Below are 144,179 nucleotides of genomic sequence, written 5' to 3' on the forward strand. Positions count from 1 at the left end.
CTCTCTAGAGACAATCCTGACAACTGGCTGGACAAACTCAATACACAAATAGAGGACTATAGAAGGAACCTCACTTCTTACAAAAAAGAAAAATTAGCAAAAGTTAATACAGATTATCAGGAGCAGAGGGTTTATTCGTGGGCTACTGGCAGAACACTCAATCCCAGATTTCAGAGAAGATACTTTAGAACTCCCAGACAACCATTTGATACAGAAGGCTCTAGTGGGGCCAATTCCTCACAAAGTGATCAGGATTTTAAATCAGGTTCTAACCCATTGACACAACGTCCCCCTTTAGGTGTGTCCACACGGGCCCGAAAAGGAAGCGGCCTCACACTAGGCGTAGCAAACAAGGGGAGAGGAAAAAGAGTGTACCAGAAAAAGACGTAATTGTTAATTTGTCCTCTAGACCACTTAGCATGTCCGAGTCTAAATTATTACAGAGGGGCCTGTCATTCATTCCTACCTGTCCTTTCAAAGGTTTCCATTGGAAAAAGGACCTATGGAGACTCAATAGGAGTCTCAAACTTAAAGAATTTTTTAGCAATTCTCCCAATACATCATCTCCCACAGCATCTGCTCCTTTCAAAAAAACTTCCACCTTTGAACCTTGTTCTAACAACGCTTCTATCAAGAGCTTTATTAGAATATTAGATCATGATGTCACCACACACTTCAAGGGCTTCAATTCTTTACACCATAATTTATCTAAAGAGGAATTCGCTGCCCTAACCTCCCTCAGCAAGGATACCTCCATTGTTATTCGTTCAGCAGATAAAGGAGGTGCGATTGTCATCCAAGACAGGGACCATTACATCAATGAAATCTATTGTCAACTAAATGACTTAGATACTTACTCACGTTTAACTTATGATCCGGTGTCCAAATTCAAGAAAGAACTGGACATTTGTTTATCTGAAGCGTTACAACATGGGTTCATTACTAGTGACACGTTGCAATTTCTAACTGTAGATAAACCGGTGGCCCCCCTACTTTACAGTTTACCCAAGATCCACAAATCTCTTGTCTCACCTCCGGGTCGTCCCATCATTTCCGTTAGAGATGGACTTCCAAATATCTTGATCATTTCTTGCAACCTCTAATCTCACAAGAACCCACATTTTTGCTTGATTCACACTCTCTACTGAATAAATTACACTCCTTACAAAATCTACCCACAAACCTTATTATGTGTACAATAGATGTCAACTCATTATACACCAGTATACCGCATAAGGAGGGCTGTGAATACATGGAGTCCTTTTTGAAACTACACACCGATTATCAGGGTCCCAACATTGATTTTTTTATTTGTCTTCTTAGACAAACTTTGAAAAACAATTATTTTTTGTTTGATGACAAATTTTTTCACCAAAAAAAAGGCTGTGCTATGGGGTCTCATGTAGCACCATCCTTTGCCAACGTGTATATGTTTGCCATTGAGAAAGAATTGTTTTTGAATAATCCAGACTTCATTAAATTTTTAATTTTTTTTGCCCGGTACATAGACGGCATTTTGGTCCTCTGGTCAGGTACCGAGGAAGATTTCGTCAAAACCATGGTGAAAATCAATTCTAAGCATGAATATATCACATTTACTTTTGATCAAAGTCCCCAGCATGTACATTTTTTGGACATCAACATTTATTGGACGGGTACCAATTTTAACACCACGGTTTATCATAAACCCACTGATGGCAACTCTCTACTACATGCACAAAGCCATCATCCTGTGTCTCTCAAAAGAAGCCTACCATATTCACAATTTTTAAGAGCAATCAGAATTACCAACGACCCTCAACAGGCTGTTGCTGAAATAGACAACATGATCATTAAATTTTTGGAACGAGGCTACAGACATAAAGATCTTCTACGGGCGAAAGAAAGAGCCATTGGTTCTAACCAACAATGTAGCCAACAAACTGTCTCTACACGATATAGCCAGTAAATACATCAACTCTACCACCAAACGTCTTTGGCCCATTGTCAATACGGATCATACTATCAAACCTCTACTAAACTCTAAGATCATGCTAGGATACAAACGTGGGAAGAATCTAAAAGACTGGTTAGTACACAATGATGTCAGTCGTGGGCCTCCCGTTATGGACCATTTTCTCTACAAAAAACCTGGTTGTTATCGTTGCACTGGTTGCACCACCTGTGGATATTTGGAAACAGGTCCTGATGTTGTACATCCACACTCTGGGAAACGCATACCCATCAAACACGTTTTGACTTGTACCACCAAGTATATCATCTACATGATTTGTTGCCCCTGTGGACTTGTCTATATAGGGAAAACTACTTGTACAGCTCGGATTCGAATGGCCCAACATCGGACTGCAATCAGACAGGCCCTTGATGGGAAAGAAGTAGATCAGCCTGTGGCACGGCACTTCAAGAACTCACGACACTCTCTATCTACCCTGGTGTACAAGATAATTGACCACGTCCCCCCCACCAAATGAGGAGGTGACAGAGAAAAGAAACTTCTCCAACTTGAGACCTTTTGGATTTATAAAATGAATACAGTTTCTCCCTCTGGACTGAATGAGCAATTATCTTTTGCATGTTACTATTAAAGAACATTCTCTTGACATTAGAGCACACTTACTCTCCAGTAGTTACTGGGTATTTTTTACCCACTGTGGTATATTAAAGTATTTCACATTTTGTACACTGCGGCAACAGTTTTTCTGCCAGTGTTTTCCCTTATCCTCTTATCCTTCCAGTTTTTCCCTGCTTTTGCCCATTCCCTTCCTTTTTCCCCTTGTACGGGTTGGCCACAGCGAGCCCATAGGCCGTGCATGTATTCTGGCTCATCTATGTCTTAATTACAGCCATTCTACACTGGATACGCCTTATACCATCCGATCTTTGAAGCTAAGCAGTGTAGGCCGGGTTAGTACTTGGATGGGAGACCACCTTGGAATACCTGGTGCTGTAACTAGACGCTATCCTCAATTGCACTTTAGCCAACACTCCCGTTTTCCTTGTCCTCCACATTTTCCTCATGTTTTGTCCTCTCCTTATCCACCGTGATTATATGCATTTTTGCCATGTGCATACTATAGTACAGTATCCGATGTTCACAGAATCTGTGGTTCGCTTTATTTCATTGTCAGTCTCCTGATATATCTCTGAGACTCTGAAACTATTTTTTCTGACATTTTTACATTATAGTTTCAGTATATCATTGTTACACACCACTCGCTGGCTCTGTCCATCTTTACATATGGCCACTCATATAGTGGTTCTTTTTCATGTACTCATGATTTTTGTTATTCTATATATACTTCATTGATATGTGCACATCCTCTGTCTGTGACGTATATATATATATATATATATATATATATTAGTGTTCTGTACCATGTACCATATCGTTTGCTCATTTTCGTCACACAGTTTAATTTATCAATCATGATCTATGACTGCTCACCTTTTGTTTGGTTCACACTTTTCTGTATTGCATTTGTTTTATGTGACTTACCTGTCCATGCATTTATGTCCACTCATGTCTATACTCATTTATTTGCATTGCACTGTATCATCACCACCACTGGGTTCTCTTGGAGCCTATGGTGGTATCATGTGAAATATATTGTTTATTATGTGTTTGGTTCTGTTGCCAGCGACCGCTATGCAGAGCTGGATTGCCATGGCAACCCTTTGTGGCGTCCTCAGCTCTGAGCGGCCGCGTCATTACGCATGCGCCGGCCCCTCCCAAGTGACGTCATGCACTCAGCGGGCGGCAAGGCAGGATTCGTGTTCACTTCATGGGATGCTTGGGGGTATAAAGGTATGTTTGTTTTCACGCTGTTGTTGTTCTTGATAAAAGTAAAATATACTGAAACGTTGAACGGAGACCTGGTGGAGTCGTGAGTCTTTTTTTCTTAAGTCCTGAGAGTGCCGCTTTTTGTTTTGTTTATATATTGTGATAGGATCACTGGTAAAGTGGTCTGTGGCAGGTACATTTGTCCCAGATTCCTGTCTTATGTGTTCTAAACCCCCAGGAGAAAGTCTGCAGTGTAGCAGGCTTGAGTCTCTGCTTTTTGAAAAGCCGGTTTGGGACCTGGGGGTTGTGGGTGAGAGGAGAGGGAGGGCTCCACCCACGGCCACTCCAGGTTTTGGTTCTCGCAGCCTGGTAACAGGCTTGTTAGGGTTCCCACCTGAGAGTGGCCAATATAAGCCTTGTGTGTTTAGGGCTGAGTGTCTCACCTGGGAGAGCAGGCAGGGAGTTTGCTCAGAGACACTTGAAAACCTAACTGTGAGTGTTGTGCTGTGCCTTTGTTGCTGGTGAGGGCATTAGGCCCTGCCAGGTTCTGGAAGTGAGGGAACCACCTGTGAAGTTAGTGCCCCGACAGGGCTAGGATTTATGTTTATGTTTTCTTTATGTTATTTCTGACATTGTACAATAAAGACTGGCGCCGACCAGCTTGTACTCACATCCAGACTGGTGTGCTGCTTCCCTGCTGCTGTGTGTGTGTGTAAGGAAGGAGACCTCTACCCAGGAGAGGGACCCCTAATCTGACTATGTCACAATATATATATATATATATATATATGTATATATATATATATATGTATATATATATATATATAAAGTTCAAAGAGGGTGCGGCACTCACGGATAGCATGTGCAGGCAATAATAGTCTTTAACGTTTCAGTTTTATATAACTGTCTTCAGAAACGTTAAAGACTATTATTGCCTGCACATTCTATCCGTGAGTGCTGCACCTTCTTTGAACTCAGGGGGTCATTCAGACCCACTCGCGAGCGGCAGTACACTCGCAAGTGTGTCGATGTTCCCCACTGCGCATGCGCACGACGGAGGGAGCTCCGTCGTGCGCATGCGCGAGACCCGGCGAGCGACGGGCTTTCCATCGCGACCATCGTTTTGCACGCTCTGTCAAAGCTGAATAATTAAGTGAGACAAGTTCAGTTTAAAATTTAATCGCAGCGACGCCATTTTGGAAATGAGATCACAAGACACCATTTTGTGTGGTCAGCATTAATTCAAGTTATAACCCATTAACTAAGAACAGATGGCAATGTTTTTGTTAACACCAAGGGCAACGGGAAAAACCAGCTTTCTAAGTAGATAAGGAGAGACAATGGGTATTTTTACATACAAATTGGGAATCCCGGGATGCAGATAAAGTATAGTTGTGGCAATTGTAATATAATATCTACACAATTGGATTTGCCTGAATACTAGACAAGATGTCTCCTAATCCCATAGTTTGAGGTGATAATACATTTGCACTTCACACAAGTGTCTGTGAGAACAAAAGAGGTTTTGTTTTCCTTTGAACACAGCAAGTGGGGGCCTGCTGACAGAGGGCATGTGGAATTACAACCCTCAGCCATCCACACTGCTGGATGTTCACTTCGTGTATGAGAGATTATGCACTTAAATCTCACCCATTAATAACTAGCGTCCTTATATCAAACCCCGAATACCCACACACTACATATTCGCACATAAGGTTCCATAAGCATCAAAATGTATGATTCAAGTTGGTTAACTTAGTTTAAATGCTAAGAAATAGAGGTTTTTGATATCTAAGGTATTATATATGATAAGCAAGGTATGTTTGATCTCGTTCTGATGCCTATGCTTTTTACAGAATCCCGGTGTTATCGGTGGAGAGATCGCATCATGCAAACTCAAGTTATGGATCGCAGAACTTTTAAGCAACAAAATGTTTTAGTTGATGGAATGTTACAGGAGGCGTTACCAGAAAGACCCCGGCTGTTAGAGGCAGGAAAAGTCTATTTGAAACAACCTGTTAAATGTGTCGTTACATATGCTCCTCCTCTGGGAACCAATGAGATCAGCAGGAAGTTTCCCCTTTGTCCAGTTTCAGTCTGGGGGGGAATAAATACATGTGTCCAAACACAGGTTTGGCAGTTCATGCTGAATTTTGGGTGAGCTGAGGATATCTAGTGAGAAGTCTATCTCTGGATCCAGAGGCGCAGCGTATGTATAACCTTACTTGGTCTGTATTATTTCCTTTTACGCCTAAATTATGTATGTATAGATTGCGTGTAACTGACTGTACTTTTACCTGAATAATACTTGTGCGTTGGAACCACAAGATTCCACTCCTGTCTTTATTTGCGGTCATACTGCGTATGCAATTAGCGTTGTCTTAGAGGTTTTTAGACAGGGTTTTGTCTTAGAGGTTCTAGGCAGGTGAATCTTAGAGGTTTATAGGAAGGAATATATTAAAAGGTTTATTTACAATTTAACAGCTCATATATGCTGTGGGTGGTGACCCACAGCTATACGAGCGTCGAGGAGGATGCTCCATTTTAATGGAGGAGGGCCCTGATTCAGAGCGAGCGCTCTGGTCAGAGCGTCCGGCTCTGAATCAGGGCCTCTATCTACACTACGCCGTGGGGTCACCCGGTAAAGCTGCATTATTGTACTCTGAGTGCCAGTCCTACTGCCTTATCTATATATATATATATATATATATATATAGAACAAAGGTGCAGCACCTTTGTTCTATTTATCTGTGTTTTTGTGAGGGCACCAACAGAAGTAATTGTTATTTAATATCTGAAGTGCCAAGCCTTGGTTTATTGTAAATATATGTATATAGATATATATATATATATATATATATATATATATATATATATATATATATATTTATTGTAACACGGGGTACTGTAATGAGGATTTCAGACAGGCAGGTATTTTTGGTAAAGCAGTGGCTTTTTAATAGCAGCAAACACTGCACCTTAGCATACTGTACATGCGATTAGGCCTGCACACATGCAGGCACTTAACATAAAAATAAACAAACATAAAAGTCTCAGCACTCCTTGTGCTAATCAGTCAGCAGTGACTTGCAGCCACAATTTGGGCAGGCTCTCCCAGCATAGCTCTTGGACCCTGGCACTACAACACTGTATCCCTAATTTCTGGCTGCTACTCAGCATCGGGGCAACCAGCATTAGGTGTGTGAGAGTTTTAAACCCTTCCTGTGCTCCAGTGATTATTCCAGCTGCGTGTGTGTAAATGTGAAACCCTGGAATTCCACACCACTACTGCTAATGCAGAACACACAGGTTTCACTCCAGCCTCCCTTGGAGGGAGCTGATTCCACCAGAATGTGGGTAATTCAGGCAAGAGACAATCACTCTCACCACTAGATATATATATATATTAGGGGTGTGCACCGGCCACTTTTCGTGTTTTGTGTTTTGGTTTTGGATCTGGATCTTTCTTCGTGTTTTGGATCTGGATTGGTTTTGCCAAAACCACCCTTCCGTGTTTTGGGTTCTGGGTTTTGTATTTTGGATCTGTATTTTTTAAAAAAAAAGCATAAAAACAGCTAAAGTCACAGAATTTGTGGGTTTTTCTGCTCCTATGCTATTATTAACCTCAATAACCTTAATTTCCACTCATTTCCAGTCTATTCTGAACACCTCACACCTCACAATAGTGTTTTTATGTCCAAAAGGTTGCACCAAGGTAGCTGGATGACTATGCTAAGAGATACGAGTGGGCGGCACAAACACGTGGCCCATCTAGGAGTGACACTGCAGTGGCAGACAGGATGGCAGTTTGAAAAACTAGGCCCCAAACAAAACATAATGCAAAGAAAATAAGAGGTGCAAGATGGAATTGTCCTTGGGCCCTCCCACCCACCCTTATGTTGTATAAACAGGACATGCACACTTTAACAAACCAATCATTTCAGCGCCAGGGTCTGCCACACGACTGTGGCTGAAATGATTGTTTCGTTTGGGTCCCCACAAAACAAGCTGGCAATTAATCTGTCCCTGCACAAACTGGCTCTACGGAGGCAAGATGTCGTCCTCATCCTCCTCATCCACCGATTCCTCACCCTCTTCAGTGTTGTGTACTTCCTCATCCTCACAGAGTATTAACTCATCCCCGCTGGAATCCACCACCACAGGTCCCTCTGTACGTTCTGGAGGCTGGTCTCCCTGGAAGAGTTGATAATTAATTTTTATGAACATCATCTTCTCCACATTTTGTGGAAGCAACCTCCTACGCCTTTTGCTGACAAGGTTCCCGGCTGCACTAAACACTCTTTCGGAGTGCACACTGGAGGGGGGGCAACTCAGGTAAAATAAAGCCAGTTTGTACAGGGGCCTCCAAATTGCCTCTTTTTCCTGCCAGTACATGTACGGACTGTCTGACATGCCTACTTGGATGCTGTCACCGATGTAATCCTTTAACAGACAGACCCACGCTTCTCGCTACTGGTTTGAGGATGCAGGTGCGGCTACAGCCCACACAATTCACAAAGACAGAAAAAAAAGAAGAATTTTTTTATTGTTTGTGGAGGGCACTTTGAGGGTTACACCACCCTTTAACAGACAGACGCACACTTGTCGCTGCTGCTTTAAGGATGCAGGTGAGGCTACAGCCCACACATTTCACAAAGACAGAAAAAAAAGAAGAATTTTTTTATTGTTTGTGGAGCGCACTTTGAGGGTTACACCACCCTTTAACAGACAGACGCACGCTTGTCGCTGCTGCTTTAAGGATGCAGGTGCGGCTACAGCCCACACATTTCACAAAGACAGAAAAAAAAAGAAGAATTTTTTTATTGTTTGTGGAGCGTACTTTGAGGGTTACACCACCCTTTAACAGACAGACGCACGCTTGTCGCTGCTACTTTAAGGATGCAGGTGCGGCTACAGCCCACACATTTCACAAAGACAGAAAAAAAAAAAAAAAAATTAATGGTTTGTGGAGCGCACTTTGAGGGTTACACCACCCTTTAACAGACAGATGCACGCTTGTCGCTGCTGCTTTAAGGATGCAGGTGCGGCTACAGCCCACACATTTCACAAAGACAGAAAAAAAGAAGAATTTTTTTATTGTTTGTGGAGCGCACTTTGAGGGTTACACCACCCTTTAACAGACAGACGCACGCTTGTCGCTGCTGCTTTAAGGATGCAGGTGCGGCTACAGCCCACACATTTCACAAAGACAGAAAAAAAAGAAGAATTTTTTTATTGTTTGTGGAGCGCACTTTGAGGGTTACACCACCCTTTAACAGACAGACGCACGCTTGTCGCTGCTGCTTTAAGGATGCAGGTGCGGCTACAGCCCACACATTTCACAAAGACAGAAAAAAAAGGTTTTTTTTTATTATTTGTGGAGCGTACTTTGAGGGTTACACCACCCTTTAACAGACAGACGCACGCTTGTTGCTGCTGCTTTAAGGATGCAGGTGCGGCTACAGCCCACACATTTCACAAAGACAGAAAAAAAAAAAAAATGTATTGTTTGTGGAGCGCACTTTGAGGGTTACACCACCCTTTAACAGACAGATGCACGCTTGTCGCTGCTGCTTTAAGGATGCAGGTGCGGCTACAGCCCACACATTTCACAAAGACAGAAAAAAAAGAAGAATTTTTTTATTGTTTGTGGAGCGCACTTTGAGGGTTACACCACCCTTTAACAGACAGATGCACGCTTGTCGCTGCTGCTTTAAGGATGCAGGTGCGGCTACAGCCCACACATTTCACAAAGAGAAAAAAAAAGAATTTTTTTATTGTTTGTGGAGCGCACTTTGAGGGTTACACCACCCTTTAACAGACAAACGCACGCTTGTCGCTGCTGCTTTGAGGATGCAGGTGGAATCTAGATGGGATTTGGAACCGGGGACACACTACCTTCATCAATTGTCTAAATCCCACTGCACTAATGGCGGATACCGGACGCACGTCTAACACCAACATAGCAGTCAAGGCCTCAGTTATACATTTTGCTTCAGGATGACTGCTGTCGTACTTCATCCTACTCGCTAGGGACTGTTGGAGGGTCAATTGTTTAGTAAAAGTAGTTGTGTTCCTACTTCCTCTCTGGGATGATGAACAACTCCCCGCAGCAGCAACAGCACTAGGAGGAAGTGGTTCTTGATCTTTCCCTATTTTATTTTTATCGGAGAAAGTTTGGTCCTCCATTTATGTTATATTGATATATACGTGCGGCTAAGGCGCACACAAACACAGAAATTTTTTTTTTATTTTTGCTGGAGAGTAGTGCACTTTGTGGGTTACACCACCCTTTAAGAAATGAGCCAGCCGGCCCTTTACTTATGGGACACAGGCGCATGCTTGGCACTGCTCCTTTGTTGATGCACATGCAGCCACAGTGCACACAATTCACAAACACTGAAAATATTTTTTTATTTTGTTTGGAGTGCCCTTTGGGGGTTACAGCACCCTTTAGCGGTCAATCCAGCCGGCCCTTTATTTATGGGACACAGGCGCACGCTTGGCACTACTTTGTTGATGCACGTGCGGCTACAGCGCACACAATTCACAAACACAAAAAAATATTTTTTTTTATTTTGTTTGGAGTGCCCTTTGGGGGTTACAGCACCCTTTAGCGGTCAATTCAGCCGGCCGTTTATTTATGGGACACAGGCGCACGCTTGGCACTACTTTGTTGATGCACGTGCGGCTACTGCGCACACAATTCAAAAACACAAAAAATTATATTTTTTTATTTTGTTTGGAGTGCCCTTTGGGGGTTACAGCACCCTTTAATGGACAAGCCAGCCGGCCTTTTACTTATGGGACACAGGCGCACGCTTGGCGCTGCTCCTTTGTTGATGCACGTGCAGCCACAGTGCACACAATTCACAAACACAGAAAAAATATTTATTTTTTTTGCACTTGGGGGGAGCACCCTTGATGGACAGAGCACCCCCTGGACAACACTACAGCACCCCTTTAGGACTGGGACACTGCACAGGACTTTGGAATGGACACAGCCCCTATGGACAACTGACTGCACAACACAGTCCAGCCAGCCCATATGGACTTTGAAGTAGTAGACACAGCCCCTATGGACAACAGCAGCACAGCGCAGCACAGCACAACACTACACTGCACTACACTACACAACACTACACTACACAGCCCAGCCAGCCCTAACTCCCACCCTCCCTCTTCACTGTCCACAGCCGAGTGAGAAAATGGCGCCGACGCGGGTACCTTAGGTAACCCGCGAGACCCGGAAGGCGGGATGATGATGCTTTGCCTTGATTTCAGATCCGAGTCAGGCTTGAAAAGTCGAGCCTGACTCGGATCGGCCTCGGATCGGGGGGGTTCGGATTTCAAAAATCTGAACCCGCTCACCCCTAATATATATATATATATATATATATATAATGGTAGGTGGATGGCACTCCCATATGAACAGAATACAAGCCTGGGTGCCCTCTGTGGAAAGTATAGTGCTATCCCTATGTATCAAATGTGTCGGCGGCACTCCAGAGAAATAAGATCAGAAGCGCAGGTAATTTCAACATCTCGATGCCTTTAATGCATCGTTTTCAAGACAACTGTCTTTTGTTATCTTGAAAATGATGCATTAAAAACATCGAAACGTTGAAATTACCTACGCTTCTGATCTTGCTTCTCTGGAGTGCCGCTGATACATTTGATATATATATTTATATATAGTGTGTTATCCTTCCAGTGTAAGCAAGGGTGTGTGTGGTGGTGTCTCACCCTTAAACTGCACCCCAAAACAATACTCACATAGACCCAATTCTACAAGTGCTTAGAAAAAATTGCCAGTGTTTTTTTGTGTAAAAAAAACATTATTTAGTGCCAAATATTTGCATAGCATGTTATCCTTCCAGTGTAAGTGAAGGTATGTGCAGTAGTGCCTCACACTTAATCTGCACCCCAAAATAATTCTTAAAAGACCTATTCCTCCAAGTGCAAGCAAACAATTGCCAGTGTTTTTTGTGTGAAATAAACAAAGCCATTAGTGCAAAACTATTTGCATAGTGTGTAATCTTTGCAGTGTAAGGGAGGGTCTGTGCAGCAGTGGCCCACCCTTAATCTGCACACCAAAACAATTCTCACAATTACCTATTCCTCCAAAAGTGTGCAAACAATTGCCTGTGTTTTTTGTGTAAAAAACAAAGCCATTAATACAATAAAATTTGCATAGTGTGGTACCCTTCCAATGTAAGCAAGGGTGTGTGTGGTGGTGATCCACCCTTTATCTGCACCCCAAAATATGTCTCACAAAGACCTATTCCTCCAAGTGTGGAAATGCCAGTGTTTTTTTGTTTAAAAAAACAGCCATTAGTGCAAGAAAATTTGCATTGTGTGTTATCCTTCCACTGTAAGCGAGGGTGTGTGTGGTAGTGTCCCACCCTTGATCTGCACCCCAAAACAATTTTCAAGTTTATATAAATAATTTATTTGCTGGTGTCATAAATAAAGCCAATCATGGATCAGTCGCTAGAAGAGCAGAAGCACCAACCCAGTACTAGTGCTGGGCTGCTGGCAGTCATGATAGTACAATATGGAACAACAACAATGGACTCTGCGCTTATTAACAATACAATAAATGTGAAATGGCGGAAAAGAATTCAATCAGAAACTCGAGCTTGAAAAATATATAAACACATTTAATAATAGTATCTGTTGACCTTATTATCTCAAAATCTACATCCACTAAAAAATTTACACATACAATTGAATTTCTAGCTGTAACATCTAATATCTACTAGATAAATATATGATAAAATTAATGGACACTTGTCACTATACAAATTGATAAAAGGCAATTTTATATGCACATACAGTTTCCTGCCAGCCAATTCCTGATACATGGAAAATAAACCACTAATTCTACTTATGCAAACTGGTATATTGTAAAAATGAATGCTGGATAATCAGTCAAGATAATTCAATGCAGGTATAAACTGTTCCTCTACTGAGGTATTTGGTGCCGCGGCTTAGCTCTGGGCTATCGTATATGGTCGTAATATTTGGATCAGATAAGTATAAAGTCCCTCTCCCGAGGATTGAAGATACAGTCCAATTAGAAGTAACTTGTGAAATGCCGCTGTATTGAACCCCTGAATAATCCACATGCGGCCAATATCAAGCTATCAACAGGGATACGTCACACAAAGTACGTGCTGCACAGTCACCTGTACTTGCCATGTACAACCAATCTCCAGCAGTCGTCAGGGGGTACACTGACAGCATTGACACCGTAGTCCCTCTCCAGGGGTATAGTGCCTCCAATCCGCTCTGAGACAGCCTCTGTAGTTGTCATGCTGTGCTCTGGGGCATGCAATGTAATGCAGATCTCACCCATCAACAGGTGCATACTCAGACTGCATGTGCTAGTTAGTATACTCAGCTGATTCTCCGTCTCCAATGGATCAGGTGCCGCATATAGGCAATAAAGGCAGTTGGATTCAACAGCAACTATGGATCCACTGACGCGTTTTGCCCATCCTACCACCGTGGGGGTTTTTCAAAATTACTTTGTGTTCACATAGGTGAGAGCAGAGGACCCAGAGTGCCGGAAAAAGCTGCGCAAGAGAAACCAGAAATAGCTGTATGTGCGCTCCACAGTGTGTTCCAGCATTCGGGAAGTACACAGATGCGCCGGGCAAAGTGAACATAGCAGCAGGACTTGAAGCACCGCAGAACGGACCAAAAGCAGTGGCGAAGTAACGGGGGCCGACTACTGCAGTAAGAAGAGACCAGGTAACCAACCACTAACCTAGGTCGCAGGACTCCACCTTGTGTGGCAGGAGACTGAGTGATATTGCACACAGACAGGTGGAATCTATCTAAAAGGATTTTAATGTGCCATAACTGTTGAGCTGTGCTGTTATAACATACATGAGCCACAGGAATCAAGGTTTGGCATTTGATATTTTTAATAGGGTTACAGGTCCCTGGACATACCAAGAGCCGATTAGGCTGAATTGATTTTAGTTTTTGCAAATGGGTTATTTTTACTAAACCACTTGTATATATCAGCAGGAGACACGGGAGGTAATTGCTTGTGAACCACTGGTCTAAATTAGGAATACAGGTCTCTGTACATTTATGTAGACCAGGGGTGGGGAACCTTTTTTCTGCTGAGGGTCATTTTGATGTATATAACATTATTCATGGGCCTGGTGCAGGCCATGCCCCTCCGTGTGATGTCACAAGGGGGCGGGCCACAATAGCCAGTGATTACAGCAATGCTCCGGGGAGCACAGGAATATAGGATGCCCTGGAGACCTATAAGGGCAGCGGTGTGACCATCTGAAGCATCCTAAGGATGCTCCAGGTGGGACTGCTGCATAGATTCTGGTTGCAGGGTGCAATTGTAGGCACCCTGCTAGCCAAATGAGGCTAGTATAAAAAAAGCTCAGAGGGCCATACCAAATGATTCCAGGGGTCTTATATGGCCCCCGGGCCTGAGGTTCCCCATCCCTGATGTAGACGATCAGGCTCATGTTTCTCAGGACAAGCTAACATACATCTGACTATTATAATCAATTGCATTTAAATTGCTGTGCTGAGTACTTTTCTATTAGTCCTGGGTACCTGGTGATACATTACTATTTTTGAGATATATTTGTGATGCTTCTTATTTTAGATTGATTAAATTTGGTTTCATTTGATATTCTACTCTAAAAGCTGGAAAATATATATATATTTTTTTTCTTATTTCTTCCTTTGCTTTCTTCCATCTCTTTCCCCCATCCCCCTCCCCCCTTTGCATTTCCTTATGTACTTGCGCCCACTAGCGGATTTACCGCTAGGCAACCAAAGTGGACGCCTAGGGCCCCACGGGACCCAGGGGGCCCGCCGACAGGGCTGAAAAATGGTAGAACGCAAGCTCTACCGAAAGTGCTGAGCTGGCTGAATACTCCCTGCAGGCTGTCGGTGATTAGACAGCTGCCGGCTCCATTATTCGCCTGAGGGTGCGCGGGTGTATCAGTGATGGGGAAGGAGGTTGGGAAGCACTACCCCCGCACTATGATCACAGCTGGGCACCCAGCGGCAGACTGCAGGTGAACAGCTAGGAGGGAAACAGGACGCTGTGTGCAGGCAGCTATGTTCTGTGTGTGGGGGAAGCAGCAGGGGCGGGCTGGTACGTCTTTGCTGCAATCAGGGCCAGAACTAGGGTGGTGTGGCATGTGCCACCGCAGAGCGCAAGGCAGGGGTGTGCGCCGGCTTAACAGAGCAGCTCCGTCCTCACTGAGATCTGGATTCCCCCCTCTACGCTTCCTTCTCCTCCTTCCTGTCACCGCCCCCTCCTGAGTCCTGTCCGGGCCTCTCACAGCAGGAGGCCATGTGACATGACTGAAGCAGCTTGCCTGCCCCTCCTGTAACACTACACATACAGCGCACTGTGAAGACCCCGCTCTTATGGCTGTGAACCCTGACAGAAAATTATCCACACAGGAGCAGGCAGCAGGCAGCAGGCATGAGACTTGCTTGGGACTGGAGTCAGCCCCAGTCATGGACAGCTTCTGCACAAATGTGCTGCCGAGACCCCGCCCCCTCCCCTGCAACAGTCGGTCTGTGAGGAGAGCACAGCTTCCAGTGCAGCAGAGGTAAGTTCCTGGGGCATGGGGGCTGTATAAGCTTATTCATGTTATCTAAGGGGAAGGGGTAATACTAATAATACCTGGGTGGTGAGGTCGGATGGGGGGGCTGTAGTAGTGTGTGTGTGTGTAGGGGGTGTATACTAATATAACCTCTATTTAGGGTTAATCCAGCAAACAGGTGATGTGACTATATGAACTGTGTTAAGAATTGAAATATAAGTATTATTATATAACTATTATATCTGTTTAATGGTTAATATAAATATAATTGTACCACAAATATGTAATAATATGTGTACTTATACATAATTGGTGGTGTGGGCCAGAATCATCCAGAAGATTCTGGATGCCTAAAACCAGTTAGAGCTAGTTCTGTTCACTGTGCACACTGACACTGAGGAGAAGTGACAGTTGGAGAGAAGGGTCAGTTAGAGCTAGTGCTGCTGACTGTGCACACTGACACTGAGGAGAAGTGACAGTTGGAGAGAAGGGTCAGTTAGAGCTAGTGCTGCTGACTGTGCACAGTGACACTGAGGAGAAGTGACAGTTGGAGAGAAGGGTCAGTTAGAGCTAGTGCTGCTGACTGTGCACACTGACACTGAGGAGAAGTGACAGTTGGAGAGAAGGGTCAGTTAGAGCTAGTGTTGCTGACTGTGCACACTGACACTGAGGAGAAGTGACAGTTGGAGAGAAGGGTCAGTTAGAGCTGAGCTGACCTGAGGTGGCGACTGAAAGAGGCGTGAGTCTGAGTCAGGTAACTGATGTAGAGAGACAGAGCCCATGCTCTCTAAAGTGGACAGCAGATGAGGAGAAGTGATGAGTCGCAGCCATTGAGTAGGGGGATCAGAGCAGATTTCTGCCCCCTTTAAGCAGAGAGAGAGCTTACCTAAGGTCTGAGGGGAGCAGCCAGAGCTGTCAGTAACCGCTTGTGCTGACTGGAATACGTCGGGAGAGGTCTGTAATCTCTCCACAGTGACAGCCCTATATTCTTTTCTTACTATACCCACTAACTTATACCCGGAAAAGATCCTCTAACATATCATACTATGGGCATAATTGTGAAGGCAGAAACGTCCCCTGCAGCCCTCCTCAGTGATTAGTGAAATAAGACTGCAGCATCTGTGTACATCTAATACTAGACTGCTTACTACTATTATATCAGGAGCTCTGTGACAGAGCACAGCCACATAACCTGCAAGTCAGTCAGCTTCAGCCAGAGCCAGACAGGTGTAAGTCTTCTATAACCTCACTGAGGCATTCACTAAGTACAACAACCTATGTGACCTTAAATTAAGTGACTGAGTTCACCTGCCTCAGGCTATATACAGACAATATTCACATAACATATAACTATATATACCCTTCAAAACTACAGCTGCAGCTTAACTTTGTGCATCACATCACCTATATCTAGGTTGTAGATATAGTTGTGGAGGATATTCCCATGTGCAATCATCACCTGCAGGAAGATAACAAAACTATTATTTCATCCAGCCTTGATAAACTCATATACATATATATATATATATATATATATATATATATATATATATATATATTAGGGATGTGCAGGCTTGGATTTACTCGGATTTACTCGGATCTCAAAACGGCATTTTATTGGCTATCGCCTATCATGTGTTTTGGATAGTCAATATAATAAATCCGAATTTGCGGTAAAGTGGCGATAAGAACCGAGTAAATCCGAGTAAATCCGAGCCTGCACATCCCTAAATATATATATATATATATATATATATATATATGTATATATACATCAACTCTCTTCACACAGTGATTGTTATGCTAACCAACTTCTTAGTATGGAACATGTAATGTGAGAGTAAAGGAGGATCGATATGTTCTGATAGCCATTTATTTAAGGGTTAATATATTATCTCTTTCTGGTCCTTAGTTTGAAGAAGCAAAACAATGGTAAAGGATTGACCATTATTTATTTTAAAGAACAATATAGTTATTTATATGTATTTACTAATATTGTGGTAACACTGTAAGTGTATTATAAAAGGTAAACCAATAGGTACGGAAACTATTAGAGTGGAAACTAAGCTGTGAGTGGGTAATGTGTATCTAACCCAAGAGTTTATATACAGTTATATATATATACAGTATATACATTAAGTTAGTGAAGGAAGCATATAACTAAAGATTATAGAATAGGAGTCCTCACCCATATTAAAGTATGTAGTAGGATATAGATATGTGCTTGTGGTTTAATGTTACATTGTGTAACTAATGTGACCATCATTTTTTTGTGATTTATACATTATATTATTGTGCATCCTCAGTATAACCCTCTTTCATAAGATCTGCATCCTGAAACGTTCCAGCCTAATAAAATCTGTATTTGTGTCAGATATACGTCATCAGTAATTTATCTATGACCGGGTTTGGTAAAAGGGGATAACCTTTCTCAAACACTCTCTCCCACAGATAGGGGTTCTCCCAAGCAAACCCCTGGTAGCTAGCGATCGCATATACAAGGCTTGGGTGGAGGCACTATAGAATTAGCCTAAAAGCATAGCAGACACACAGATAGTCTGAATACCCTAATTTAATAGTAAAGTAGGGTTACACTAAAGTGACCTAAATTGGGAGTTGTAGTGTGGGTGTACACTAATATTACTAGGGGGGAGAGAGGTGGGTTGGGGATGTAGTAATGTATGGGGGATGTCTTCTTGTATTCTAATAACTCCTGGGGTTTGGGGGGATTCCAGTAATGTGTATGTGTTGGGGGAAGGGGGTGTACACTAATATTTCCTAGGGGGTGTTGTGGATGTAGTAATGATTGAGGGGTGGTCTTCTTGTATACTATTAACACCTGGAGTTTCAGGGGGGGGGGTGCAGTAATGTTTGAGTGTAGGGGGAAGATGTAGTATTGTATGGGGGGATGTATACTACCCATGGTATGATGTGTTTTTTTTTTTTTTTTCAATGTGCTCTGTTTTTCATTGTATATTTAGATATATGGGCCATTTCCTGCATAGTATGATTTCTGATAAACTGATTATTGATGCTGTGTATTGATATGCTGTGCACCTGGTTGTAAGTTTTCCTATATGTACATTTGTCCTATGGTTTGTGTATAGATGCCCTTCAGTATTTGTACCTGGAAGTGACGTGGAGTGAGGCGGAAGTGCCCATAAAGGCGTCCACAAGAAAAAACTTGTCCGCTCACCTCGCTTCGGGCTGGTTTATATTTCCCGTCTATGTCCACGTGGATAGTAGGGAATGACGTCACGTTGGACAGTAACTGATGACATTAGGGAACATCTACGGAAGGGGTTCTATCCACAACCTTTGTCTTATATTATGGGTGTCGTGGCAGTATATGCGTCTTGTTGTGACATTGTTAGGCACAGCTGATGCTTAATATGTTTGTTTGCAATTCTAATGGAATTGCTGATCTTTTTTGTGTTTCTCAGTTCATTGTGTAAAATATTAGATACATTTAATTAGGCGTAAGTCTTTAAAAAAAAATATAGGTCCATCAAATTCAAGTTTAACCTGTGGTAATTGATAATTTACCTAATGGGTTGAAAATAGTAATTTCATCTCCCAAAAAATGACAATCATATAAACAATAGTCCTGATGTGTGGTCCCATATAGGGTAGGGCTTACATAAAGGGAAATGGGAGTGCCATGCCTTCTTAATGGCCCTATATAAAAAATTGTGTGTGTAGGGGGGCACCGATGCTCTTTATGGCACAGGGCACCCAAATGTCTAGTTACGGCTTTGGCTGCAATGACTACCCACACATTCCTGACGGCAGGGCTGTAAACAAGAGAGTGCTTACTGCCTGTCTGTCAGTGCAGGGACACAGTTCAATTAATCAGCTCCGGCTATACAGTAATACAGTATAAAAAGGGCAGGCTGCACTGTGACTGTGTGCTATGCCCAGCCTGTGTCCCTGCCCTCTTCAGTGCTCACACAGCTCCCTAAGCATAACCCATTCCTTCCGCCCTCTTTCCTGAGGCTCCGCCTCCTTATCGAGGTCTTCCATGCACACTCACAGCAAAGTTGGGAGGTATGCATAGGGTTTTAAAATGAGGTACAGTAAGCTGTCAATGGGTAAGATGTATGAAGTCCAGAAGCAGTATCAGCGCACGTTATGTGCGCTGATACCGCTTCTCCCCGATGTATGATCGGGGGTCTGGGCGGTAAATGACAGGGGCGCTATGCGCCCCTGTCATTATCGGCGCTGCTATCTACAAGATAGTAGAGTCGATAGCCTGGGCCATGTATGAACAGTCAGATCATCTGACCGTTCGGCCGGCTGTAGCTGTCGTTAACGACAGCTACAGCCTGGCGCTAGCCTATCCCCACAGCAGGGACAGCGGCTGCCGGCTCCAGGGCTCCACGTGGGGATCTCGCGATACTTGCGAGATCCCGCACATGCTCAGTGGAGCCGGCCGGGACAGAGACACAGCGCATCAGCACTAGGCTGATGCGCTGCTGTCTCTAGCGGGTAGCGCCGGAGGGGGGAGTTAACGCTCCCCCTCTCCGGCCGATGAGATGTTTATACATCTCATAGGTAGTGCTTCCTGCTTTGCCTCGGTAAAGAGGCGATGCGGGAAGCGTTATAGCGGCACGTTAAGTGCCGCTATAATACATCTACTCCATTATCTTTATTGAAGTGTAACCATCCAAAAAATATTTTAACTGATATTTGTAAACTGTAATTGGTTTGACAGTTAAACTAGTCTGTGTACTGATATAGAAGCATTAATGTAACAACATTATTTTGTAAACAGGAATAACGCATATATTTTTGAATGTGGGGGATCTTGTTGCCAGGTTGAAAAATCATGTCACCAATGGTGATAAGGGGAGGGGTTTTTTTGCGGGGGGGATCTTGCCTCCAGGAGCCATGGTTGAAGTTCCATCCCTGGATAATATGAAGGTTGATGATCAATCATCACCCTTTAGTTCAGCGACACTGTAGTGTGGCTGTCTCCATAATATTTTTTGTACAGGCTCAGTGTGTCTGGCCCCACACATTCTGTGTAATCAAGCTGAGGAGCCTGCCTGAGTGAAGAGACAGTCAAGGACTGTGACATCCTCTGCATGTATCCCTGTACAGCTGCACAGCCATACCATGGTAAAAAGGAGGCACACAGCACTGCCCATAATGGATCTGTACCGCAGAGGTGGGACGAGGCCAGGGTTTCACCAGTGCTGGACCCAGAGTAAGATTCTGGCTGGGTAAGGGGGGCCCTAATTCGGTGTCTTGCTTAGGGCCCCATGATGTCTAAATCCGCCTCTGCTTGTGTCGTGTACACAGCTAAAGCCATCTGCTCTAGCACTACATAAGCAGTGTGCAGTGTTGTCAAAAGATATAGAGATGCAATCTAGCTAGCAGTGATGGAATCATTAACCACCTAAATCAAAGCATTCTCTGTGGAGTTCAGGAAACAAAAGACTGACTGAAAGGTATCTACTAATACATCTAAAACAATGAATTACGGAGTAACCAGCTTATTTGCCTGCTTCCTTTTATTGAGACAGAACCAGGGAACCATAAAATAAATATACTTATGTACTATGAAATATCTTTCCTTGGCAACCGTTCATTGTATTTGTTAAACGTTTAAAAGGTATTATGAAATTCCTAACAAACATAGTAAAATCTCTTTAGATTTATGGGTCTAAATTTCCAACCTTGTAAAAAAAAGACACATACACAACACAATAATGTTTCAAAGGTTAGCCAACAACCGCTAGAGAGCGAGAAAATGTTTGATCTATTGTGTAAAACAGACATATCCATAAATCAAATATCTGTTAAACTTGTATCGAAGCTGGATAATAGGCTGAGACAAGATCAGCTTAAAATTAGATCGTAAAGACGCCATCTAACGACTGGCCGCAAGACGCCATTTTAGAAAATGAGATCGCAAGACGCCATTTTGCGAATGGCCGCCCAAGCGCCATTTTAGGTAAACTCACACTTAAGTACATATGGCGATATTACTATTAGCATCATGCGATTGCATCTTTCACCATTTCTCATACACACATTAATATACACAAATGCACTGTTAACTAGTCGCATATTAGCGAATGCATAAGATCCTGTATGAAAACGCTGTTTATTAGCTTCATGTGCACGCATCTGCCCCAAGATAACTAGCGTCTTTATATCAAACCCCAAATACTTACACAGTACATATTCACATAAAAGGTCTCATAAGCTTTAAAGTATAAGATTCAAGTTTGTTCATTTATTAGAATTGCTGTGAAATAATGGTTATTTAGTACCTCAGGTTTAATACATGATAAGTAAGTCATGTTTGATATTATACTGATCTAGCACTCTTTCAACAGCATTCTGATATCGTCAGTGTGAAGATCGCAACATGCATTCTCAACTTATGGACCGCAGAGACTTAAAGCACCGAAATGTACATTATATGACCAACTGTTAGGATGTGCATGAATAGGAAACCAGAGACAACCAGTTGTTAGAGGCTGGACTGTGTCTATTTGAATCACCCTGTTAAATGGTCTGCAACAGATGCATCCTCCTTGGGAACCAATGGCATCAGCGACAAGCCTCTCTATTGTGTTGTCTGTTTCTGTGAGAGTATAAACGTGTGTGTTGTGACCCCAATCTGAGTCTTCTTGCTGAATGCTTATTGACGAGGGTTTCTTACTGATGCCTACATCTGGTCCGGAGCGCTGCGTATGTATAACTGTACTTGGGTCTGTATAATTCTTTGCGCTAAATTGTACTTAGATCATAGCGTGTAACTGACTGTACTTTTACTTGAAATATCACTTTGTGCTTTGGAACCACAGGTTTAAGGTCTCGAGTCTTTATTTACTATATGACTGCGTACGCAAAATAGCGTCATCCTTAGAGGCTTATAGGCAGGATATTAGAAGGTATAGGCAGGATATTAGAAGGTATAGGCAGGAGTGTATAGAGGTTCTAATTCAATATCCTTACTTGATATGAACAAGAAACCAAAATCACAACCTCCCTAGGTACACGTACTACTGTAGGTACACGTGCAACGGATCACATGTGTCTTCATCAATAAAGCTCATCCACATGACCTGCCAAAGACATGAAATTATAAATACCAAAAACAAAAACAAAAAACCTTTATGCACTAATATGTTGCTACTTGTCAAATGTCGATAAAAAGGAGAGGACAGTGTACTCCATTTTGTGAGGAGACTAATAGCAGCTTCTCACAACGGAGGAATATGGCACTTCCAAAAGAGAAAAGTCAGAGAATAGACAAAAACACTTATGTGAGGGGTGTTAGAGAGTAGTGCACGCCTGTACTATACATGCTGGGTACTAGGACCCCTAGTCAGAGGATGGCGTGACCTCTGACCTGATGATAGGCTACTGCTCATGTGCAGCTGGAACCATCTTTATTGAGTAGAGTGTCACAGTAGTGTGAATATGCACAATACTTAGGGGTCTATTTATCAAGCAGTGAAAACTGTGGAGAAGTGGACCAGTGGAGAATTTGCCCATAGCAACCAATCAACTCCTACCTATTATTTTATAGACTGTACTTGATAAATACTACTTGAAAGCTGATTGGTTGCTATGGGCAACTTCTCCACTGGTTCACTACTCCACACTTTTCACTGCTTTATAAGTAGACATGCTAGCTCCTATGGTGAGACACCTAAATACCACTGTGAACCCCTGAATACCACTATTCTGCTTAATACTGATACCACTTTGACAGTTACTTTGACATTCTGCCTGACACCTATTGGGACCACCACCCCAATAGGCTATATCAAGGAAGTATCAAAACCCAGACATTGTGAAGATTGCAGTGTAATTCACCTATAAACAGCATGATAAAGATACACCTTTGCATAGGTTAAAGCAACAGTTTTAATAAACAGATAAATATACATTTGCATAATAAAATACAACTTCATACCTAATAAAACAAGAAATACTATACAATTAATGTTGCAAACATATAGTCTATATATGTATATATAAAAACATTGCAAGAATCTGCAAAGAGTTGGTGAGGGGGATTAAGTGATGATGTGATGGGTAGATATATTAAGCTCTAGAAAGTGATAGAGTGAACAGTGATAAACAACCAGCCACTCAGTTCCTAACTGTCATCTTACAGGCTGTGTTTGAAAAATGACAGTTAGGAGCTGATTGGTTGGTTGTTTATCACTCTCCAATTTATCACTTTACAGAGCTTAATACATCTGCCCCTTAATCCTCCTCCAGCCGAAGGTGCAGATCAGAGCTACCCAATATCACCCCCAAAGCACCACAAGTCAAGAGAACCCGTAGACTCGCAGCAAGCACAGAGGCAGCCAGTCCTCAGCACCTGGCAAGCATCCAGAGCCCAGTTGCATGCTGCCTGCGGGCCTCAGCGGCAGCACGTTTCAGGTCTCCAAGGATATCCAGGAAGACCAGCTGACCGTTCCAGAATTTTTTTACATTTTTCATACAGATTTTTGTGTAGTTAATGTTCTCTTTATATGATGTTGCCACCTTGCTGTTTTATCCCTCTATTTTCAAATATCAGCCTGATCTCAGAGGCCCAGCGCTGGTTTTTGATTTGGGGGGAAACCTCATGCATTTAAAAAAAATGCAGGTCTATTTTTTGGGCAGGTTTGCCATCAGTTTGCTGAGGATTCTAAACCCAGCACTTAGTAAATTTAGTAATCTAGTACATTCAGTAATTCTATTCTAACAGAAACAACATGAATACTTGGTCCGATGTTCTATTTCCGTCTACTGCTATCTGGAGTTGGGGTTTTCCTGAGAAATTTCCATCGGATTTCCAACGGAAAATTGCAGGAAAACAAAAAACTCAGTAAATTTACCGTCTCCGTCAGTGGTGGACGCAGTGTCGATGTCAGATATAAGCTTCCAATTTTTATTCAGTCTGCGCTTGCATTTGATTTGCTTTTTTCATGCGTCTCCATAGTTAGCGAAGACACAGAGGGCGGGATGTACTAAAGGTAAAATGCGGTAAACCCCCCGTTTTCGGGGTATTTACCGCATTTCCATATGAACTAAGCCCCGCCCACCCTTTTTTCGGCGCGGAGGGTAACACCAGAACAATCTGGCATTACCCTATAGAAGCCTACGGGCTTCTTACCGGACCACGCACCCGACGCTTCACAGCCGCCTAGCTGCCCCGCCGTCGCCCAGCGCTGGCCCCCACTCACCTGCTGTCCATGGTCGCCGACCCGTGCTCCTCCTGGGTCCTCCATCTCCTCCTCCTCCTAATCTTCTTCCGGGTGTAGGGAGGAGGAGGAGGAGGAGCCCGGGGCTTCCTGCACATGTGACCAGCAGGAAGCTCCTGGGGCTCAGAGGGGATGGGGTTCCACGGAGACCCCGTCACCAGGCGTTGGCTGCTTCGCAAAGGGCAGTTCTTATTGCAAGAGCTGTCCTTTGCGATACTAATCGCATATGTTAGTACATATGCGATTAGTAAGGTTGCGGTGACTGGTGGAATGGTCACCGCAACCTTAGTACATCCCGCCCAGAGAGAGGCATTTCATTGTGCGTTCCTGGGTGGTGACCAGGGGCGCTGAGGGGAGGGGAGCAGGTACTAATTACACGGGCCCGGGCTTGTTGGAGGGACCTGAGTCCGATGCTATGCTATTAATCCTATGCTATTTGGCTTCACTGGGTAAGCCCTCTAGCAACAGTCACTGTATTAGTTACAGTAGGTACATGGGCCACATCAGCGCTGTAAAATTCACCCGGAAAATGGCTGCCATGGCAATTTTCCTGGCGTTTTGCGCATGTACAGTAGGGAAATCGCAGGGAAAAAAGCTGCCGTGCCATTTTCCCGGTGACCTGTGCATGCTCAGTAGACTCTGGGCACAGACTAGTGCCCAGAGTCTACTGATTCGGTGCTGCACTCATAACTCTGCTGGCTGCCGGAGAGAGAGGAGGAGAGGAGGATGGAGACTGCACACAGGCCCCCTCCTCTCTTATTATGCCTCTGATTGAGGTAGTTGAAATTCCAGCTGTTGGGATGCCAGTGCTCAGAATAACGGCGCTAGAATCCCGACACCAATCAGAATTCCAGCACTGGCATCCTGGCTACCGGCATCCTGACAGTAAATAGGGGGGTTAAAGGGAGGGTTAGGGTTTAGGCACTAGGGAGAGAGTTAGGATTAGGCACTAGGGGTGAAGAGTATAAGGTTAGGCACAGGGGGGAGGATTACATTTAGGCACTGATTGGGAGGTTAGGTTTAGGGTATGGGGAGGGCATTACTGTCTGTGGCATAATGTGTTATAAAGGACATTACTATGTGTGGCATAATGTGTTATACAGGGCATTAATGCGTGTGGCATAATGTGTTATACAGGGCAATACTTGTGTGGCATAATGTGTTATATAGGGCATTACTGTGTGTGGCATAATGTGTTATACAGGGCATTACTGCGTGTGGCATAATGTGTTATACGGGGCAATTCTGGTGTGGCATAATGTGTTATACAGGGCATTACTACGTGTGGCATACTGTGTTATAAAGGGCATTACTACATGAGGCATAAAAAGTGTTATAAACGGCATTACTGCGTGTGGCATAATGTGTCATAAAGGGCATTACTGCATGTGGCATAATGTGTTATAAAGAGCATTACTGCATGTGGCATAATGTGTTATAAAGGGCATTACTGCATGTGGCATAATGTTTTATAAAGAGTATTACTGCATGTGGCATATGTGTTGTAAAGGGCATTACTGCATGTGGCATAACATTTTATAAAGGGCATTACCGCGTGTGGCATATGTGTTATAAAGGGCATTACTGCGTGTGGCATATGTGTTATGCCACATGCAGTAATGCCCTTTAACACATATGCAACATGCAGTAATGTCCTTTATATGTGTTATAAAGGGCATTACTGCGTGTGGCATATGCGTTATAAAGGGCATTACTGCGTGTGGCATAATGAGTTATAAAGGCCATTACTGTGTAAGACATACTGTGTAAGGCGCATTACTGTGCATGGCTATTCACCATGAGTGGAGAACTTGGGGTGATCCCAGCACCTCCATAAGTGCTGAGCACACCCGATAGTGTGATGAATTTGGAGTGTTCCTCAAGGACACTCCCCCTCCCCAATCGGCCACGCCCCTTTCCTGAAGTGCGCGCACACCGTCAGCGAGCGCACATGAATGCCGTCTATTACATTTTATTTCTTTGGTTTTTATGGCTGCAACTTGGAAATTTCGCCCTGAGCTCCACAATATCTAGGACCGGCCCTGGGTACCAATATTCATCACTGATAACATGTGCAATCAAGTCTTTCTATGACCAGGAGGGAAAGCCCCTAAAATGTATACTCTTCGCCTTTGAATCTTATTTAAATATTGTCCTGCAAAATTAAATCTTGTTTATTGTATATGGGATAAATTTGCTATCTCACATTCAGAAAAACACTCACGCAGTTTTATTGTAAAACTTTTACTTATAGTGGAGCTAAAACAACCCATTACTACCACCATCTCTTCTAAATCGTCCACACATTTTAAATGGGACGTAGTTAGCAGCCTGGTGGTCGAGATTCCAGCATTCAAAATACCGGTGCCAGAATCCAGACAGCAGTCGGAATCCCAGCGCCAAGCTGCATCCCAATGGTAAGTATTACAGTTAGGGGGAGGGTTAGGGTTTGGGTTAGGCACTAGGAGGAGAGTTAGGGTTAGGCTGTGGGAGAGGGTTAGGGTTAGGCACTGGGGGGGTTAGGTTTAGGCTGCAGGGGGGTTAGGGTTAGGCTGCAGGGGAGGGTAAGGGTTCTTTCCTAGTTGGGTCGGGATTCTAACTGTTGGCATACCGCTGTTGGTATTTTGGCTGCCGGAATCCAGACTGCTGGGATCCCTTACCCAACCCTTTTAAATCCCTATCCCTCTGCCATATAACATAGTTCACCATGTGCCAAATTGCACCTTCTCACTGGATTTACTTCTATCTCTAAATGAGCCCCTGTGTGTGTGTCATACTTGCCATATCTCCTGGAAGGCCCAGGAGAGTCAAGAATTTGGAGCTGCTCTCTTGGCCTAACAATAGAGTTGGCCAGTCTCCCGATGCCGACCACTCCCTGACTAAAGTGGCTGTCCGGTGGTTGGATGATGGAATCTGCAAATTTGCATTGAGTTGCATCATCCTAGCTACACCCTCTGTGCAAAGTGCCACAAATAGCGGCTTTGAACAGTAGAAGGAGGTGTCATAATGCTGTGTAGCCCCAAACCCTGCTGTAACATGCCACAAATTGTGGCTTTAAACAGCTGGAGACAGGGCCAGGATGATGAGAATGCAGGGGCCTTGCACCCTGCCCCCTGGAGGGGTTTGATGAAAGTAGGCAAGTATGGTGGACATGCCCATGGCAAATAAATCAAGGAGTGAGAGCTAGGGCAGAAATTAATTGAAAATGCTGACAGAGATATGTTGACGGTACACAAAGCAATGAATTGTAGAAGAGGGTGCTGAGGGAGAAAAAAAGTGATAGTGGTGGGGAGAAATTAATGATGGCTGATGGTGAGAAATATAGTGATCAGAGGGCGGTGGAGGTAAGAGGATCTGAAGGTGGTGGTCAAAAATTATTTGAGGGTAATGAGAGAAAATTAATTGAAGAAGAGGGTGCCGGAAAGAAATTGGGACGGTGGAGGGGAGAACTGAAGTGAGTGAGAGGGTGGTTAGAAATTAATTTACTTGAACGGCATGAATTGAGCTGATGGAATTAATTGACTGCAGTGTGCTCTGCATTATGTCTGCTCTGCATCTGGCAGAAAGTTATTAGGGCATCTCTCTAACATTTAGCACCCCATACTGTATGTATATAAAAATAGCTTTCTTAAAAATATACTTTATTCAAAGTCTCGTCATCACCATAAATAAGTCATTCAATTTACAAATACATTACTATATTAACACAAATATTTACAAAGAAGAATATGAAATAGGAGTGAGTTAAGGTCATGCAAAGATTATCCTTTTGTTGGTTGCATTTCACTAGGATCAGAGCAGCTACTGTAGTCGTTCTTCAAGTCTAGGTGCACGCAGACAGCAGAAGATGGAAAGGGGCAGGACTAAAATAACATACAGCCAATCACTGCATTATAACATATTATAGTATCTTGACACAAACTGCTTCATCTCCAGATGTAGGAAAGTTTGGAGCATGATGGGCTTGGGCAACATGTAGCAAATTTATGCATTCAGTGTTACTGTAACATCAATAGTGCTTTTGGCTCTTGTCAAAGTGCTGAAGAATTATTGTGGTGTTAATTGAACTTCTATATAGAACAAAATTAAAACAGCCAAATTATTCTAGACTTGTATAATTGGAATGACTGTACTGAAACATGGAGAAGTCTACACTGTAAACATTCACAAGTTGTCTAAACAGACTCGGAGGAATGGAGTCCAGATAGCTTCTGCTTATTTTGTCATTTGTACGTGCATCACTAGAATGATGCTTCATGCTGGGGTAAGTCAGATTTATGGGGGCCCCAATGAGCTTCAAAACAAAATCTGCATCCTGTTTTATTGTTTCATACATGCCGATAACATCATAATGGATATTGCATGGATCACAGAGGTCATACATTGGTTTCCAATGAGTATCTCTATGTTGCGGCTTTTCTGTAACAATGAAGCGAGCAAACTCTTGGAAAGTAATTTTTTCTGTGGAGTTGCTATTCTTACTAACAGCTTTTTTAATTGACTGTGCAATAGTTTTACTATAGTATGTGTCATCTTCATGGAGGAACTTGTCTCTGTAGGCCGAAACCACCCTCTGTAAAGGATCTCGAGTGAACATGACTTTGGTATAATTTGCAAGAAGCTGTCTCTGCATAGAACGAGGGTACGAGCTTAACTTCATTAGTAAACGAGAGGAATGAACCTCGTAATGATTAAGCTCAGTTACTGTGAGCCCTAAAGATTTGTTTAATAGAAGAATGATTCTCTTCCAGTTGGAGCAGCCCACTTTTGGCACCTCACAATATATGAATTTGTGGCTGTGTTCCACGTACAACTGAGCAGCGACTCTTCTGTCCAGTGAAAAGTAAGACTTGGTGAGATTGTTTCTTTTACAAAAAGACTTCACAATAGATTTCCGGTGTTCTCGAGCAACTTCGTTTTGCAAACTGTCTGCAAAAGAAAGATTTTCATTGTCAGTAATGTTACTAAACATAAACATAGACATACTGTACTGTACTTATTTTAAAACATGTATTATTTTCTTCTATTTATATGTCATCACCAAGTGTCCACCGAGTCTAACAGAGAAAATTAAAATTTTACTGTACGTACAAACAGGGCAATGTAAAATGTACAGTACAGATGGTATCAATCAGTGAGATATTAAGACAATTTCTGTAAGAGCCAATAAGTAACAGCACCACTCAAAGACCTGGAGCTCCGGGAATGGCTGACAGAAGCTTCTCTTATTTTTTCATCCAAACAAAATGGCATCTCTTGATGGAATTGTGTTTATAGTCTTAACCTGCTGTAGCAGAGTGCCTGTAATCTTAATGCATTGTTAAGCTTCTGACCAGTGCCCTAACTAGATGTCTGTGACCGGTGCCACTACTCAGAGAGCAGAGGTCAGTGGCCGGCACCATCGCCACCCCACAGCCTTTGTTTCTAGCTAGCCGGTCGCCGGGAACAGGACCCAGCAGCAAGGATCAGTACTGTAGTACCATTGAATCGTCCTTTAAATGCTCCTGGCAGGCACCCTGCAGTCTGTGCCGCTGATTAGAACATCCTCAACGTCTAGCTTTAGGTGAGTTCAGGCACCTGTTTTCGTGCTTTTGTAATAGATGTATTATTTTGAAATTTTAATTTATTATTCTCAAGTTTGTATTTAATGTAACCACATGCCTTATATAAGGTTGTTTTAAGTTAATAGGAGCAATGCTATTACAGATCATATCAATGGCAATGTACAATAGAAGCCTTTCCATTATATGCCCAACAGTGATAATGGTACCAATTATTCCAAGTTTTTAACTATACAGTAACATGAATGTTTTTGTATATATAATATAGCCTATATTATAAGGATATTTATACATAAGGGTTCATACTACTGTATAATGATTAACAATCAAGTATTTTAAAGTCTTGTGAAAGGAAGATGCATATTGGGGGTGAATCAGCAAGGATCGCTATTGCAAAGCTGCACGCAGGCTATAGATATATGATGTATGCACGCAGGCTATAGATATATGATGTATGCATGCAGGCTATAGATATATGATTTATGCACGCAGACAGCTTTGCCATTACGTCCTTGCTATTATGCAAATGCAGCAGGAGATGAATGGCACCCCCTGCTGCATTTGTGATGCCAACACTGCAACAGAGGTCATAGACTGCGATCACCATCGCGACCATCGGTGGTCGAAGGCCGCGACGGTGGACAGCACTGGGCCACAAGCCAGCTGAGTAAGCCTCAGCTTAGAATTGCAGAAAGCGGGCTTTAGGATGGTGCACTCAGGATATATACATACAGAAACCGGCATATAGGAAAACAGCGGGGAGTGAATTCACATCATATCCGGTGGTGCACCCGAGAGTAAAATTAACATCAAAATTCAAACATAAAAAGAAAACTCTTGTTGCTGGGGCTTAACTTAACTTTTAATAATATGAAACTTGGCTCACAAAACACAGAAAGAATAATAATGACACAATAATAGGTTAATTTGACGATAACCCTTAATGACACTGCAAATCTGACCCAATATATTTGATTTCTGTGTGAAATAATCTCCTTGGATCCTCATCGCACCAAAACCTAAAAGAGGAGTGATGGTTGCCACATTTGTAGGGGCTATGTACGCCATATAAGTAAAACACAGATATATTCACAGCTGAACCAAACTTATTCACAAGCAGAAGCGTAATAGTTGCCTGATCACAATTACATATTCAGCCTCACATCAAATGTTTCCAAACTCCTCCTATAAATAGCTTCACTTAAATGTATCAATTTTCCTTGTATAAGAGTAGTTGGAAAGGCGCTTACATATAGTGCAAAATCTGGTGTCTAATTTTGGTCTTTTTGTCAATTGACCTTAGATGACCAATGAGAGGGCCAATTTGATTTTGCAGTAATATGTAAAAAGTCCTGCATATGCTTTTGGCTGGGGTCCGGATGGCTGTGAGGGTCCCAGGCAATGAGAGTACAGAGGAAAGGTAAGGAGGCAAAAAGCGTGGGAGAGAGTAATATCTGCACTTACAACTTCGGCACAAATTTTAGGATCAAATCATATCACATTTATGGTCATAAAGACTCAATGGGCGGGATGCATGACACATCTCACTCGTGATGCTATGTATTCCGCCGGTCATTGCATGTATGCCGGCGTTGGTAACGCCGGTATGCATGACGATCCCCGCAACGAACAGTTCTGTCGATAAGAGCAGCCCTTTGCGGTGGAGGGACTTCCGGGTCTATGACCCAAAAGCCCCTCTGGTGCCCTTCTGTGCATGCAGATCCCTGGATACCTTTATCAGCACTTGGCGGACAGAAGCTCATAGACTTCTATGGGTAATGCCATCAGGTTACCCACCGCATCTAAGTCCCGGAGTGGGGATTAGTGCATATGAAAAAAGTAGTCAAACCTGCATTCTGGATCTTTGGGCTACATTCTCTTTACCCCAGTGACCTCAATGAGAACATTGATTTTGAATCTTTTGCTTGAGGACTTATAGTCAGCTCATTTTCCTAGTTATCAATATATGCATAGGATGATTCATTTTGTTCTCATATATTTGAAATTAGGATCCTTTGTCCCATTATATAAAAAAAAAATATATATTTTTTTTGTGGTTATGTAAAGGTAACTCCAAATGTGCCTTATGGTCTTATTAATACATGTATGTTTATTGGGGATTTGCCCCATATAAGTGAGTTAATATATACGCCTAGAATTATGGAGCTTTCTTGTCCTGAGAGGTATCTAAGTTGTTAACTAGAGATACAGGTATATTATAACTTCCTTGTCTGATTTTGGAACATTTTTAATACACTTTGATAACTTGTGGTTTGCATCATTTTACCGTATTAAGTGTCTTTATATAAAAGGATTTATCCAATACTAATATTACAATAGCAACAGAAGATATTTACCTCATGTGATGGACTTCTATTTTATAGGCTCAAACTAATACAAGATAGGGAGTTTGAAGCTTATGAAGAGTGTTTTGTTAGTATAATTATAGTCTTAAATGAACACAAATAATGTTAACAGTAATTATTCAATAAATGTGGTCACTATCATAAGATCTAAATATAATGTTAAGGATTATATATAATTAGGGGTTTATACTTGGTCTAGAAGTGAGTTTATTTTCTTATTAATTCGTCACACATCCGCAACATAGCTGAGGTGCGTTATTGATATCGGAGTACAATAGGAATATCAAACATCGCAAAATAGGTGAAAAAAACAACTAGTTAAAGAAAAATAGAGATTCATTTTGAATAATATAGATTGTGTGTCCATTTATAACTGTGGAGTTTGACTAATCATCATTTATATATTTCTTTATCTCTTTCTGTATGAAGAAAAATATTAGAACAATATACCTCATCCTTTCTCGTAAATAATGGTGGAAACACAGATAAGTTTTGAGTTACTTATGATGTATGAACATTTCCGAATCCCCTGTGGTGTAGAGGTAAGATAGAGTGATGGATGTACCTAGAGTCAAGGGTTCGATTCCTGGATGGGAAATTTATTAAACTTAAAATGTATTTTTGTTAAGCCATGAGATACTTAATGATATGCAATTATATCTGACTCTCTTGTAGTGTAGAGTAAGATAGAGTGGTAGACATGTTTAGAGTCAGGAGTTTGAGTCCCAGATGGGAAATTGATTAATTCCAGTATGTATTCTTGACATAGATAGTAATGGTTTTATTATAGCAGTTAGATGTTTCCCGATTTCTATGTATATGTTTTCTATATGTATTTGTTTATTTATATATTTTTTATATATGTAAAGCATATTGAGCTATACATTTTTTAATGCTAATAGGAATTATATAGACAAAACATCATGAGTATTGTCCCATATATTTTGGATGCAAATAGTGATTAGGAACAACAGGTGTCACTCACCTGAACTAATAATTAAGAATGGTTGCTCCAATCACTGCCCTTTGGTGCTGGTATATAAGAACAGTAAGTTCTAACTATCATTACTCTTTGATAAAGCTCATATGCTAGAGTGAAACACATCAGAGGACCCCCATATTGGCAGCACTTTGATCTGTGATGGAGACACCGGAATGTCTTGCTAATACAAACCTTGGAGGAGGCACAGCAAGTGCACACGATAACACCACGGTGTATGCAGTGGAACCGGTGGATGTATGCGGCCGAATCAAGCTGGAGCACACGGGAGCTAAACAAGACTGCTGGAGCAGAGCTGCCCCAATTAGGCTACTTTCCAGAGCAACTCCGCTGACCAGGTATATCCAGTGCGGTCAAAGCTTGTGACACCAATTAAGCTATTCACTTATCACCATTACGATCTTATCCCTTTTGGGACAGTTAGACCATATATGACTTTTACGGAACAACTCTCACAGATTTTCCTATTGATATACACTCAAGTGGAGCACTATTAATTCATTGATGAACAGTACAGCATGTGCTTTTTCTATTAGGTGTTCTTATGGGACATTTTTATAAAATGTATTGAATTTTACACTATATAGATTGCTTTATTTTGATCTGTGAATTATAGTTGAATATTCCTAATAATATACAAGGAAGTGTATTGTTGTATATTTGTATTTTATTTTTATATGTTATTAAATTATTATTATTATTATTATTATTATTATAATTATTATTATTAGGAAACCTGACTGCTATATAATTTTCTGCCATTTCACAACTTGGATCTAATAAATGAGCACAGTCGTATTTCTATTTATTCACTTGACCGCATTTTTGCCATTGATGCATCTCGCCCAATTTGCATTGAATTACCATTGCTTTAGTCCCATGAAAAACATTCTACCGAAAAGGATTTTGTGCAGATTATCAGTGTTTGCACAAAATGGACAGATGTATTAAAGAAGAGCCCCATCTGCAAACACCCCAACATCTGCTGATAGCTCTCTTACCAGGTGGTATGAAGGGTTAATGAGAGTGCCAGATAAGATGTGTGCTACACCAGGGCGCATGGTCAATGCATTTCCAGTAAACGCAGCAGCAATATGGCGTATGTGCTGCAAAGGCATATTTGTGCATGGCTATAAGCAGTGGTCAAAGTGGAAATTTAGAAGTCATATGGTAAATGCTGCTTTTACCTGGAGAAAACGCAAAATAACACACACGAGAGTATCAAAACAATGTATGAGAGTGAGAAATATGATTGCAACATAATGAGTACATCAAGAGGCTTATAGTACAGTGCAAAGCCATTTAAGTAACAATTTCTGTTTACAAGAGACATTTATTGGACACTGGGGATTTAAACACATCAGATACATCCACATGCTGACACATAGTAGTATTAGGATTCTCTCATTCATGTACACCAGGAAATCTTACATACATTTCAGCTGACACTGGCACTATTGCATACCGCCCAACATTATAGATCCTGGAAGAGGGAAAATTTGCGTGCCAAAGGCATGCGCTCCCAAAAGGGGGCGTAAAGGTATCTTGGCCTCGCCCCCCATTCCATAATTCTGGCGGTGTCCCCAGCTCTCCCTAGAGATGCTGGGCTGTCCCCAGAGACTCTCCACACACATTCTAGATGCCATGCTGAGCAGCAGCGTGTGCTACCCAATTTCACTACACACCGCGGGACATTGAAACCCGTGGCTGGGGTGGTGGGACAGTCTCAGAAATACATGGGCCGGCCAGCTTCTTTCCTGTCAGTGGCAGCACCAGCAACCTCTTTCCCAGACTCAGCTCACACTGATCCTCTGCTTGAATGATGTTAGCGGGGAACAGAAACACTGATTCCCCCCCCCCCTGGATCTGCCCCAGGCTGAGAGGTGCATCAATACTTTTTTTTTCATGTTTTATTTTTGTAGTGGGTGAGATCACACCTCCACAATGAGGCCACACCCTTTACAGTACCCTGGCCCTGCACCTCTTTCCACCTCTGCTGCATCCAAGGACATAGCTATCGGATCACTTGCGTGGACATCGGGCATCTGAGTAACCTTCACTTGAGAGTGGTTTTGCCAAAACCAAAACACGGGGGCTCGCGCACATTTCTTCTTTGCATATCTGAGCAGTGCTCAAGTTCCAAATTATTGTCGTGTTTTGGTTTTGGCAAAACCACCCTCGAAATGTTTTGCTTCGAGATTCAGTTTTGGTTTTAAATTGCTTTAAAATTGATAAAAACAGCTAAAATCATGTAACTTGGACCTGTTTTTGTTCCTATAGTGTTATTAACACCAATAACATTACTTTCCAGACATTTGAATTCAGTTTTGACCACCTCACAGCACCTGAAATCAAATCTAAAATACATAAGATCTGGTTTTTAGATCCGAGCATAGCCATAATTATTGTTGTGTGACCGGTGCTCCCGAAGAGAGTGCAGGCCTCTGTGGGCAGCACCGTCGCTAGCAGGGAGCCCTACCCACATGGAAGTGCCAGTCTTGCACTTGCCAGTCAAGGGCTAGATTTCACTAAACCAAAGGAACGTTATGCTCACTGGTTTATAGTTAATTAGACAAAACCATTATGCCACTGAGGCTAGTTGAGTGACTGAGGGGACATGCTGTTTTGCTTTTAGCTGTACATTAAATGTGTGCAAAAGTCCAATTGGACAGTACTGGTACTACAAGGTCAAAATGTTATTTTGGGAGTTACGTTCGCAAATCATAATGCATGAATGGCACAATGACTCAAAAAAGTGAAGCCAGCTGTTCCTTTATACTTGCTACATCTCATAGAAAATAAGCAAAAGGCAGATATAGCAAGCACCAACCCTGAAAATGTGCTAAATATAGATTCCTTAGCTGTCAACCAGCAGCAACCTGTGAAGATTGCCAACTCCAAGGGAACAGTTCTTATGTAAATAGTAAAGCTATTGAGAAAGATGTGCGATACGGAGAAATGTGTTGAAGTTACAGGTGCTATTCCTAGTGCTTTGTCTTGTGTCCACCATAGCGAATGTGCCTGGGAACACAATTTTTCAAGAACTGAGGATGGCCATTGCATTTGGATGTCCACCTTGGCCCTCCGACATTTACCACTACTACAGTCAGATTACCTCTGGATGGTCCACTTGGCCTAACTCACTGTGGACACGTTTTGATCACCGGCCAAGTCATTGCTTGTTTTAATACCCACTGGAGTCCTGTCCTTTCTCCCAGACTTCCGTAACACCCAGCACGCTTGTACAGCTAACGGATATTCATAATATGTACCTCGGGGTGATTCTTCTATGGAGGTCCGAAGTCAGTGAGTATCATTGAGGATAACTGCTGCTTTACTATTTACATAAGAACAAGGTTTATACACATTGGACTCTATATTTATGAAGTTTGTTACAATTTGACTATTCGCTATGGAGGAATAATCTCTATATATTTTTGCACCCTTCCTACTTGCCCCACTTGCTATTTATTTATTTTATATCACCGATTTGAACCAATTAGTTATTATTAAAGAGACCCAATAAAAGTTATATTTTAATAACCAATTCTCCTGTGCACCACAAAGAACAAATCCTTTTTCCTTTTCTGCATCCTACACAGTTAGGTGACAGCAGTGCCTTCACCCACAACTCACACTAATGTCACTGTGTGTTTATTGTGCTTTATCATTGGAAATCCAAAGCTATTGTTCCCTGGAATCAGAACAGAACAGCATTCCACAGAAACAAATGTATTTTTCTGATGTCTTTTGTATATGTTTTTGTATATGTTACATGGAGGGATAATTCTGTAATCTACTCTTAATTATACCATTAAAAGTAATGCCTTAAATACAATGTAAATGAACTAACAAAGAGTGTCCCCACAAAGGAATCACTTTCCTCTTTCTGCCCTAGCAGAAAACCTAACGTCTATAATTGATGTACCTTTTTGATTCCGGGGTGCACCACCAACACATAAGATTGTTTTTGATACAGTTATATAAAAATATCACTTTCTCTATATTGTTGGTTCCTTATGAATTTCCTATATATTATACTGGAATCCTGTGTGGAGATTCCCTTCCCCTCTCCCCAACTTTAAACATCACACAGCCCAGCTGCACTGAATTGAAGCATTGAACACACCTGTACCCGTAAAGCAGATTTGTATCATTATTTAGTGGAGCCAAAGAGAAGCAACTGTACTTTTCCAAACACACATAAGGAAGAGATTTATCTTTTTATGTTGATGAAGCTTGTCTTAAGTTTTGACAAGTTAATTTTTTTTGTAACAAATGCTACAATATGGTCTCACCACAGTTATAATGGACTTTTTTTTCCCTTCTTACTGTTAAGCTCTTGCACTTTTTATTGAGTTAATACATGACTACTTGACAGTACTACAGACAAGGGTGGACTAGGCCAGGTGGCCTGGGCCAGACCCCTCTTCAGTGGTTAGGACTGCCACACTGTTGGCTATGTAGTGGTTGATGTAGCCACAGGCCAACTATGCTCCAACTGACTTAGTGCCAGCCATGCCACTCACTGACCACCATATAGCTGCAGAACTAAGTCACAGCCACCACGGCTGCCTGCCAATGCTCCAGCTTCATGAATAAGTGCCCAACTCCTGCAAACAATGCTGACATGGTGTAATATTGTTGCTATTAGCAGAGTATCGGTTTGATTATGGGGGATGCAGAGATTATTAACAGGAGACTACTTGGCCCATAACCTATTAGTAAAACTGTGTAACAGTGCAGTGCACAGCATCAATGTTAGATGTAGTAGTCCCCAGACAGTAGCGCATGTCAGAGGATAGACCTCTTACTGAGCCCCAACATGTCCTAGAGACAACTTGCTCAGTATACCTGAGGATGGAGGCTGCACCAGAGAACTCCTCATCCAACACCATCCCCCTCCCTTGCTCAAGACTGCCTCTCATCACATGACATAACGTGAGCATCATACACAATGACATCTCACCTGTAATCAGAAAATGGAAGATTATGCAAACATAACACTATTTAACAATTGAAATATGTTCCTGTCCACATTCCTACAAGAAAATATTTTGAGCATGAAAATGACTTGTGGTGAAAATTTAACTGGATACATAAGATAAAGCATCCTCTATCAGTTCCCCAATAAAGTGGTGTTTAATAGTAATGTTGATGGGCCTCTCTGAATTAGAAATGTTTTAAATTACACTTAGTCCCAAAAGTAAGTTGTGCAACTGCAAGTTTCTTCTTTCCTACTTCTTCCATTGCAGTTGGGTACACAACACTTGATGTCTTCATGCTTCTTTTACATTTATTTTGAATGTCAGGACCCATAGTAGACTTCCACTCTTGCCAATCACAATTTGGTTTAGGTTCTGGGGTACATAATGAACAAGTCCAGCAAACACCTCACTACTTTCTTGGAGATTTCCCCTTGATGCTCCTCGTGGAACTCCTGTTCCTAGAATGATTGAGTACATTTGTTGTCTCACTTTCTAACATGCTTTCAGCTGCAGGCATATCCAGCAACACATGTCTCTGTAGCTGTACGATTCTCTGGTTGACATTAGCTAAAGTAGTCTCATGAAACACAATGTCCCGTGATAGTATGAGCTTCCTGTTGTTAGAGTCCCATAGACGGTAACTTTGCGTGTGTTTACAGTATCCCAAATCGAAGGAATTATGATCAAGTTTTTTGTCTTTTCTCTTTAGGTATGTGAGCATAAGCCCTACTTCCAAATACATGTAGGAGACTGATATTTGGCATTTTACCAGTCCATGTCTTCAATGGTGTCTTGTCATTGACTGCCACTCACTTAAATGTAAACAGCTATTTGTACTGATTTGGCCCAAAATCTTTTGTCAAGACTTGAATCATTCAGCATAGCTCGAGTTCTTTCAGCTATTGTCCTATTTGTTCCTTCACTTACACCATTATGTTCCAGCAGAGCCGTAACTAGACTTTTTGGTGCCCTGTGCCAGAAGAGCATTGGCGCCCCCTCATTTTTCAAAGGGACATAATGCAGCCAAAAAAGGGGTATGGCCTCATGGGGAAGGGCCAGGGAAGAGATAGGAAAGGCCAGAAGATGCTGGGGATGAAATAAGAGGAAGCTACAAGTGAGAATGATAATTTTACAGGCCCAAACAGCGCCCCCTGCCTTGTGGTGCCCTGTGTGATGGCACCGGCCGCACTACCCTAGCTATGGTCCTGTGTTCCAGTGTAGTGGCATTAATTAGCTGAAGTTTTATGGCATTTTCTCTTAGGTAGTTGGCTAGATCTTTATTCTCATGTTCTCCATCATTGTCAGATCTTAGTACGATCAGTTTCTGTTTGGTTTTCTTTGAGACTTTTGTGCACTTTAAACTTATTTCTTACTTCACTTTTGTTTCTTAGGAAATAAACGTGTCATCCTTGTAGCATCATCAATGAGTGTCATGAATTAATGTTTCGCACTCATGGATTCTACCTCCATTGATCTACACACATTTGTATGCACTAAGGCCCTGATTCAGAGCCGGATGCTCTGACAGAGCGCTCGCTCTGAATCAAGGCCGACCCTGCTCCTTTTTGGAGCGGCCTCCTGGCCGCTCGCATAGCTGTGGGTAACGACCCACAGCTATAGCGAGCGGCCAAAATGATGGTCGCGATGGTCAAGACCATCGCAACCATCGGGCTTGCGACGAGACCCTGTGGTAGGGTCTCGCTGCCGCAAGCCCTGGAGTGCTTTTGGCTCTATCAGGGCCAAAATCACTCCCACTGACATCACTAGTAATGTCAGTGGGGCTGGCCCCAGACAGTAGCCGTTCCCATACTAACGCCTCCGTCTGGGCAGTAACACCCCTGGCATGCCCACCAAAGGGGGCGTGCTGTCAATCACCATCGACAGCACACCCCCTTTGGTGCGAGACCCATAACGATGGCTACCCCGTCGTTATTTGGGTCTCACGCATGTGCACGACGGAGCCACCTCTGTCATGCGCATGCGCACTACGGCAACATCGACCCGCTTGCGAGCGCTCAGCGCTCGCGAGCGGGTCTGAATCAGGCCCTAACTCCAATGGCACTTGTGCTCTGGATGCAAATTTAGGGAAGGTGCAATGTGTTTGTTTTCACTTCACATAGCTCTCACATGCTGGTCTTACAGGACTGTCAATTGACATGCCAGTTGCCATATCACTTTGAAGCTTCTGTACATTGTCATAACCTTGGTGTCCTACCCAGGGCCGGATTTACCGCTAGACAACCTAGGCACCTACCTAGGGCCCGGCAGGTCTCACGGGGCCCACAGACGGGCTCCCTGAAATCTGGCCCTGACCATCCCACTGGTAGACAAATCAGCGGTGCATTGCACCGGTTCCCGCAGCAATGATGAATGAGCCCACATCGACAGTGACAGCAGTGCTGATAATGAGTCACACTGACTCATTACAGTACACTGCGGCCAGCCATAACAACAAAGAAGGAGGGAAGGTCTGGCCTGCCTCCTCTACCCTATCGTGTCCCCCTCCACTTAGATCATCCTCTCCAAGAGCCAATCACAGCTCGCGGACCGGCAGCCAATCAGCGGCAGCCACGTGGTCGCTTCTAATTGGCTGTCGGTCCGCGAGCTGTCACAGAGGTGGAGCTAAAATGAGAATACCTGAGGAGCAGCCAGTTATGGCGGTAATGGAACGGTGCACCAGCGGTTACTGGAGCGCAGCGAGGAGAGCCTGTGTGTGCTTTGTGAAGCAGGGAGGTGCAATGGTGTGGGGAGGTGCAGTGGTGTGGGGAGGTGCAGTGGTGTGGTGAAGTGTAGTGGTGTGGGGATGTGCAGTGGTGTGGGGAGGTGCAGTGCTATGTGGGGAGGTGCAGTGGTGTGGGGAGGTGCAGTGCTGTGTGGGGAGGTGCGTGGTGTGTGGGGAGGTACCGTGGTGTGTGGGGAGGTGCAGTGCTATGTGGGGAGGTACAGTGCTGTGTGGGGAGGTGCAGTGGCGTGTGGGGAGGTGCAGTGCTGTGTGGGGAGGTGCAGTGGTGTGGGGAGGTACAGTGCTGTGTGGGGAGGTGCAGTGGTCTGTGGGGAGGTGCAATTCTATGTGGGGAGGTACAGTGGTGTGGGGAGGTGCAGTGCTGTGTGGGGAAGTGTAGTGCTGTGTGGGGAGGTGCAGTGGTGTGTGGGGAGGTACCGTGCTGTGTGCGGAGGTGCAGTGCTATGTGGGGAGGTACAGTGCTGTGTGGGGAGGTGCAGTGGTGTGTGGGGAGGTGCAGTGCTGTGTGGGGAGGTACAGTGCTGTGTGGGGAGGTACAGTGCTGTGTGGGGAGGTACAGTGCTGTGTGGGGAGGTACAGTGCTGTGTGAGGAGGTGCAGTGGTGTGTGGGGAGGTGTAGTGGTGTGTGGGGAGGTACAGTGCTTTGTGGGGAGGTGCAGTGCTGTGTGGGGAGGTACAGTGCTGTGTGGGGAGGTGCAGTGCTGTGTGGGGAGGTACAGTGCTGTGTGGGGAGGTGCAGTGGTGTGTGGGAAGGTACAGTGCTGTGTGGGGAGGTGCAGTGGTGTGTAGGGAGGTACAGTGCTGTGTGGGGAGGTGCAGTGGTGTGTGGGGAGGTGTAGTGGTGTGTGTGGAGAGGTGCAGTGCTGTGTGGGGAGGTACAGTGCTGTGTGGGGAGGTGCAGTGGTGTTTGGGGAGGTGTAGTGGTGTGTGGAGAGGTGCAGTGCTGTGTGGGGAGGTACAGTGCTGTGTGGTGTGGAGAGGTGCAGTGCTGTGCTGTGTGGGAAGGTGCAGTGGTGTGGGGAGGTGCAGTGTGGTGTGGAGAGAGGTTCTGTGTGGTGTGGGAGGTGCAGTGCTGTGTGGTGTGGGGAGGTGCAGTTCTGTGTGGTGTGGGGAGGTACGGTGCGGGGAGGTGTTCTGTGAGGGGAGGAAGTGGGGGGTATGGTAATATAAGAGGGGCTCAGGATTTGGGCCTCCCTAAGTAAAACCCCCCTAATATTTCCACACCCCCACTTCAAAATGTTCAATTCGACCACTGCCTCTGACTGTTGTTACCAGGGGTCTGACGTCACAATCTACTGACTGGCACCGGCATAAAAACCAGAGGAGAGGAGCGCTACAGCCAGCGTTAGGTCTAAAGTCAGGCATGCCAGTCCGTCTCTCTTTGGGCTCCTGCTGTGTTGGCCAGGGGAAAATACTTACCTGCTGTAGCTTCACAAGGACTGCATGAAAGGTCAGTTCTTCACTAACAGTTAACTCCTGATTTTCTCTGTAACTCCTTCCACTAGCATTGTTTTTCCTCAGAAATTTACCCCCTTTACTCCCTTACTCAGAGACCTACTATACCCTTTGCCTGTCACTCACTGCTTCTCCTTGTAATCCTGTTCCAGTCACACTCTCCATATCACCTTCTGCCTCTCCCATCACCCTTCTCCCTTTCACCCATCCTCCGTCATCTCCCTGTTTCCAAATGCCTCTCCCTGTCACCCTCTTTACCTGCTCTCCGTCACCCTCTTTCTCTCCGGTACCCTCTCCCTGTTACCCACTGCTTCTCCCTATCACCCTCTGCTTGTCACCTTCTCCCTGTCCCCCTCTCCCTGTCACCCACTACTTCTCCTTGTCACCCTATCACCCTCTGCTTGTCACCCTCTGCCTCTCTTTGACATCCTCTCCCTTTCACTAATTCTCCGTCATCCTCTGCCTCTCCCTGTCACCCTCTCCCTTTCACCCACTCTCCATCACCCTCTACCTCTCCCTGTTATCTTTTCCCTGTCATCCACTGCTTCTCCCTGTCACCCACTGCTTGTCACCCTTTCCCCATCACCCTCTGGCTCTCCCTGTCCTCCTCTCTCTGTCCGCCACCCTCTGCCTCTCCACTTCCCCCTCCCCATCCGCCTCTCTCTCTCCCTGTCACTCTCTGCCCCTTCCTGTCACCCTCTGCCTCCCCCTGTCACCCACCGCCATGGGGCATATTGTGATATATATATATATATATATATATATATATATATATACAGTCAGGTGCATAAATATTGGGACATTGACAGAATTTTCATATTTTGACCTCTATTCACCAAGACAATGGCTTTGAAATGAAACAAACAAGATGTGCTTTAACTGCAGGCTTTCAGATTTAATTTGACGGTAATTACATCCAAATCAGGTGAACGGAGTAGGAATTACAACGGTTTCTATATGTGCCTCCCACTTTTTAAGGGGCCAAAAGTAATGGGACTATCAACTCAAAAGCTATTTCATGGACAGGTGTGGGCTATTTCCTCATTATTTCATTATCAATTAAGCAGGTAAAAGGTCTGGAGTTGATTCTAGGTGTGACATTTGCATTTGGAATCAGTTGCTGTTGACTCTCAATATGAGATCCAAAGAGCTGTCACTATCAGTGAAGCAAGCCATCATTAGGCTGAAAAACCATCAGAGAGATAGCAAAAACATTAGGTGTGGCCAATTCAACTGTTTGGAACATTCTTAAAAAGAAAGAATGCACCGGAGAGCTCAGCAACACCAAAAGACCCGGAAGACCACGGAAAACAACTGTGGTGGATGACAGAAGAATTATTTCCCTGGTGAAGAAAAACCCCTTCGCAACAGTTGGCCAAATCAAGAACACTCTCCAGTATGTAGGTGTATATGTGTCAAAGTCAACAATCAAGAGAAGACTTCACAAGAGTGAATATAGAGGGTTCACCACAAGATGTAAACCATTGGTGAGCCACAAAAACAGGAAGACCAGATTAGAGTTTGCCAAACAACATCTAAAGAAGCCATTACAGTTCTGGAACAACATCCTATGGACAGATGAGACAAAGATCAACTTGTACCAGAGTGATGGGAAGAGAAGAGTATGGAGAAGGAAAGGAACTGCTCATGATCCAAAACATACCACCTCATCAGTGAAGCATGGTGGTGGTAGTGTCATGGCGTGGACATGTATGACTGCCAATGGAACTGGTTCCCTTGTATTTATTGGTGATGTGACTGCTGACAAAAGCAGCAGAATGAATTCTGAAGTGTTTCAGGCAATATTATACGCTCATGTTCGGTCAAATGCTTCAGAACTCATTGGACGGTGCTTCACAGTGCAGATGGACAATGACCTGAAGCATACTGCAAAAGCAACCAAAGAGTTTTTTAAGGCTAAAAAGTGGAATGTTATGCAATGGCCAAGGCAATCCCCTGACCTGAATCCGATTGAGCATGCATTTCACTTGATGAAGACAAAACTGAAGGGAAAATGCCTCAAGAACAAGCAGGAACTGAAGACATTTGCAGTAGAGGCCTGGCAGAGCATCAACAGGGATGAAACCCCGCGTCTGGTGATGTCTATGCGTTCCAGACTTCAGGCTGTAATTGCCTGCAAAGGATTTGCAACAAAGTATTAAAAAGTAAAAGATAGATTTAGGATTGTTTAGTTTGTCCCATTACTTTTGGCACCTTAAAAAGTGGGAGGCACATATAGAAACCGTTGTAATTCCTACACCGTTCACCTGATTTAGATGTAATTACCCTCAAATTAAATCTGAAAGCCTGCAGTTAAAGCACATCTTGTTTGTTTCATTTCAAAGCCATTGTGGTGGTGAATAGAGGCCAAAATATGAAAATTCTGTCAATGTCCCAATATATATGCACTTGACTGTATATATATATATATATATATATATATGTGTGTGTTTATTATCATTCATTTATATGACACAACAAGGTTTTCACAGAGCCTAACAAAGTATATGAATTGTTTCAGGGAGGGTGGGCCCCAAACCAGCATCTTGCCTAGGGCCACATGAGGTCTAAATCCGGCTCTGGTCCTACCCGCCTGTGCCACAGCGCCATTGATTGGTTGGATTCAGCACCTACCATTACACAACACTCCACTATGTCTAAGGTATATATTGTTTTTGATACCAGGTTGCTGTTACAATTACAGTACACAATGCACCAACCTTTGTAAATTGGAATCTGTATCATCTCCTTCAAGAACAGTTATGGTCTTAGATTAGTTTCTAGGTTAGGCCAATTTACCTTATCAATAGCAAAGGTACAGTAATTCACTCTGTGCAGTGGAGACTTATTTTTAGTTTATCACTGGCATGGTGTCTATTCTTTCAATGCAGGTACTTTGACAAGGCCAATCACACCCAACCATACCTCTTAACTATCCCAATTTTGGCAGGTTAGACCCACTTTTTGGGTAATATCCCACAAGCGAGCCACAGTGTCCTGCAGAGAGGGGGGGAGGGGCATTGAGAGGTCTCTCTCACCTGAGGTTCTCCTGAGGTTAATGCCTGACAATAGATCCTCAAAAAGTTGGTGTTCAAGGTTTATCCAATTGTGCAGCCATACTCACAGTTACATACAGACAGCGTCCTCCATGGCTGGATGGAGCGGAGATTGAATGGAACATACAGATCACCAGCCGTTGATTTATATGGGTAGCGGTGCATATACAAGCTAGCAGTTTGGCCTTTTGTGGTCTCTAACAGCATATACTGCAGGGTCTCTCTGAAGCTGTGTGGAAGACATCTGTGTTCCACTGTGGCTCTCTTACACAGTGACAAGATGGCACCGCGCAAGTGCATAAAACCAAAACAGTGGCCATCTTGGTACAGGAAGATGCTTCCCTAAAGAAGCATCATGGAGGTAATGTAGTAGCACACTTCATAATTCAACACTATCTATAAAAAAAACATTAAACCTCACATGCTAACAATATATGAAATTGATACATGAGACAGACCCCTGGAGCAAAATACACTGGAAATTAGCTAATGAAACATAAAAGAATGTATGACATTCTCTATCACAGTGGTCCTCAGGACCCCACACAGTTTGCGTTTTCCAGGTCACCGAGCAAGAGCACAGGTGTTTTCATTACTCACTGACACATTTTAAAAGATCCACAGGTGGAGCTAATTATTTCTCTTGTGATTCTATGAGGATACCTGGAAAACATGCACTGTTTTGGGTCCTGAGGACTGAGTTTGAGAACCTGTGCTCTATCAGAAAGGGAGCGAAGGTAAATTAAATAAAAAAAATTAAATATAGGACTAACAATGCAACTAATGATAGCGGAATCTTTAACATTAGCAAACTAATCTTTACATAAGCTCATATAGCCCTACTCTCTTTTAAGAGATACTTCATGGAAAAACCTATAAAAGCACAGAAGACCCACTGATCACTTCAAAATATACCACACTCAATCCTTCCTTGACATTTTACCCACTATACTCAAAAGGCAACTTTATAAACACTTTCCAAAAATGATTCAAGAATGACATACAAAAAAAATCAATACTCATAAACCCAACCACAAGACCAGCCTTACAAAACAAAAAAAGACTGCTTTACAACATCTATCCACCATTCATTAATGATTAACTACCCTCTAAATACAATACCTTAAGCCCTTTGTTGTTTACAAAAAACTTTCAGAAATAGTTTTTTATGATTGAATTAGGTCAAGAATATCTATTTAAAATTTATCAAACACAATTTTATTAAATTATATATATATATATATATTTTTTTTTTAAAAACATATATCATTAATATTGATCTTTTAAATATTGGGCAACGATTTATCAGAACATTGATCATCATTACTTTTTCCCCACCGGGTAGACATTTGGGGGCTGAAGGCTGCTTTATTTACATTTCCCCAGCAGCTGCTCCCCTCTGCAGCCACCAGGTGGAGGTGCTCCTGTGCCGCAGGAACAGCAGTGATTGGCTGCATGGCAGACACTGGGGGAGGGTGCAAGGTTGCAGTGGTGTTGGCAGGTCCCTCTGAGATTGGCGGCTGCTGGAAGATCATCTTCCAGTATCCATCCACTGGGCGTTACTGACTGGTCAAATCAGATTTGACCATGTCAGGGAAAACCCAGCCTGGCATGGTCGCATTTGATGTGACTGTAGTCAGAATTTGAATTAATTTTAATGAATAAACATTTAACTGTACAACAGTGTAAGTGAATGAAACAGCTGAACATTCAAATCAGGAACATTAATGTGTAATTACTATTACTTTAAGAGTGGTTCAATTTGGAAAGAAAACGTGAATTGTACAGGCAGGACATGCTAAATGCTTCTTCAGGGTAAAGGCTGGTAAGTCTGCTCACTGTTTGTTGTGATGGATTCTAAAATTGCTGCTAAGGTAAGTCCTTTATCATCATTGTACAAGTCCTTACACACCAACACAAGACAAAGTATCTGTGTGGGTGCACTGAAGACCTTAGTTATGATAAAATATAATAAATCTTTATTGGTATACTTTAAAAATATTATTTACAATATATTCCAAAGGTGAAATATTAAAATATAGTAAGTGTAAATGAAATAGAAAATTTGTTATAAAATGTTATAAAGCCTGTGGCTGCTGTCTGTATACTCCATTCTTATAGTATTATAAAGGCTTACTAACCCTCAATAGATGATATTCTCTGTGTCATAAAATCACTTATATCATTTTGTTGTTCCGCAATAAAGAAAATTATTTTAGACCATCATATTGTTCCTTGTGTCTTTTCTGTTTATTTCAGTAATATCACTATGGTTAGATTATAACATCAGACACTTAAAGGATACTTTAATATATTGTAAATGTAGCCATATAATAATTATGTAACAATCTAGTGATTAAGCAACACTGACTTCTATGAATACAGCACTTGTCCTTATCTGTGTGTCGTGTTCTCTGGCTTATCCAATCTTCTCTGAAGGTTTCTTATGTTACAGGTAAAATGTAATTATTAAGTGGATATAAAGTGATCTTCAATAACCTACTTATTATGAAAAACACATAGATTGATGTTTATAGTGTTTCCTACTGAAATTTGTAGGAAATAAATACTGATCACTCAGTTTATATACTCAATTTCTGTAAGTACCTTATGCCTGTAAAAAAGATTATTCTAAGTTGGTATGACATTTAGGCCCGTATTCAATTAGAAGTGAAATGTCCATTGCTGGACTTTTCACCGTCATCGCTGGTTTCAGGTGCGAAAAAGTATGGCGCACGTGGCGGCGTATCCCCGTATTCAATTGCAAAGGTGTGAAAACGGGACCCGGCAAAACTGAAATCAGCAAAAAGTTCTGTCAGTTTTGAGGAAATCAGGCTGACACCCCCCTAAAGATGCTCTGACATGGGGGTTCACTAAAGGTACCCCGGAATAGCCCTGCTAAAGGTATTTGGGGTTTTTAAGTGTTCTCATTAGGTGCTATTTAGCGTCTTTCAGCGGGAAGCAGTTGGGAAGCCGGCGGACGCAATGTCGACCGTCGGCTTCCCAACTGCTTAATCCCAACTGCTTAATCGAAATCCCAACCCCTGTCATTTTACCTGCGCTGGGAGACGGACAGCCACGGGGGGGGGGGGGGGTTAGGTTTAGGGCTCCCGGGGGGGACTTGTGGTTAGGCACCCCTCCGGGAGGTTAGGGTCAGGCTAGGGGAAGTGGGGGTTAGGGTTAGGCACCCCCGGGGGGAGGATAGGTTTAGGCAACCCCCGGGGGACTTAGGTTTAGGTGGCGGGGAAGGGGGGGTTAGGTTTAGGCACTTAGAGGGGGGATTAGGGTTAGACACTGGGGGGGAGGTTAGGGTTAGGCACTCTAAAGGAGGGTTAGGGGGGGAATTAGATTAGTTATACTTACTTCTCTAGACTATCGGGATTTCCTTTCCTCCTCTGTCAGGCTGCCGCTGCCGGGATTTTAATCATACTGATCCCCTTTCAGCTAGTGGTGAAAAAAGTATTCCCAACAAATCTGGGGTGCAAGCGTATTTTAAAATGTCTATAGTCAAGCATTAAAAAGCGCAAAAAACGCACCTTCAGCAACAACTTGCAATCAAAAATACACCTCCCTCATACTTGCAGACCACCCAAAGGCTATTTGCTAGTATTTTATTTTGTACCCCAACTTTGATTTTTTTCACCCATTTTTTCAAGTGCTTTTTTGGGATGTCTTTTGTGTGTTTTTTGCGTATTTTGATGCAGTTAGCATCATGTGGGGTATCAAAAAGGGTGCAGGGTGGTTCCCGCTACATTGCACCACAAACCCCAATTCTGCATTTTTTTTTGCTGGGTATTCATAGGCGAAACTTTTTTACCTATTAAATTCAAACCCGGTCTCAAGCGCTGAGCGCTCACAACCGGGTCAATGTTAAGGCCCTGCGCACATGTAGCGGCCGCACTGCACGTGCGCAAGCCCCGGGGTGAGAGAGAAATTCTCTTGCTCCAGAGCTCACTACAAAAGGGGCGGCTGTCGATGTTGATCGACAGCTCACCCCGTTTTGTAGGCGGGACGGGGGGGTGGGTACACAAACGGAGGCGTTCCTGATGGAACGCATGTCGTTTTGTTGGTGGCCGCACTGACATCAGCAGTGATGCCAGTGGGGAGCTTCCTGCTCGATCAGAGCAGGAAGCTCCCTGGGGCTTGCGGCTGCTGAGACCCAACCTTAGGGTCTCGTCGCAAGCCCCAATGGTCGCGATGGTCTTGACAATTGCAACCATCAACCTGGGGTTGTGCCCCACAGATTAGCTAGCGACCAGGAGGCCGCACTTAATAAATCAAGCGGCCGCCCTCATTCAGAGAGAGCGATCGCTTCTTGCGACTGCCTCTGAATGAGGGCCATAGACCTCTCATCTTGTTAGCTTAATAAGTGCCATTGTTCCAAGGTCTACATGTCACTGCAGTCTTGATGAGTTTCTGCAATCTGTGACCTCTCATTGAGCTCTCCCCGCCGTGCTGTAATGTTTAAACAGCTATGGGGATCTATTCTTCCTCTAATACTGCACTCAGATTTTATAAGCATAGACCGAAACTGCCCTTATTAAATTCAGCAATACATATTGGTGTAAAAGTAATAGGAAGCACAACATAACTTTCTTCACATTCCGTTTTATCTATACTTCAAAAGAGAGATAGTCCTGTTGCACTGTAATTTGAACAGTGCTGCAGTCTCAGTGTATCCCCACAGCTTATGACTATTTAGTGAGATCCTTGCTGCTACACTGTGTTATTTCTGCTGCTACTGGAAATAGCATCTTCCTATATAGTGCGGCCAACAATCATTTTATATAATAGTCAGTGTCTATGACATTTATTTTGAATTGATTACACGATCAGCAGCCACAAGAACACAGGGAGGCAGTTTTGGTCTATGCTTATAAAAGCTTCTGTCCATCGGCAAGTGTGTACGGGGTCTGCAGACCACCCATGCACACACATCGGCAGCCACAGGGAGGGGGCCGGACACACCCCCTGGCCGTCGGGACCACAGCCAGCCGTTCAGTGTGTATGAACGACCATCATCTGCAGATATATCTGTATAGTGTGTGCCCACCTTAGGGCACATGCTGATGCTTATATTGTGTCAGCTCTAAACCTGAACAGAGAGTAGAACCTGTTACATTAGGGATCAACCGTCAATATCAGTTTGTGGTTGTGACTGGCTATACTAATAACAGAAGGCAATATATTTAAATATTAAATGTCATACCAACCTAGAATAATATTTTTTACAGGAATAAGGTACTTATAGAAATTAGGAATATAAACTGAGTGATCAGTATTTATTCCCTACAAATTTCAGTAGGAAACACTATAAACACCAATTTATGTGTACAAATAAGTAGGTTATTGAAGATCACTTTATATCCACTTAATAATTCCATTTTACCTGTATCATAAGAATCCTTCAGAGAAGATTGGATAAGCCAGAGAACACGACACACAGATAAGGACAAGTGCTGTGTTGATAGAAGTCAGTGTTGTATAATCACTAGATTGTTACATAATTACTATATGGCTACATAAATTACTTTGGAAACAGTTACAGTATATTAAAGTATCCTTTAAGTGTCTGATGTTATAATCTAACCATAGTGGTATTACTGAAATAAACAGACAAGACACAAAGAACTATATGATGGTCTAAAATAATTTTATAATTATAAGTGAATTTATGACACAGAGAATATCATCTATTGAGGGTTATTAAGCCTTTATCATGCTATAAGAATGAAGTATACAGACAGCAGCCACAGCCTTATAACATTTTGTAACACATTTTCTATTTAATTTACACTTACTATATTTTAATATTTCAACGTTGGAATATATTGTAAATAATATTTTTAAAGTATACCAATAATGATTTATTATATTTTATGATAACTAAGGTCTTCAGTGCACCCACACAGATACTTCCTTTGTCTTGTGTTGGTGTTTATGGTCTCAGTGGAGTATTGGGTAGCACCTCATAGGCATCTAAAGACTGAGATGTTAATTCCTAAATAAGATGCAATATTTGAGATAAGACTTTTGACATTTTTAAATATTTAGTTGTACTGGTGCAGGATAATTTATTTCTGTATAATTGTACAAGTCCTATTTAGTGAGGATTTATGTCAGTTCCTTTGAGTTATGTAGTAATTTTGACATTTCTGGCATTTTTCTGTCAGAATTGTGTATATCTGGCAGTGAGGAAGTGATGTGTATATCTGACAGTGAGGAATTGATGTGTATATCTGGCAGTGAGGCAGTGATGTGTATATCTGGCAGTGAGGCAGTGATGTGTATATCTCGCAGTGGGGCAGTGATGTGTATATCTGGCAGTGAGGCAGTGGTGTGTATATCTGACAGTGAGGAAGTGATGTGTATATCTGGCAGTGAGGCAGTAATGTGTATATCTGGCAGTGATGTGTATGTATGTCAGTGAGGCAGGGATGTGTATGTATGTCAGTGAGGAAGTGATGTGTATATCTGGCAGTGAGGCAGTGATGTGTGTATGTGGCAGTGAGGCAGTGATGTGTATATCTGGCAGTGAGGCAGTGATGTGTATGTATGTCAGTGAGGCAGTGATGTGTATATCTGGCAGTGAGGCAGTGATGTGTATATCTGGCAGTGAGGCAGTGATGTGTATGTCTGGCAGTGACGCAGTGATGTGTATTACCTGGCAGTGAGGCAGTAATGTATGTTTCTATCACTGAGGCACTATACACTATACAGGAAAACAGACGGCAATCTGGATTTTTCAGACATTACATCTTCTAAAAGACAAAGATTGTCTCATGTCAGCAGTGTCCAACCCCAGACCATGCATCTTCACTTGCTATGGCAAGCTGGTACCTCCTCCTCCATGGCACCATCTTCCCAGTGATATTCAGGAAAATGTGCACTAAAGAGCTTATGCCAGAGCCGGATTACGACCTCATGGGGCCCTAGGCAAGATACTAGTTTGGGGCCCCCTCTAATAAACAATTCTGTGCATACTGTGTATTATAGTATGTTCTGTTGGAGCAAAATACACACATCATATTATATACATACATTATAGATAGATAGATAGATAGATAGATAGATACACAGTAATATGATTTGCATATGTTGCTCCAGGGACACCTACTGTAATATATGCACAGTTATTATTATAGTAGGTGTTGCTCGATCACATTATATTATCTATATATGTATATATACATGGGAAAGGGGGACAAAGAGGGAGACAGGAGGAAAGGGGGAAAAATAGGGCGTGATTGGAAGAAAGTAGGGCCGAACAGAGGTGGATGGGAGGAAAGGGGGACAGACAGAAGGAAATAGGAGGAAATGGGACGGGGACGAGAGGAATTTGGGGAAGAACATGATGAGACAGAAGGAAAAAGGGAATAACAGGGAGAAAACTGAAGGTGGAGGATCAGATGAGAAAATAAATACCTACATAAAAGCTAGTGACTTGGTGAATATATATATATATATATATATGTATATATATATATATATATATATATATATATAGTCTGTATAAGCACATAGGGCCAAATGTAATAGGTTGTGTTTTAAAGTAAAAATCCAACTTGCACCTTCTTGCATTTTTTTAGGATGCGAGTTGGTGCTGGGACTCGCAAATATAATAGCCTGCAAACTTTTCAGCTCGAGGCTACTACACTATGCAAATCTGTGCGAGTATTTCCCTATGTAAACACACCTTTTAATGTGACTAGCATTAAAAGGTGTGAGTTATACACAAGTCATCACAGATCAGTGAGATCTGTGAAGGCCTCTGTGTGTTTTTTTAAAAAAAAACATGCACCCCCTCCCCAGAAGCATAACCAGCCCCGGGCTCTGTACAGCCTGATCTGGCTAAAAAAAACAGGGGCCAAAATGCGTAGGGGGCCCCTGTATATTAAGAACTAGCACAGGGCTTATCTGAGTCGGTCCTGGTTGTGGAAAAACAGGGGAAAAAACGAGTAGGGGTCCCCTGTAATTTCCTTAACCAGCACTGGACTTTCTAGCGTGGGATTAATGCCACAGCCAGGGAAACCCTTTCACGGGTACCCCGGCCAAAGCATTACCCCTGACTGCAGGTCAACTCAGTCAGGGTCCCCCTCTCCAGGGCATCCAAGGCCTAGGCTGATAGCCCGGGGCTATCCCCGGCAGCCCTGGCCGGTGGGTCCAGGGTTGAGGTATGTTTGACTGGGCTGCCTAGGTCAGCGCTTGCTGCCAGAGGGAGCTAGCTACACTACGGGGTGGAGGCTGCTATCACTGTGATTGTGGGGGGAGTTACTGGCAATAGCTGTGGGAGAGGTTGTTTGTACTGGACTGCAGAGAACAGCACATGCTGCTGGGAGAACTGCTACACTGCGAGGGGGTCTTTGCTTCATTGCACAGTGCCATCTTCCCGAAGACACTGGCAGCCATGGACCCACAGACATTCTGTGTGTATATACACACACACACATATATGTATATATATATATATATATATATATATATATATATTAGGGATGTGCAGGCTCGGATAGGTTCGAGTTTGCACGTTGAGTTCGGATTTTTCCCTCCAAAAAAACGGAACTCAGAAAGAGACAAAACGTCATCTTGCATGGACGAACATCATAATTCCTGGACTTTTGTCCAGGAATGATGATGTTCGTCCATGCAAGATGATAAGGCGGATAACAGGACACAGCGGTCCTGCAATGGCTAAATGCTTGAAAATACAATACCGCTCCTGCATCCAAAATTCTGTGGCGTCCAGCCCGTGCACCGGCTGGAAGTCCAAACAGTGTAAATGACAGTGAGGACGTGCGTTTCGCCCGGTAGAGGGCTTGTTCACCTCCTCAGTTGCAGGAGCGGTATTGTATTTTCAAGCATTTAGCCATTGCAGGACCGCTGTGTCCTGTTATCCGCCTTTTTGTGGGGATATATATGCAGGAGTGATCTATATTTATATTCTTACATATTAACACAGAAGGACTCTTTGTGTCTTTGGACCAATATTTATGTCTCACTTAATTTTATAAGGAATCTCTTAGTGTGAATTGCTGATTACAGCTCCAACATCGTATATATTTATACACTAGAGATTAATTACCAACTCTGTCTTTGTCACCTGCACATGATTATGTGCTAAATCTATTCACTACTCGTGATTCAATGTCTTATATATTCCACCTTTTTCTTTGATTATTGCTTTCAATTGAGCTTATTAGCATTTAATTTTTCACAATCTCTCTTACTTTACAGGGGAGACATACTATGTATCACTTATGTATATTTTCATTGTGATAAATTGTTAGTTTGATTTTGCAAATCCTGTCCACCTCATTGGTGGATCTAATCATGCTAATAGATTGATTGATGTGGGAACAAAGGAACCCACTGACTCAGGATTTGACGTATATCTGTTATTTTTATGTGACACTCATTATGTCCACATGACTTTTTCACAATGAATTTCTATTTAATCATTTATATCAGAGGATTTCACTTTCACAGAGACAGTGAGTTTTGTTCTTTATAATTGATGGTCTGACACCTGCTGTGTCATCTATTATCTGCTTATTTGTTTTTTGATTACAACTATCAATTGGTGCTATAGATCTCTCCTTTATTTGTTTTTTTCAATACTGCTCCGATTTTGATTGATCTTGCTATATTAGTTCATAATAAGATATTTTTCTCGGACTAATTCCATATGTCCTTGAAACAGCTCAAATGAATGCATCAATATCTGTGATGTACCTCCTCATTGAAATAGGAGGTTAGAAGAACACACAATACATGTATAACAAGTTTGATGATTTCTTGTGACTCAATAAGTACAATGCATAATAAGTTTAATGATTTTTTGTGACTTATCCAATATACTTGGAGCACTAATTAAGTCTGCTTGTGCATTCTTTTATTGGTAGCTGCTTAATACCATCAAATGGACTACTAATATTACTAGTCCTACATATGTACTGCTTTGATCTGACAATGGTGCTATTTTCCCTAATATAACTACAGCCATACTATGCGTGATTGCCCAATCCCGTCTGATCTTGGAAGCTAAACTGCATTTGGTCTGGTCAGTACCTGGTAGGGTGACCTCCAGGGAATACCAGGTGCTGTAGTTCAAGATATCCATTTGGGAGGGGTATTTGCACACGGTCAAGCAGTATAGGAACTTATAAGTTTCAATCAAGCACATCCAATTTCTGAGTGTGTTATTAATTTTTAAATTTGCCTTCAGATTCTATTATGAATGATGAAATCTGCTATTGTATGATGGAATATTCCATCTAATTTATTGAGATAACTGTATGGTACATGATTATTTTAATATTGTCAATAACAGTTATGTTCTAATTATACTATAATCAATACCTAAAAGTGCCCCAGACAATAGCCATACTTTTTCTTCTTTTGCTGTTTGATATAATATTTTGGCTTTGGGAGCACCACCAACAATTACGGATGATAAATATTAATTTTCAATTAGTATAGTTGGTCTATCATTACCTATCTTTCGATAGTTCTGTGCAGAATCTTCCCTTTCTACTTCTGATTCTGTTGGGGTAATCAGAATTTTGTTTGACTGTCCCACCCAGTCAGGACTTTGCATCAACTGTGTTGAAAGTTGAAAGGTATGACCTGCTTGATATTGTTCTGCTATTGAAAGCAGAGCTGCATGCACCTCACAGCAGTGCATGCAGCACTACCTGTGTATTTAAAGGAGATAGAGGATGGTTTAGCACAGCCTAATATGATAGCCAAGCCATTTGTATGATTGGCATCCCCCTTTTATATATCAGCCCCTCTGTTCTGTAGCTAAAATTACCTTTCAAGGACAGGCATCTCTTCGTGGGCCAGTGGTGTTTGCTTGACCCCCAGGCTAAAATTTGTCAGCCAGCCCCTGTAAATGGCTGAAGTTTCTGCTGTTAGCCCAGGTCCATTGCTTCTTCCTGAGTCTTATACACAAGATCATTATTGTTCAAATTGAAATGTATTTTGTAATTAAATAGAATTTCAGAGGTAGTTAGCCTATCAGTGGCCAATAATACAGGCCTGCCCACCCGTGTCCATGTCACCTCATTGAGCAAGTTCCTAACACTCTGGGGTACACATCTGGGGTGCAGGGCACCCCAAAAGACAGCCCAGCCAAAGACCTCCCCAAGGCATCACATGAAAAAAAGTGTGACAGTGAAGTGTTATAAAGTATCAGGTGTGTGAAGGTAGCTAATAAGTGTTGGAAATAGTAATAAAGGTAAAAAATATATGTGAAAAAATACATGAATAATAAACAAACATAAAAAGTGATATAAAAAGTGACTCTGTGTATTAAGTGGTGATGCCCTAAAGAGACCCATCCAGAACAGCTCAGGGGGCCCCACGCCCAAACGCTCACCCCAAATAAACTGACATTATATAAGTATAAATAGGACTTAATAAATAGATGTTTTTATCCGGCGCACTGATTATGAATATGTGTAGGACTATGGATCGGTCATAAATTATTTTTTATTTAAAATGTTAAAATTAGCATAAATATGCAAATATAAAAACATCAAATAAATACATTGATCGGATAATAATAGTAAAATATAGAAATATACATATATGTACAAAAAAACAATGTATGTAATTAAGATGAAAGCAACAATCAGCAATAATATATGTCCTTCTGGTATGCTTCAGACTATGGCCCATATTCAATTAGTATCGCCGATTACTTCTTTTCTCATGGTCGGAACTTATCTCCAAATTTAATTCCAGCTGGGTTTCGCGTACGTGGAAAGTCAATGCAATGTAATAGGTGAAAAAGATTTGCCTCCACAAAGCAGGTGAAAAGAAGTGCAATTTTCTTATTTTGGAATGCAAAAGTTGGGAAACCATTCAGAACCTTTGATACACCCCCCCCCCCAAAGGACAATTCACCAAAAAAAAGGGGGGGAACAGGAACAGCCCAAAAAATGCCTTTGAAATTTGGGGTGAAAATTAAAAAAATGGGGGGGACTTCAAAAATTAGCAAAATAAGGTTCTAGGGGTGCTCTAAGAAGGGGCCAAGTGTTTTGGGGATTGCAGGTACTTGTATGCAGGAGGAATTTCACTTTGTATAAAGCTTCACTTTCGAGACATTAAAATATGCTACTACCCATTTTCCAGCACCCCAAATTTGATGGGACTACTTATTTTCTCCAAAAAACAATGCTTTATGCCATTCTTCATCACTTTTACTAAGACGCTAATAGCAAGCAATTACCATCACTTAAGTACCCTAACTAGTTACCCTAACTAGTTAAATTAGGGCTAATACTAAACTACCATAATAATTTCCAAAGTCTGCCCATCTCTTTCTGGGATACAGAGTGATTACCCCAATTCTGAAAGTACTTTCCACCTGTTTTACATTCAGCACTTGCCGTTTCCGCCTGTTTCGAAATTGAATATGGCGTATAGCGGGGACACGCACGATAAGTTTGTGTCCAAAACACACGATGTAGGCGAAAAGTCCGGCAGGCGGAACTTTATTGCGGATGCGAAACTAATTGAATACCGCCCTATGTTGTCCAAATGAGATGATGTTGTTAATATCACACTCACTGTTACTGCATAGTTCATGTGGTGCTTATTGCAATCAATCTTAAGATTGTCTAAACTTTATGACAAGTTTTTTAGCAATATCTGGGCATGTGGAAGCTTCTGAAAACAAATGTGAATAGCAGTCACCCAAACCAGTCACAGTCTTTTAGTGGAAAATTCTCTAATGAGAGGTGGATTTACCGATGGACGTTTCTGCGGTCTTGCTTTATCCCAGCCTGGGTCCCGGCGCTGACAGTACTGTCTTGCAGGAGTGCTATACGTGGTGCCGCTATTCGTCCTCTCCTGGCACTGTGCTGAGTCTCTGGCTCCTTTACCGTTTCCTGGCATTGCTGGATGCTTGCCTTCTTTTTCCCCAGCCTGTGGGTCCCGTTCACGAGTGCAGGCTACAGCTGTTCGCGCTCTGGTCCAAGGGCTACTTCCGGGTATCGGCATCTTAGGGCATTGGTTGGTGGACTGGTGAATATGGTGGGCATTTTACCCTATAGGGCTCAGGGTGTGGCTGTTCTGTCTTTTGGGGTGCCCTGAGCCCCAGATGTGAACCCCAGAGTGTTAGGGATCTGCTCGACTAGGTGACCTGACGCTGGTGGGCAGGCCCGTATCATTGGCACACTGATATGCTAACTACCTCTGAATTTATATTTAATTACAAAATACATTTAAATTTGAACAGTAATGATCACATAGTGCATCTGCAATTTATCTTCCTGTGTATATTACTTTAAAATCTCAGCATGATAGCACCTTTCATTACTATTAGGGTGTGCAGTCTAGAGCCCCTCCCCATACTCTATATTATGTGTATTTATACACTCATCTGAAATCTGAAATTACTTCAGTCTAGATTGGCACCCCTCCCCCACCTCCCTATATATGATTTTAAGCAGGGACCTAGCATTTAACTGCTGCTGGTAACAGGCATAATCCAAAGTAAGTCCTATTTATACTTATATAGTGTCAGTTTATTTGGGTTGAGCGTTTGGGCGTTGGGCCCCCTGAGTTGTACTGGCTGGGCCTCTTCAGGGCATCACCACTTAATACACAGGGTCACTTTTTATATCACTTTTTATGTTTGTTTGTTATTCATGTATTTTTTCACATATATTTTTTACCTTTAATTACTACTTCCAACACTAATAAGCTACCTTCACACACCTGATACTTTATAACACTTCACTGTCACACTTTTTTTCATGTGATGCCCTGGGGAGGTCTTTGGCTGTGAACCCCAGAGTGTTAGGGACTTGCTCAATGAGGTGACCTGGATGCTTGTGGGCAGGCCCGTATCATTGGCCACTGATAGGCTAACTACCTCTGAAATTATATTTACTTACAAAATACATTTAAATTAGAACAGTAATGATCACATAGTGCATCTGCAATTTCTTTTCCTGTGTATATTACTTTAAAATCTCAGCATGATAGCACCTTTCATTACTATTAGGGTGTGCAGTCTAGAGCCCCTCCCCATACTTCTTCCTGAGTCTGTCAACTGTGTTTCCAGCTATTATAAATCATGTTCAGAAATGTATTGACCTGGCCTGTGTGAGACCACAAGGTACTCTTTGCTCCCTCACTCTAATTATACTTCATCTGCTTGCCCTGGATTTTTGTTTGGGTATTATTCTCCTGGTGTGTTTGGGTTCTATTCTCCTGGTGTGTTTGGGTTGTAATCTCCTGGTGTGTTTGTGTTATAATCTCCTGGTGGGGTTTGGGTTTTGTTCTCCTGGTGTGTTTAGGTCTTGTTCTTCTGGTGTGTTTAGGTCTTATGCTCTTGGTGTGTTTGGGGTCTAATTCTCCTGGTGTGTTTGGATTCCATTCTCCTGATATGTTGGATTCTATTCTCCTGGTGTGTTTGGAATTCTATTATCCTGGTGTGTTTAGGCTTTATTTTCCTGGTGTGTTTGGGTTCTATTCTCCTGGTGTGTTTGAGTCTTATTCTGCTGGTGTGTTTGGGTTCTATTCTCCTGGTGTGTTTGGGTTCTATTCTCCTGGTGTGTTTGGGTTCTATTCTCCTGGTGTGCTTGAGTCTTATTCCGCTGGTGTGTTTGGGTTCTATTTTCCAGGTGTGTTTGGGTTCTATTCTACGGGTGTGTTTGGGTCTTGTTCTTCTGGTGTGTTTGGGCCTTATGCTCTTGGGGGTAAATTTACTAAGCATCGAGTTTGTTCGTCAATGGAGAGTCGCAGGTTACTAAAGTTTATTCTGTGTTTCCCACCATTGACTTCAATGTAAGAGCCATTCATTGGCTGAGAGGGGCAGGGGCTCACCTCTCTCAGCCAATGAACGCTCAGATACAGCTCTATAAAGACAGAAACCATGTCTGAGCATTTAATTCAGGAGATATCAACCATCCTAGTTGGTATCTGTTGCGTGGATCGCAATTTTTTTATTTTTTTCTGAAGACCTTGGATGCCTACTTTGGACAAGGGGACCACTCCTGGCAATGTAGGTGAGTATGTGTGTGTGTGTGTGTGTGTGTATGTATGTAATAAAACTGTACTTTCATGGTGTGTGTTGTGATTATTTTTACACATTTCTTTACAGGTGAACTACAGGTACCAGAGGGCCCTTAATGCCCCGCATGCTGGTACTTGTGGTTCTCCAAGTACCGGCATGAGGGAAGGCTTGCTGGGACCTGTAGTTCCACTGTAAAGACAATGTTGTTAATTCTATTTTTTACACACTACATACACTATCAACCCGCCACCCACCACCCAGGGGTGGCAGGGATAGCCCTGGGTTACCAGCCTAGGCCAGGGTTGCCCTGGAGAGGGGGCCCCTTTATTGGGGGGTCCCCAACTCCCCAGGGATCCCTGGCCTGGGCTGACTAGCAGTCAGGACTGATGCTGGGGCTGGGGGGCCCGGTGAAAGGTCTCCCTTGGCTGTGGCATCAGCTCCCCGCTAGAAAGGGTCCGGTGCTGATTTTATTATTGGTTATGCTTTAGGGGGGGACCCTATGTCATTTTTTTGATAACATTTAACCTATTTTATACAGGTCTTAACAAAAAGCAGCCAGCACATATCTCACTGATATGTGCAGGCTGCTAGCTCGGGAAAATTTGCAGAGAGAAAACACTGCAATCTCGGGTGAGTAATCTCATCTTCACTTGCAACTCGGGGGAGATATCTTGATCTACTTCACCATCGGCCAACTCACTTTCAGCTAAACTCACTTCTTAGTAAATTTGCGAGATGAAAAATGGGAAAATCACCCAAGATTCGGCGATGCAAATCGAGACGAAAAAAAATAAACTCGAACATTGTCGATTCTTAGTAAATTTACCCCTTGGTGTGTTTTGGGTCTAATTCTCCTGGTGAGTTTGGATTATAATCTCCTGATGTGTTTGGATTCTTTTCTCCTGGTGTGCTTGGGTCTTATTCTCCTGGTGTGTTTTGGACTTATTCTCCTGGTGTGTTTGGGTCTTATTCTCCTGGTGTGTTTGGAACTTATTTTCCTGTTGTATTTGGGTCTTATTCACTGCTTACACTGTGATCCCCACACTTGCTTCTGTTATATTGATTAGAGAATTTGCATCTGCTACTGTTTATACCTGAGAGACTTGCATTAATGAGAGATTTACAGTATGTCTGAGAGATTTTGCTTATGCTCTGTGTCTAAAAGACTTCACCTGCTCCTGTTTTCTAGCTTGCTAAATATCTGACCAAATGACTCCCACTTTAGTCTGTCCTTGTGTTTGTTGCTAGTATTGTATAATAAAGATAGTCACATTACACCACAAATTGACTTGGCAAATACTTTTCAACACCGCTGTTGCATTAAAGATGCAAAAAATCTAAGCAAACTACTCAGTTTCACTTACCAGACAAAAACGTATTTTCTATCCATTTAATATGGAAATAAAAGCCAAAGACAGCAAAAGATATGATGAGAAAAAATAACAACTTTTGATGCACCTTCCGCATTTTGTTTTAATGCCCAATGATTGAAAATAATGTCCAGTTCACTGAAAATCAGAAAATAGAAGACAGTTTGTAAATGTAATAAATGGCAATTTTTGTTTTATAATTTGTAATTTCATTTTTAAAAATGTCACCTTGAGTTTAACGTTTTAAAACAATTTCCATCAACACTTTTCTGTTGGGCAGCTGAATTAGTACATATGTAGGTAATATGATTTAGTACATGTGTAGGAAATATTTGATATGGTTATAGTATAAATCTGATACAAAGAGACTATAATACTTAGTACACACATAGGACACTACATCTACAATATATGTTTGATCTGTCTAATTTTCTTCAGTGACACCAAAAGTTTAGATACTATAACCAGGTTAGTCACTAACCTGGGTGGATTGGGTATGAAATCCTGGCTGTCGGGATGGCGCTGGTCAGAATACCGACAGCAGCATCTCGACAGCCAGAATCCCGATCCCTACCCTAATCCTCTCTCACTGGTGCCTAACCCTAACCTCCCCCCTAGTACCTAAACCTAACCTCCCTCTCCCGCAACCTAAGCCTAACATCCCCTCCCCGGTGCCTAAACCAAACGCCCCCCCTAGTGCCCAAACCTAACCTCCCCCTCCCCGCACCCTAATCCTAACACTTCCTCCCCTTAATGCCTACCCCTAACCCCGCTACCTAACCTAACCTCCCCCTAACACCCCTATACTTACCTTCGGGATGGCGGCGGTCGGGATACTGGTGCCATGATCCCGACCTGTCGGGATTTTGGGGCCGGTCTTCTGACCATCAGCATCATGCACGCTGGGATGCTGACTACATCCCACCTGGCTATGGGAGACATTAATATTAGAATACGGAAACTAAAATGAGTACATAAGGGATGCTGCCATTAAAATACGTCCATTTTTGAAAATAGTGTTAGACTATTAGTACTGACACCCTATTCACATCCGCTGTTGCATATGTACTGATCGCCATATTTCAGCCCAATGGTGTATCTATCATGGGTGCAGGGTGTGCTGTGCACATGGGCCTATGGGTCTAGGGGGGTCCCACACACCATGCAAATCCCACATTTCTTAACATGCCCCTGCTTTATGTCTACTCTGCAACAGTACAATGGTATAGTGCTATAACCAGGTACAATAAACTAAGTTTCCTAAACACTATTGTGATATAGTGAATACAATGAATACACTTTGAAGTGTGAATGTATGTGAATCACCTAATCAGACTATATGATCAGCCCGTAATGTGTGTAATTATAGACAATACTGACAGCCTACCTTTTTCTATAGATATTTCAGCTCTAACAAGCACTTTGCAGTATTGATTTTATGGCGGATTAAACACTTATGAGTCATGACATTGCAATGCATAGCAGAATGCATTAATGAATCTTGTTTCCATTCTGCAGCATCATACATATAAATTCTGTGTGTCTACATTAAGGTGAACAACATTTACTAACGCTATACATGTTGTTACAAGTGTAAGCCAGTATTAATATTAACACTCTATGCATACCTGTTATGTATTGTTCGGCACACTTCAGCCCCTGAATATGCAAATAAATATAAGCTATATATGGCAAAGTGGAACAGTGAACTGTAATAAATCCACTACATAATGATACAAAAATATAGTGGTACAACTCTAAATGTAGGACATTAAGGCCCAGTTTTATCAACGAGTGATATTCTTGTTATCACTCAATACTAATCCTAAATGATGCTCCAACCAATCAGCTCCTAATTGTCATTTTTTTCAAACACATGACAGTTAGGAGCTGATTGGTTGGAGCACCATTTAAGATTAGTAATGAGTGATAAGAATATTACTCGTTGATAAATCTGGGCCTAAGCGTTCACATTTAAAGTGTTAAATATTTACTAATAAACTATTATGTGTTGATGTAAGTGAATTACTCAATTAAGTCATAGGATCAGTCCATGATTATGGGTAATTAAAATAAAGCACATATTAACATTGAATACTTAGCACAGAAGACATATGGGATGGAATGTGAAAATTAGAATTCCTTAATAAGTCTCTGGTCATTAAACAATTAAATGACATTACTCGACTGTTATGCTCTGAATAACTGTGTTACGTGTATATATTTGCAAACCACCTAATATAGATGTGCATGACGCCCATATCAACAGGTAACTAACTTCCTTATATTTTAGGGCTGCTTCACACTACACACTGCATTCATGAGACATGTCATATGGAGTGATAAAATTAGAACAGTTAATTGAAGCCTCATCCTGTGAATGATGTAATCCTATTCAGACAAATTATAACAACTGTATGTTAGAATTGTGCACTGATTCATGATAAGCCATAATATTATACTTAGCTACATTATTGTATCCCATTTAATTGGGTAAAGGTGTGTACACACTAGACGATGTGCTTACGATGCAATATCGTAAGTAATTTCCCTTTAACGCTCCCCATCAGCTCCCCAGCACTCCAGGACACGATATGGTGCTAAAAAGTGCCCAATCTGACCAACGACCTATCGTGCATCTTTAACGATTTCCAGTGCATCCTGTACGAGATTGGCAGATCTTGCCTGCTGTAGGCAAGATCTGAAGATGCGATGTATGGCCCACTGTAATGCACATCGGCATCGTGATCGTGAGTGGACACTCACGATTTGGACATATTTTACATGATTTGTCATTCCAATGCATCGAAATCTGGCGAATCGTGCAAAATATTGTCTAGTGTGTATGCACCTTAAGATAGCAACAATATATGAACACAGTTGTTGACAAAGACACATGTCCAACTGTGATATTAGGTAGGGCATGAGATATTAGCCGAGATTCAATTACAAAGTCCACTGCAGCTAAAATATTCTGGCAACTTACAACACAGTATTGTATTTGTGTATTGGCTAAATACAACAGGAATAAGTATGGTAATTCCACACACTTAGGAATTTGCGACTTGGCACAGACTATATTTTAATTACTCCCTACTTTACTATTTCGTTTTATTTTGTTGCAATCTAATATATTTCCAACTATGAAAAGTGGTTATTAATTCAAGCAATAAATAAACATCACATTTTATGTGTTACATAAGATAATTCTGCACTTCATTAATAGATACTTCTTTTCTTGGTTTCCTTTCTTATTATTTGCAGCAGATTGGGACTGCAATGGGAACCAGGATTGGTACCAGCTTTGTCGAACTTGTTAATTACATACTGGAAGCACAACACCATCTGGCCCCAGGGTGAGCTGTGGGCAGGCCTGGTTTCCTGGTCCCAATTTATAGAAGAATGACTCGGTGAAGTTAAATGAGTTTATAAGGAATTATCATATATGAATTACTATCACTATAGACTGAAATACTATATTTTTATATACTATAACTTATATAAAAGACAATAAAATTGAAACAAATGTACACAAAAAACCAACAGACAAGTATAACTACATTTAATGTGGCAGCATACATTACTTGAAATGGGCCAGAAATATACTGCTGGCCCAATACAAGAGAATCAAAAGAAATTGTTCTGGAAATGAAGAATATGAAGCTCACATAAAACAAATATGAGTACGGCTTATACTAGAGATCCCAGGAGAGCACAGCAATGCCTTTCAGCCACTCATGTGGCTTTTTTCAAGCTGATTCTTGTTACAGCAGTACTCTACACATCCAATCTAGTGGATCTGCCGATTACAACTTTACAAAATACATGACTTTTTACAATTGCAGTGGTGTGACTGCATTCATGAGAGACTGTGAATTTGGCTAATTACTGTAGTAACATGTATTGGGATAGCAAAATGGCTACTGACAGCCATTTCTATTCATGGTTCTTATGTGTGTATCAGACATGAAGTTGTGTATCAGGCATGAAATGGTACAGGAATGTGGAAAGCAGACAGGCCATAAATCCACAAGGCGTTGTCTACTGCGATGTATGCTTGCATTAAGTTTTAAGAAGTCCTTATCAGTAGTTAACCAATAAAGTCGTTTGAAGTAGGTTTATGCCCATATTAGTAAGAGTTAGAAGGATATGCAAGTAGGATACTATATAAATGAAGAACAAAGGAGATTCCAGTGGCCTGCCCTATGCCTGGACCAGAGACTGCAGCTGGTGGCTAGGATATTGTTTGTTCCAGCTCTATTCTGAGAGGAGGCTCCTGGATCGTGTAACCATCTTATATTCCGAAGCTAAGTAACTATTATTCTTCCATATCTTGTTATCTGTTGTAATAAATTATATCTTTTTTCAAGATACTGGTTTGTGTGGCTTATTTAACCTTCTGTATCCAAGAACCTTATCTTGTTCCACCGGGAACATTAAAGTGGTGTTAGGAAGTGGGATACAGAGAGTTAATAGTCATAAATCTGCTTGGAATGTGTAGTCGATTGTTTTAGCATTGCTGTGCAAACGTAGTGTTGTGCTAATGCAGGGTTGTGCAAACCCATGTAAAAATCCTCTGTTTCATGAGTGAATGAGGGAGGTGTGACCTGATCAGTCAGAGAGTGTATACTCTACATCACAGTATATCTGTATGTTGTCTGTTTACTGTCTTTGTGTTTGTGTTGTTGAAACAAACAAGAATAATGCATTTTAAGATTTTCAAGAAATTTGCAAATATGTTGAAAGATGAATTAGGATTTCAGCTGGCTGATTTCCAGAAAAAGCATAAATGTTGGTTTTTCACTGCCTGGTATTGATAAGTGTAAAAATAGTGACATTTTGCATAGACCAATATATGTTGAAAGAAGTGTAAAATCTGTTGAGAAGAATGCAGTGATAAGAAAACCTGTCTCACAGACAGACAGAGTAAGCCTGAATTCACATTGTCCCAGAAATTCCATAGGGAGGGGGAGTGAATCCCCACAAGTAAGAGCTGAGATGTCAGCTAGTGCAGATATAAGTGCCGATTTATAACACACAGAAAGTGTAGAAATTTGTGAGCTTGAGAAACAAAGAGAAGTGTGTGAAGTTACGCAGAAAGAACTTGAAACAGAAATTAAACAATGTATTCACACTACAGAAAATTTGTTTGATCAGAGCAGTGTGATTAAAATTTCTGATGAATTCATAAAATGTGAACAAAATGTTGAAATCCATAAATGCAAAGAATATGTCCAGAAATCAGAGTCAAAATTGAATGCAAATGAGGTTTCTGATAACATGCCATTGATTTCTGGTACTCATGAGGTGAATGATGGTATGTCTGACTTGTCCAGGAGTGTCCCGTTTGCTATGCAATGTGAACTGATTGAAAAAAAAGATGTGTTTGCATGGCCATTCGAAGGGGTGTCACTAAGTGAAGGGGTGGTGATGATGCCTTTTGCCTTGCCCAATGAGACAAAATGCAAGGGGTGGGAGATAGGCAGGATTTCAGTAAGACTCCAGGCCCCTGAGACTGAAGACTTCCCCCATGACAACATTACATTTACATGGCATGATCAGCGTGTCATTGTTCAGTTTAAAAATGCAAAAAGTGAACAAGATGTGTTTTCTGATAAAACATCCATTGCAAATGATGTTCATGGTTTACTTGCTCATTGTGAAGGAGGGGTTGGTGGGTACACACTGACTAATCACAAGGGGCATACATGCAGTACAGACACACTGATTATGGGTTTGTGTAGTGACAAAGTTGCAGATTTTGTGTTTGGTAATGAAATTCGCATCCCAGTGTATTTCCTTACAAAGCCTTACCAGCCAAAGGTTTTGAAGCAGCTGAAAGACACACAGTTGCTAACGACAACGGCAGAAACTCTCATGCTAATTAATGAGTTTAAAGCACTACTTGCTGGCCGAGTGAAATTTAAACCAATGTTTGAACTGTTCATATTGGATTTCTTTATGATCACAGCTCCACAGTGGTGGGAAGATTTCCAAGACAGGGAGCATTATTGGTTCATGGACTATGGTGCTACCTGCACCCACACAGGACTGTTGTGGACAATTGCTGAAGCAAAACAGCTATCTTTACAAGCTGGCAGCCGACAGCCAGAAGAAGGGGCTAGCGAACTTGTTACATCTATGACTGTTTTCCAAGTCACTGACAAGACTGGATGCCCTGTAAGTCTTCACACTGAGAAATGGACATTTGACACAAAGTCTATAAGGGCTGCTGTCCAAAGCTGGAAGATCGACGTGGGACATGCTGATACACACATCTACAGCTTCAATGGTGTGTGCACAAGTGAACTGAGCACAGAACATGTGCAATTCACCGCAAAGACAGCACTGATAGTGCTAGAACTGTTAAACCATGACGGAACTGACGCTGCATTCGAGCAAGCTCAAATCAAAGGGATTCCTTATATCCAAGCCATGGTCAGAGACATTGCAAAAACCTGTTGTGTTTGCCAACAGCTGGAAATGTGGCCTACCTTGCTTGCTACTGATAAAGGCTTCATATACTATGAAATGACTGCACAAGTCTGGCAGTTTGAATTCATTGTTTGCCACCAAGAAGATGGAGGATGAGTGCTGTACTGAACTGCTACAGAACACTGTCATTCAGGAGTGAAGTTGTCTTAAGCAGAGTGATCAAGATAAGAGACTTTCCTGAAGATGTGACACAGACTGATTTGTTGATATTATGGGATGTCCAAGAAGATTCAAGCAGACAGAGACCCATTTTACAGAAACAACATGGAGTATATTGGGTTTTCTAGGCTTCATACCATTCACAAAACTGACATCAGTATGATTGAATGAGTGAATGTGTTGTTTAGGAAACAGGAATGTTCATATATATATACAATGTTGGTGTTTTTAGAGCAGGCTGTGTACAGTATATATATTTTGATAACCGGAGGGTGGTAAAAGGTTGAACTATTAAAGTAAGATATCTGGTGCACAGACACAAACACTTATGATAAGGTTGTGAAGAAATGTTTAGTAGGAAGAGAATAGAGACAGGTGTAATAGATAATTGCAGCAGGATAAGTAAATGCTTATTTTATTTTGTTGTTATGGTTTATCTCACACTGTTTATTTGTTTAAGCCAACAGGTTGTTGGTTGGATCATCGCTGGAGGTGAGAGAACGTCGTTGGAGGTGTGCCTGAGATGGCGATGGCCAGAGAGTGATTTCTTATACAGGAGATGAGAGAACGTCGCTGGAGGCGTGCCTGAGATGGCGATTACCAGAGAGTGATTTCTTATACAGGAGAGAGAGTCCAGGAAGACAACAGAGTTACTATATCTGATAGCACAACTATTATATACATCTATGTGCATTGTGCAAAACTGAACTTGTGCCTTATATTGCTTGGATCCACACTCACCAATATTCTCAAGACTTTTTCAAGATTTCATTGAACTGAACTGAACTTTATTTTAATTTACTGATATGAATTATCTTATAAGTAACTGATATATTTGATATAATCATATGTATTATTCACTGTTTTATTAGAGTATTAACATATAAAAGGGAATTGTTTATGTTTGAGTATATGGTGGGTAGGACGATATTTCAAATATGGGATTTAGGAGCTCAATTGGTTGATGTTGCCAGGGAATGGCGGGCTCTGTTAAACATTACACTTAATTGTAGTGATACCCCAGACATGATGCAATTAACACTTGATCCTGATAAGAGCAGAGATCTTTTGGCCATTGCATACACTGTGGTGGCTAAAATTCCATATATTCTTCCAGATGATGTGAATTACCTTTGTGGGTGAAAGGCCTACAAATGGTTGTCCTATGGGGATTTGCTAATTGTACATTGGGACGTTTGATACCCACCACATTCTTTACAGATGGGAATCAAGTTATACCAAGCAGATTCCACATCATTTGTTAACCAAGAGAGCAGTGCGGCCTTTAAAACAGTATTATGAGGAAAGTTGGTTACGGTGGTTCAACCCTGTTCAGAAATAGGGGGTTGGTTCACTGGTTTACTGCATATGCTTATTTATGGAATTATGATCATAATATGTATGTATCTTGGGATCAAGGTATTATTTCTTTGTGCAGGGAAATGTTTTAACATGCTGGATTTTGAAACATTGATGCCAATTAGGAGGAAAGATCCCTATGAGACCATGATATACATGTCTTCCACACCATAAGCCCAAGGGTGGATTGTATTGGGATAGCAAAATGGCTACTGACAGCCATTTCTATTCATGGTTCTTATGTGTGTATCAGACATGAAGTGGTGTATCAGGCATGAAATGGTACAGGAATGTGGAAAGCAGACAGGCCATAAATCCACAAGGCGTTGTCTACTGCGATGTACGCTTGCGTTAAGTTTTAAGAAGTCCTTATCAGTAGTTAACCAATAAATTCGTTTGAAGTAGGTTTATGCCCATATTAGTAAGAGTTAGATGGGTATGCAAGTAGGATACTATATAAACAAAGAACAAAGGAGATTCCAGTGGCCTGCCCTATGCCTGGACCAGAGACTGCAGCTGGTGGCTAGGATATTGTTCGTTCCAGCTCTATTCTGAGAGGAGGCTCCTGGATCATGTAACCATCTTATATTCCGAAACTAAGTAACTATTATTGTTCCATATCTTGTTATCTGTTGTAATAAATTATATCTTTTTTCAAGATACTGGTTTGTGTGGCTTAATTAACCTTCTGTATCCAAGAACCTTATCTCGTTCCACCGGGAACATAACAGTAGTATCAAACCAGCACAAAAAAATTCTATATTATTAACAGTTTCTTATATAGCGCAGCATATTCCGTTGTGCTTTACAATTGGAAACATTGATAGAACAAAACAGGGTAATAACAGACAGACATAAAGGTAAGAGGGCCCTGCTTGCAAGCTTACAATCTATAGGTATATATATATATATACACAGTATATATATATATATATATATATATGCAGTCAAAGAGCAGTGGCACTCATGGGTCTTGTAGCCAAAGAATGAGCCAACAATTGTGTTGTGTAGTTTGATGTTTCAGTCTCAGAATGACTTTTATCAAACAACAATTATGTAACAATCACATAAGGAATTACACATACCTTTATACAGCACAATCTCCATGAGGATCAATTGGCACAGCCTCCGTCCACCTCCGGGCTAGTGACATCATCCATGTGCATCCAGCTCAATGCTGTGTGCATGATGACAGAAGACTGAGGCTTCAGTTTGACACAGATGAATCAGCAGGAGTGAATTCATCACAGAGTGACAAGGAATCCCTCCCTCTCCCTCAACTGAATAAACCCCCTTTAGGGGTTTCCACGCATGCCAGAACAGAAGGAGGGCCCGCATGCGACATGGAGGGCAGGGGGAGAGGGAGAAAAGGAGGACCTAATTATTAATCTATCAAGTAGACCCCTGACTGACTCACAGAGGAGTGTATTGAATAAAGGACTGACATTTGTCCCCACTTGCTCATTCAACAGCTTTGAGTGGAAACAGGATCTTTGGCGTTTTAACCGCAGTTTCAAACTAAAGGAATTCTATGCAGATAGTGAAAATACCAGCTTATTCCAAGTGTCCAATAAATAAAAAATCCTCTTTTGATTCACAAAGCCACAGTGCCTCTATTACAAGCTTTACCAGACTACTAGATCACAAAGTCATGACGGAATTTAAAAACAGCAAAAGAAAGGAACGGAACCTTTCAAAAGGAGAATTTCTACCTCTCCAATCCCTAAGTGAAGATAAGAGCATCATCATCCTCGCTGCAGACAAGGGTGGAGGAATAGTGTTGCAAGATATCTCTGTCTACAAAAAGGAAATTTATCGTCAATTAGGTGATCAAAATGTATACTGCAAGTTGAAACAAGACCCTACAACCATCTATAAACAAGAACTGGACAACATTCTGCTGGAGGCAAGCTCCGACCATATTATAACTGAAGATATGTGTAAGAGATTATTAACAGAAAAACTGTTGGTCCCTCTGTTATACACACTTCCCAAGGTCCATAAGTCATTATGTTCTCACCCAGGCCGCCCCATTATATCAGCAAGAGGGTCGATTTATAGATCTATCTCCCAATATCTTGATTTTTACATCCAGCATTTGATTTGCAAATAAGCAACATTTCTTAAGGATACAAATACATTTTTGGACAAACTTAGTCAACTGAGCCAATTACCCCTGAACCTGTTAATGTGTACTATAGATGTGGTATCGGTATATACTAGTTTACCACATTCACAAGGATTGGAGTATATGGAAAGATTCCTGAAATCCCAAGAAGAATACCAGGGGCCTAATATTCAGTTTTTTGTACAATTATTAGATAAAGCTTTAAAAAGGAACTATTTTCTATTTGACGGCTCCTTTTTCCGACAACAAAGAGGATGCACAATGGGGTCACATGTGGCACCGGCTTTTGCCAACACTTACATGTTTTTTGTTGAAAAAGTTTTGTTCTTTGATAATGACGACTTCAACTGCAATCAACTTTGGTTTACGAGATAGATAGACAATATTTTTGTTCTATGGTCTGGATCAGAAACTGAAGTTGTTAATGCTATGACTAAGATTAACGACATGCATGAGCATATCAAATTTACTTTTGATTGTAGTCACATAGATACACATTTTCTGGATGTTACGATCAAATGGACAGGTACTACGTTTATAACATCTATACACAATAAACCGACGGATTGTAATACCCTATTACACGCACAAAGCCACCATCCAGTATCCCTTCGGAAAAGTCTTCCCTATTCTCAATTTTTGAGGGTGCAAAGAATTACCAATGACATCTACTGTATGCAAGCAGGCATAGACAAAATTATGCTTAAATTCCTAAGCAGAGGTTACAGTTGGAAAGAACTGACTGTAGCTAAATTGAAAGCATTAGCTTGGACTCCAGGTTCTACAGATCAAGAACTTAAGGATCACCCAAATCAGGAACAAACGATGCTGTTCATCAACCACTATAATACAGCAAGCAATCATATTAATTCTACAACCAAGAAACTCTGGCCTATCATAAATACAGATCCTGCTCTCAAATCATTAAAAAATTCAAGAGTCATGTTGGGATACAAAAGAGGCAGGAATCTCAAAAACTGGCTGGTACGCAATGATTGTTCTTCCTTTAAAACAGAACCTGGTACACATTTTTTAACCAAAAAAACAGGTAGCTACAGATGCACAGGATGCACTTGTGGCTATCTAGAGACTGGATGAGACGTAGTACATCCCCATTCATGGAAACGCTTTGCAGTCAGACATGTGTTAACCAGCAAATATATTATATATATCATCAGATGCCCTTGCAGTCTGGCCTACATTGGAAAGACATCATTTACCATGCGTGTTAGGATGGCCCAACACAGAACAGCAACACGACAAGCCATTGACGGAAGAGAAAGTGATCAACCAGTGGCTCGTCACTTCAAAGAAGCAAGACATCCTTTGGCCTCTCTTTCCTACAAAATCATAGATCACGTACCAGTATCAAAGAGAGGAGGGGACAGAGACAAACAACTGCTCCAACTTGAAGCCCGGGGGATACATAGAATGAATACGGTGTCCCCATATGGACTGGTTGATCTTAGGTGTAGTATTTTTTTTTACAACATATATGACAGCTATAGGCTAGTAATACATGATGACTGTACTGATTGGGTATCTTACTCCTTGGGTTGCATTGTGAGACATTTAATGACCTGGGTGTATACTCCTTACAGGGGTTTTCTTTGAGGAGGACTTCCCGGGTTGTAAAATGAACGCTTTGACTCAATACTTACAATCATACAGCACTGTAAAAGCCCGATCTCATCTGATCTTGGAAGCAAAAAAGTGTCTGGCTTGGTCAGTACTAGGTTGGGAGACCACCCAGGAAGACTGAGTGTTGTAAGGATAATATTCGGCTATTTTTTGTGGGCTATCCGGACTTTATCCCCTCGGTTTCTACCTCTATTTTCAGGAGTTTCACCACTTGGTCTCAATGTTAAGAGTGCCCTACCTGATGAAAGGATTACAACGGGGTCATCTAGTTTTGTTTTAATTTTGTTTAAGGCGGTCCTGTACCGTGCCAGATTGCCACTATCTTGTATAATATAGGACCCCTTGGATACTTACACACTTGATTAAACAGGAGCACTACCAAATCAGTGTGTCTCCATTCCAGAGAATTTATCAGATCTATGATACTTTTTATATTTTATGATATCCAAATTATTTGCCTCAATATTAGGTTTGTTTAGAATTTAAACACGAGTATACAACTATTTTCACATTCATTTAGTCAGTCTGTGTCTATATTGTACTCTATTGTTGTGTCACACCCAGTCCCCCTATATGTATTGGTTTTTTCTCTGATCACCGCTTCTGTTGGTCTTATGTCACTCTTCGGTGTTACATCCGAATATATGGTATGTGGTATGTCACGTGTTTAGGTATCATCTGATGGGCTGCATATTTGGCCCGATGTTTAAATGTGTTTTTGTTACTATTTATGCACAGCTGACTTCAGTTGCACATTGCCATACGGGACATGATGTCTGACACCCGGGCTCTGACGTCATCGCAGAGCGGGGAGCGCCAGAGACGGGACACGTCATTGCGCACACAGCATTGAGCTGGACGACGTCTAGTGACGCACATGGATGACGTCACTAGCCCGGAGACAGAGGCTGTGCCAATTGATCCTCATGGAGATTGTGCTGTATAAAGGTACGTGTAATTCCTTATGTGATTGTTCTTGATAAAAGTAATTCTGTGACTGAAACGTCGAACTACACAACACAATTGTTGGCTCATTCTTTGGCTACAAGATCCGTGAGTGTCACCGCTCTTTGACTGTATTAATTAGGTGTTTTACCTCTGATGGCACCAGGGCACGGTTTTCTTTAGTTAGTGTGGAGTGCCAGCCTTGTGTATTCTATATATATAGTATATCCCACAAAAAATATATAAACATTGTTGAGTTTTGTTTCTAATATCTAGGTGAACTACAATTGAAAACAAAAAAACATTTTTGTTGTGAATACAATAATGTAACATATAATAACACCTACTACGTTCTAAAGAATTAGCTTAGACTTATGTAATAGTTTATTTTTATAAGTCTACTGACATTTTAAAAAAATTGTATGTTTATTATGTAATGAGGAAGATATAAAAAGTCTGAAAAAGTGCGCAGTTAAAACCACCATGCAGCACAAATACTGTGAGAATACGTATACATCCACATATACACTAAAATAGCACAGTAAAGGAAAGAATTCCACAAAAGAAGCGCTTCTGATGAAGGACCCACTAAGGTCGGAAATGCGTTAAGCGAAGCTTATGTTTTACCTGATACTAAGAAGCAGCCACAGCAGTTTCCTATGCCTGTAGGGGAGCGATCAAGCTGACCACACCCCCCACTGGTTATGTGCCAGGTTGCGGCGCTGCAAACTTGTATTTTTTTTTTTACCTAAGGGGACATGGCCACGCCTCCTGTGATTAGACCACGCCCCCTTTTACCCGGGATTGGCGGGCTGCTTAGGACCGCAGTGATTATCCTTTCTGAAGCTGCTTTATCTTTCTGGAGTACTTGTTTATGCTGATTTATTTATATCTTTTAGCTCTACAAGGGCAGGGGAGACATTTGTCCTTGGAGATTCACAGAAAGAATTGAAAGTGGGATCTGTCTGTACCCAAAATGTATGAACCATTGGTGAATATTGTTGATATATCCCTTGATTGTTTCCTTGTGGTGACATTTCAGATAATGTGTTAACCACTAAGCACCTTCTTGTATTTTATGTATGTAATAAATATCGTATATATGCTATATGCTTATCGGCTTATATTGATTAAAGATACACAATTGAAGCTCTTTGCTTTTTCTGTATACGTGTGAGGTTTGCAATGCCTCTTATTGCTGCTGCTGGTGTGGATTGGTATCTTGTGTTGATCAGGCTCTAGGGATTAAACATCATGTCAATATGCCATAAAGTCTACGTATTTATGCACCATGATTCTTATCTCTCTCAGATGTATTTATTCATGAATAATGAATTTATTTAAATATAAATGCAGCGAACTTCCTTTCTGGTTGCCGTGTCTCTGAAGGTGGTGCATATTGATTGCGTGAATGTGGGGTAATTGGCACCAAGACATGGATCTCCTCAGCATCTGGCCACTCTGACTCCGCTGCTGTAAGCTGGGGCTTATTAATTAATAAGGATAGCTTTCCACATGACCTATTTAGGCATTTTATGATAGGTGGCTAATGTAAATAAATATGAACACCTAAGGATCCTCATATACACATTTGAAAAGGATATATTAATATAGAAATGCGTTAAGCGATACTGAGGGAACCTACACCAATGCCATCTTCACTATCCAGAAAGGAATCTGAAGGAATAGCAAGAATTTGGTTGGAGACTCTGCTGACTCTATATGACTACTATACTGTACATCTTCAGTAGGAATACATCTATAAGAGCACCTAACAGTGCATTTAATTTGTGTTATTTCAGTGTAATATGTGAGTTTAATTTATTAAATCATATTGTTTTATTGTAAACCAATACATGGGAGTACAAAATTGAGGATCCTAGAACTAAATTCTTCATGATATTCCTTACTACCAAGTGATTGTAAAGTAAGAATATTAAAACCTACTACTCCCTGACCACCTGACATCTATTTAAAAGGTAGGGAAATGTATTCTACACTTGGCTTCAATTAAAGTCACCAGGGTGTATAAACTTCTTTAGAATTTACTACACTACATCATTTTTATGAATTTTATCTATGAGCCTATAAAATGCAATTGGAAAAGGTGTGACACAAAGTGCTGAGTGGTTATTCATACAATCAATTCAGTTCTCTGCGTAATTCAAAAAAGGTGTGGTCCAAGTGATACAAAGTGATTGTTATCTAGCTTCATTGTTCTGGTGCGCTGATTTGCATTTTATTTTGTTTATCATATATTATGCAATCATACTTGTCTACGCTCCCAAAATTGTGGGGAAACTCCAGACAGTAGACAACCCTCTCAGACCTCCAGCTCCCCAGACCTCCGGGAGTTAAGCCTTTAATAATGCAGGAGATAAGTATCCAATATGTAGAGACTGTTCCCTAATGAATTTATTTTTACTTATAAAGGATCATTCAGTTCAGTAGTATCTTTGTTGACTCCCATCTTCCTGACTTCAATGAGAAATTCTCTATTTCTGTTTAACTCTTTGGCGCATCTACAGTATAATGCAGTGTGTGTGGTGCACAGAGACCCCCAGACTGCACACCCTGCGCCCATAGATGATACTTACCTATCCATCGGTGCTGCAGAAATCACTGCCAAACTGGGAGTGACCTGCTGCACACGAACCCCCTCCTTTGTTAATCTGCCCCTGGTTTAACTATGTGTTTCTGGGCCGTATACTGTTACAAAATTATGCCACACAGGGATGCCAAGGAAATGATCAGGCCAAGGTTAGGTACTGTCGAAGCCGGATGGTTGGCTGAGACCTAAATTGTAAAAATAATATTTGCACGTTGAAATCTGGCGTAGTCGGTATAATATTATTGTGCACGGCACTATTTTTGCGTTGTGTACATCTGCCGTGTTACTGCACACTGTTAAAGTCTTTACATAATCATGAATACACATATACGAGGGTTGTTCAAAATGTAATGCCTAAATGGTCATAACTCTGAAATAATATGCAATATTTATTTGAAACTTTGTTAGTTTGTAGTTTATTATGACTGCTAGCTACATATGTATTTTTGTTTAGGTAGTCCAAGAAATACCATGGAATCCAAGATGAAACAAAGAGCCGTCATTGAATTTCTGGAAAAAGAAGGCTGCAGTGCTACAGAAATCCACAGAAGACTGAAAAAAGTGCATGGTGAGTGTATAATTGACTATAGCAATGTCAGATGGTAGATGAAGTTTTTTCAATCGAGAGAATCGTCCGTGTGTGACAAACCTCGTGGTGGCAGACCTTCAATTGCAGTGACAGCAGAGAACCGACACAAAGTCAATGCCTTGATTCAGAAAGACCATCGTGTGACCATCAGAGATGTCAGTGATGAACTTGAATGTAGCCATGGCACTGTAAAAACACTAATCAATGATTTGGGATATCGTGAAGTGTGTACTAAATGGGTTCCAAAGCAATTAACCAGGGATCATAAGACCCAGAGGGTGGAAGTATGCAATGACCTATTGAATAACTTTGAAGCCAACCCTGAGACGTTTTTGAAAAATGTCATTACAGGAGATGACACCTGGGTATTCCTTTATGACCCAGAAGCAAAGGCCCAATCAAAGCAATGGAAACACCCAAGTTCACCTAGGCCAAAAAGTTTAAATCACAGCGATCCGTGTAAACAAAGTCATGGCCACATTCTTCTGGGATTGCCGAGGTGTTAGTCTCATCGATTACTTGGAACCAAACTGATCAATCAACAGTAATCAATACATTATTACACTTAAGAAGCTGAAAGAAGCCATCTGCAAAAAAAGGTCAACAATTCCACTACCAAATGTCATCTTACACCACGACAATGCCAGACCTCACACTTCAATGGCAACATCTGCGGCCATTGCCAAAATGGGGTGGGCAATAATGCCACATCCACCATACAGTCCTGATTTGGCCCCTTCTGACTTTCATCTGTTTGGCCCTCTCAAAAACTGTTACCATGGTCAACATTTTGAAGACATAGAGGTTGTTAAAAATGCCATATGTTCCTGGGTCAAACACCAACCACTGGAATTTTTCCAAAGTGGATTCACAGCTTGGGTTGAGAGGTAGAGAAAATGTTTGAGGGCAGATGGTGAATTTTTTGAGTAGAGTCATTCTGTTACTAAAACTTCAAAGTATTTTTCGTCAAATTTTCAAATCTGTATCTATAATAAAATTTGAGTTGTGAGCATTTAGGCATTACTTTTTGAACAACCCTCATATTTAAAGACTTCATATATTCAGTGCTGACAAACAAGTCTTGTGGACATGTCTGGGACTAGTAATTGGAATATACAAAGATACTGTGAGTGTTTACTTCACATATAGAAACATGTCTGTGGCAATTGAAGTATAACACAAACACTGATACCCTCAGAGAGAGTGTTCTGAATGTGGATTTAGAAAGAATTGTCAGACGTTTAGCTATCGTTAGAAATTGTAGGCTTTGTGTCCCATGCTGATGTGGTTAAGAGGGACTGACAATTGTATTCTGAATAAACATAGGAAAGCCTTTTGTTAAAATTATCAGACTGTTTGTCAAAGCTTGCTCCATCTATGAACAGGACAAACTCTATTGTCTGTCATGTTTTAGCTCAGACAGAAGTAATACTGATAGTAGCCAGTGACTGTTTGAAGCTGTGTATATATATATATATATATATATATTAATATATATATATGTATATATACACTTAAACGATCGCATGTGTATCCACAATGCATGCACCCATATATACAGTTGCTATTGTAAATAGAAAATCATACAGCGCACCTTTTTACACTGCATGTAGAGACACAACGCATACTTACATATAACCATAAATATACACGCACTCATAAAAGGTTCCTGCACATTATGGTTTATATTAAAGTTATTAATTATGATGTAAAATGTATGTATTTGATATTAATGGTATACAACATGATAGACATGGCATGTTTGGTACTAAACTGACACACTGTTTATTTCCAGATATCTGAATCTATCAGCGAGGGAGTCGCATCTTGCGTTCGATGGTTATGGTATATAGGAAATTATTGGTTAGAATGTATACACTGTAATGTAGTATCTCTATCTAGTTTAAATCAATTAAAGAAAGACAATGTAATCTGGAGAATTGGGACATACCCCTAGTGAACTGTCCTATGAACTACAGCGTACTACAAAGACCAAGAGCAAGAACCAATGGAATTATGTTTGTCTGTCTACATTGTTGTTATCATGATCTGTGAGGGTATATAGCCTGTGTCCCGGTCCTAGTTAGTAGCCATTCTCATGGATGACCACAGACCTGATTGTAACTGGGACCGGTGTGCTTGCGTATGTATCGACTGTACATGGTTTTTGTATAATTTTTTGCTCTAATTGTATTTAGATCACAGCATGTAACTAAATGCTTTTTATATGAATAATAACTTTTTGTGCTTTGGAACCACACTCAAAGTCTGTAAAGCAATGATTTCTTGTGCAACTTACAATGCTAAATAGCGACATTTAGGTATACAGATCATTAGGTATTCATAGTACCTTGGCTGGGGAGTACAGAAGAGTGTGGTCAGGCCTTTTTTGAATCTGTATTAATGCTGGTGTTATGTACAATAAGGTGCACATTCCTGGCAGGCTGAGACCCCCCCTACACCCTGCTCTGCCCACAACACACGCCCCTGCATCCACTTTAGTATACTTACCTCTCCAGAGTCCCACTTTGGCACTGTGCAAATCACTGGGAAAATGAAGTGCCTGCCATGTTCTCAGGACCTTTTGCATCTGTATTACAGGACTGGAGACCCTCCCATGCACAGTAGACTGTGGTACAATGACAGAGTCTATTCGCATTTGTGCAGTGGAGAGAGGAGGGGGCCCATATGGAGACTGTACACAGACACCCTCCTCTCTTAATCTGTCCTCGGACCCAGGTACATTGTATGGACTCACCCCGCAACCACTCAGTGCTCTTGATGTCACCCAGCAGAGGTCATTGAGCTTACAAGAAACCTGTGAATCAACAAGCAACCTTTTTATGACTGCATATGGAGCTTGGACCACAAGCTGCACAATATTGCCCTATGAGGCAACGCAGACAAATGCATTTTATCAGAGGAGGAGAGAAGGGTGCCTGTGTGCCATCTCTGTGCCCCCCACCCTTTGGAAAAAGTCATGCCAACAATTGCTCTAAAGACTCTGACACTATGCTTGAATCTACTGTGCAAGCGCAATATCTCTAAGAAAATGGTGTTGGTGACATTTTCTCAGCAAATATTTTTCAGAAATATGGCTTCAACACCATGGTCCAAATGTAATAGGGTGAGAGTTTAGAAAATGTGGATGCAGTGTGAGGGTTGTGGACCCCTTTAAATCAGGAGCCTATGTACATACATGCTGCACCTCTTATAGATATGCTAGTGAGTCTTTGGGACACTGTTTATTTGGACTTGGTCTAAGCAATAATCCACTTAACAAGAGTATTGCAATTTTAGGTGCGAACTGCGAGATGCAAGTTGCTATTTACTCTTATAATTTTTTGCATAGCGAATTCATTTTGCAATCCAATTAGCAACTCGCACTGAATCAGTCAGACTGAGGGCCTGATTCAGACCCGGACGCTATTTGCGGACGGTCTTTCCAAAAAAGGGGCCGGCTATTTAAATTGAGCACTCGCTCTTTGCGGTTTGTTGACGCCTCTATGTCTGAGCGAGCGAACGAAAAATGCGATTTTGTAAAGATGCCCCTTTGCCGTTTGCATCACACGTCATCTCCGGTATTTATTAGATTAATCAGGTACATCGACAGGCATCTCAACTGCTCGCAGTGCTTGTGGTAGCTTTTTCCTACCGTTATCACTGCGAGCAGTTCAGGCTAAAAGACAACCAAGTGACGTGGTCGATGACGCTCCTTTACTAATTATGCACTCCCATTAAACGCCCGTTTTGACCATTAGGCACGCCTGTGTTTGGATCTCCACTCCCCCGTTTTCAAACACCTTCCCCTGTTACCACCCACAAACGGTACATTCTGTCAATCAAATTAGCAGTCCCTCGCTGTTTTGCGAGCACACGATTTCCAACCGCAATGACTGGTTTGCACATGCGCATTACGACCCATACGCATGCGCAGTTGTGCGAACATCGCTCAGAGCGAACGAGCGGCCGCTTACGAGTGGCTCTGAATCAGGCCCTGAATTCGCACTTTTCCATTCGCATCTCCCTGAGGGTGAGAGATGGAAAGTAAAATTTTTTTTGTAAGGTTATAATGTCGGGACACCATGCTCAACCACTTGGACACCCACCCTAATGACTAATTAGGTAATTAGAAGTTTCCAATTAGTTTAATTAGTCCCATAATTACATGTCATTTTTGGGGGTTAAAAAAATGGCCTGAAATTACCCACAAATCAACTTTTTTTAAGCTCCCCAAATTTAATTACAGTATTTGTTCAATTGAAAAATAATAAGGTTTTCTTTATAATTTTTTTTATTATTTTTCAAAGTGCACTCAAGTACCCCAAAATCAAATTTTCCTACTTTTGTTTGCATTTTTTGTGGCCATTTGACACCACTTAAAACCCTTCAGTACCTTCCTAATGCCCACAAACAGCCTTCTATATGGTCCGGCTAACAAAATTATCAATTTTTGGAGATCCAGGAGGGTCTACCCACTTTTTCATGCACATCTCTCACATCGCATTTGGCAGTCATTTCGCAAACCTCCGCTGCAAGTACAGCGAATAGGCATTTTTAATTGGATTGGAGAATTCTCGAGTGCGAAGTTGTCGAGTTTCATGAACCAAACTTGCAACTCGCACCTAATTGGAATGACCCCTATACAGTATGTGTGTTTTGATGTTGAATCTGCGCTTGAGATAATACTATCAGCTTGTTCATGACCTTAAACCTGTGGCTGTGTCTGGTGACCAATCAATTTGCATCACTTTCTATGTTGCAGCATAATCTTAATTTAAAGCACTTGTACCCTTAATATTAGTTCTATGATCTAGCCTGATGCATAAAAAATGTATTATCATATCTTATTTTTGTTCAGAATAAAGTTCCAATTTAGAGGCTTCCATTAAAAAAAAATTAAAATGAATTATTTAATTAGTGTAATTATATAAGTTAAAATACTAGTACTGAGTGGTCAATGGTACACTCCCAGTGAATTGGGGCATGTGGGAACATCTTTTATGGCAAGTGGGAGGTCTAAGTGGCATTTTGCTGGAGTCTGAGGTCATATGGGTGAATTTTGGAGCATTATGGTGGCATGTTGAAGATCTGAGAGGAACGTGGGAAGATTTTGAGATGAGTGATATTGAGGTGTAGAAGTAATTCTGTGGTATTTTTACTTACTGCGATTAAGGGTAATATGTGGCCCTCTTGAAGATGAGGCAATTAAAACGTATCAGATTGTCCAACACTGCTGTAGATGTTAGAGGTTTTACTTTTTGATCTGGTTTAAAGTTACATTATTATTGTAAGGTAAATTGTGGCAAAATCAGTGAAAGATTGGCGCTCTTGTAAATTTATATAAAATTGTGATTTAAAATAGTTTGATCTGTTGGTTGCACCAAAGTAGACTTTAATGCAAAATACGCCACATGCTGAGAACTATAGATGTTGCTGTACTACATAAATGACAGAAGCACTCTTATAATATCATGTTTAACCATAATTAGGATGATCAGAAAACACTGTAATTGCACTAAATTATATAGGGGACCAAAGCAATGAGGAAGGCAAATCAGATGCTTGGTTGCATAGGGAGAGGAATCAGTAGCAGGAAGAAGTAATAATGCCACTGTATAGATCGGCCTCATCTAGAATACTGTGTTCAGATCTGGTGGCCACATCTCCAGAAGGATATAAATACATTAGAGACTGTACAATGAAGGGCAACTAAAATGGTGCATGGCCTACATCACAAAACTTATCAGGAAAGACTAAGAGATCTCAATATGTATAGTCTGGAACAGAGAAGGAAAAGGGGGGACATTATAGAAACTTTCAAATATATCATGGGTTTTAACTAGGGATGTGCAGGCTCGGATAGGTTCGAGTTTGCACGTGGAGTTCGGATTTTTCCCTAAAAAAAAACGGAACTCAGAAAGAGGCAAAACATCATCTTACATGGACGAACATCATCATTCCTGGACAAAAGTCGAACCTATCCGAGCCGGCACATCCCTAGTTTTAACAAGGTGCAGGAGGGAGACATTCTTCAAAAGAAGAGAAGTACAAGAACACGAGGACATGCACTGAAACTGGAGGGAGGTAGGTTCAAAGGAAATTTGAGGAAAAATTACTCCACAGAAAGGGTAGTAAGTAGAATAGCCTCCATCAGAGGTGGTAGAAGCTAAGACAGTAGAACAATTTAAACATGCTTGGGCTAGGCATAAGAATATCCTTACAAAGAATTGAGGATCACAAAGGGTTGAGGTTACCAAATGGTAAAAAAGGGCAGACTAGATGGGCCAAGTGGTTCTTAGCTGCCGTCAAATTCTATGTTTCTATGTTTCAATGTTTCGAAAGTGCTTAATTCAGTTACTTATTGTAGATGATTAAAGGAATATTTATCATAGAGGCTTTATGTTAATAAACTGAGTTAAATTGTCCATGTCAGCAAGGATCTAATTATTTTCTGAAAATAAATAATGATGATCAAATCTTAGTGCACTTAAAAAAAAAAAATATCTTATTTCCAATAAATCACTGTGTATTATGGTAATGTACCATTTATTTTGCCATTGTATCACACCTGTTCTTTGAGAAACTGCCTATAGAGGCTCCAATACTGCATTCCACTGATACAGCAGGATGTCGTGAAGGCTCAGTTAGTACAGCACTCCTATCTGATACCATTATGGGCTATAATCACTGACAAGTATAGTCATAGAGCCAGGGCTGCCGACAGCTCTGCCACACCCAGGTACAGAAAGGAGGTGTGGCTAACTGGGGAGGTGTGGCTAGACCCCTCCTTACAAAAAAAAACCAATAGATTGGCATCTGGTGCGCCACACACGGGACGCAGGTGTACGGGGGTGGGAGCACAATCGCACCACCCTCACGCATATAATGCAGGGAGAGAGAGAACTTATGGCATCACAGCAGCGTGTGTGCTGGGCTGGGGAGAGGCTGCTCCAGCAGCACTTAGTTGTCTCTCTCCTTGCACAAACTTAACAGCAGCGGCGGTGGCTGGGGCGGGGGCAGGGGGTGCGCTGCCGGGCCCCTTCAACAGGCTCGGGTAAGTAGCACCTACTCCCCCCCATCTCGATGCCCTTGCATAAAGCAATCAAAGTAGTACCCCAAGACATCAGTTAGGTCAAGTCAGGCGCAAACAGACAGAAGAGATTAAAGCATTTAGAACAGAGGTTTTCAAACTATACCATTACAGTCCAGATTTTAAGGGTATCCATGCTTGAGTCCAGATGGTTAATTCGAATTGACTGGGGTACTAATAAAGTCACCTGTGCTCAAACATGAATATCCTTAAAACGTAGAGATGAGCTGGTTCGGATCTCAGAGATCCAAACCCATCCGAATTTAGCAGAGTCTCTATGATCAATGTAGTATAAAGGGACCATGCAGCGGATGACATTTCACTCCAGCTGTGGAGAGTGAACAGGGAGGGTGGGTAGTGTAGGCTGGGGGAGGTGCTGGTGCTCCTGCTCCTGCTTGTGTGCTGTGCTGTTTGCTGTCTGCTGTGTCCTGGGCAGGTGCACTGATCCATTATGGGCTGGTGCTGTCTGCTGTGCTGTCTGCTGTGTCCTGGGCTAGTGCTGCTGATCCATTCTGGGCTGGTGCTGTCTGCTGTGCTGTCTGCTGTGTCCTGGGCTAGTGCTGCTGATCCATTCTGGTCTGGTGCTGTGCTGTCTGCTATGTCCATCTGGGCTGGTGCAGATACATCTGGGCTGGTGCTGCGTCCATCTGGACCGAAGTTCTGGACTAAAAAAAAATATATATATATATATATTGTCAAAAAAAAAAAGTGTCTTTTTGTGTAATATTCTTCTGTGTGTGTGTGCGCATGTTAGGCTTAACCACACAAGATCCAGCCAGCAACGCAAGTTGCAACCTAGTGCTGCCCAACTCCAGTCGCCATCAATCGGTGCTCTGGGTCCAAGTTCTGGAGCTGAAAAAATGTAAAATAAATTGTCTTTTTTTTATCTTTGTCTGTGTGTGTGTGTGCGTGCGTGTTAGACTTAACCACACAAGATCCAGCCAGCAACACAAGTTGCAACCTAGTGCTGCCCAACTCCAGTCGTCATCAATCGGTGCTCTGAGTCCAAGTTCTGTAGCTGAAATTTTTTTAAAATAAATTGTCTTTTTTTTATCTTTGTCTGTGTGTGTGTTAGGCTTAACCACACAAAATCCAGCCAGCAATGCAAGTTGCAACATAGTGCTGCCCGACTCCAGTCGTCAACAATCGGTGCTCTGGGCCCAAGTTCTGTAGCAGAATTTTTTTTTAAATAAATTGTCTTTTTTTTTTTTTTGTCTGTGTGTGTGTGTGTGTACGTGTTAAGCTTAACTGCACAAGATCCAGCCAGCAACGCAAGTTGCAACCTAGTGCTACCCAACTCCAGTCATCATCAATTGGTGCTCTGGGCCCAAGTTCTGGAGCTGAAATTTTTTTTAAATAAATTGTCTTTTTTTTAATCTTTGTCTGTGTGTGTGTGTGTTAGGCTTAACTGCACAAGATCCAGCCAGCAACACAAGTTGCAACGTAGTGCAGCCCGACTCTAGTCGTCATCAATCGGTGCTCTGGGCCCAAGTTCTGGAGCTGTAATAAAACAAAAATACATTTTTTTTGTCTAATATTTGTCTGAGTTCGCACGACTGCATATGTGTGAATTTTGTAACTGCACCTTGGCTACTGCTTCAATACCGCAGAAAATATGGAGGGCTGTCACATGACAGGAGAGCCAGTTCAAGAACCACATGTTGTAGGTGTCACCAGCAGTGCAATGCCATCAACTTCCTCGTCCTCTATGAAGGCCTATGCCCCAGGGCTTAAGTCACACCGTCAATATGGTAAAGCAAGTTTTACTGAAGTTAAGATAAAAAAAATTGAAAGGAAATACTAGTATACTGGAGGATCCTCCACGTTCCAACATTTGTGTACCCTCTGTAAATGTGGGGAAGGGCAGTCAACATCTTGCACACATACTCATTGAGGATGCTTCTGTGGAATTGCACATGGAGGAGGAGGATATTTCGGTGGATGAAGGCGCTAAGGATGATGAGGATGTTGATGATGAAGATGTTGGTGATGAGGATGTTGATGCCGAGGATGTCCTTTGTGTAAGTAAGGCAACAGCTGTTGCCCATGGTTTGAAAAAGCCAAAGCCCATTGTTGTCATGCCGGGACAAAAGACAAAAAAATCTACTTCTCTCGTGTGGAATTATTTCAATCCCAATCCGGACAACAGTTGTCAAGCCATATGTGCCCGTTGCCATGCAAGAGTGAGTAGAGGGAGGGACTTAAACCACCTAGGAACCTTCTCCTTGTTACATCACTTGGTGCGCATTCATCAAATATCAAAGTGTATGTTGCCAAGTTCCAAAACTCAAAACGTAACAAGTCCAGTGTCACCTACCTGCTCCCTCTCTGTGAGATCCAAGCGCCTTCGATCTCCAACACCAACACCTGCATCATCAACATCCTCATTCGTCATCACAAGTAGTCCTGCTGCATCAAATGTTGGTATTCGAAGCAGGATTGACTCCTCTCCTATCCGTGATTCCTCAGAAGGATCCTTGATGACTACGCCTGTTGCTGCTGCTGTTGCTGTCAGTGGATCTTCATCCCAGAAAAGGATCAGAAGGAAGACTACTTGTAGTGTATCCTCCAAAAAACAATTAACTGTTAAACAATCATTTGCAAGGGCAAACAAGTATGACAGCAATCACACAGTTGCACAGCAGATTACTGATGCCATAACAGCTATGCTGGTTTTAGATGTGAGTCCAGTATCCACCCTTACTGCAGTGGGTTTTCAACAGTTAATTCAGGTCCTGTGTCCTCACTACCAGATCTTTTGTAGATTCCACTTCGCTAGAAGAGCAATTCCAAATCTGTACAAGGACATTAAAAAAACCTTATTAATGTCCTCAGAAATGACCACTGATATGTGGACAAGTGGGACAGGGCAAACTAAGAATTACATGACTGTGACAGCCCACTGGGGTCGGTGTATTGCCTACAACAGCACCAGCAGCAGCAGCAACATCTACCAAAAGACAGCTGATACAGAGGCAGGCTACTCTTTGTATAACTGGTTTCACAAAGAAGCATACCACTGAGAACCTCTTAGAAAAACTCAGGGAAATCATTGCTAAATGGCTTACCCCACTTGGACTCTCCGTGGGATTTGTGATTTCGGACAATGCCACCAATATTGTAAGAGTATTACATCTGTACGAATTCCAACACGTCCCATGTATTTCTCACACAATTAATTTGGTGGTGCAACTTTTTTTAAAAGGTGACACGGTCGTACAGGAGATGCTCATGGTGGCCCGCAAAATATCCGGACATTTTAGACATTCGGCAACCGCTTGTCGAGGATTGCATGACCAGCAGGTACAGTTAAAATTGCCCTTCCATCAGCTGAAGCAAGAGGTAGTAACTCGGTGGAATTCTACTCTCCATATGCTTCAGCGGATGGAAGAACAGCAAAAGGTCATCCAGGCCTATACAGTGGACTATGACATAGGCCGTGGAGGGGGATTGCACCTTACTCAAGCACAGTGGAGAATAATTTCTGTGTTGTGCAAGGTTCTCAAACCCTTTGAACTTGCCACACGTGAAGTTAATTCAGACACTGCCAGCTTGAGTTTTCTAAGAGACCAAAATCTAAAACTATGCAAAGAGCTGTTGGTCAAAAAATTGTCAGCTGCAACCGCATATGAAATGCCTTCATCTCCTCCTTCAGTTTCAACAGCTGCTAGGAAAAAACAAAATTTTCCTTACAGAATGCCTGCTGGTCATGCAGATCAGTCACCAAAAAATGACATCTGGTAGGGCCTGAGAGAACTGCCTACTAGTGACATGTCTTCTACCGTGACTATGTGTGATAAGGTCTCCATTCACAGAATGGTGGTGGACTATTTCAGAGATAACATCCTAATAAACATGTCAGGCAGTCCCTTTCAGTACTGGCAGGAAAAAGAGGCAATTTGGAGTCCCATACGCAAACTGGCTTTGCATTACTTGCCCACCCTCCAGTGTGTACTCCGAAAGAGTTTTAAGTGCAGCTAGCAACCTTGTCAGTTATCGGCGTAGGAGGTTACTTCCTCAAATTGTGGAAAAGATGATGTTCATTAAAATGAATTACAAATTCCACGAGGAAGACCTCTACCAACAATTACATGAAAAAATTACAGAGGCGCCTATGGTGGATTCCAGCGGGGAAGAATTAATATTGTGTGATTAAAAGGATGTACACACTGATGGGGATGACGAGGACGAGGACAACCTGTAATGTGAAGCCAGTTTGTATATGAGATCAGCTTGTTTTATGGGGGGTCCAAACAAAACAATAATTTCAGCCACAATTGGCAGTCCTTGTCACTGAAATGATTGGTTTGTTAAACTGTCCTGTTTTGTATACAACATAGGAGTGGGTGGGAGGGCCCAAGGACTATTCCATCTTGCACCTTTTTCCTTTCCATTATGTGCTGGTTAGGGCATTGCTGCCTGACATTTTAAATTAATATTATGGTTGGTTTAGGAACCAAAGAATTATTTTTAAATTAATTTATGATCAATTTAACAGCCAGGGGCTGCACCAAATGAATTGGTTTTTAATGAATTTATTATCAATTTTATACCTGGCTGTCACTGTCATCGGCATAGCTGCTCAGGGGTGCTGTGCTCCTATCTGTCGAGGGAATGCTGCCCAAAATAATAAATTAAAAAAAAATTTGTGTGCATGTCAGCCACAACTGTCATCGGCATAGCTGTGCAGGAGTACTGTGCTGCTGTCTGTCAAGGGACTGCATGAATATTTAAATGAAAACTTTTTTAAGTATTTGGGTTACAAAAAGTTTTTTTTAAATTTTAAACATAGCAGAAATGTTATCCTAACAGCTTATAAACTTATATGCTCTAAAAAACTAAAGCCTATATTTGTAAAAAACTAAAGCCTAATTCTGCCAAAAGAGAGACTGACACCACGGCTAAGCATAAGAGTCACCTTCTGGATGTGAATTGTCTCATTTGCATGGGGAAAACCCAACCCTCATATGAGATGGATCTCAGCCAGTCGACAACATTGAAATCACCATTAAAAAGTCACAATGGAAGACTACAGTGTGGAGAATCTTTCTTCACAGTCAGAAGAGGCCTCAGAGAACATGAAAAAAAGATGCTCTAGGTGCTGAACTTCAAGGGATTTCTCCATCATGTTCTGCAGTGTGGAAAGGTTTCATTCACATGTTGTCTATAAAGCAGTTCAAAGTTACAGCCTTCAAAGTGTCTGGCTATAACACCCACCTTTGCCAGGAATTACCAAAGATTATTACAAGCAAAGGATTCATCTGTCCGGAATCTGTCTGGGAATTCATGGATCGTATTTGGCCTGAATGCACTAAGACATCCAGTGATTCTGTCACTGTGTTCTTTAGCCCACTTTATTCCTACCTGAATCAAAAACTGAAATACGGAATAGAAAGCACAGACAACATGGAGGACTTTGTTATTCCGCTGACTGCATGCCAACCAATACCTCCCAGACTACACCCACTGGGAGACCAGGTCTTGATAATGACCATCCCCATCTGTTGCAAGGCCTTCTTCTTTCAAACCATCCATGCTGGACTTCCTATTCAAAAAGGGTAAGCAGGGTACAGAAAGAGGAGCTAGATATCCCCAATAACATTTTTTTTCTTCTATCATAGATGGTGTGGAGAGATAAGAGCTTCAGATGTTGGAAGTACAGGGGCTCCCACTTATTTGGCTTCCCTCCAGAGAAAAGAGCTCTGTTCCTCAGGAAGTGTCTATGCCTGAGCTGATAGGTAGGTAGTCTCTGTCTGTTGGTAAACACCCTTCAGGAGATGGCAACCCAGAATAACAACAACTATAATATAAATAATTTATCCACTGATAAGTAACCAGCCTGATCCCTTAACAGCAACATACACCATATGGCCAACATAACATTCACATATCTAAGAAGAAGTGGACAGTGGGAACAATGGCAATTTGAAGGCCACTAATTAACTCTGTTTTTTTAATGTCCCTGTACAGATCGGAAAATTCTGTTACAGAACAGAAGGTTTGCAAAGGATTATTTAAGTCAATCGTCTATTTAATTTTGGAAAGCACACTTCCTGGTCCCCTTCTGGGATGAAAAAAAATCAACTCCAAGCAAGCAGGTATGGCGCTCAAGAAAGACACAATGCAATACTTAAACCTTAGGTCTGAAATGTTGCATTTGCTGCTCTGTTCTGCTTGTTCACAATATATCTCATATGGTTAAGTGGACAGTGGGAACAACGGCAGTTTGAAGACCACTAACTATGTTTTTTTTTATGTCCCTCTACAGGTTGGGAAATGCCTTTAGAAGATTTGCAAAGAATTATTTAAGTCAATTGTTTATTTATTTTTGGAAAGCACTCTTCCTGGTCCTCTTGTGAGCTGTGAGGTGGTCAAAATTGACTGGAAATGAATGGAAATAAAAGTTATTGAGGTTAATAATACTGTAGGAACAATAAAAAGGCCCATTTTATGTGATTTTAGCAGTTCTTTTTATTTTTTAAGAAAAAATCCAGATCCAAAACCAAAACACGGAAACAAAACACGGAGGTGAGGTTTTGGCAAAACCAATCCAGATCCAAAACCAAAACTGGTGGTCAGCGCACATCTCTATTAAAACGTGGACTATAATGCCGGGGTTTCCTAACCTCTTATTTAGAAGATGAATTATTAATGTTAAAACAGCTGGCAATAGACTGCATGCTCAGACAATGGGAGAAATCACGGCCCAATAATTGTAGCGCCTCCATACACTGCACAATGTATGCTGGTGAACTCTATTCAAAATGTGGAATTGGTTGAATGACGGTCAGCGGGATCAGACCGGTTAGATAACCAAACCAAACAATCTAGATAATTTTTAAGCTGATTGAAGATTGTGAACAATTATCATTCACAACCATAAAACTGAATAATAAGAACAGTCATTTCATAGACTGATCTGAGTATGTATTATTCAGTGTATGGGCAGCTAAAGGTCATGGCAGCAGCAAGAACAATGATCAGGACATGAACAATGGAAAGTTCAGGACCAGATTTATACAGTTAAAGGACCTCATTTGTCAATGAGTTTTATCACTCAAAACGACTGATAAAACTTGCTGTGTATGATAAATGGTGCTCCAGCCAATCAGCTCCCAACTGTCATCTGTTGGGAGTGGTTTGGCTGGAGCACCATTTATCATACACAGCGAGTTTTATCACTCGTTTTGAGTGATAAAACTTGTTAATAAATGAGGCCCATGTACTATCACTTTAAGCAGTACACACCCACACCTGCAAGAGTGAAGAATAGGAAGCCTAATATAAGAAGATGGCAGCAAGTATGTATTTTACAGTGATCTTGTTATGCTTGAGAAAGATTAGACGTAACTTATTGGTGGTACCAAACACATGGCACATCTTCAACATGAGGTGTCATTGGAAATTGATTGTAAAAGTTTATAAACATATATATATTGTGGCTCCAAGCAGAACCGAGTCCAGTTCACTTCTGCAGTCAGTTTGGTACTCGGATTTAAAAACTGAACTCAGGTTTTGGTTTGCATGTAAACAGGTCCACATAACTTGATTTTAGCCAATTTTATTGTTTTTTTCTATTGATTTTTATGAAATCCAAAACCAAACAAAGACGGGATCCAATGAAATAGAACCAAAACACAAGGGTCCATATATATGTATATGTATATAATACATATATATATATATATATATATATACATACATATCAGCTTTCAGTTACAAAGAACAGAAATGAGAGACCAGCAAACCACCTTAATGCAAAATGTGTAATAAAAAGATTGTATAAAAAATACAGCCATTTAAAATTCCATTGAAACGAGCATGTCACACATATATAGAGGCATCATGTATATCTGTGCAGCAGCCAAATAAGAGAGTGCCGCATAGGCAGCAATGGAAAACATTTATTGAACTGATGGCAACATGTATACTCAACAGCAGCCTGTGTCAAGACATTGTCATATTAGCAGCAACATCACAGCCAGACAGCTCCATATCCCCTGTTCATCCAGTGTCACCCTATATAGTGGTATCAATTAAGCATCACTGCCTGTATGGATCTACTCCCCAATTAATAACAAAACCACACTATCGCTAGAATAATCAGTCCAAATGGTATAGTGTAATAACCACATATTTACCGTGACTCGTGGAACACCTTATCAAGCAGGCGGCACTCCAACCACATCAACAGCAGTGTATTCACATTAAATACTCAAATGCTGATCCAGACTGGAACAAGCGTGCATTCCACCACATGGAACGCATGCTCACAGCAGTGGCACGGTCGTGCAGTGTCATCAGTGCACCACAGATCCAAACAGATCCGAGTCACGGTTCTGATTTTCCCGCAGTTCAGAATTCGTATTTTAATCCGAATTTCAGGTTTTAGATTGAAAAAAATTACATGATTTTGGCTGTTTCTAAAAACTTTTTATCAATTTAAAAAAAAAAAAAAACAGATGCAAAACCAAAACCAAAACACTTAAGAGTGGTTTTGCAAAACCAAAACTCGAAGATGAATCCAGATCCAAAGCCATAACCAAGACACGGGGGTCAGTGCACATCTCTAATTTTAATACTTCCATGAAATCTGCTTACAATGAAACCAGCTGGGGAACATAGGAAACTGATTTCTACAACATGGACACCAGGTAAGGCAAATAAACACAACTCCTTTCCTAATTAAGGTTTGTTGATATCTTTGATTGTAGATGAGACTGCATGGGAGGCCACCTTATATACATTATCCCATAGGGTTGACATGCACCTGCTTATTTCAGTGATCATATTTTACCTCTTTACTTTTCTATCTACAGCAGCCATTTACCTGTAGATACAGGATTTCTGTGTAGGGTTATTTAGGTGGGTCTACTCTTTGTAGGTTCTGACTAATTGAATTCTCTGCAGTATTTATTATGTGCAGTTATGTCGGTTTCCCTGGTAACCTGATTAATACTGTATTTTATCCTGGTGTAAGCTGCTATGCGTCATATATACATATATTTATGACTTATGTTTATATTGATTGTTATGGGTCTAATGTGGTTTAAATATTTCATGTTTTAATACACACCATAACATTGGTACATTTTAGTAGTGGCGGATTTTACCTAGGGGCTGCAGGGTTGCAGCCCCCTAATAAAATCTGCCACCTCAGTGAGCCAGTTGTAGTCTGTGACTGCACCGACTACACTGTGACTAGCAGTGGCTTCCCATTGGAAGTGCTACCTGCCAATCACACACAGGACAAGCAGTCTCAGGGGGAGGTGTTTTCTCCTGCTGGGACTGCCAGTCCAGGCTGCGATTAGCCTTTTGGGCAGCACTACCAGGCTTCTAGGGGCTGCAGATGATGTAGTCTCTAGAAGCTGGTATTAAGCTCATGTTCCGGAAACTGCCAGATCCATTATCCAGTATAATTACTTTTCACTTTTACATACCATAGAATGAATGCACAAAGTAATCAGAAGCAACCGAACTTTGGGAATTAAATCAAATAAATTCAGATCACGTGCAATGTGAAATGTAACAAGGAACACCGGCACACACAGAGGGAGTTGTGTACCTAGACACCTCCCCTGATTGACCATAATTAGAGGCCCATCCCCATGTTTCATAATGCCGTGATTCATGTGTGTCATTTTGGCTCTGCCCCCTACCATACACTCGCAAATAGTGGTATTATGAGGGGTGGGCCTAATGATGCAATTTCAGCTGGTCACACCCCCAACAAGAGATGTTACATTGCACCTTTCCTATGAATTCAACCACTGCCTCTGTGCATTTTTTCACCAATTGCCGCATTCTGTACCATTGTGTGTATCCAAACACTAGAGTGTTTGTGATTTGGAGGGCACAGGACCATATTTGCTCTGAGATAGAGGCCACGCTCACACCAGTCAATGGAAGCCACTGGTAGCCTTATTATTTTGATTATGTATTTATTATTTTTAAACAGTTTCTTTATAGCAAAAATAATCAAGAATAAATCTATATTAGATGGTCAGCTGGGTGCCAGCTAAATTTGTGATATGCTTAATTAAATACACTTGCTCAGCAGTGATGTGTACCTGAAAGCTATTAAAGGTTTAAAAAAAACAGCATAGAGAGATTAGGAAGTATTAGATAAAAGACAACAGTAGAGTAACCCTGCACCCTGTGGTGGAGAGTCTGTACTTGTCTTGGAAATAAATGCTCATCAGCTTTCATTTTATAACCTGATCATGATGTATACAGTACATTGAGCAACATAATCATACTGAAACACATTGCCCAATACTGAAGATTATCAGGAAATGATATATGTTTGAACAAGGGTGGATTAGTCAATGGGATATTAAGCAATGTGTTTCATTATATGACATTAGGGAATTGAAAACCGATTCTCAAGTTTCCCTATTGAAACGTAATTTTTGAACCTGAAATAGGTTTGCCTCCTTGAATACACATAATTTGTCGGAAATGTATGAGATATCTCAGACTTCAGTTGCAAAAAGTGTAACAGCACATGGCATATTCCTATTGTCACAGACAAGGTTTATAGTAACTGCATTAAAACATTACCAAACAAGCCCATCTATAAACTTCATCATGCATATGGGAAGTTCACAGGAGAAGGGTGTAGGGGATTAAAACAAAAATAAACATGCATGATAGGGTCTATGCTATACGAAATAGTGAAATTATTTCCTAGGAAAGTGCTGCAGGATACAGGCTGGCAGGGCCGTAAGGATGGCGATGCGACCGGTGCCGTCGCACAGGGTGGAACGCCTCTGGAGGAGCGCTATTGCAGCCCCTCGGCCCCTGCATCTGGCTAGCATGGTGCCATCCTTCAGATGCTCCAGCCATGTGTCCAGTAGCATGTGCAACTCGTAGTTTTTGCTTGACGCCGGGATGAACAGACACAGAAACAAAAAAAAAATTTTTGTCTCCATAGCCATACACAGTCCCAAGGAGTACATTTCTCAAAAAAAATTCTATGTACAGACACAATCATTACAACTTTATTATAAGTATAGATAATCTCAGTGAATGTATTAATAAACACAGAGCAGTATATACATGAATCTTCCAATAATTAATTCAGTGGAACTTATTTAGAACATCAATATAAGTAAAGTATTAGGCTGATTAGTCACCAAATTCCTGTTACAGGGATCTTCAAGGAATGTATACATTGTACATATACAGTAGCATAAATTTAGTGTTAACAGAGGAATTCTTCTGGTTGTAGCAACAAATAGCCAGTATATGGTGTTATAGTAAAACACTGGGGATATTTCCTTGTTATTAAGGTGTTGCTGAAACTTTAGTTTTGAATCTTCTGCACATATCAGCTATCTTAAATGTACTGAAAATGTCCCTCTATTTATGTGTCTATAAGCAATTTTAAAGCCATTTATTCAGCATACTTGATTAGTCACTCTGTAGTACTGTATAAAAAATGAAGTGTGACTGTTCTTAATTCCTGTATTATTTCTTCCTTCAGAGACATTAGAGATATAGCTCACTATTGTATTGTCCTGATGATCAAATAATTATGTGGTAATAGTTCTTTAATATTTTGATTCCAATCCTAATATATATACAGTACACAGTGACTTGATAGATTTTATAATGATGTAGCCAAGATTGTTATACATGTAACAGAAGCTTGTATAGCCAAAGTTGTTGTATATGTAACAAAAGGTTAAATGTGGGCTGCTGATATTTCATAGCCACCCTGGTTCTGGTAGTGCTGGCATTTACATTTGATCATCCTGCATTTGCATATATCAACAATTCTCTGCTATTTAGAATGGTGCTGACACTGTTAACTTTAATTGAACATCGTGCACATAGAAATATATACAGTTCACGTATCAAGCAAGGATGTATATTGGGCAAACAATTATTATGTGAGGCATCCAACACACAGCAAATGCAGGTTAATAAAATGTATTATACTTATGGTATATGTTTATTACCTACGTGTAGCAGGTATCTTTAAGGGATTAAGGGGTCTATTTACTAAGCCTTGGATGGAGATAAAGTCAATGGAGATAAGGTACCAGCCAACCAGCTCCTGTCATTTTTCAAACACAGCCTGTGACATGGCAGTTAGGAGCTGATTGGCTGGTACCTTATCACAGTTAACTTTATGTGGCTAATCAGCCAAATACCTTACTTATATTGATGTTCTAAATAAGTTCCATTGACCTAATTATTGGAAGATATACAGTACTGTGCAAAAGTTTTCGGCGGGTATGGATAAAATGCTGCAAAAATAGAAGTGTTAACTGTTATTTTTTATCAATTAACAAAATGCATAGTGAATGAACAGAAGATAAATCTAAATCAAATCAATATTTGGGATGACCACCCTTTGCCTTCAAAATAGCATCACTTCGTCTAGGTACACTTACACACAGTTTGTGAAGGAACTCGGCAGGGAAGTTGTTCCAAGCATCTTGGAGACCTAACCACAGATCTTCTGTGGATGTAGGCTTGCTCAAATCCCTCTCTCTTCATGTAATCCCAGACAGACTTGATAATGTTGATATCAGGACTCTGTGGGGGACATATCATCACTTCCAGGGCTCCTTGTTCTTCTTTACGCTGAAGAAAGTTCTTATTGACATTGGCTGTATGTTTGGGGTCATTGTCCTGCTGCAGAATAAATTTGGAGCCAATCAGACACTTCCCTGATAGTATTGTTTGAAGTACCTGCCTGTATTTCTCAGCATTGAGGACACCATTAAACCTGATCAAATCCCCAACTCCATATACTGAAATGCAGCCCCAAGCTTGCAAGGAACCTCCACCATGTCTCACTGTTGCCTGCAGACACTCATTATTGTACCGCTCTCCAGCTCTTTGGTGAACAAACTGTCTTCTGTTACAGCCAAATATTTCACATTTTGACTCATCAGTCCAGAGCACCTGCTGCCATTTTTCTAAACGCAAGTTCCTATGTTTTTGTGCATAGTTGGTTGCTTGGCCTTGTTTCCACGTCCAAGGTATGGCTTTTTTGCAGCAATTCTTCCATGAAGACCACTTCTGGCCAGACTTCTCCGAACAGTTGATGGGTGTACCTGGGTCCCACTGGTTTCTGACAGTTCTGAGCTGATGGCACTGCTGGACATCTTCCGATTTTGAAGGGAAGTAAGCATGATGTGTCATTCATCTAATGCACTAAGTTTCCTTGGGTGACCACTGCGTCTACAGTCCTCAACATTGCCTGTTTCTTTGTGCTTCTTCAAAAGAGCTTGAACAGCATATCTTGAACCCCCAGTCTGCTTTTAAATCTTTGCCTGGGAGAAACCTTGCTGATGCAGTATAACTACCTTGTGTCTAGTTGTCATGTTCAGTCTTGCCATGGTGTATGACCTGTGACATGAAACTGTCTTCCACAACCTCACCTCACAACCTAGCAGAGTTTGGCTGTTCCTCACCCACTTTTAAACCTCTTACACAGCTGTTTCTGTTTCAGTTAATGACTGTTTCCAAACTGCATATGAAAATTACATTATTACCTGTTTGGTATGATTAGTTAATCATACACCTGACTGTAATCCTACAAATCCTACAATGCTTGTTGTACAGTCCTGCCGAAAAGGTCTGCATACCTTGAAACGTTGATATGCCTCTGTACTAAATTTCAACATGTCATAATTATATGATATTTTTTCTACTTTAAAAAGGAAGTGCCTCCTCTTTTTTGTTCTGTTCCTGGGGGGTCTCTGTACCTCATACAGGAGGATCATTGCTGTTTGTATTAACCACTTAGGAAGGCACCCTGATTTTTGCAGCTTTACCAGAGTGCCGAACTCCTGTACCATATATATATATATATATATATATATATTTAGAAGCAGGTAATAAGGAGAGCGCACTTGTGATTAAATAGAAAAGCAATAACTTTACTGATATTTGCAAACGTACATCAAGGTTTAAAACAAGCGGTGTCACCAGCAGTATGGTAAACCGGTCTCCGGACAGTATGACTTCGTCAGGGGGTGTGGCTTATCCCCTACTTTCATACTATATATACCCACTTGTGAGTTATAATTAGATAGTTGGATAGAACACATTGTCTCAATAATTATACAATTCATCTATGTTCAAAAAATTAAAAAGGTTCAATTTTCACAACTTTGTACAGATTATACACCGCATCTTATATAATCAGTATCATATTTTAAAACACGCTACATTCCGTAAGAACAATATATAAACTTATCATACAATCATATATTCAAAATAATTCAATCAATGTATTAAAACAATTCAGTTATGAATCATAAAATTTAATTATATCGCCAAATACATTTCATATTTCACATAAAAAAATATTGCATTTATTAATATCTGATAAAATTCAAGTTTTTATATAGTCTCCAATAATTTTATAAGGAGAGAAGAAAGAAGAAAAAAAGACCAATTATAAACAAATGAATAAACAAACATAAAAAGCTTCATAAATTAAAGAACCAATATATAATCATATATCTGCTGCGATATTATAGTATTGCACCTCTGCAGTGGTCGGACATGAAATTATTAAAACTTAATTCGTCTCCCTCCTACACAATAAGGATGTCATCTATATATCTCCGAAATATTTTCAACTGCTGTTCAAAAGGGTTGTTGTTCTCAATTACTTCTTTTTCCCATTTACCCAAATATAAATTGGCAAAACTTGGTGCATATGGGGTCCCCATCGCTACTCCACATTCTTGATTATAGAAAGTGTCTTGGAATTTAAAGTAGTTATTAATCAGGATGTAATATATTAATTCTAAGATGAAGTTCCTTTTATCTTCACTTACTTCAATATCATCATCCAAATACATCTTAACAGCCTCTAGGCCACCATTGTGTGGTATACTTGTATATATCTATATATACAAGTATACCACACAATGATGGCCTAGAGGCTATAATCAAGAAAGTGGATAAGTTCTTCATTTCATCAACATTGGTCCCAACTGATCAAGTTCATCAATTCATTAACATCTTACTCATATTAATTAAGTTCCTGAATTCATCAACATTGGTCCCAACCGGTGGATTTCACCAATTCATCAACATCGGACTCATATAAATTAAGTTCCTCAATTTATCAACAACATTGGTCCCAACCAATCAAGTTCATGAATCCATCAACATCGGACTCTTATCAATTAAGTTCATCAATTCATCAACATCAGTCCCAACCGATCAAGTTAATCAATTCATTAATATCCTACTCATATCAATTATGTTAATTAATTCTTCAATATCGGATTCAAATCCATCACGTTCTTCAAATTCTCAACATCGGTATCAAACTGATCCAGCTCTCAATCCAGCATCATCGGTCCCAATTTGATTCTGTTCATTCATTCAGTATTATCATCTCCAATTCTCATCCAACCTGCTGTTTAATAAAGACATTTCATTCTTGTTCTCGCCTTCAGGCCCATTATCCTCTGCAGCTCCTCTACCTCTTCACAGCAGTACATGAGGAAGTCTTGGCTCAAGCCACCCAGGTTTATTCACACCTCACAAGTCTTATCTTCAGCCTCCCACACCTGTTGAAGTCCAAACCAACCCTCAGATGTGACAATATATATACAATATATACATATAGTGCACACCTCGAATGCTGCAAACAGTTATATATGTATGTAGGGGCGCCGAGAGGGGGGGGTACGAATTATCCGGGCCTGGGCTTGCAGGCGGCGCTGCAAATATGTTTTTTTCTCTTTCTTTCTCTTAAGGGTGTGGGGCCACATCTCCCATGATTAGGCCACGTCCCTTTCACCCAGCCAGCCTCTTAGCAGCCCTGTATGTATGCATATATATATATATATATATATATAAACCTCAAGATCTATTTTGCAGGAAATTCCAACTGTATATTAAGCATTATTGAGACAGATTATCTTGACTCATGAAGTTGCAGTATACATGTCAATTCAGTAGATTAAAGAACTGGATGGGGCGCTGTCCCAATAACAGGATTATACACAGTAAATTTTAAAACAAGTTAATATGTAGAAAATGCCTAAAATGTAAATACAATATATAGAATCATGAAAAAAGGTGCATCTAAGTGGGACTCCGTTCATGAATATCTGAGGTAAGTAAACTATAAAACATTATGAGCCCTCATAGAATACAAGCATAAGCCTATGTCCAAGTCACTATATTGAATACTTTGACCTCAGGTTATCTGTCAGGTGCATGAAAACAATCCAGATGATTTTAATTTAAACACACAGCTAGTTTGTTGCTGGTAAATTGCTTGCTAAATGAAACCATCCGAAATATCAAAGTGTAAATCCCGTTTTGGATACTTTCTGTCACCTGGATGTTGCAACTTTGTCTGCTTTGCTTGCCACTTTATAAATCAAACAGTAATTACTGTAAAGTCACATGCATGTGTTGAAAAAAAGAAATAGAAAAAACAACAATAAAAAGAAAGAAGAAAAACCAGCCAGAAAAAATGCACATGTAGACATTTTGCACACACCTGTTCTTTTTTCTGGCTGGTTTCTTTTTTTTTTCTTTTTTCTTTTTTTTGCTGTTTTTTATTTTTATTATTTTCAACACATGCATGTGACTTTAATAATCCATAATAATAAGTTATTAATTTAATAATTTATTATTATTATTATTATTATCATTATTGTTTTTCTCCAACAGGGCGCCAAATAAAAATATTTGTTTTTAACCTTGACAAAGCATTTACAGCAAAATAATTGTTGTTATCACTGCTGCATATATCAGACCATAGTACTTAAATATGCAGCAAGCACTGGACATATTATATTCCAAATATAAGATTTTAGAATAGCTTTTTGGATCAGAGGTGACTGTTAGTTGTGGCTGTGGAAGGACACGATTGTGAGACAGATTGTGAGAGTTCAATGTGATCATACAAATAATCTATCCTATGGACAGAGTGCTTTATAAAATGTAGACTAAAGGAATTAGTAGAGTAAAGATGGATATACACTAATAAGATTCAACAGGTGTCATAAGAAATGAATGTATGAATAATACTAAGGTTGTAAATGTGAATCTTCTTAATATCTGCTGTAATGTTATTAACTACATTGTCATAACAAAAGGGTGTGGTACAGAATGTTAACTTGACATTCAGAATGAAAGTGTGGACAGAATGTTGACATATCAATAGTATGATTTTGCTTTAACATGTCATCTAACCCTAACCTCTACCACAGCCTAACCCTAACCATAACCCTAACCGTAGCCCTATTCTAACCCTAATCTAACCATAGCCCTAATATAACCCTAACCCTAGCCCTATTCTATCCCTAATCTAACCATAGCCCTAATCTAACCTTAACCCTAATCTAACCCTAGCTCTGATCTAACCCTAATCTAACCCTAATGGGTTGGAAATGGGATGCAGGCACTCAGGATCCTTGCTCTCAGAATCCCGAAGCTGGAATTCCAACTGGGTTACAACAATGCAGACACTTACCGGTAAAAAGGCTAACCCTACCCCAAAACCTAACCCACCCTCCCTGCAGCCTAAACCTAACCGTCTCCCCTACAGCATAAAACGAACCCAACCCTGCCGCAGCCTATACCTAACCCCCCCCCGCAGCCTACACCTATACCCCCCCATAGCCTGACCCTAGCCCTCTCCCTAGTGCCTAACTCTAACCCCAATGCTTACTGTCAACATGTCAGCGGGCAGGATGCTGGCGCCGGGTTTCTGAGCACCAACATCCCGACCGCAGGGATCATAAATACATTCCACCTTAATCTAACCCTAATCTAACCCTAGCCCTAATATAACCCTAGCCCTAATATAGCCCTAATCCCTAATATAACCCTAGCCCTAATATAGCCCTAATCTAACCCTAGCCCTAATATAACCCTAGCCCTAATATAGCCCTAATCCCTAATATAACCCTAGCCCTAATATAGCCCTAATCTAACCCTAGCCCTAATATAACCCTAGCCCTAATATAGCCCTAATCCCTAATATAACCCTAATCTAACCCTAGCCCTAATATAACCCTAGCCCTAATATAGCCCTAATCCCTAATATAACCCTAGCCCTAATATAGCCCTAATCAGTGGCAGCTCCAGGGTGGGGCTGCAGCGCAGTTCAAAATTCAAATAGGGGAGCCACACCAACTGCCATTTCACACACTACCAAACTTCGGGCTGTATTCAATTAGCAGTGAAAACGGCCGTTTTATTCGCCATTGGTGAAAACAGCTGATTTGCGCCAAAAAACGGCTATATTTTCACCAAACAAAAGGCGAAAACGCAATTGGCGAAAAGTTTTCTCCATTCCAGATCAGGTGAAAAAAAAAGCAAAATCCCTATTTTTGGCTAAAAATGTGGGGATTTCTTTCAGAACCCTTTGGACACCACCCCCCTAATGATATATGACCCAAAAAAAATTCGTAAGCTGCGCACTTTGGCGAAAAACGTTTTTAATGTATTGGGTCTGATTTTTGGGGGGACGGTATTTTAAACATCGCACGCAGTCGCAGCAGGTGGTTTTTTACGGGTTTTAAAATTGCATTTGTATGACACGAAAATATACTTGCACCCATTTTAACGTACCCCCAATTTACGTGGAACAGTAATTTCCTGGAAAAAAATAACTTCCTATCATTTTCAAGGTTTTTTATATTTTTTCACCCAAAATTGGCGGTCGTTTTTTCCAAAGTGAGCAACTTGCAAAATGTTTTGGGGGTAATTTATCATTAGGGGGGTGTCCAAAGGGTTCTGAAAGAAATCCCCACATTTTTAGCAAAAATAGGGATTTTGCATTTTTTTTTTTGCCTAGTCTGGGATGGAGAAAACTTAACTCCAGTTTTTTTTCGCCAATTGCGTTTTCGTCTGTTTTTTGGCAAAAATCTTGTATTTTCTTTGCGAAAAACGGCCGTTTTCGCTGCTAATTGAATACGGCCCATAGATGGCTGGGACTTACAGACAGTTGGTGTGGCTTCCGTATTTGAATTTTAGACTGTGCTGCAGTCGCCACTGGCCCTAATATAACTCTAACCCTAAAATAAATTGACATTCTGGCTCTTGCATTATGTCAGTGTCGACATTGTGAATGGTGACATGTTTTGTGCAACATCCTGTTATTGACATTCTGAATGTTGACTTTATGACCACATACCATAAAAAAGCAATACATAAATTACAGGGCAATTTACTTTAGCACTCTATGTAATTTTCAGTAAAAAAGATCAAACATAAAATAATAAACGTTAAGGTCCTGATCCTGAGTCACATGCAGCGGCAGCCATGTCTGCAACTTTATGCAAATGCCGGTACAACCCCTTCCCTGGTGTACAGCTGGTGCGCAAGGGCTGAGACACCCACTTTTAGCCACTTTAGAAGCTCAGATACCGCTTGGTGCGTCTTTAGATGCAACCATCGATCGCACCATTGAAACTTGCACCAGCCCCATGCTAGGTGCAGGATCTCAGTGTGAACGTTTGTGCATCTGAGTCCTCAACCACTACAGCGACACTCCCATAACAAACCTATAAGACGGACCATCTCTGTGTGTCCACTTAGCCACCTCCTTGCCACCACCCAGGAATGCACAATACATTTATGAAACCGTCAGCTGCGACTCTGTACACATGCACAGTGCGAATTAGATGCATGCGCAGAAGAAAAAACCCGTACAACTGCGTCTGACATCGGCAGTACATCCAACTCATAATCAGCCCTAAAGGGATGTCTCCTTTTGATACAAATTAGCCAGTGTAGTAAACGTGAATTTGGATAACACTTGTTACACTGCTAAGGACTTGAAAACTGCTATGAGAAGGATACATCTGAAACTCTAAGGCAGGGGTTCCCAACCAAGGTCCTCAAGGCACACTAACAGTCCAGGTTTTAAGGATAGCCATACTTGAGCAAAGGTGACTTAATTAGTACCTTAGTTATATTGATTTAACCATCTGTGCTCCAGCATGGATATCATTAAAACCAGGACTGTTGGTGTACATTGAGGACCGAGGTTGGGAATCACTGCTCTAAGGAGTATATTTACTAATGTGAAGGTTTTTAGAAGTGGAGATGTTGCCCATAGCAACCAATCAGATTCTGCTTAACATTTATCTAGCACCTTCTAGAAGATAATAGTTAGAATCTGATTGGTTTCTATGTGCAACATCTCCACTTCTAGAAACCCTCACTTTAGTAAATATACCCCTAGAGTTAAGAATGAGTTAAGGTGGCCATACACGGCACAATATACGTGTGTGATACACAGTCCCCAAAAACCGCTAATCAATATACAAGCATATATATATATATATACATATATATATATATATATATATATATATATATATTGTTCCAAAGTACAGCACTCGCAAAAGACCATATCTGCAACAGCAGGGTGCACATCAGCTGTATGTCCAAAATCCAGGAATCCACCAGCAAATATATTGAAGAAAGATAGCACTAACCAGTAAATGCAGCTTAATTTAATAATCAGATCATAACAGGCTCACATACAAAGCGATGTTTCAGTCCTCCAATGGACCTTTTTCAAGCAGTACAGCCTCATTATATATATATATATATATATATATATATATATACACACACACACACACACACACACACATACAGTAGGAATGCTGCCATATAAGCTGAATAGTCCCCCAGGAAAAATATCCATCAAAAACTGGATGAATACAAGCCAAGCCACTCTGGGTCCTAATTGACTGCCAAGGGACTGCACAGGCTGCAGGTTATTCTAACCCTTCTGGACATTATTAATTGCACCCTAAAGGACTGAGCAGGCACCCGGTAACTGTATTTGGATCCTCCATCTTATTACTATACAGTGTTTCTGCAAGCATGGATTGGTCCTTTTCCAAATTTTCTACCTTGAGTCTAATGTTATTCATATGACTTTACTTATGCACTTGTTGGAAAATTCAGATTGTGTATTGTGCTTATTAAATTTGTTTTACATATATTCATAGGTTGCTCACACAGTATTAATTTATTTATATATTTATGCATGTCATTTTTTGGCCATCTAATACTGCAATTTTGCACCGTATGCTCTAAAAAGCCACTTTTAGTTTATTTTTGAAGTGAAAAAAATATACTACCCTCAAATATATTCTGTAGAAATCTGCCTGAAAATTGCTTCAAATCTGTATAAAACATGCTAGTTTGTTTATTAATCTTTTTAGCAAGATTTTAGCAGTATGCCAACAGTAAAGAGGGGAGGGGGCAGATTTGATGATAGAAAAGCAATTTTCTACAATATATAATGTTGACTTAAAGTTGCTGTACAATGGGGCCAATTCAGAGACGTGCACTAACTCGGTGGTTAGTGCACATCTCTGATTGTGCTGTTCTGAGCCAGTGCAAGACCCATACTGCACATGTGATTGCACGCAGAGCATCAGCAGACTGTCAGCAGGGGCGCCGAGAGGGGGGGGAGCGGGTACAGATTACCGGGGCCCGGGCTTCCTGAGGGGCCCAGCGGGGGCCCGGGTCCGGCGCCGCTCCCCCTCCCTCACAGCAGCCCAGCACACAGCGTGTGCTGAGCTGCAGTGGAGACTGCTCGTGGCTGCTGAGCAGCAGCCACAGCAGTCTCCTATGCCTGTGGGAGGGAATGATCACACTGATCAAGCCCCCCCTGGCTTTGAGCAGGGCTGAGGGGGCCCAGAGCGCCCCCCTCCCTAGAATGCAGCGATGCTTCGCAGCGCTACAATACTTTTTTTTTCAGAAAGGGGCGGGGCCACGCCTCCCGCGATTAGGCCACGCCCCCTATTTCCCAGGCCCGCTGCGGCTCTCAGCGGGCCTGACTGTCAGTGATTGACTGTCTTCTGCTGTTTCTTGGCAGGGAGGGGATGGTGACAGCCTACGTTTCCCCCAATGGCAGCGTGTCACCACCGTTGGGGGGAAGGAAAGAGGCCATGATCTCCATCAGCTGACAGAGATTTCCTGGCATCTTTTGAAGCAATTGCATTCGTCAGCCAGTAGAAGATCACGCAGATGTTTTCTGATGCTGCGTTCATGGACGCAGCTCTGAACAGTAGTGAATGCAGGAGGTGTGATGCCTCCTGCTGCAATACCATAATAGTGCTATCATAGCTGCTTGTATTAGGATATGAAGGGGATTCCACTGCACAGAAGTTGGAAAGTATTATCTAATCATCATAAACACTTATAATTATTATTTAGTAGTAGTAGTAGTATTAGTATTACTATAATTATTAACATCATTATTATTAGCTGTTCTTAAAAAGAAAACCATTGAAAGTTAACGGAACTGATCAGATCACCATATAAAACATCTAGGCAGATCTGCAAAATATCCACAAGAAACAGAAATGTAATCTGCATTGACATGTTCCTGTAATTGCTGTAGATAGAGCATTTCTTATACATGAAATAAATAGCTTTATCTTACCTTGCTTAGTCTCCCTCCTCTGTTGGAAGTTGAACTGCCTTTTTAGCTGTTCAGTGGATATGCAGGTATTTATATCCAATCCCACACCTACTCCCATACTCACCAGAAGGTACAATACAGCCACACCCACATTGCAAACGACCTGATGTCATTATTCAAAGTTTTTTCTCCCCTACAATACTGTGCAGATATTTTTAGTCTTACTGATATGTGATGGTCACTTTTGCACTGTATTAATATTCTTGCATACACATGTTTAATATGGAACTGCACCAGTTTAATAAACAAGATAGTTTCTTCACTGTGTAACAGCATACACGTTAATGCCTTCACATCAACTATGGATTTTAAATAAGTGAGGGGCAAACGCAGGATTTTTAGATTTTTATGGGAGGGTTTATATATATATATATATATATATATATATATATATATGTGTGTGTGTACATACACATAAATATATACATACACACAGACATACACACATATATTGTCAGGTCCATAAATATTGGGACATTGACAGAATTTTCAGATTTTGGCCTCTATTCACCAACACAATGGTTTTGAAATTAAACAAAGAAGATGTGCTTTAACTGCAGACTTTCAGATTTAATTTGAGGGTAATTACATCCAAATCGGGTGAACGGTGTAGGAATTACAACAGTTTCAATATGTGCCTCCCACTTTTTAAGGGGCCAAAAGTAATGGGACTATCAACTCAAAAGATATTTCATGGACAGGTGTGGGCTATTCCCTCATTATTTCATTATCAATTAAGCAGGTAAAAGGTCTGGAGTTGATTCTAGGTGTGACATTTGCATTTGGAAGCAGTTGCTGTCAACTCTCAATATGAGATCCAAAGAGCTGTCACTATCAGTGAAGCAAGCCATCATTAGGCTGAAAAATCAAAACAAACCCATCAGAGAGACAGCAAAAACATTAGGTGTGGCCAAATCAACTGTTTGGAACATTCTTAAAAAGAAAGAACGCACCGGAGAGCTCAGCAACACCAAAAGACCCGTAAAACAACTGTGGTGGATGACAAAATAATTATTTCCCTGGTGAAGAAAAACCCCTTCAGAACAGTTGGCCAAATCAAGAACACTCTCCAGGAGCTAGATGTATATATGTCAAAGTCCACAATCAAGAGAAGACTTCACAAGAGTGAATATAGAGGGTTCACCACAAGATGTAAACCATTGGTGAGCCACAAAAACAGGAAGACCAGATTAGAGTTTGCCAAACAACATCTAAAAAAGCCATTACAGTTCTGGAACAACATCCAATGGACAGATGAGACAAAGATCAACTTGTACCAGAGTGATGGGAAGAGAAGAGTATGGAGAAGGAAAGGAATTGCTCATGATCCAAAACATACCACCTCATCAGTGAAGCATGGTGGTGGTAGTGTCATGGCATGGGCATGTATGGCTGCCAATGGAACTGGTTCCCTTGTATTTATTGATGATGTCACTGCTGACAAAAGCAGCCGAATGAATTCTGAAGTGTTTCGGGCAATATTATATGCTCATATTCAGTCAAATGCTTCAGAACTCATTGGACGGCGCTTCACAGTGCAGATGGACAATGACCTGAAGCATACTGCAAAAGCAACCAAAGAGTTTTTTAAGGCTAAAAAGTGGAATGTTATGCAATGGCCAAGTCAGTCCTCTGACCTGAGCATGCATTTCACTTGATGAAGACAAAACTGAAGGGAAAATGCCCCAAGAACAAGCAGGAACTGAAGACATTTGCAGTAGAGGCCTGGCAGAGCATCACCAGGGATGAAACCCAGCGTCTGGTGATGTCTATGCGTTCCAGACTTCAGGCTGTAATTGCCTGCAAAGGATTTGCAACAAAGTATTAATAAGTGAAAGTTAGATTTAGGATTGTTTAGTTTGTCCCATTACTTTTGGCCCCTTAAAAAGTAGGAGGCACATGTAGGAACCGTTGTAATTCCTACACCGTTCACCTGATTTGGATGTAATTACTCTCAAATTAAATCTAAAAGTCTGCAGTTAAAGCACATCTTGTTTGTTTCATTTCAAAGCCATTGTGGTGGTGAATAGAGGCCAAAATATGAAAATTCTGTCAATGTCCCAATATTTATGGACCTGACTGTATATATATATATATATATATATATATATATATATATATATACTACAAAAAATGGCCGGCACTCCACAAAAAACTGATACTTGCCCGGGTGCCCTCCAATGGAAAAACTGCCAAACATGTATGGAGATAACGGCGGCACTCACAGGACTTGTGTAAAGAAAACACGACTCAGGAAGGTCAAAGTTCAACGTTTCAGTCTGGCGACTTTTATCAAGAACTACAGACAGAAGATACAGTGCATACCTTTATACCCAGTGACATAACTAAACCACACAAACATACATCTCTTCACTCATTTCAAAATATCCCCCTACCCGACTTCTCCGCTCAGCACAAGATCTGCGTCTCTCATCCCCACGCATTACTTGCTCCCATTCACGGTTACAGGACTTTCTTTGAGCTGCACCCACTCTATGGAATGCCTTACCATGCACAATATGACTTTCCTCTAGTCTCCAATCCTTCAAGTGATCCCTGAAAACTCACCTCTTCAGGCAAGCTTATCAGATCCCAGAACCACCCACATAACCTTCATAGCCTCCATATCTAATTACATCCCCTTCACAGCCCACACACAACCTCGCACATCGTCTTTCTCTCACATCCTCATGACATTTGGCCGACATTCCGGTGTGAATGGATCATGCAGCCCACCAAGAAACTGTGCATTGTGGCTGGACCAAAATGCAAAATATAGCACCTATCCTTGTGTATCACTGCCTATTTCCCTATAGATTGTAAGCTTGCGAGCAGGGCCTTCCTACCTATATATCTGTCTATTATCCAGTTTTGTTCTATTAATGTTTACAATTGTAAATCACAATGGAATATGCTGCGCTATATAAGAAACTGTTAATAAATAATAATAAATATATAGTGGTTATATATATGCCTATACATGACTACATGCTATCAGTTAAACCAAATAAAATGTTAATATTATTTATTATTGCTGTAATTTATAAATTGCATTATGATAGCAATAATTTACTATGACTGGTGTGATATGTTGCCCATTATGAAGTCTGCTTATCAATGAATATACTATTATAATTTTGAGTGTACCATCTGGGAGGGACCTGATAGACATTGCTCATAATACTGTATTTTGCTTAATCATAGTAAGCTGTGATGCAGTTGTTAATGCCTTGACAACGATTCAAAATGAATCGAAACATTGGCGTAAGCACTTATTGGTATATAAATTGTGAATAAAAGAATAATTTACAAAATCTGAAAAAAGCCTGGAGAGTGCCTTTTTTCCCTTGATAAGGGAAAGTGAAGTGAGGTATATATATATATGGGTGATTTTTTTCATCCTGAAAAGCACCCCAGTTGAATACTCATAAAAAAAATAGGTGAGAGTGCTGGATTCTGTATATGTGTACATGTATATATATATATATATATATATATACACAATCAAGAACAGCACACACTTAACGAGTATTTAGAAATGTTCAGGTGCTGAAGTCCCGTAACGAATAAATATAACAGTATCCCAGAGAATCCAGATGATATCACTGACCACCGGCTGAAGGAAAGTCAGACATTGTCACAATTTGTTGATTTTTTTTTCTTCAGTCAGTGGTCAGTGATATCATCTGGATTCTCAGGGATACCACTGACTTCCTGCTGAAACTTAGATCCTTTGGACCACCGCCCAGTGAATGCCTCTTAGTTTCCCTTGATAAAGTGAGCCTTTACACTAACATCAATCATGTAGAAGGTATGGACGCAGAAGGGTTATTCTTAACAATTCCAATTACACTGGACCTCCGAGTGATTTCTTGTTACTCTTGATAGATGTAATCCTACACAAGAATCATTTTCTTGCTGTACAATGGGGCTAATTCAGAGACGTGCGCTAACTCGGTGGTCAGCACATATCTCCAATTGTGCTGTTCTGCGCCAGTGCAAGACCCATACTGCACATGTGCAGGACGGGTCCTGTGTGATTGCACGCAGAGCGGCAGCAGACTGTCAGTGATTGACTGTCTTCTGCTGTTTCTGGGCAGGGAGGGGATGGTGACAGCCTACATTTCCCCCAATGGTGGCGTGTCACAACCGTTGGGGGGGAGGCAAGAGGCCATGATCTCCATCAGCTGACGGAGATTTCCTGGCATTTTTTGAAGCAATTGCGTTCATCAGCCAGTAGAAGATCACGCAGATGTTTTCCGATGCTGCGTCCATGGACGCAGCTCTGAACAGTAGTGAATGCAGGAGGTGTGATGCCTCCTGCTGCAATACCATAATAGTGCTATCATAGCTGCTTGTATTAGGATATGAAGGGGATTCCACTGCACAGAAGTTGGAAAGTATTATCTAATCATCATAAACACTTCTTCTTCTTATTATTATTATTATTAGTAGTAGTAGTAGTAGTAGTAGTATTAGTATTACTATAATTATTAACATCATTATTATTAGCTGTTCTTAAAAAGAAAACCATTGAAAGTTAACGGAACTGATCAGATCACCATATAAAACATCTAGGCAGATCTGCAAAATATCCACAAGAAACAGAAATGTAATCTGCATTGACATGTTCCTGTAATTGCTGTAGATAGAGCATTTCTTATACATGAAATAAATAGCTTTATCTTACCTTGCTTAGTCTCCCTCTTCTGTTGGAAGTTGAACTGTCTTTTTACCTGTTCAGTGGATATGCAGGTATTTATATCCAATCCCACACCTACTCCCATACTCACCAGAAGGTACAATACAGCCACACCCACATTGCAAATGACCTGATGTCATTATTCAAAGTTTTTTCTCCCCTACAATATTGTGCGGATAATTTTAGTCTTACTGGTATGTGATGGTCACTTTTGCACTGTACTAATTTTCTTGCATACACATGTTTAAATGGCACTGCAACAGTTTAATAAACAAGATAGTTTCTTCACTGTGTAACAGCTTACATGTTAATGCCTTCACATCAATTATGGACTATAAATAAGTGAGGGGCAAATGCAGGATTTTTACGGGTGGGGGATGTGTATATATATATATATATATATATATATATACCAAACAGTTACTTTCGCGGTGCTTCAATCGAATTATAAAGATGGAGACAGTCCTTATATTCTTTATGCTGTATATTACAGTCCTTTCAAGGCTTAAAGGTTACAATTCTTTTTCTTTTGGGGACGTAAATAACCGATATTCGTGCTTGTTTTCATAACTGGTCAACAAGTTCATAAGATAGAGCTTGTTTATCATCCTCCTTGAGGTTCTATAAACATACCATCATACCAGAAAACACTCTAAATAGGCCCAAAGGCCAATATTAATAATTCATAAACATTAAAATAGATTTTTATTAATATTTCACAATTTCAGATGGACAAATGATCTTACATGAATATGATGATATGTCAACATCCACTATATAGATAAAATAGATATCTCTACACCTTCCAAATGAGGGGAATGTATACAGTGCAATGTCCACCATTCACATAAACCCTACGCGTTTCGTCTTTTACCAAGACTTCTTCAGAGGTAGATCTCAGAATAAATGTGCTTTCATAAGGTCATAGTTTGATAGTGTTGTAGGCGATTCTCGTCAAATTTAGACTATACAAAACTTATTATGTCCTTATGCCTCTCTGTCCCACTGTCACAATATATATATAATCCAGTCACGGGCACTCTCCGAAAGCCACCAACTTTGCTTTGCAATATATTTTCATTGGTGATGCTACACCCAGTGAATCAGCATTATTCTTTAAAAACTGGAATAATCTTTGTCAGGGCATTAACAACTGCTTACTATGATTAAACAAGATACAGTATTATGAGCAAACAATGTCTATCAGGTCCCTCCCAGATGGTACATCCAAAATTACAGCAATAATAAATAATATCAACTTCACTCAGTTTAACCGATAGCATGTATAGGCATATGCAGCGGGTAAAATTAGTATTGAACACATCAACATTTTTCTCAGTAAATATATTTGTAATGGGGCTATTGTAATGAAATTTTCACCAAATGTCAAAAACAATGCATGCAATCCACACATGCAAAGACATCAAACCATAGATGTCCATAAATTAAGTTACGTGTCAAAATGTGAAAAGACAAAGTCAACAAAAAGTATTGAATACATGAAGAAAGAGAAGTGCAAAAAGGCATGGAAAGCCAAGACACCAGCTGAAATCTATCAGTAATTAGAAAGCAATCCTGCCCCTTGCCAGTTCAAATTAATATAAGCTGGTTCAGTCCCAACTGATGGCCTACAAAAAGGTGTCTCATTACCAAGGTATCACACAGGAAACATTTCATGATGGCTAAAAGCAAAGAGATCTCTAAAGACCATTGCAACCTTATTGTTGCATAACACATTGAACACACACACAGGTTTTGAAATATCATATCTCATAGTTGCTTCAGGTCAGAACCATGACACCACTCTCTTATGATGGGCATGAAGAGCAGGGACCCACATGTCACAGTTTCCCCTTCCCACCACTTACCACCTCTTCACCAGGTTGAGGACTAGTTTCCTCTCTAGGAAAAGTAAGGGAGTGGTCCCCTGGCCCAGTTACCAGGCTCAGCACAATTCCTAGCAATTGATATATCCTTGGCATGGGATAGGCATCAAACATATTGACATCACTTAACCATCCATAGACCCCACAGATTCAAGTACCTCCACATTCTTTTGTGATCAGCACCACTTGGTCAGCCCAATGGTTGAGGGACGTTTGATTCACCCCTAACTGCAGCAGTCCATCATTTTCCCTTTTCATGATTTCCAGAGTTGTCACAAAAACAGGAAATGCTGGTTTTCTGAGGAGGGTCTGCTTACCGTTTGTTTCCCCTGGTTCTTCTGCCTGGGAAAATACGGGTGAATGAGGGGAACTCTCTCCTTACACTGCGGCTATGGACTCCATATACAGCACCTGGAAGCAAACTTTGTACATCTCTAGTTCCATTAAATTTACATCAGGAGAGAGATGGAGGTCTTTTACAACAACTTTGTTTGTTCTTATGGTAAATGTACAACCTGGCACCATATCTCTAAAATCCTTGACGCCAGTTTGGGTCTCTAACTCAGGGCATGTAGATTTCAACAGGACAGCTGACATTCTGGCACCCTCTCTTTCCTTACACTATCACTTAATGCATTGTCATCTAGCATTTCATTGATGTCTTTATCCAGCAGCCAAAGGGGGCTTGGATAGTCCCCTCCATGCTGGCCATGGTTGTGTGACAGAAGTTTGCCAGAGGTAGCTACAGCTAGCACCTCCCCAGCAGGAACATATTGGGAATACATTCAGGTGAGATCAGGGTTAGACATTAAATGTTTGGGCCCAACCTCCTCTGTTTCTACCTTAAAATCAGCGGTCACATTTCAAGAACAAAACTAACCAGACCAGGTTCCCCAACATCCACAGTAACAAGTGAAACAGGCTTTGCTATCACCGGCAGTGCCACCAGTTTGCTAGTAACTCCAATCTGGGAAATCTTCCTCCCTGTACAAGTGGCAATTTTGTGGATCACCTTCCTGGTGCAGCTGACTGGCCCACCTGCTCATTGTATCTGAGGAGGGATCAGTCTGCTGAATGACCTGAATGGCTTCAGTCCTGGCAAGTTGCTCATTGTGAGGAGAGGAATGGACTAATGCCGCATACACACTAGACGATATGCTCCATGAGCGATATCATCTAGTGTTTCTCCTGCAGTGCTGGGCTCAATGTCATTAATGACACTGAGCACACACATTGAACAATTTCATCAAAGATATCATTCAGTGCTGGCACCCTCCCTCATCCCTGAACATACACAACCTGACAAATATCGTAAGGTTGGCCTGCATGTTCAGGCGATGAACGACATCTTCAACTACCTGCTGGAGCAAACATCGTTGATTGTTGACTGCACATACACTGGACAATATTGGACACGAGGAACGATAACGATATAGTTATCGTTCAAATCGTCCAACTTATCATCTAGTGTGTATGCGGCTTAAGTGTGTGTGTGTGTGCTTGTGTGTGTGTATGTGTGTGTATACAGCAGCTGTGTGTGAGAGGGGGGTTTGCCTGGTCAGTATCTATTGTTACTGACAACTCCCAGCTCATATCTTCAGGGGTTAATGTAGAGGAGTTTATCTGTGCTGCTTGTTGTCCAGGAAGACTCTGGCCCTCTTCAGTACAAACAGGCATCCTACATTTCTACATCATATATATGTTGACACTATTTTCTACCATCAGGCCTTGAACCTGGAAATTCAAAGGGCTATTTTTCACAATAACAGAAAAGATTTCCTCCTTAGTAGGTAAGTTTTTAAAAGCACTCTACAGTAATCAGTTTCTAGAGCTTGTGAACCATCCTGATAAATTTCCCAAACTGAGGAGATAACCTACAGTGATCATCACATTTGTCCCTGATCAGTCTATGAACCTTGGACTCAGCAAGATTATTTTCCACCATAGCAACAGAAAATTCAACAGGATTAGGCCTAATCAAATACATTTTGTCCTTATCATGCTCAGAACCTTGGTTATTCAAACAGATATTTTGTCCAACAGAAGAACTAACATCATCACGTACAGTTCTACACATTTTCCCTTGATCAACCTGGGGCACTTGAAGGAACAGGGTTAGTTTATAGCTTCATCACAAACATCACAATCAGTAATATATTCAGAGCACATCCTTCCCAAATCAGTGCCTAATAAAACACGAAGATTGTTCAGAACCCCAACGGCTTGTACATCTACTCCCAGATCCCCAATCTAAATAAATTCTGGATAGGGGCACATCAGGATGTAAACTACACACCCCTTCTACCAAAATTGTCTTCCTGGGAATAAGGTTCTCTGGTCTAACTAGCACTTGGTGAACCAGCATAATATCTGCCCCAGTGTCACATCAAGCCACTGATGGAATATTGTTGGAAATTGAGCCAAAATATGTATCAGAGGCACTGCATTGTAAACCTCTTAATTTCTGTCTCTACGCCTCAGGGGTGATGTTGAAACTCTTCTGCAAAGCCTGTTAAATTGCCAGAGAATTACCATCCATTTCATGATGAGGTCGGCTAATGCCTCCAAATATTTGCCAATTAGTCCAGCAGTTAAACAACACACTGACCAAGGGCCAGTGCATGTTGTTTGCAAACCTCTTTGAATACCATGAAACATGTAGCTAAGACTCCATCTTTTTTGAGTACAGGGTATGAAACCTAATAATCTTTATACCTAAATGTTGCTATTTAGCGTTGCAAGTCGCACAAGAAATAATTGCTTTCCAGACTTTGAGTGTGGTTCCAAAGCACAAAAAGTTATTATTCACATAAAAGAATTCAGTTACACGCCTTGATCTAAATACAATTAGCGCAGAAGATTATACATTCACAAGGTACAGTCGATACATATGCAAGCGCTCTGGATCCAGATTTCCCGGCATCAAAGGTGAAGCCTCCGTCAAAAGAAAGAATATGATGACTGACTACTGGACATAGGGCCTGATTCAGACCCGGCCGCAAGCGCTGTGCGCTCGCAACTGGGTCGAAGGTGGCCCAGTGCGCATGCGCATGACGGAGCCAGCTCCGTCGTGCACATGCGCGAGACCCGGATAGCGATGGGCAATCCGTTGATCCAGGTCTCGTACCAAAGGAGGCGTGCTGTCGATGTTGAGTAACAGCACGCCCCCTTTGGAGGGCGGGTCGGGGGAGTGGCTGCCCAAATGGAGGGGTTCCCATGTGAACGCCTCCATTTGGGGGCGGCCCCACTGACATCACGAGTGATGTCTGTGGGAGAGATTTCAGCTCTGTTAGAGCCGAAATCTCTCTGGGGCTTGTGGCAGCGAGACCCTACCACAAGGGCCTCGTCGCAAGCCAGATGGTCGCGATGGTCTTGACCATCGCGACCATCTTCCTGGCCACTCGCTATAGCTGTGGGTGGTCACCCACAGCTATGTGAGCGGCCAGGAGGACATTCTAAAAAAAAAAATAGGCCGGCCCTGATTCAGAGCGAGTGCTCTGTCAGAGCGTCCGGCTCTGCATCAGGGCCATAGAGCGCTTGAATATATACCATACAGAGAGTGGGCAATGCAATAGAAACGAGTTGGCATAGTCCCATTGGTTCTTCCTCCTGGGTCTTCTGTTATGATACAGTTCATAGGTCAGTTTGTACAGTGGTAGTTCTGCCCTCTAACGGCTCTTTGTGTATCTTTTCCCGCCAAAGAACAAGTCTAAACTTGCTAATAAACATTACATTACAGAATACATTTCAATACCTAACTCTCTATGATTCATAACTTGCAGATACATGTTGCGATCTCCTTGCTGATGGAACCGGAGAGCTGCAAATAAACAGTGGTTTAGAATGGCACCAAACATGGTCTGCTTATCATGTACTAAACCTTAGATATCAAATACATTCATTTTACAACATAATTGATAATGAGTAAAACCTCTAATATTAACCTTAATGCTAGGGAACCTTTCAGTGTAAGTGAGCAATGTGTAAGTGTGGGGATATTTAGTAAACACGCTAGTATGCGTTGTGCGTCTACATGTTTGTGGAGTACACCATGGTATGTGCTTTGCAGGGTTGTTCATATTATGTGCTTTAATAAATGTACGTATTATATTGTGAGGACTTTTAACATAGGGCAGTGGCAGACACACAACACTAATAATCATAATATAGTACACGGACACGGAGGTATCGTGTAGGCGCCACAAGATGGCATCGTGCGGACAACGCAAAATGGCGTCATGCAGATATTATTTTTACAATTTAGGTCTCAGCCAACCATCCAGCTTTGACAAGTTTAATGCTCTGGGCAGGGGCATGTGAGTCTCTGGCTGCAGGCTGGCAGTTGAGTCTGTCTAGCTCCAGCTGGTACTGGCGTTCAGCTTTGCGCTCCACAGTCTCCCTTAACAGCTTCTCATTCTGCATCCTCTCTGGCAATTTGTCATTCTGCAGCCTCCCTGGCAGCCTCAAATTCTGTAGCCACACGTTCTATAGCTGCTCTGAACTGCTAGATAAGCTGGAAGTGGGTTACATTGTTTGTATCCTTCACATATTTGATTACTGTCTGTCTGCAGGATCCTTAATGGAAATAGTAGAGGTACCCGAACTCCACCGGGTATTCATTGCAATGTCCAGCACCAGCTGACTCTCTGACTCAAATCTAGTGCTTGTCTGGTTCCATCTGGCACCTGGATTTTGATCATCCTCCATGAGTGCTTTGATCAGTTGATCTTGTTCTTACTGGAGCTGATAATTCCTCTGTCTATATATAATGCCATAAGCTCATCCTTTTCCAGCTGCTTATACTCAGCTGCCAACTTGGATCTCACTATTGCCAAATACACTGAAGTGCCAAAAGTCATGGGATAGATGCATAGTATCATGTAGGGCCCCCTCTAGCCCAGTGAAATGTAGCAAATAAACATGGCATTGCCTCCACAAGTGGACAGAAGGCATTTTGAGAGATGTTGACCCATGCTATCTGGATAGCTTCCTACAGCTCTCTAATATTTATAGGTGCAGGATCTAGGGTGCAAAAGGACCTCTCCATCATTTCCGATAAATGCTCAATTGGGTTCATGTCGGCAAATGTGGTGGCCACACCATTCATCAGAACTATCCAGAATGCTCTTCAAACCAATTCTGGACAACATCAGAAGCCTAGGTGAGGTGCTGTGTCCAGTGTCGTAGTGTTAATAGGGGTACTCTTGTAGGTTTTCTGCTCCCAGACCCTATGGAAGCTAAAGAACATTGCACTGACCTGCTGGATATGCATCTGGTACCTGCTGCATTGTACTGATGTGCCCAGCTATAATGTGGCATCACAGCGTTATCTCTCACGCCACGCATGGCGCGCCACACACCACGCCATGAGTCGCGCCACAAAGAAAGTTTAGTAGTGAAAAAAGTCATTACGTGTAATACAACATTTTGCCCACCAGATGTCACTTTTCCTAAACTACATAGCACATCCGTCTGATTTAATTACGTGTAATACAACATTTTGCCCACCAGGTGTCACTTTTCCTAAACCACATAGCGCATGCGTGTGATTTCATTACGTGTAATACAACATTTTGCCCACCAGGTGTCACTTTTCCTAAACTACATAGCGCAAGCGTGTGATTTCCAATGTACAATACGGTATGTTCTGTATCACCGCCCGATGATTGTTTGACAGAAGCGGTGATTCGGTACACTATACAGTATTACTGCGTTTTCCACATGGAATCAGGAATGTACGGTATAATAAAGCGGTAGAAGAATGTCTAATCCAGTTTGAAATCATTAAGCTCTGTATTACCCACTGACTGTGCGGTTGAAATCATACTGTGTTTGCGCAAATGTAAATACTGTCGGCACTGTCCCAGACTTAGACATTAGACTTTACAAAATACAGAACTCTAGTAATGGGTGAAGCGTGTGGCCTAGCGGTCTAATGCCTAGTCTCACTGCTTCTCCCCTCTTCTTGTTCTGTGGGTTCGAGACCTTGAAAATACAGTATGTTTTTTAATTTATTTTTAAAATCTTCACTTAAAATATTCAGTATTGAATACAGTACATGTGGAGCGCATGCCTGCCCAGTGCTTCGGGAGTCAAACAGCGAAAATAGGATTTTTATTATTGTACATACAGTACTGTACCTTAGAACACAAACTTGCGTCAATGCCGGCGCTGACATAAACGTGGACATTATAGTGATTTATTATGACCATCAAGTGGCAATAGGCCCTGTTAAAGAGACTGGTTTCTGTATATCAAACTGACTGCGCGTTTAAACCGCAAAATTGCGTCAATGTCTGCGCATGCCCAGTGGTCGGGTTTCAATCACAATGGAATGTGTGCCGCATGTCCAGTGGAGCCAAGCCATGCATTAAGTAGCGCTATTTTATGGCACATGCCCAGTTGTCTGTATTGCTAACTGTTGAATTTTCACACTTGTGCCATTCTGCACTGTCCGAGACTTACTGCACAGTATACACAATAGTAAATTCATGCCTTCATAAGGTGCTACAGTACAGTTTGTAGGGAAGGCTGCTTATTACATACTGACTGTGATGCAGAGCGCAAACTTGCGTCAATGAAAATGCTGTCCTAGACTTGGAAACTTTAGTAATTTAATATGTTTAGTAACTGATAGTTGACTCTGTATAAGAGAGGGGTCTCAATAGTACAAACTGACTCCGCGTTTAAACCGCAAAATTGCGTCAATGTTAGCACAGTTTGCGTTGTGGTAACTTATAGCCAGTTCTGATGGGTTACGGTACAAATAGGATCTCTGGCGCATGCCCAGTGGCGGGGTTGCAATGCATTGCCAGTGGTGCTGCGCCATAGCCATACCCTTGTAGCGCTATGCCATGGCGTACAGTATGGAAGATCATACAGTAGCGGGTCATGATTCACACACAGTGAAAGTGGGATCTCCGTATTACACACTGACTGTGTAATAATAATATTAAAAATAAAACGTGTAACCTTGACTGTCTAATAATAAAAAAAAAAAGTTTAACCTTCCAGGTTTCGAACCCGGAACCGGGTTGTACAGACGTCTGCAATGTAGAAGTTCGATTTCTTACCTCTACGCTATAGACGCCTGAGTACTTCATTGTATGGTACTGTAGATGTCACATAAAGTACTGTAGAGGACAGATGCAATTCTTACTAGGAGAAACTTGTGAGCAAGGGGTTAGGTGATCCGTCTTGATTACACTTCTCTCCTTATGTTCGAGACCTTGATAAATTAATTAATTTTTTTAATGTTCACTATAGTACTGTAGTTCAGTCTTGTTATCCAACCCTTACAAAAATCAATATATTGTACTGTAGATGTGCCCAGCTACAGTACCGTAGTTTGTTGCTCCATACGGTACTCCATACAGTATACCGCATTGCTAGTTGCGCGCTACACTGTGGCGTATTGAGTCTCATAGCACTGTGCATGCCCAGTTGTCTGTATTATACGGTACTTACAGTACAACTGTAGTTGTAAGTACAATACGGTACACATTGTAGTGATTCCATGACTCTAGGAACTACAGTACAGTAGATGCAGTAGTCTAGGGGGCTAATGCCTAGCCCTACTGCATCTACCCTTTTCTTGTCCCGCTGGTTCGAGACCTTTAAAGTATATACTGTATACAGTAATTTTATTTTGTTTTAAATCTTCACTAATACATTATCCAGAAATTCTGGTATTTCTATGCCACAGTACTTTATGACAAAAAGGTGTAACCTTGACTGTGTAATAATAATAAAAAAATAAAAAGTGTAACCTTTCAAGTTTCGAACCCGCAAAAGGGTTGTACAGGCAGCGTAATGTATTGGTTTGATTATTTACCATTACACTACAGCTGCCTGCAATACCAAGTTTGCACCTGGCTTGAGTGTTTCCTACAATACTGTACATCATCGTATCTCAGGCGCATGCCCAGATCTACAGTATACCCATGGAGCGCTTTTTTTTTTTTTTTTTTTAAGTCTTCGCTACTTTTGTTCAGTATTGTTATCCAACCCTTACAAAACTCAGTACATTTTATATATTAGGGGGTAAATGTACTAAGATGGGAGTGCTATTAAGAAGTATTACTGTATCTTCTAGAAGGTGCTACTGTAGATAAATGAGAAGTAGAATCTGTTTGGTTGCTATGGGCAACATACAGTACAGTAACTTCTTGAACAGAACTCCCATCTTAGTACATTTACCCCTAGAAGTTTCACTTTTTACCCCCAATTTTTTTTCTTCCGCCCCCAAAATGAAAGTGAATTTTTAGTGTGTTCTGACTTTTTTTTTAAAAAAAGTTACGCAGTTTACAGTACCTTTAGGGGACTGTCTTAAGGCTGCACGTTGAAGGCTTCCCGCAACATTGCACCCCAATTCACCATTTTTTTCCGCCTGCTATTCATACAGTAGGCAAAACTTTTTCACATACTGTCTTACTGTACATTGCATTGACTTCCCGCCTACGGTAGGCAGAAAAGCTTTCAAATTGAATACAGCGATAATTTTACGCCTGGTGAAATGACGTAATCTGCTAAACTTTTTTTTAGCCAATCACGTGTTTTTGCTCCAATGGGTGAAAAAGTGCCAACCAATGTGCTCCCAACTGTCATCTCACAGGCTGTGTTTGAAAAATGACAGTTGGGAGCTGATTGACTGACACCTTTTATCACTTTATCACTTCTCACTCTGTCTCCTAACACTGCTTAGTACAGTAAATACACCCCTTGGAGTGAAAAGACGAGACCGGCTAAAAAAAGTAAATAGACCACCCCTAAATTGAAAACGTCAGTATATGACTGTGGGCGGCAACCCCCATTGGCCGGCTCGCCTCTGGTGAGTGAAATCCTGTCCAATAGTACGATACACCCCTGCTTTTGACTTTTTGTACCTTTTTAATGACAGATGCACATGTTGGGTCTCAGGCGCACTTAAAGACTGAATTACATACAGTACAAACACCAATTGTATAAATTAATGACAATTTTTATTTAACCTACAGTAACATGCTGTACAGAGGGGGGGAACTTATTTAGCTTTCCACCCCCTGTAGTCCTCTACTGTCCCCCGCTTCTTTCTTCTGCCGCTGGCATGTCCTGGAATTCCAAGCTGGACACGGACATGACTACTGTACAGTACATACAGTAGGAGGAAGGAGATGACGTGAGAACACTCCTTCCTCATTGCCGACCGATACGCCCTACTGAACCGAGGACTACAGTACACAAAAAGATTAGGCTTTTAAGTTAAAATCATCACTGGCACTTTTGGCCTCAGATCCAGAGTTTCACCTATACCAGGTGCAGACTCTACCTTGCATCGGAGTGCAAGGTCCACTGTACGCCCTGAAGAATGGAGGATAGGCAGAGACAAACAGACAGTAAAAGAGAGACACACAGGTTCTCACAGGAGATGCTCTTGTTCTTCATCCTGCTTGATCCCACACACCCTGTACTGTAGGAGAGAGAATACGCCATGCAGGGCCCTTTCCTGCTCTAACAGTGTCACACTAATCCACTTCTCCACATTAATATATGCCCTAACTAACCAGACTAACAAATTTATTAATAACTAATTTGTATTATAATTAAGCCTGGTGGTGAAATACTGTAAGCAGTGCCCCTAGGCCCACAGCCCATAATATAACGATAAAAAAAATATATATATGAAACAAGACAGTATTTGGGTGCCCCAGATGGAGGTGAACACCAGCTGTCTGAATACGATAACAGAGCACTAACATTATCAAAAATGCTTTTCTCACCTTATCCTGATGTCGAACAGACCGCCACTCCAACCATACAGTAGATGTACAGTAGAAGCCTGTCTCTCAATTCACGGTGCACCCACTACTGTACAGTACTGTATATCTGCAACTATGGATGTGGATGTTGAAGCAGCCACTACTACTGTACTGTATATGAACCAAAGGAACCTGAAAACTTGAAACATCTGCATTACAAACGGCAACATCAAGTGCAGTAGCAGAAACTGGCAGCTGCAGCACAATCTGTGACGATGCCAATGTGTGCCTTGGAACAGGGGGCAATGTACAGTAAAAGTAGGTGTAAGGAAAAGAGGAAAAGTATGAAGTACAGTACATAAGGTACAGTAAGGGAAAGTTATTGTAGATAAAGAGCTTATAAAATAAATTAGGAGAATACTGTATACTGTATAATGTAGGGACAGAAAGCACAACCACAATACTGTACATACAGTATGGACACAGTGTACAGTACTTAGCAGTCTGGATCACAAACTGAAAAGAGGAAGTTAAACCCCTCCTCCACATTACTAATTATATACAGTACAGTATAAGCTACATAGCAGTTGCTTGACCGTTTCTTTCGATGACAACTGGTAAGACTCTATGGAGATGATCAATATAATTGTTACACTGGGCATGTGTCAATACTGTTCTCCAAAACTTCATTATCCCATCCAAAAGTTCCTGTTTAGTTGTTGGTTTCACATCAGACCTGATGAACCTCTTCAACTGGGCCCAGACCATTTCAATGGGATTCATGTCCGGTGACCTACAGGAAAGTAAAAAAAAAATATTCAGTCACAGAGTACTGTACTTTAGTAAAAAGTGTACTAGAATAATTACTGCTCGGTACTGTACAGTACATACTTTTTGGTACAATAAACAGTTAATACAGTACTATAGGACAATACTCACTCTGGTGGTGTGCGTTCCCAATTTATCCCTCTCTGTTCCATGAATTTTGCCGAAGCTGAATGTTTGGGATCATTATCCTGGAATAATTGATGTCCTGATGGAAAGCATTTTCTCACAAATGGCACCATACAGCAATCTACTATTTTTTCTTGGAAGAAGGTCTTATCCATGATGCCTAAAGAGATGAGAAATTGTCAGTAACAAGCGTACACTGTACAGGACTGTAAATAATTTTTACAACAAACATTACTGTACTGCACCTTCAAAAATATAGATCGGTCCTGTACCCCAACGAGATATACCTCCCCATACATGGACCTTTAACGGATGCTTCGGACGTGGTTTAAGTGAGAGTATGTCAGAGTCGTGCATTGTACTGTATTCATTATTGTACAGTATACTGTAATTCATGTGATTATACCGCAATGCTGTACTTACTTCGAATTATTCGCCTACGTATTCGCTCTAGGCGAGGCCTGTCCCTCCGAAGCAGGTCACTCCACCTGCGCTGCAGTGAGCGAACTCGGCGCCGAACGCCATATAGGCGATAGATTTCCTGGCTCGCACTTCTGTAGGCGAGCTCTTTGTCTTGATTTGTCGGGAACGCTTGGTCCCGCCACTTAACCAACACAAAGAGCTCGCCGGACGAGTAGCGTCTTGCCCTCATAGAAGCCATTTTGACTAGCCAGTGACGCACGTCGTACATCGCACGACGCACGACGCACGTCGACACTAATTCACTCGTTATGGCAGGCGTCTGTGGTGCACTGTAATGTAGTCATAACCGTAGTGGCAAAGTAGTGTGGGCATCATGGGATTGAAAAGTTTCTAAAGTAATGAAATCACTATCACTACATTGTCACAAGTTTGTGGTGTAATGTTTTACACAGCACCGTCAGCCCTGTCTCTCATTCTAGACAGTAGATTCACTAGCAGTTTCTGCAGTTATGAAATCACTATTCTGTGGCACACTAGTTGTCCTAGCAGACGGGGGATGGTGTCCTTAGCAATGGTCACAATTCGTAGCACTTTTCAGGACACTAGGGCAGAGCTGACTGCTTACAGTAAATGGATTAACAAAGCTTCCTTTATTATGGTAAGGTGAGGCTCTTGCTTGCTTTGGGGGAAGGGACCTGATGCGCACTGTGTATGACTCTCGGCCCCACTAGGCATGGGCCAGAAATCCCATCGCAACCCTCCTATTGGGCATGCGCCCGCCAGAGATGGAAATTCAACAGCATTCAGTACTTGTACCGATGGCAGTAATACTGCCAACTGCGCATGCTCAGTGATGGCATAGCGCTACATGGCGTATGGCATGGCGCCACAGATCCCATTGTACCCCCCTCCATTTCTAATCCATCGCAGATGGCTGACAGCCACCATAGCGCCAAACGTGTAATACAGAGAGCTCTCTCTCATACAGATCCCACTACTACCGTACTTAGTGTGCATGGTCGGAGCAGCATCACCAATGTCATAAGTTTGCTATGCAACGCTATTTTGCATTTCAAACGCACAGTCAGCTTTGAACACAGAGCGCTCTCTCACAGTCGGAAACCACTCTCAGACACAGTCCAAGGGACATAGCCATGGTGCATAAGGCTGAGACAGCATCTACGCTGTCGCATGTTTGCGTTTTGCGTTTTGGGCGCACAGTTTGTGATACAGAGCCCTGTCTCTCATTCTAGACAGTAGATTCACTAGCAGTTTCTGCAGTTATGAAATCATTATTCTGTGGCACACTAGTTGTCCTAGCAGACGGGGGATGGTGTCCTTAGCAATGGTGACAATTCGTAGCACTTTTCAGGACACTAGGGCAGAGCTGACTGCTTACAGTAAATGGATTAACAAAGCTTCCTTTATTATGGTAAGGTGAGGCTCTTGCTTGCTTTGGGGGAAGGGACCTGATGCGCACTGTGTATGACTCTCGGCCCCTTTGGGCATGGGCCAGAAATCCCATCGCAACCCTCCTACTGGGCATGCGCCCGCCAGAGATGGAAATTCAACAGCATACAGTACTTGTACCAACTGCAGTAATACAGCCAACTGCGCATGCTCAGTGATGGCATAGCGCTACATGGCGTATGGGCTTGGCACCACAGATCCCATTGTACCCCCCTCCATTTCTAATCCATCGCAGATGGCTGACAGCCACCATAGCGCCAAACGTGTAATACAGAGAGCTCTCTCTCATACAGATCCCACTACTACCGTACTTAGTGTGCATGGTCGGAGCAGCATCACCAATGTCATAAGTTTGCTATGCAATGCTATTTTGCATTTCAAATGCACAGTCAGCTTTGAACACAGAGTGCTCTCTCACAGTCGGAAACCACTCTCAGACACAGTCCAAGGGACCTAGCCATGGCGTGTAAGGCTGAGACCGCATCTACGCTGTCGCATGTTTGCGTTTTGCAAACTACAGATCCCATTGTAAACCCTCCACTGGGCATGCGCATGAAATCCCATTGCAACCCCTCGAAGCAGACAGCCACCACAGCGCAGACATTGATGAAAGTTTTGCACTATTTAAACACACAATCAGTTTGTAATGTCTTACTTTTAAGCAGCCTTTTAAACAACAACACGTACAGTAAAACACTACTAAAGTACAGTAGTTTCACTATAGTGTCCAGAGCAGACAGTGACAATAAAAAAAAATATACGGTAAGGTACAGTATATTCTTTTCCAGGGATCGAACCTGGGACCATAATTCTACCAAAGTGATCACCTAACCACTAGCCCACACGACAGCTATAGTGAACCGCACAGAGCGGCCTCATCCTTGTGCACTCCTCCCGCTGCTGTTTTTAATTAAAAAAAAAAATTGTCATACTGTAATTCATCCCATCTCAGTGAAAGCTGTGCGTGCATCTCATTAATCTACAGTATCGGTTATACCGTGACAACAACTCAGGCAACTTCTCTACTATTCAGATACTGCACCTATACTATACAGTATGTGCAGTGATTTGCATCCTGTTATAAGATCTCACTGTACGGTACAGTACTATATACTGTATACAGTATGTATATTATGTGACATTAAAAATACAGTATGGGTTGTGCGTACATGCAAATGCTGTGAATGTGATACCCATCCAATTTACTGTAAGTTTAACAGTATGGCATTCTGTACAAGGCATTCAGTACAAATGACAGTACAACAGTGAAGCACTCGCCACCCAGCGGTTAAGCACTGTATTACATGCAATTACAAAAGTGGAGCACTCGCCACCCAGCGGTTAAGCACTGAATTACATGCCGTAGCATATCCGTCGTTGAAGAATACCATGGTATTCCACAAGTCCATGGCGCGACTCAGAGGCCTGCACGCCACGCCACAAGTCCATGGCGCGACTCACGCCATGCCATGAGCAACAAAATAGCTGGGCAGATCTGTATGTGGATGTGATTTGAGCCAGTGTTGCTTGTCTGTTACCATGGACAATTCTGGCCAGATGCCGCCGGTCCTGATTATTAATCACCCATAGCCAGCCACAGCACTGTCCACAGTGGGTGGCAATGCCTTCCATGAGGTATTACTGGTACACACATTGACACCATAGATTAAGGAATGTAGAATGTTTGCACAACTTCAGAAATGGTCCCAACTGTCAGGCACATTATTATGTACATTTAAACTCCGATAATTCACATCGCCTTGGCAAGAACAGCCTAACAAGTTTTCAAACTGACTAACGAGATGTCAGAATGCAACTGATGCAGGTCTGGTCATTTAAAAGACATCACAGTATGGTGGCACTACCTTTACATACTGCTATCCCATGACCTTTGGCATTTTAGTGTAAAATAATAAAGAAAATCAAGAATAGAAGGGGTGAAACTATTTGCAATTGTGTATCTTCTTTATAGCATAACAAGTATTAAGTGTTCTCTGGTAAATCAGAATGCTGACCTTCTATCACCACTAATTCAAGTTCTTATAATAAAAAATATGATCCCACTGCTGCCACCAATTTGTAATGATCAGCTGGTTACCAGATACATCAGTCTGAAACCACTGTCAATCATTATGGTCATGCCAACACTCACTAAGGGTTAATCTGGAGTCCTTAAATACTCCTGATAAATCTCAGTTACACAAATATTACTATCATTCAAATAAAAATGTTCCACATATATGCAGCATGTGCCTTAGTGCCTCAAATGCATAATTACACTAATGCTTAAAGGTTACAAAAATTGTTACAAAATTACACATAAATTAATATTAATGCAAATAAGTTTCAAAATAAGGAATAAACAGAGCCCTAACTTTCAAAGTATGAATTATGAAACTGTCATGAGAGGAGCTCACTTTCGAAAGTAGGTGGTGCTTCTCAGCCCTGAGCTCCTTTAAGAAATGGACATTTTCTTATATGTCTTTCTGTCATTTATCCCTATGCAGGGCTACTTCTAGTCTCTACCGTTTAGTGTAAAATGTTACTGAGGATCTCTGATTTACACACCATCCCTTGTCAAATGTCTCAATCCGGTGGGTTTTAGTCACAGGATTCTTAGAATTTTTTTGGCAGATGTCCTGTACAGCCAACTTTTTACATCTGCTCCTAAATTGTTACTTGCCCTTTCCTGGCCTGGCAGGAGGAGAATTACCCACAAGGAGATATACAAACAGCAAATAAATAAAAAATATTGATACAGTCCTTCCCTACCTTCCCTATACACTCCAAATATATAATATATATGTGGTGTAATACGATCAAAAATTAAAAATGATTGGTGGGATGTGCACCCAGGCATAATATAAAAATTTGTGCTGGCTTCAAAGAGATCAGATGCCATAAACGTCATTCTACCCATAAGCAATTCTGCAGCACAGAACCTAGGTCACTTACATGACATAGGCACACCCAATTACATGGCGTCCATCTTTATACATTTACAGGGCAATATTACACATTGAAAACACACAGAGGTTTTGAAATATCATATCTCATGGTTGCTTCCGGGCAGAACCATGACAGAAGCATTCCAGTTACATCATACAGATATATAAAGGCGCAAGAGAACAATTAATTACATCAGTAAAAATCCAATACACGTTCACACAAGACAAAATAGCGAGTTCTGGACGTAAGAAGCAATATTTGCTCAGACAATCACAAGTCAAGTCTTTAAATAGAGCTCACCCTTCTCGCCTCCTTAAAAGGGAGCTGGTTTAAATTTGAAACCAACTACAAAAATAGTTTTTGGCTCATATGAAATCCAATTTAGCTAAACTTCAACAGAAATTCTACAATTCGGGGAATAAGGCAGGCAAGTTTTTAGCACTTAAACTGCGTAAACGTCAGGCCAGAAAAAGAATTGAATATCTCTTTACACCCCAAAATAAGAAATTACTTAACCCTGCTGAAATCGCTAATGCCTTTGCTAAATACTATGCTCGACTATATAATTTGCATACTGATAGTACTACGATACAGCCTTCGAATGCTTCTATTTCTTGTTTTCTACATGACCTTACTTTTCCCCAATTAGGGGAAGAGTCTTTGGCCATTTTAAGCGCCCCATGGACAGAACAAGAAACTTTGACTGTTATTAAAGCATTGCCCACGGGGAAGTCCCCTGGTCTGGATGGTTTTACTAATTCATTCAATAAAAATGTGCAAATTCTATTTCTCCCATACTCACTTCTTTATTTAATTTTGTTTCAGGTCAGGGCACCTTACCAGCAGAAATGCTAGAAGCTCAAATTCTTACCTTACCTAAACCAGGAAAACCTCCCACTTCCTGCCCAAATTTCCGCCCAATAACTTTACTTAATTCCGATATTAAAATCTATGCTAAAATGATAGCTACATGTTTATCCCCTTTAATCCCTCAGTTGATCCATCCGGACCAGGTGGGCTTTGTCAGCGGCAGACAAGCATCAGATAACACATGCAGTCTGTGAACTGGCAGAACTAATGTTGAGGCGGCGTAAGGAGTTCATTCTTCTATCACTAGACGCTGAGAAGGCATTTGATCGCCTTAAGGCAGTTTCTCTATGAATCATTATTACGCTTTGGGTTTCAGGGTGTAATTTTGCAATCTGTTAAGGCTCTATACAGCAATCCTACAGCTACGGTACTTAGCAATGGCTTTTTATCCTCCCTGTTTAACATTAGGAATGGTACTAGACAGGGCTGCCCCTTGTCCCCTCTGATGTATATTTTGGCTATTGAACCCCTTGCATCAGCAATTAGAAATTCCTCATCCTTTCCTGGGGTGGATGGCCTGACCCCCCCACAAATTATATCTGTTTGCAGACAATATACTTTTGTTTGTTACTAGCCTGGTTTCCTCATTGCCCACCCTTCATGGACTGCTAGATAAATATAGTGCAGCATCTCTGTATAAGCTCAATACTACTAAGAACAAGGTTCTGCCTTTTAACATATCTGGTTCAGTTTTGTCTTGTTTACAATCCCAATATAGCTGTAAATGGAAATCGGACTACCTTCTCTATCTTGGTATTAATATACCAAATCGTCTTGATGACTTTGCTAAGATAAATTTTGATCTGATCCTTAAATATATAGCGGATTTGTTACACAATTGGTTGGGCTTTGAGGTTTCCTGGCTGGGTCGTCTCGCAGCATTTAAAATGATGATATTGCCAAAATGAATATACTTATTCCATACTATTCCTTTTTTGGTCCCAAAGCAATACCTAATCAAGACCCGTAAATTGATAGTGTCTTATATATGGAAGGGTAAAAAATTGCGGCTAGCTTACCAGCGTTTGACTAGATCTAGGAATAAGGGGGGGTTGCAAGTTCCAGACTTAGATATATATCAGTCAGCATGCATAGTATCACAAATTAGTGATTGATCTCTTCCCCCCAATACTAAACCATGGATTGACTTAGAAAGGGCATTACTAAATGATTACCCCTTGGTAGATTTAATTTGGACTCCCAAACAAATGCGTCCCTCATTAAAACATACTTCTAGGGCAATTCTCGACTCCCTTACGATGTGGGATGATATTGTGCTTAAGTCCAAATGTATTAAATTGCCGGCTAAAACCTTATCTTTGGCCGCACTCTCACGGCTGATCCCTGACTTACCTGTAGCGGTCTAGCATAGAGACCATCGCAGACATTTCGAGTTCTACCTCACTCATCCCGTTCTCTCAATTACAATCTCAGTTTCATTTACATATCTTCGTATCCAGCATTGGGTGGCTAGTTCCATTAAAGTGAGCAGTTCTTTGGTACTACCCTCAGCAGATATTTTGGCTAAAATTAGAAGAGGTAACTCAAAGGGATTTATTGGTTTTTGGTATGCCCTGTGGCTTGAGGCTAACCCCCCAGTTAAATCCAAGTCCCAAGTTCAATAGGAGTCGGACCTTCAGGAGTCATATACTCTCCAATATTGGGAATCTATTTATACTTCTGCCCACAAATTGTCCAAATGTTATAACCATTTAGAGTTACAATACAAAATACTTCATAGGTTATACTTCACCCCAGCCAAATTGCATGTAATATAGCCTGCTCAGTCAAAGTATTGTTGGAGGTGTAGTGTGAACGTTGGAGACATATTTCATATTTTCTTGAGTTGTTCTCACCTCCAAGCTTTGTGGCAAGATGTGTTTGATTTGGTTTCCAAGGTTATGAATGTTAGTATACAGTCATCTCCTTCCTTGGTATTACTAAATATTTACCCTTCAAACCTGTACAACATCGACTGTTATATATTGGGTCACATCCTAATAGCAGCTAAGACAGCAATAGCACAATTATGGAAATCCGCTACCCTACCTTCTATCTATAAGATTATTCATAAGGTACAATTTGCATTTTTGATGGAAACAGCAGATGTTACTTATTCCATGTCCGCTTCGTCACCACTGATGCTATGGTTTAAGAGGCATAAATTTGTAACTGATGGTGAGGGTGCGGATCTTTTGCTTAGGGATATGCTTTAATCAAAATAAGCTATTTATATTATTAGACTTTATCCTGGTTCTGGTACTCTTCTATATTATACCATCTGTTTGATCTGTTTATTACTGTATTTTCATTTTTATGTTTCGTAATTGTATAGTGTAATATTCATTTATGTGAATTGTGGTACCCTCCGCCTCCTTTCCCCGCTTGTTTTTTTGTATACTTTCTTCCCTGTATCTTTATTTTACTTAATTATTACTATTATCAGTATTGTATTATATTTTATTTTGTTATTGGTATTGTATTGTTATGTGTTTTCTTATTGAAAAATTCAATAAAAATGTATTGGAAAAAAACTAATAATTACATTAAAATAATTACATTAAAATACATTACAATAGTAAGGATTTCTGAACCTTTTAATATTACATACATATATATGTTAATGTGTTTTGTCTTTTAAATCTTAAAATGCTGTTTTGAGACAGAATTCAGAGAAGGGTGCGAAGAATATGTGGCTAAGCAATGATTCATCTTGAAGTGATATATAGAGATATATAGAGATGATAAGATTTTACTTAGAGAGAGGTGGAAGAATTTAAACCAGTGGCGTAACTAAGGTAGGGCCGGTGGGGCACGTGCCCTGGGCACTGTGGAACTGGCAGCATGGGGGGCGCCACTGGCCACGGTACTGGTCTGGCCTAGTTACCCAGTGTAGTGCCGACCGCAGTGAGTGTGGTCAGCACTACACATTCACACAGAACCGTAGCTAGAATTCCCTGCTGACGTGCGGGCAACAGCGGGAGCCGGAGTGGGGATTCAGGTTAGTTTTTTTATTTCTTTTTTTTGTATTTGTCAGCTCTACTGTGGTCACTACTGGGGGGGACTACTACTGGGGGCACTACTGGGGCGGGGGACTACTACTGGGGAGGACCTACTATTTCAGACACTGCATCGGGAGGGAGACCTCTACTCGGGGGGGACTACTACTGGGGACACTACTACTGGGGGCACTGCATCGGGAGGGGAGACCTCTACTGGGGACTACTACTGGGGGGGCTTACTACTGGGGCACTGCACTGTGGAGACCACTACTGGAGGCACTGCATGGGGGAGACTACTACTGGGGGCACTATATAAGGGGCTTACTACTGGGGGCACAAGGGGGGACCACTACACGGGGCACTGGGGGGACCACTACTGGGGGCACTAAATAAGGTGCACCACTACATGGGGCACTGTATAAGGGGCACTGGATGGGGATCACTACTGGAGGCCTGAATAAGGGGGACCACTACTGGGAAGAGGACTACAAATAGGGAGGACCTACTATTGGAGGGGGACTACTACTGGGGGCACTATTTAAAGTGCACTGCATAGCGGCTACCACTACTGGGGACACTGCATGGGTGGGACTGCTACTGGGGCACTATATAAGGGGCACTGCATAGGGGAGACTGTATAAGGGGCACTGCATTAAGGTGCAGAGTGACGAGAAAGGGGTGACCATGCCCTTTTGACCATTCCCATTTTTCACCACGCACGCCTTCGGTGCGTGCACATAGGGGGGGGCTCCATTTTTAAATTTGCCCCGGGCTCCAAATACCCTGGTTACATCTCTGATTTAGGGGTCTATTTACTAAGCAGTGTAAGGAGACAGAGTGAAAAGTGATAAGGTACCAGCCAATCAGCTCCTAACTCCCATCTCACAGGCTGTGTTTGAAAAATGACAGTTGGGAGCTGATTGGATGGTACCTTATCACTTTTCACTCTGTCTCCTAACACTGTTTAGTAAATAGACCCCTTAACTATTAAACACGGTAAAATACATGACTACAATTATGTTAGACAGGTGTCATTTTGAGTACACAGTTGTCAGCCAAAATAGAACATGTAAAATTGATTTGGCATGAACATAAAATGAGCATATAATATATTATATATAATCTGCCTGCTTCTAAGAAAGACAAAAACCAAATATATACATTAATTGGGAACAAAAATAAAGTAGCAGCACTGTTGAGATCCCTTGAATACAGTATGTGTGTGTTAAGTTATTTGAATACAGTATGTGTGTGCTAAATTATTCAGCTACAGAAACCTTAAGAGGCCCCTCATATTCCATCAGGCATCTGAGAGATATGATTTCGTAGCTCCATTCCCTTTAGCCTATTACCAGCACAGCATTATATATAAACAGGGTACTAGACATTTTTCCGAACATGATTAGGACAACACCCTTGACACATTGTTGTCCAATCCTCCGCCAGTGTATGAGGCGATTTTTCCCCATGATTTGTTCCTATGCAGTAATTTGGATTATAAGCTGCTCCAGACTGGTTTTTCCGCAGTGGCCACGTTACCATCCACATCTCACTACTTATGTATTACTTAAAAATTTGAATGAAATGCCGTATTATTCCAGCTAGCTCCAATAGGGAGCTGTTTTAAACATATACCATACAACATATATTAGTCCACATCGTGGTGTCGAAGCTGAATAATTGGCTGAGACAAGTTCAGTTTAAAATTTAATCGCGACGACGCCATTTTGCGACTGGCCTCAAGACACCATTTTGTGAATGGCAGCAAGACTCCATTTTAGAAAAGAAAGCTTACACAAGTGCCATTTTGTCAAAAATACATAGTACACAATCCACAGTGCAAAATTGCTAAAAGTAGCAATTTTGCTACTCACAACGCAAAGTTGCTATAAAGTAGCACGAACAGCTTTTTCACAATCTTCCCCAAACACCTACCGACGGTGTTTAGCAGACATAAAATAACTTTGCAACACATTAAAATCACCACAAACATATTTGAGCAGTAGCAAAGTAGTGGTGTTTTCCCCTGCATTCACATTAACACATACGCGATGTAGCAAAAAGTAGCAAATTAGTGGTGTTTTCCCTGCACTTCATGTTAAACATAGGACAATGCAAAATAGCTATTTAGACGCACAGCCAGCTTTTTAGTGATCTTTCCCAAACCCATACTGGCATGCTCACACACATACACAGAAGCCTTTCCAACTTAGTGCTGGTCGCTAAGTGCCCCACAGACCCTCAAACGCACAACACAATTTAATGTCATTTCTCCCCGCATACACATTTAAAAGCAATGGTCCCGCAGCACGAAAGGAATGATTATTATTTGGTTTAATCGCAATGTCAGCATATGAAGAAATGAATGTTTTCTGTAACTATGGTTTAGTAAATGGCAAATGGACCGTGATTGGTGCCGTACTGATCTACTCTTTTCCCACAGCATTCCGGTGGCATCGGTGAGGAGATCAGAACATGCGGCTATGAAATATGAATGATAGAGAGAATAACTCCTTGAAATGTTGTATGCCATAGTTTAGACTAGATTTATTATGCAGCGGGAAAGTGGACACAATCAGGCTGTTAGAGGCTGGTTTGAGTCTTTGCACTGACCTATGAATTGTACCGTAACGGAAGAAGCAAGAAGAGGAACCAATGAGAACCTGCCAACGGATTCTATTGTATTGCTTATCCCAGTACGGGTATATATGTGAGTGCTCTGAAACGAGATGCCAGTCTGCGGTGGTCCTGTTATGCTGTTTCGACGAAGGTTTCATTACTGATGCCGGTATCTGGTCCCAGAGCGCACGCGTATGTATTGACTGTACCTTATGACCTAAATGTTTGTACAATTTAGTTTGCGCTCATTGTTAGATCATAGCGTGGTAACATCTGTACTTTTACCTGAATAATAATCTTTAGCGCGTTGGACCGCTATTCCACTTCTTAGAGTCTTATTAATGGTATATTTAAAACACAGCGCTAAGTAGCGACACCTTATGGTTTTAGGAGGTATAGGCAGGTTTTGTCTTAGAGGTTCTAGGCAGGTGAATCTTAGAGGTTTATAGGCAGGAATGTACTAAAGGTTCAGTTGCACGATTCAACAGTTTGGGGCTCGTAGGTTTATCACGTTATCTGATACACGGTAACACTCGGTCAGTTCCCTCTCAGCAAAAGGGTGGAGGCGCCTTTTGAGAGACGCATTAGTCTTTCATTACCACAGTGTTGCTGAGAGCGTACTGCCGGTTATTGTGTAGAGGAAGCGCTGATCAGAATCCAGGGACAAGGAGAGAAAAGTTATTTTCTCTCGTTGATAAAAGTTTAGAGGGAGTAGCATAATAGCGTTAAGGTAATAACACGTGGGTCTGGTTGCATCACTGTGTATGTGACTAGTCGCACAATTGTGTACACGTACTTCCGGTTGTGCTGCCATGTGTTTGAACAAAGCCATTGAGGTTTACATTTTTTTTTCTATTACCAATATCTGGGTTAAACGTGTATTTTTCTGCGCAGGAAAAAAGTGTGTAACAGTGAATATTTGTTGAACAAAGTTAAGGGTATCGTATGATCCTTAAGGGCTAGGTGCAAGTGTTAGCCTAGTCGCTCAGTAAGCAGCTTTACCGTTCTATACACAGCAGCAGGTGTACATGTTGTCTTTTGTTGTATAGAGGTGCGTGAGAGTGGCCGACATATAAACTCTCATAGGCTTGGAAGTTGCCTTACTAAATCTTATCCAGGTGTGGAAGTTGCCTTTTTCAAATCTTATCCAGGTGTGGAAGTTGCCTTACTAAATCTTATCCAGGTGTGTGGGCGCCGCCGACTTAAATCGTCCGCAGGTAAGTGAAAGTATCTTGATTGTCTTTCACCGGTTTAAATTTTTATTGGAAAGCGTAGGAGTTGTCCCAGAATGGGAGCCATGCAAACTGTAGAAATGTTAGGCAATGATGTACTGCTAATGGAGGCGCCGATCGGATCGGCCCGTCGTATCATGCATACCAAATACGGTACTTATGCAATAAGGTATTGTGATTTATGGTTTAATATGATGAGGAAGAGTGTCAGACCGTTTCCCAGAATTGGTAGTTTTGATAAAAATGTGTTAGATAATGTCCGGGATCACATCAGTTTGATGCGATCTCGAGAGCAAAAGTTTAAATATTTTGAATGTTTAAAACTGTGGCAGCACGAGGGGGAAATGTGGCTGAAGGAGGTACCCGCGATGCAAGCAGGCATTGCGGGCACAGTCTGCAAGGTAGCATCGCAGAAGGTAGTACAGATGGTTCACGCGCACCACCACCACCCTATGCAAATGGGGGTGTAGGTGCAGTCAATGAAAAAAAAACCCATAAAAATGTAACAAACAAATTGTACCCTCTCTTAAGCAACCTTAAAGAAAATGTTTATGATGTGGATGATGAGCCTATTGTAGTGTCTGCCATTTCCCATGGTGTGCAAATGATAGATGCTGCATCACCACAATCATGGGTGGTGCCGCCATCTCCATCGGTAACAGCAAGGGAAGTGTTAACACACTCTGCACCCATAGAGGAAGTTGTTAATACCATACGTAGCAGCAGCAGATTAAACCCCCAGCCAGGTAACCAGGTCAAAGGTAGCAGCGCTACCAGTCTGCATCCCATTCGGACAATAACTGTTCCAAATGGAAATGCAGACACAAACAGTATAGTGCCCACGAGGGAAGTAGTAATGCATTGTCCTTGGACAAGAGCAGAACTAAATTCCATCATAAATGATTTCCCCGATCCCAAAAAGGAATTAGCCAAATGTGAAAGATTTTTGAGAAATTTGGGTAGTTCACATGAGCCCACTAATAAAGATTGGCATGTGGTGTTAAGAGCCTGTCTACCACGCAATACCGACGTGACAAAATTTATCACGGATTGTGTATTGGATGGTGACGTCCCCTTAACAGATCAAGTAAACCAAGGTAACATTTCCCGCATAGTAACTCAATTGGGTATATATTTTCCAGTAGTAGTTAACTGGAACAAAATTTTCACAATTAAACAGAAAGAGAGTGAGTCTGCAGAAGATTACTGCGATCGGGCTCTGCAGGCTATCACCCAGTACACTGGGATAGAGGATATTAAAGATAGCACTCACCACCGGGGAATGATAGTCACAGTACTTGTGGATGGTCTGAAAGAGAGTTTGAAAACACGGGTACAGACCTCACAGCCTGGCTGGCGGGGACTTACAATAGATACCCTCATAGAAACGCCATTGAACATGATAAGAACATGTCCAAAAAGAGAGAAGCCCTGAGCGAGAAACTGATGGCTGTCAGTATACAAGCTCTGGAGGGAATGACGGTAACATCACAGCCAACAGACACGCTTGCACTTGCACACACACTCATGTCAGAACAAGTTGCTCTCACTAACCCCACTCAACAACAAACACAACTCTATCCCACTAACCCGATGCAACCACAGGTCCCAGGCTATCCACCAACTTCTTATCCCCCACAATACCCTTACCCTCCCTATCCTTACCCATATCCACCCCCTTTACCCTCTGCGCAAACCTCACAACACCACATGTCTTCACCCGAAACACGAACATGCTTTAACTGTAAACAAACAGGACACTTAAGTAGAAACTGCACAGTAAAAGGAGTAGGAATCCCACATCAGGGAAAATTTAGATATCCCCATAAAGGATATGCACAAAGGCCAGCAAATGTTCAACAGGCACCAGCTCCAATTGTAGCCATAAATGCTTTATTGGAGAACGGTAGCCAACGCTAGGGGTCAGGTCATACCAATAGTCTACAGATAGTCAGGTTAACGGGAAGTACTAGGGAAGAACCGGTCATGATGGTTGATGTAGCTGGTACTGAATATCCTTTTCTTGTAGACACAGGGGCGACCAGGTCAGTGATGAAATCTCCCGTTAATTTACTGGTGACCAATGAGACAGTACCAACAATGGGTGTAACAGGTAAAGTGGAACGTTATCCTTTAACAAAGTCCACAGAGGTTACTATTGGGCCGTTGCATACCAGACATTCGTTCCTTCTGGCTGCTGCGGCTCCTACTAACCTACTGGGCAGAGACTTGTTATGTAAGATGGGATGTGTTATATATTGCACCCCTGATGGGGTATATTTAGATATCCCAGAGAGAATGGTATACGAGGTGCGGGATATGTTAGACACTCCTCAAAGGATAATGTATCACTCTACAGTTGTAAATGAAACCCCATCACAAGTAGACGAAATGTTATCCCTAATTCCAGATTCCCTTTGGACTAAGGATGGACAGGACACTGGATTAATGGCAAATGTAAGCCCTGTAATGGTAAACTTAAAAAACGGTAGGCAAGCTCCGAAAATTCCCCAGTACCCACTAAAACAGGAGGTAGAATTAGGGGTGTGTCCAATAATTGAGCGATTGTTACAACAAGGAATTTTAGTCCATAAAGCTAGTGTAGCAAACAGTCCCATCTTTCCAGTGAAGAAGAGTGGTGGGAGGGGCTATAAGCTGGTACAGGACCTTAGAGGTGTTAATAAGGTAGTAGAGAGCCAATTCCCCGTAGCGCCAAATCCAACTGTAATTTTGATGCAGATCCCACCAAATGCAACCCATTTCACTGTCATTGACCTCTGTTCTGCTTTCTTCTCTGTGCCTCTCCATCCTGACTGTCAGTATCTATTCGCATTTACATACAGATGTTTACAATACACATGGACACGATTACCCCAAGGTTTCATAGACAGCCCCAGTATCTTCTCTCAGGCATTGCACGACTGTTTACAATCTTTTCAACCTGCCAATGGATCTGTTCTAATTCAATATGTGGACAATTTATTGCTATGTTCTGACTCATTTATGTCATGTTTGAATGATACTAAACTTTTATTACTTCATCTCTCACAAACAGGACACAAGGTGGCTAAGGACAAACTACAGCCGTGCCAATCCAGAGAAAAATATTTGGGACACTGCCTAACCCAGGGGTTACGACACCTTACAACAGATAGAATACAAGCCATACAAAACATGACACTGCCGCAGAATCAACAGCAAATTCATACCTTCTTAGGAATGTGTGGATATTGCCGAATGTGGATCACAGGTTTTTCTATTTTGGCCTTACCTTTACAGGAATTAGTCTCTTCCTCAAAGCCCGATCGTGTCATACACACAGAGGAATCAGAACAGGCTTTCCTTAATCTTAAGGATAGTCTGACAAGAGCTCCTGCATTGGGAATACCTGATTATGAAAAACCTTTTGATTTGTATTGTACGGAAGCCGATGGTTGTGCTGCAGGTGTCCTTACACAAAAACATGGTGATGCCAGTAGGCCCGTAGCATACTACAGTGCCCAATTGGACACGGTAGCAAGATCACTCCCCACTTGTTTGAGAAGTGTAGCAGCTACCGCTCTATTGGTGAGTAAAAGTGAGGATGTAGTATTGGGCCATGATATGATTGTCTACACTCCCCATGCTGTATCTGCTCTGTTGAACTCAGCTCAAACCAGACACGTCTCCTCAGCTAGGTTCACCAAATGGGAACTAGCCCTAATCGCTCCTGCAAATGTTACTGTTAAACATTGCAGTACGCTGAATCCAGCAACATACCTACCATATGTACAACATGATGTACAAAGGGTGGAAGGAGAAGAGTTGCTGGTGGGAGGTGAGTTCGGCAGACATAATGATACGCACGATTGTATGACATATCTGAATCAGACCTTTACTGCTAGACCTGACATACATGACACACCTTTAGAGAATGTGGATGTAACTTTTTATACGGATGGGAGTTGTCATAGACAAACAGACACAGGTGAGTTATGTACAGGTTATGCTGTTGTAAATGACACAGACATCATGGAAGCTAAACCTCTCGGTCCTCCTCACTCGGCCCAGGTGGCAGAGTTAGTAGCACTGACTAGAGCATGTGAACTGGCAGCAGGCAAATCTGCTAACATTTACACTGATTTGAGGTACGCATTCGGGGTAGTGCATGAATTTGGGGCTCTATGGCGTCTGAGAAATTTTAAGACAGCAGCAGGCACACCAGTTGCACACTCCCGACACATAAAACATCTCTTAGAAGCAATCCAACTGCCCAAGGCAGTGGCAGTAATTAAATGTAAAGCCCACACATGTGAGGATGACCCGGTGTCACTGGGCAACAACAGAGCTGATGAAGCTGCAAAATGGGCAGCAGGATTCAAAATGTTTTCTCCAACTGAAACAATTATGTCATTCCAAACCGTTGACATGCTAAAATTAATTGAGATGCAAAATTTGTGTTCAATTCAGGAAAAATCCATTTGGAAGTCCAAGGGGTGTGGGCAAGAGTCCTCTGGGCTGTGGAGGGACGGACATGGTAAACCAGTAGCCCCCAAGGCATATTACCCCAGCATGGCTGAGGCAGCACACGGTCTGACTCACCTGGGTAAACAGGGTATGTGCAAGTTGGTGAGGGCATACTGGTGCACACCAGGTTTTTCTTCACAAGCAGGGAAGATAGCAATGTCCTGTCTGACCTGCTTGAGAAAGAACATAGGAAAAGTGATCCCTACCGAACCGTCCCACATTCCACCGACTGATGGACCTTTCCAGGTGATACAAATTGATTTCATCCAATTACCACCCTGCAGGAACCTTAAGTATGTATTAGTGTGCACAGACGTATTTTCTAACTGGGTTGAGGCCTACCCAGCAGCCACTAATACTGCTGCGTTTACTGCCAAGAAAATAGTTCAGGAATTTGTATGCAGGTATGGTATCCCTAGAATCATCGAGAGTGATAGGGGTACCCATTTCACAGGTGATGTTTTCCAAAATATGTGTAAGCTGATGGGTATTAATAGCCGACTTCACACCCCCTACCGACCGCAAGCCAGTGCCAAGGTAGAGAGGATGAACGGGACTATTAAAAATAAGCTAAGTAAAATCATGGCAGAGACTGGACTAGGATGGCCAGAAGCATTACCCTTGGTCCTACATAGTATAAGGACCACTCCTAGACCTCCTCTGAATCTGTCCCCATTTGAAATATTGTTCGGTAGACAACCTCATTTGATTATAAGTCCACAGGAAGATCTAAAGGGTAACAACGAGGTAACTGTAAAGTATCTTATATCAATGAGTAGGCAGTTAAAGCAACAGCAGCAGAAACTGAAATTGTTGTCTAATGATATGCCTGAAACTAACTGTCATGATGTTGAACCAGGAGAATATGTAATGATCAGAAATTTCTTGCGTTCAGGTTGTTTGACTGACCGGTGGGAAGGTCCATACCAGGTGCTGCTGATGAGTTCTTCATCTTTGAAGGTGGCCGAGAGAGATACCTGGGTCCATTCGACTCACTGCAAAAAGGTCAATCAACCGGTGGAGAAACAAGTCGGAAACAAGGCTGATAGTGTGGACCTGTCACTCGCGAGCTTGTTCCGGGAGGATTGAAAAGGTCGTAGTGAGATACTTGAACTGAGAGAAATTTTGCAGGACTTGTTGTTAAAATGGACAGGCCTGCTGTGTTCATTTTCATATTCTCTTTTAGAGTGTTCACCATTCTGGTCAGTCCAGGGATATCCAGTGTCTGTGATGGGGGACCGATTGAGGAAACGGGAGCTGATGGCAGTGCCGATGGAGTGGAGACAGGAGGAGTGCAATGCCAATCAGGGGAGTGTCTTTCCAATCTTAGTACTGTTATTGTTAAAAGAGCTATCATTCCAGATACTCGGGGAAGGTGTGGAGGGTTATCGTCTGAGGATTCCTGTATTTGTGAGCTTTGTGGGTCCCTAGTTGATGAGAACTGTATCCAACGGTGCCAACCAAAATATAATCCGTACTGGGGAGGGTATCCTTTAGAGGATTATCACAGCATGGTAGGCAAAGTGTTAAATCAAACCGATTGCTGGGTGTGTTCACATGTGCCACAGGGACAGCATAATGTAGGGTTGGTGCCATTTCCGCTGAATATCATGGAAATTTTAGAATTGCAAAAAGGGAAAACATTGGATGGAAAATTCCTCTCATCCAAACCACCTCATTTCAAACTCTATCAATTCCAAGTAGATAGATCACTTTTGTGTTTGAACATAACCAACCCCAATAAACCCGGAGGTTGGGAAGTGACGGGGAATAATCAGACGATGACCTTCTCACAAAGAGCTGATAATGAGTCCATAAACTATGATCTGCTACGCTCAATTAAATCAAGTGGGAAATATTTTAGGTACCGGTATACATTGAGTTCCACCAAAGAAATGATTGGTAAAGTACCAGATGGTTATTGTGCTAAAATAATACAACCAGAAACTTGCATATACCAGATGGAAAAGCCTGAGATAGGATTGTTTGCAAGAGAAATGTGTTTAATGATAATGATGCATACCATTCCTTATGTTCTCCCTGATAATGTATATTTTATATGTGGAAGAAAAGCGTATAAATGGCTCTCCCCGAGTTCCGATGGTTTGTGTTACCTGGGAAGAGTAGTCCCAGAAGTTATGACCCTCACACATGTTGAAATGCTGAGTA

The 144,179-nt window shown here is 41.5% G+C and overlaps 1 protein-coding gene and 3 pseudogenes across 1 annotated transcript; 3 read left to right on the forward strand and 1 right to left on the reverse strand.

Annotated features, from left to right (window-relative positions):
* The first annotated feature begins 2,835 nt into the window (after positions 1-2,835).
* LOC148525057 (5S ribosomal RNA) lies at positions 2,836-2,953 on the forward strand (annotated as a pseudogene).
* A 25,313-nt stretch (positions 2,954-28,266) lies between these two features.
* Positions 28,267-107,653, reverse strand: LOC148525058 (carbohydrate sulfotransferase 9-like). The gene is made up of 3 exons (XM_088471295.1): positions 107,622-107,653; positions 62,173-62,316; positions 28,267-29,537 (listed from the first exon to the last, which is right to left on the reverse strand). The coding sequence occupies exons 2-3, from the start codon at positions 62,273-62,275 to the stop codon at positions 28,708-28,710; spliced, it is 933 nt and encodes a 310-aa protein (XP_088327421.1). The 5' UTR covers positions 62,276-62,316; positions 107,622-107,653; the 3' UTR covers positions 28,267-28,707.
* Positions 55,769-55,886, forward strand: LOC148525059 (5S ribosomal RNA; annotated as a pseudogene).
* LOC148525060 (5S ribosomal RNA) lies at positions 73,975-74,093 on the forward strand (annotated as a pseudogene).
* Positions 107,654-144,179: the final 36,526 nt, after the last annotated feature.

The sequence above is a fragment of the Taudactylus pleione genome, unplaced genomic scaffold (genome assembly GCF_031769625.1).
Source record: "Taudactylus pleione unplaced genomic scaffold, aTauple2 ptg000113l, whole genome shotgun sequence".
Taxonomy (NCBI): domain Eukaryota; kingdom Metazoa; phylum Chordata; class Amphibia; order Anura; family Myobatrachidae; genus Taudactylus; species Taudactylus pleione.

Coding starts and splice junctions, on each gene's coding strand:
- LOC148525058 (XM_088471295.1), bottom strand. CDS start 62,275: ATGCGGAAGGTGCATCAAAAGTTGTTATTTTTTCTCATCATATCTTTT. Junction 29,538..62,172: donor AGAAAATACGTTTTTGTCTG/GTAAGTGAAACT, acceptor TTTCTTTTGCAG/ACAGTTTGCAAAACGAAGTT.